The sequence below is a fragment of the Euleptes europaea genome, chromosome 6 (assembly GCF_029931775.1).
Source record: "Euleptes europaea isolate rEulEur1 chromosome 6, rEulEur1.hap1, whole genome shotgun sequence".
In the NCBI taxonomy this organism is placed as follows: Eukaryota; Metazoa; Chordata; class Lepidosauria; order Squamata; family Sphaerodactylidae; genus Euleptes; species Euleptes europaea.
The window spans coordinates 107,744,471-107,879,085 of NC_079317.1; the positions used below are offsets into that span (position 1 = coordinate 107,744,471).

The 134,615-nt window shown below is 47.6% G+C and overlaps 3 protein-coding genes and 1 pseudogene across 3 annotated transcripts; 1 reads left to right on the plus strand and 3 right to left on the minus strand.

Moving 5' to 3' along the window:
• The first annotated feature begins 4,087 nt into the window (after positions 1-4,087).
• Positions 4,088-23,491, plus strand: PRKAG3 (protein kinase AMP-activated non-catalytic subunit gamma 3). The gene is made up of 11 exons (XM_056851597.1): positions 4,088-4,721; positions 6,282-6,363; positions 6,678-6,736; positions 9,186-9,231; positions 11,861-11,915; positions 12,930-13,056; positions 14,406-14,571; positions 15,635-15,672; positions 19,610-19,756; positions 21,469-21,650; positions 23,327-23,491. The coding sequence occupies exons 1-10, from the start codon at positions 4,140-4,142 to the stop codon at positions 21,583-21,585; spliced, it is 1,419 nt and encodes a 472-aa protein (XP_056707575.1). The 5' UTR covers positions 4,088-4,139; the 3' UTR covers positions 21,586-21,650; positions 23,327-23,491.
• A 3,331-nt stretch (positions 23,492-26,822) lies between these two features.
• On the minus strand, positions 26,823-53,427 carry LOC130479232 (rac GTPase-activating protein 1-like). Its single transcript, XM_056851595.1, has 16 exons — positions 53,346-53,427; positions 51,785-51,987; positions 49,374-49,501; positions 40,721-40,793; positions 39,158-39,196; positions 37,642-37,719; positions 36,228-36,363; positions 35,124-35,302; positions 34,715-34,870; positions 34,476-34,571; positions 29,945-30,146; positions 29,502-29,607; positions 28,581-28,713; positions 27,567-27,678; positions 27,297-27,387; positions 26,823-26,874 (listed from the first exon to the last, which is right to left on the minus strand). The coding sequence occupies exons 1-16, from the start codon at positions 53,425-53,427 to the stop codon at positions 26,823-26,825; spliced, it is 1,866 nt and encodes a 621-aa protein (XP_056707573.1).
• Positions 53,428-66,227: 12,800 nt separating this feature from the next.
• Positions 66,228-114,255, minus strand: LOC130479650 (sterol 26-hydroxylase, mitochondrial). The gene is made up of 9 exons (XM_056852043.1): positions 114,046-114,255; positions 92,029-92,219; positions 77,823-78,022; positions 75,729-75,926; positions 75,038-75,198; positions 71,258-71,424; positions 70,994-71,075; positions 67,282-67,485; positions 66,228-66,341 (listed from the first exon to the last, which is right to left on the minus strand). Exons 1-9 carry the CDS (start codon positions 114,253-114,255, stop codon positions 66,228-66,230), a joined length of 1,527 nt encoding a protein of 508 aa, XP_056708021.1.
• On the minus strand, positions 88,946-89,662 carry LOC130478689 (phospholipid scramblase 1-like; annotated as a pseudogene).
• Positions 114,256-134,615: the final 20,360 nt, after the last annotated feature.

Genomic DNA, 134,615 nt, shown 5'->3' on the forward strand with positions numbered 1-134,615 from the left:
TCAAGTCTAAGATAGTAGATCCCCTTGTTTTTCTGTCCTTTCTGGAAAATTAAGTTGTCAGCAAGGCAAGCCAGTAATTTATTGGATCTGGCATTTTTAGCAGAGTTGGACTTCCAACAGATATCTGGGTAATTGAAATCTCCCATGACCAATAAGTCCCGTCTCTTTGAGAACTTTGTAATCTGGTCTAGGAGTGTCTCATCTTAAGTCCTTTGCCTGGTTTGGTGGTCGATAGCAGACCCCCATCATAATATCACTATTATTTCTTACTCCTTTTATTTTTACCCATAGACTCTCGACTGAACTTCCATGCTCAGATGCATGTATTTCTTCACAAGTATACACACCCTTGACATATAATGCTACTCCCCCCTTCCTTATCTGTCTATCCCTTTTAAACAAGTTGTACCCCTCAATCCTAATATTCCAATCATGAGGGACATCCCGCCAAGCTTCAGGAATGCCTATTAGGTCAAAATCCCCTTCCTGTATTACAGCTTCGAATTCTTCCTGCTTGTTTCCCGTACTCTGTGCATTAGTGTACAGACATTGGAATCCATGGTTTATGTGCCCCGAGGTTTTCATTTCTGTACTTACCCGTGAGTTAATGTTTCCTCGCATACGTGCCACTCCCTGCAAATCTTTATTGTTCTCATCTCCAGTTATTGTAATCATACTAGGCTTTAAGTTTTTGTCTCGCTTCCCCATAGGATTTAGTTTAAAGCCCTCCTTATCAGGCTTGCAAGGCTCTCACCAAACACATTTTCCCCTAACCTCGTGAAGTGCAAACCATCTCCCGATAGAAGCGCTTCTTTTCGAAAGCATAAGCCGTGGTCCAGAAATCCAAACCTTTCTTGACAACACCATCTACGCAGCTAGTCATTAATTTGTAGTATTCTTCTTTCCCTTCCTAAGCCACGACGTTTGACAGGCGCAACTGACGAAAACACAATTTACGCCCCCAGGCCCTTCACCTTCTTACCCAGAGCCACATAGTCTCTTTTAATACATTCTGGGCAATATCATTTGTTCCCACATGAATGAGCAAGAAAGGATAATAATCTGTGGTCTTGTTGAGTCTTCCTACACTTTTTGTCACATCCTGCATGTGTGCACCTGGTAGACAGCATACCTCTCGAGATGTCAAGTCCCGTTGGCACACTTTAGATTCTACTAATTACCAGAACACGCCTCTTCCTAAATGGGGGAGCGGCAGCTTGAGTCCTCTCATTCACAGGAGCCTGAGAAATTTCTTTCAAGCTTTGGGGAGGCTGCAGGTGGGGGGGTGGTAGCCCTTGTTTCAGTGCTCCAGAATCAATATCTGTGAGGGAGATCCTGGAACCAATTGCTGAGCAACAGAGGATCAGAATGGCTCCTGGTTTGCCTGCTCCTGTTGGTCACATTCTTCCATGTACCTTCCTCCTATGTTGGTTGCGCCTTCATTTGTTTAGATACCTTTCCTCCTCCTGTTGCCCCCTAAAGTGTGCTTCATGTGTTTTGTCCATGAACTCTTCACCTTCCTTTATAAAATGGAGCGTGGACAAGCATACCTCAAGTCCCTGTATCTTCTCCTCCAGCAGGGCTACCAATTTACACTCACTTCAAGTGTAATTATTGTTACCCTCAGGTAAGAATACAAATATGCCACAGACCTTGCATGTTATAGTTTCAGGTCCCTCACTAGCCGCACTGCTGTGATCCATTGCTGAAGTTGTTCAATGACGTTCCTGCACTTCCCTGGTAGCTCCCCTGACAAACTGCCTCTCAAGACTCCCTGCTTGAAGAAGCAAAAACACTCAACACATCTAAAATGTATAAACTTGTCAGCTGCTTACAGGGCCCCCAGGAATGAGCCACAGGGGAAGAGCCTCTGGCAGGAGAGCCTAATTCAATTAAAGGGCCACCCAGCAGAAGGTGAGGCCAGCAGTCAGCCCAGGCAGAGCAGACCCTCCCCAGTCAAGGACAATCACCTTCTGCACTCAGCCCCTCAATTAGGCACACTCAGCTACAACCCAGGCAAAAGAGAGAAACAGAACCAAGACTTGCTCCAACAGGCACCACTCCACAGCAGGCTACACCCACCCACAGAGAATGGCCTCCCACATAGTAACCTCAGCTAAGGAAGAAAGAGAAAAAAGTCGTACCAGTCCAGCAGCACTTTCCCGGTCTCTCTCAGAGCCCAGCTAACACTGGTCTGCCTCTGGCAAGGAGAGCCTAATTCAATTCAAGGCCTCCCCAGCAGAAGGCAGAGCCAGCAATCAGCCCAGGCAGAGCAGACCCTCCCCAATCAAGGACAATCACCTTCTGCACTCCGTGTCAAAGAGTCCACACCTGGCCGCAGCCCTGCGGGTTTCTTTGTTTAAGGTAGGAGGCAGGTGCTGCGGGTTAACAGTTCCAAAGCTGAGACCTACTCAACTTTTCCAGGTAGTTCTGCCACCACTCTTGAATAGGGTTACCCCAGACTGGGGCCAAAAGCACCCCAAGTCTGCCCTTTTTGTTGCCTCAGCGACCACACACCACTGCTGCAGGGGCGGACCACTGCACGGTGGGTGACAATAACAGTACTTTTGGTAGCGGGTAGCCCAGTCAGGCTGACTAGATTTAGCTTAGAATCGACTAGAGTTTAAGAAGCCAAACACAGAATTATGCTTAAAGATTTTATTTAAGGCTTGCACTTTAGTTCCAGAAATAACATACGAAAGCAGAGCATATAAAATAACAAAACTAAACAAAATATCTAACTCACAGTAGGTTCAGGTCTCAGCAAGGCTTTTTTAGTTTGCCAAAATAATCACCAGTTCATGGATCTGGTTCACGGGTTCCACCCGACTCAGCACTCAGGATCATTTCCAGAGTAAAAAGAGAGTACGTCTCTCCCTAGAAGAAAACAGGCAGCATGGTGAGAGCCTCCAAGCTAGTGAGCCCAAAGGACCATACCCTGGCTAACCCATTCAGGTAGTCTTATTCCTTGCGGGCTGGGGATGGGAGGAGCTCCAATCCAATCCCCGCACGCCACGGATCAATGCCCGGTGCTGTGACTTAACAAGGTAGAAATTACCTCTGCCCTTACAACAGGTGGATAGTGACGAATGGCGGCCGTCCATCCATCACCTTCCCTCTTAGTGACAGGTGATCTTACTGATCTTACCGATGTAACCCGAATTAGGTTGTTTAATTGCACCACAGCCTTGAGGCCTGAAGGGAGTAATCGAGGTTGCTCCCAGCTGTGCATTATCTGGGAAGTGAGAAACTCTCCTGAAAGCTTCCCACACCCCTACATACCAACTGTAGCACACTATAACTCAGGCCTGGTCAAAAATCAAGCCTGAACCAAAAAATAATTCAGCAAAGAGTTGTAAAGGTTTTTACAATTCCTTAACGCTCAGCTTCCTCGATTAGGCACAATCAGCAGCCCAGCAGCACTTTCCCAGTCCCACTCAGAGCCCAGCTAACTGTGGTCCAAAATTCAAATTTCAGCTTTGCCCCATATTTGAATTGTTCTTGGCAAGCGCAGTACCTTCCAGCTTCTATCGATTGGAATTATGGTGACCTACCTCACAGGGTTGTTGTGAGGGCACTCAATAAAGATTTTAAAGCAAGTCAAGTGCCAGAAAAATGTGTTGCATACACTCCCATCTTAGTTGGTTGTGCTTTTTCAGAGAAAGTAGTTAAACCTTTTGCTATACTGTAAAATTTTCAAGAGACCTCGCATCTGAGCAGTTCAGTTTGGGCCTCCTGATAAAATCAGATAATGCCTATAGCCTACCTTTGTTGAAGACAGGGTGTATCTCCTATTATGCAAAGAATGGAACTAAATAATGTTAACTGTGTGTGAGTGTTTTATGTTATGCAGTGAACAGGATGGGGTGGAATTGGCAAATGACTTCCTGTATGCTTCAGTAGTTGGCTGGTTCAGGCCAACAGCTACGTGCCTGCAGTTTGTTTAGGCAAATGGATGCCATTTCTGTGGGCTTAGCAAGAAGGGAGGAAGTTCGTGTCACTCCCCCCAAAATGAAATAACTTGTTTCACCCACCAATATGCTTTTAGTGCCTGGATTTGCAATGCTTCTCCTTACCCACTAGGCCCCTCCCGGTCTCTGGATGTCAAGGAATCATCTTTGGAAGCCAAGAATGTAGGGATGGAAGCCAAAGACCTGGCTGCAGATGGCAAAGATACAGAGTTGGATGTGATGTCTGATAGAAGGAACATGAACATAAACCAGGATACCAAGCCTGTTGAGCGGGATGCAAAGGATACACATTGGGATAGCAGAATGACATCTATAACGGCTGTTGCTACACAACTGGACGTTAAGACTGCAAATTATGAGGCCAAAGAGGATGCAACTAAGAATATTGCTGGGTCAGAGGTCACAGCTACAGATCACAGGCAAGCCAGCCCAGAGGTCAAGGGTATGATGTCCAGTTCTAGGAAGGAGGGCCAGGATGCCCAGCCAACCACGCTAAATGCTAAAGATGCCGAGCAGCATGGCAAAATGGCAGCTCTTGATGCCAAGGCGGAGGGCATCAAAGTAGAACAGGGAGACAAGGAAGGCGATGGGGACATCATTTCTCTCGACTGTGAAATTCTTGGATTTGGTCCTGATATTGATTTCCTGGGGCTAGATGCTGAGATCTATATGCACTTCATGCGGAGCCACCGCTGTTACGATGCCATCCCCACCAGCTCCAAACTGGTAGTGTTTGAAACCACCCTACAGGTGAGAGGGATGTCAGAGCTATCTGGGGCATTATTGTGGATCAGATTGGTGGGGTGGGGAGCTGACTGTTAAACTCCTGGGATTGATGGTAGTTGAGTCTCTTACTAGGTCTCTCTAAGAGCACCAGTGTAGTGTGGTGGACAGAGTGTCAGACTAAAATCTGGGATTCCCAGGTTCGCATTTCCACTCTGCCATGGAAGCTTGCTGGAGAATAAAATGAAGGAGAATGATGTTGTAAGAATGATGTTCCCAAACGGAGGAGAAAAGCAGGTTATAAACAAATAAATAAAAGAAATCCAGCAAAGACAGGAGAATAGCCTGACCCAAAACATCGCTCTGCCTCTTCCCAACCACTGAACAAAGCTATTACCTATACATGTATAAAAAATAGCCAGTTCTCAACATTCATGCTGTAGCGTGAAAACAAAACAACCCAGGATGATATTACACAGATGAAAGGGTAGGGTCTGAAGACAGGAGCAAAGGCAGGAAGTACGTAGTTCCCACTACTTTACTCATTCCTTATGTAAGCAAATTCTGATTATTCACATAGCACCCAGGTTCCCTGGAGGCAGCATAGAAGGTTCTCCCTTCCCAGTTCCAGGTAGCAAGTGTTGATGTATTAGGAGTTTGAGTCCCATGTTACAGGAGAAAAGGGGCATATAAATACACTAAAAAATAAATATTGGAGACAGTATAATGGTGTTTCCTCCGGCTGTTGTCCCTGGGCCCGGCCTCCTTCATTGCAGCTTCCATCCTGATTAGGTCCTCACCCGCCCTCAGATTCCTCAGAGGCCTGCAGTGCATCTCCCCATATGGACCGTGTAATGTTAACATCTGAGCCCCTGCACCCACTCGCCTCTTAATGATGTGTCAAGGGCTTTATGTTACAGCAGAGGGGGTGGGGAAGAAAATGCGGCTGGGCTAGGAGACATCAAATCTGCCTGGTTCCTCCTTGCAAAGAGTTCTTAATGGAGTCTTGTGCTGGGTGAGAAATAAGATTGTTACCTTTCAATTTCGTCAGGTTATTCCTTTAGCCACAATGGTGGCTAAATCCCAATTCCTCCTTACCCATTTGTTTGTTTGTTTGTTTAATGTTATTTATAGCCTGCCTTGCTCACTGGGATTCAAATCAGATTGTGATTTATTACAGTTCTACAACTGATTTAGAGAAAGTTGGGGACTCATGGGAGAGAATGAAATAAGGGAGGGCACCTTGGCCATCTTCTGGGCATGAAGTATAAGTCACTGGGGATGTGCGGGGGGGGGGGAGATAGTTGTGAATTTCCTGCATTGTGCAGGGGGCTGGACTAAATGATCCTGGTGGCCCTTCCAACTCTATGATTCTGTAATTCTGTTATTCTAAGTACAAAGTAGACACAAAATTTAGTGGAGAGGGGTTAAATAACAACTGCAGAGCTGGAGTCCCAATCGAATGATAAGCAAGTGGGAAACAGACTTTGGGATTTGTCCAGCCTATTAGGCTACTCGCAGCTCTTCTCCATAACCTTGTATCCACAACCTCCATTCTGCCCTATATGTTCCTTTCTCTGTCCCCAGATTAAGAAGGCCTTCTTTGCCATGGTGGCCAATGGGGTCAGAGCTGCTCCTCTCTGGGACAGCAAGCAACAGTGCTTTGTGGGTAAGTGATGCAGTTGTAGATACTTAGGAGGGAAGGCTGGAGGGATGGGCCTAGGGAAGGTGAATCATGAGCTTTAAGGCTTATGTTTCTAACCATTCACACTGCAAAGAGGATTTGTTGTATGCATATATGAGAAGCCTTGCAGTGACTCATGGAGAGTTCCAACATCCTGTGCCTGGCTCTTTTGTCCAGTGACTTAAGTCCATGTCCCTCCTTCACTGAGACTTTCACCTCTATTGCTGGACTGTTCTCCAGGTCCTCCCAGGTCTTCGACACCCACCCCTTCACCTGCTTGCTTTTTTCTCTTCCTGCAGGTATGCTGACGATCACTGACTTCATTAACATCCTACATCGCTACTATCGATCACCTCTGGTGGGTTTTGTGGCCAATACCTTTCTCAGATCTGGAGCGAACCAGCTTCCAGCATCTCCTGCCTAATGTACACATTACATTGAGGAGCAGGGCTTCCAAGAGTCACCATGGGCCCCCTGGACAAAGATTCCATCTGGGGGGGCCCCTGTATGACTCTGATCCAAACCAAATATCATAACAAAGCAAATCATTTGGCTGGCTGTTACCATTCATCTGTAATAATAAAAGAATCCACGTGTCTTTCTGTCTGTCCCTTTCTGGCAGTCATAACTCATCCGAAAATAAAACTAGGAATCTCAGAATGAGATAATCATGGGAGTTCCAGGGCTAAAAATGACAGGAATAGGAATATCCTGGCCCAGGTTATCTCCAGCCCCCTCCCCCCACCTGTTTGCAATGGAAGCTAAGCTAAGTTATAACTTCTATTCCTCATTTATTACCACTAAGCATTTATTACCACTAAGGCAGATGAACATTCAATTATCATGCATGCAAAGGGTGGAAGGTAAGGAGCCCCGTGGGGCAGAGTGGTAAAGCTGCAGTATTGCAGTCAAAAGCTCTGCTCGCAACCGGAGTTCGATCCCAACGGAAGTCGGTTTCAGGTAGCCGGCTCAAGGTTGACTCAGCCTTCCATCCTTCCGAGGTCGGTGAAATGAGTACACAGCTTGCTGGGGGTAAAGTGAAGTTGACTGGGGAAGGCACTGGCAAAACCACCCCGCAAACGAAGTCTGCCTTGGAAACGATGTGATGTGATGTCACCCCATGGGTCAGGAATGACCCGGTGCTTGCACAGGGGACCTTTACCTTAAAGGGTGGAGGGAGCGAAGTATTTTTTCCCCATTTTGATAGATCATAGAGAAAATATTCGCTCCCTCCCCCCACTGTTCATATTAACAAAGTTTTGCTACTGTACTATGATTAAATACACTCTAAGGATAGAGGAGAAGGAGTCGAGTCCAGACCCAGACTGAAAAATAAGGGGGGAGAGAAATTAGAAGTGGGGACAGAGGAATGGCAGATCATGAAAGAAAGAGAGCAAAATGAAAGATGAGAAGTGTGGGGAACGGTTAGAGAAATTAAGGGAAAGACAAAGCTTGCATCCGCGTCACGAGGGGCCTTATACCTCTCGGTTTGAATGGTAAAGGGCTGCTTTACCACTCAAACTAAGAGGTAAAGGCCCTTTGCGAGGCGGCACCTCCGGTTCTAAACCGGAAGTGACACGTGTGTGCATGCACGCACACTCCAACAACAGCCTCCCACTGGAGGAGAGGAGGTACCTGGCAACCCTACACACCAAGGGCTGCCCCTTTGCAAAATCTGGTTGTGCATACAAAATTATGGAGCTGGTTGGAATTAAAGGAAGAGGGAAAACATAAGACTACTGGAAATACTGACCTTGTTAGGAGGCTGCATCCTGGCAAGGACTGTAGCTTCTCCTGGCTGGTCTTGCCTTGCCTTGCTCCAGTGCTGGCTGGCTGATGGGTTGAGCAGGGCCTGAGAAGCCAGGGCTTCCCTCAGCCGCCTGTCCAACGCTGCCAGAAGGCTGGTCCAGCAGAGTTGGACGGACTCCTGTTTACCTGCCCTCTGCCTCCCTGGCTCCCCTAGTGGCTGCAGTGCAGAACCGCATTATAGTGTGAAGGAAAGTAAAGGCACCTCCATGACAGCTGCATGATACCTGACTCCAGGGGCCCCTCCAGCTAACCTGGGCTACTGAATTTTTTGTCCCCCTAGCCCCTCCCCCGGGCAGCCCTGTTGGGGAGAACCACTTTGGGGTCCAAGTAGCAGGTTTGGGCTGTTCAGAACGCCACGATCCCAAGATCCTCAGTATGATGAAAGCATAAATGTTGATGGGACACAACAAAGACTTTCCCTGGGAATCCTATGGAGCACAATCCGGAGGAGTAGACGTGTCTGTCTTGTGAACCCAGAATAACACAGGACGTCATGGCATCTTAAACGCTTTAATATTGTACCCCATGCACTCGATGAAGTGGGCTTTCGCTCATAAAAGCTTATGTCACAATACATTTGGTAGTCTTTAAGATGTCACACATCTCTTCATTATGTTGAATACAATTACCAGGAACCGTTTTGTTAAGAAATTAAACACTTAAAAATATGGAAATGGTTCTAAATATTTTTAGGTTTTGAGTTTTAATTTTGTAAGTGTTTACATCTTACGTCTATCCTTTGATGCACACGGATCTTCTCATTTGGCCATTTGGCCTCCTAGATGCTCCATATGCAGCTCCACTGTGGTCATCAGGAGGCGCTTCCAAAGCATTATTTATTTATTTATTTATTTATTTAGTTTTGTATCTCCCCCCCCCCCCCGCACTCCCTGGCCAAGGAAGATATCACACATACATCACATGTTGAGTGTAACCATTTGTGAGGGAAGAATGACAATATTTGTTGCATTCACCGTAATGATTTTGTGCCATTTCAGGTTCAGATTTATGAAATTGAGGAACACAAAATTGAAACGTGGAGAGGTGAGGAGGGGACCACTTGGGGACTGGTGTGTACAGGGATGCAATTCCACACTATTAAAACTGATAAGAATTCTGCCATTCACACCAGTGGAAGGTGAATTGCATTATCTTTGTGTGTGTTTATAGCTGTTTGCATGCAATGAAAACCATGCCTTCTTTAGCTGGATAGATGAACCTTGATGTGCTTGATTTCCCCCTTGGAAAAAGAATTCTGAGGTTTTGTCTCTTATAGCTTATTGCTCACACATGTCTTCTCTTTAGTTCTTGCTAAAGATGGCACATCTCTTTCTTTTTCTATATTGCCTGTATGCCCTGGCTTGTGCTATTATAACTACACTGTTCCTGGAGATACATGTGCAGAGGTAGCTTGTGCACCATTATCCAAAAAACTGAGAAAGAAACACCTCTTTGTGTAGCTGAGGTCATTTGGCAGATGCAGCTTGTTAGGTCATGGTGCTACAAGAGGGAAACTAGGAGCTGTCGATGAACTAGCTTCATCTGCACCACGGTGGGTCGGCCCTTCTGCTGCAGGTCTTGCAGCCCAGTAGGCTGTGTCAGATATACCTCCTGCAGGACTGTCTCCAGGCCATGACAGTGGTGTGGTTTCATGGGAGCATCAGACTAGGATCTGGGTAGAAATCTCCACTCTGCCACAAAATTCACTGAGTAATTTCGAGCGAGTCATTTTCTATCAGCCTAACCTACGTCAAATCACAGCTGGACTTACGGCGACTCTGTAGAGTTTTCAAGACAAGCGATGTTGAGAGGTGGTTTGCCATTGCCTCCTTGTCATGTCCCTGGTATTCCTTGGAGATTGTCCATCCAAATGCTAACCAGGGCTGACCCTGCTTAGCTTCTGAAATCTGACGAGGTCAGGCTAGCCCGGGGTGGCCAGTGTGAAGTAGTGGTTAAGAACAGCGGGCTCTAATCTGGAGAACGGGGTTCGATTCCCTGCTGCTTCACATGAAGCCTGCTGGGTGACCTTGGGCCAATCACAGTTCTCTCCGAACTCTCTCAGCCCATGCAGAGGCAGGCAGTGTCAACCCACCCCTAAACGTCTCATGCTTTGGAATCCCTATGGGGTCGCTATAAGTCAGCTGCGATTTGAACGCACTTTCCACCAGCCAACCTACTTCAAAGTGGGTTGTGAAGCTAAGATGAGGAAGGCAGAACCATGTATGCCTCCCTGAGCACCTTTGGAGGAAGAACAGGATAAAAATGCACTAGATTGACAATGAAGACGAGAGCTAAACACATGAAGTTACTTATACTGGTCTATCTATGTCAGCATTGCCTACACTGACTGACAGCCGCTCTAGGAAGGGATGCTGCAGAATTTGCCATAAACATGTTGGACAGTCGAATTTATAGTGTTGGAAGGTGTCATTGAGATGTGAACCAATCAACCAGCCTGTTTGGCTCATGCCAAACAGCTGTGAGCACCTGCTAAATAAGATTGCATTGGGTTTTTGCAGAACGATGCATGCTCAAAGTCTGTGCAGATTCAAACCAATCAGCAGCCATTAGGGCCACTAGGGATTATTTAGACAAACACTGGAGGGTAGGATTTTGTTGAAATACAGCATTTATTTATGGATGATTTATATGATTTGTGACTGATTTATTTATCTATTTAAACAATTGAGCAGAGCAGGTACCTGACAAGGACAGGGTTTAGTAGAACCCAGAGAATGCACATGCACTGGACTGTGGGATTAGGAAAAAATACAGTGACACAACCTGCCGAACAGTCATAAACTGGTTGATGAAGACTTGAACTGATCATAGAAAAATCAGCTCCCTGTTCATGACCTTTGAGTACGATGTGAACTGAAGTGGCTGGTACTTAAATATCTCTAGTTTCAGGGTCTCAGACAGAGGTCTTTTTAATTAACTTCTACCTGATCCTTTTAAGTGGAGGTACCAGGGACTGAACCTGGGACCTTCTGCATGCATAATAGATGCTCTACCCCTGAGCCATGGCACCTCCCCCACCCCCACCCCCCCTTTATGTTGTATTTTTATTTCCTCATTCAGCCCACCGGACAGTCCAAACCAGCCATAAGAAGAAACAAATTCTTCTTGTGGGTGACGTCGTTGCTAGGCAATTGTGGAACAGCCAACTCCTTCAGATGGCTCTCAGTCAGAGAAAGCAAGCATTGGAGGACGTTTCCTTAGGAGACTGTTTTGAGACAGAAATACTTAGCTTGAAGAAGAGGCACAGTGTTATAAATGGCTCTCTTAGATGGAATTGCAGGGTTGTAACTTGGCTATCACGAGACTTCTGGCCATACTCTTAGTGCTGCAGCAAGTTGTGGCAAGGAAATTTGCATCTTTTCAGTCTGCTACAGACTGAACAACAATAATCACAACAACACCAATTTCCTAAATGTTTTGTTTACAGAGGTTACAAGTTGGAAGAGTAGAAAATCAACCTCAGCTTGACAATAATGACCCATGGTATGGTGACTCCAACTGTTGTGTGTCTTATTTCTTTCTAAATTTGCTGGAAATCCAGTCAACATGTTCTACCAAATTTGCTTTTCTGTAGTAGTTATTCATTCCAGGTTTTTCCCATCGTTTCCTAAGATGGAGGTTGCATTACTTATTTTCTTTCTTCTCTCTCCAGAGGTATATCTTCAAGGTTCCTTCAAACCTTTGGTCTGCATCTCCCCAAATGATAGGTAAGTCGCTGTTGCTGCTCACTCCTTCTGCAGACAGAGGTGGTGATGGCAAGGCATCACCAATGCCCCTTTTGTGCTTGGGTTGTCCAGTCTTATTGCAAACAATTCTTGTATGTCATACCTTGCTAAATCCACACTGTCACCTGGTTGTCAGAGCTGGGGGATACTCTGTGGGATATGTGACTTAAGGGGGAGAAGCTGGTAGAAGAGGAGGAGACCCCATAGGTGTGGGAACAGAAAACAGAACACTGGATCATAAACAAAGGCGCTTTTCACACAGGCTGAATAATGCACTTTCAGTGCACTTTCCAGCTGGATTTTACTGGGTGAAACTGCAAAATCCACTTGCAAGCGATCTTTAAAGTGCACTGAAAGTGGATTGAAAGTGCATTATTCAGTATGTGTGAAAATGCCCCAAGATTCCTGTGTGGTTTTTGTATTTCCATTGAGCGAACAAAGAACAGAAGCCATCAAAACAACTGCTCTTTCCCAGAGAATGTGCTGTAACCTTACACCAGCAATAAAGTTAAGCTGTTTGTCAGCATGCATGGCACAGAGGATTTTTACAAGATCAGGTCATAGCATCATTGCCTGAAAAATCTGCTTCCCACCCTGTTATCAGCCTGCTGAAGAGTTCTGGTGATCTTGCAAGCTTGCACAATGTTTTGTGTCAATTTGGTTAGTAATACATAGATTTTGTTCTTGGCTTTGCTTCTTTATGGACAGAGGTTTTGTACATATAACAACTGAATAGTGGCTTTTACCATTACTGTTTCCATGGCAGAAAAGCTTCACCTGCTGATTTCTGCCTGTTATGTAACTGTTGATGGACCTGTTGTCCATTAAAGGATGGCAATATTAACTATCCCTCAATACTACCTCTCACCCCATTTTAGACTTTCTGTGTTACATAATGCCTAAGGCGGTAATGGATAATGGGCTGGGTGATTTGATTGGTTGGCTGCAGAAATATGACCCAAGCATATTATATGGCGTTCTTTCTCTCTTCTCTAGCCTCTTTGATGCCATTTATTCCTTGATAAAGAACAAGATCCACCGGCTGCCTGTTATTGAGCCCATCTCAGGGAATGTCCTCTATATCCTGACACACAAGCGTATCCTCAAATTCCTGCATATTTTTGTGAGTGTGAGGTGAACAGGAATATTCAGTGCGGTATCTGTGTTGGTTGACAGCATTTGATTCTTCCATCGTGCATGGCACATTTTTTTTTGCCATCAAGTCACAGGTGACTTATGGTGACCCCATAGGGTTTTCAATGCAAGAGGCATTTGGAAGTGGTTTGCCATTGCCTGCTTCCATACCACGACCCTGGTATTCCTTGGAGGTTTCCCATCCAAATACTAGCCAGGGTCAGGGCTGAGAGTGTGTGACTGGCCCAAGGTCACCCAGCAAGCTTCCATGGCTCGAGTGGGGATTTGAACCTGGGTTTTCCAGGTCCTAGTCCGACACCTGAATCACCATGCATGGCACCATAGACATAGTAAAAATGTACAGCTGTCCATCCCCAAAGTGCTTACACTCTAAGAGGAAGAAAAACAACAGAGGAAAGGGAGGGAAGGATGCTGTGGTTACATGTTTTTAAAACTTCATCGGAATTGGGACAAGGGTGGAGCCAAGATGGTGACTGACTGAAAGTACATTTATTATGTGCTTTCATGCTTCTCCTACATCAAGGGCATTAATTACCAGGCAGGGTTGAAAATAATAGTGACACATGATGAAATGCAAAAGACATTAAATTTAAGTTTGTGGTGGATCTGAAAAATATGCTATTAAATATCTTACCAAGTAATATTCCACAAATATATAGCGAATTATTCAAGTACATGGTGACGGCAGCAAGAGTAATATATGCAGCAAAATGGAAGGCAGAGAAATACCCAGATTTGCATGAATGGATGAATAAGTTAACTGAATATGTGACTATGGCAAAATTAACATCCATTATACATAACAGACCAATTTCAGAATTTCAGGAAAAATACAGTGTCTTTTTAATTATGTAGTTGAAAATTAAGAATAAAATTAAATCAAAACAGAAAAAGAAAGATTTAGGTAATACATGTTTCACAATAAATATATTATTAGATATGAAGATAAATTGAGAAGATAGAGTAATGTAACTCAAAAAAAGTGATCCATGAAATTGTAAATGTAAAAAGTAAGTTCCACGTAAACTGTATACATGTGATTGTTTATGTTTTATGTGTATATGTTCTGTTTGTATATTGAAATAAAACATTAAAAAAAAGGAATTGGGAAATGTTCATCCAGTTCTTAAGGGGGCAGAGGGGTGCTGAGGGTGCCACAGAGAATGCCGCAGTATGTTCCAGAGTGGCCTTTCTTTGCCACAAGTTCCTTTTCTGTCTTCTTGAATGGAGATCTCATCTTTGTGGGGGAGGTCTCCTGGGCTAAAGAAGGGAATGCCGCCTCTATTCTCACAGCAACTGACTCTTCTCTCTCGGTAGGGAGCCTTGATTCCAAAGCCAAGGTTTTTGCAGAAGACCATCCAGGAGCTGGGCATTGGCACCTTCCGTGATGTTGCCATGGTGCTGGAGTCAGCTCCTGTCTACACGGCCCTGGAGATCTTTGTGGACCGCAGGGTCTCAGCATTGCCGGTCATTAATGAAGCAGGTAGTACCTCCATGCTGCTCATCCTCTCATTGTAGCATGAATGGAGTCTTGCTTCCATCTCATACAGGGTCTTCTTAAAATGCTCTGCTTCCTTTGGAGACATCAAAAGCCTATATAGGTGGAGGCTGTTATACTTAGGGCCATCAGATGAAGTAGCTTGTGCTGACCTGTACCATTGTGGACTCCAGGTCAATGATAGCCTATTTGAACATCACTTCTTCTGTCCCCTCCCCTTCCTTATGAATGTAAACTCCCAACACAATCAAAAGTAGCATGTTACAGAAAAGGCTAGGCTTAGAACTACTTTTCCTGACAAACGTTGCTTCTACCCAGAGGTTTTATACACTTTTAGCATCCATGCTGGAACAGTTGGTGTTTTTTTTTTTTTTTTGAGCTTCCACCCAACATCACCCCCTGATCTTCCACTTTCAGGGTTTTCTCCTGCTTTGCCACAGTCTTTCCAAAACCTGGTTTTATGCCATGGCCAAGCCGTTGTCCTTACCTCTCCTCTTTCATAGTCTGGATACACCCCTGCCTGTCACCTTTGTTCCTCCAGCTCCACCATCCTCCTCCTTCTGAAGGTCTCCTGCTTCATCAAACAATTTCATCCATTGTACCTGGAATTACCCTTCTCCCTCCACCCCCAGAATATTGCCTGATGCCATCTTTCTCACTTCCTTCAACTCCCTCCCCATAATCCCCTCCCAATGTGAAGCCCTTGGCAAGGGCTTTAGTCAGCCAGTCCTACTTCAACTAACCCTATGTATGTGTCACTAAAATGAACATATTTTCTTCCTCAGTTTATCCCTGCCACTATCCTGCTCCTCTCCCCCTTTGTGGTTTCCCTTGTCTTAAATTTTGGATTGAAAACTCCTTGTGGCAGGGTCCTATGGTCTTGTTCTATGCAAACTGTAGTGCAGCACTGAAGGTGGTGTGTAGAAAATAATATAATAACAAGTCTCTAATAATTGGCAGAGGACCATTGCAGAATTGTGAGTTGGTGGGAAGGGCTACCATTGCCTGGAGTTCTTTGTAATGCTGTCTTCCCCTTGTTCTTTTTCAGGGAGCGTAGTTGGCCTGTACTCCCGCTTTGATGTGATTGTAAGTCTGCCACAACCCCATTCTACAAGTACAATTAGTCTGTCAGATAAAGAGGAGTGTTAATTAAGGAGGACTAAAATGACAAAGGGTGTGAACACTCAAATGAAGTACTGGGAGAGCTTTTTGGTACACCAAAGCTAAGGACATGGGGGTGTTGGGCTGCCACTGCCTCCAGTGGTGTTGGATTTTTTTATGGCAGGGGGAGGTCAACTATGTGTGGGAGCGGTATGTAGTCATCCCTGAAAGTTTCCCAAGTTCTGCCCATCTGAAGAGTCTAGAGATATTATTACACGTGTTGTTTTCCAGGCACCTCTTGAGAGGAAGGTCATCATTTGTGTCTTAATCAAGTAAGGTACCACTGAAAACAAAGGAGACGGTTACCATGATTTTGGAAGTGGGGTGTTGGAAACAGATTGCTTTGCTTCCAGATTACAAGATTGCCGCATGCCTCCAAAGGCATCGAGTGAGACAGCGCTCTGTGCCATTAGAACCCAGGAATCGATTCCAGGCCTTGCGGTGGCAGCAGAGCTGGAAACACGGCCAGCGGAGGAATCACAAACACAAGGAAGACAGAGGAGGGAGAGTAGGGGGACACAAAGGAACAGCACTGGAAGGAAAAGGAAAGTGTTGATTGTCGGTGACTCCCTGCTGAGGGGTATGGAAAGTCATGTGTCCAGACCTGACCCCCCCTGGCCCAAGAGGTGTGTTGCTTGCCAGGGACGAAAATTAAAGACATTGTAGAGCAGATACCGAAACTGGTCAAACCAAAAGATCATTACCCATGTGTGATGGTCCATGAGGGAACCAATGACACGTCCACGAACACCACTGAAAACATTAAGGAGGACTATGAAGCTCTCGGAAGCTGAAGGGAATGGGGACACAGGTGGCGGTCTCCTCAATCCTTCCTGTCAGAGGAAGGGGAACACGATGGGAACACAAGATAGTGGAGGTGAACCACTGGCTGCGTTGGTGGTGCAGGGAGGAGCAATTTGGGTTCTGGGACTAAGGGCTGGGTTTTCTGGATGACGACCTACTAGTACGCGATGGAATTAACCTTTCAAGGGTGGGGGAGAATGTTTTTGGAAGAAATCTGGAGAGTTTCATCAAGAGGGCTTTAAACTGATACCGCAAGGGAAAGAAGACGACCAACGTAGGGATTTAAATGAGGGAGAGCAACCAGCAGAGACCCACTTGGAAGGGCTGGGTATAAAGGAGCCAAAGGTGAGAAGCTTCAGGTGTCTATGTACCAATGCCCAAAGCTTGGGCAATAAGAAGGAAGAGCTTCAGCTTCTAATGCAGTCAGAGGGATATGATTGAGTAGGCATTACAGAAACTTGGTGGGATGATTCCCATGACTGGAATGTAGTAGTGGATGGATATGAGTTGTTCAAGAACAACCGAAAAGGTCAAAGAGGGGGTGGAATGGCAGTGTATGTGAGATGAGAGATTGCTTGTCACGAAATACTGGAGGAGGAAGGTGACAGCCCAGTATCTGGGTGAGGATAAGGGAAAGAAGGACAAGCAGTAATGTGGCTGGAGTCTGCTACAGACCTCCTGACCAGGGTGAGGAGGTGGATGCTGCCCTCCGCAAGCAGCTTGACAGGGTATCCAAACGACAAGAGCTAATACTTATGAGAGATTTCAACTCCCCTGATGTGTGCTGGGTGACCAACTCTGCAAAGCGACCACAGTCACTCAAGTTCCTCACCTCCCTGGCAAACAACTTCCTTCATCAAATGGTGGAGGTAACTACAAAGGGCTCAGCCATACTCGATTTAATATTGACCAACAGACAAGAGATGGTAGATGAGGTGAAGGTGGTGGGGACCTTAGGGGGAAGTGACCGTGTCCTCCTGGAATTCGTTTTGTTGTGGGGGACCAAGGAAGTTCATAGCCACACGCGTGTCTGTTAGATTTTGGTAGGGCAGATTTTAATGAACTCAGGCCTGATGGGAATCATTCCATGGGCAAGACTGTTGGAAGGGAAAGGAGGAAGTGAAGGGTGGCCTGTCCTAAAACAAGAGCTCTTGAAAGCTCAAGCCCTCACTATTTCAACAAGAAGGAAACATGGTAAAGGATCCAAGAAGCCGATGTGGATGAACAGAGAACTCCATGATGAGCGAAGGGAGAAAAAGGAAATGTTCAAGAAATGGAGGCAAGGACATACCTCTAAAGAAGAGTATCTGTGGGTTGCCGGGCACTCTGGGTCAGCCATCAGAGAGGCCAAAGCTCACAGTGAGCTGATGCTGGCCAGGGAGGCTCGCTACAACAAGAAAAGCTTCTTTAGAAATGTGAGGAGCAAACGCAAGGGAAAAGAGGCCATGGGCCCACTGTTGGGTGAAAATGGAGTAACTGGCAGAAGACAGAGAGAAAGCAGAAAGGCTCAATGCCTGTTTTGCCTCAGTTTTTTTTCCTGAAAAAGAGAACAGACTCAACTAGAGAGGATAGCAGATAAGCCACAGCATCTGGGCTGCTGGTTGACATGAGCAGAGAGGTAGTTGAGAAGCACCTGGATTGGATGAGTACAAATCCCCCAGGCTGGAGAGTATGCACCCGAGAGTTCTCAAAGAACTTTCTAGAGAGCTTGCCGAGCCTTTGTCCATAATCTTCCAGACCTCTTGGAGGACTGGAGATGTGCCACAAGACTGGAGGAGGGCAAACATTATCCCTATTTTCAAAAAAGGGAGGAGAGACAACCCAGGAAACTACAGTTTGACATCTATCTCAGGGAAGATACTGGAGCAGATATTAAAGAGATCAATCTGCAAGCATCTGAAGGACAACTTGGTGATCCGGGGAAGTCAGCATGGATTTGTCCCCAACAGGTCCTGCCAGACCAACCTTGTTTCCTTCTTTGATCAAGTGACCAGCTTACTGGATCGAGGGAATGTGGTTGATGTTGTTTACCTGGATTTCAGTAAGGCTTTTGACAGGGTTCCCCATGATGTTCTGATGGGTAAACTAGAGGACTGTGGACTGGACCCTAGGATAGTTGGGTGGATAGGGAACTGGTTGCAGAACTGCCCACAAAGAGTAGTTGTCAATGGCAGTTCATCTGAATGGGGGGAGATGTCCAGTGGGGTGCCACAAGGTTTGGTTCTGGGCCCGGTACTTTTCCATATTTTTACAAATGATCTGGATGGGTGGAGGGACTACTCATTAAATTTGTAGATGACACCAAACTGGGAGGAGCAGCGAACACACCAGGAGATAGAGATAGAATTTAACGAGATCAGAACACACTGGAAAAGTGGGTGGATGTGAACAAGATGCAATTCAACAAGGATAAGTGCCGAGTTCTTCATCTGGGTAACAAAAATGCGGGACACACATACTGGATGGGGGATACACTCCTGGGTAGCACTGTGTGTGAACAAGATCTTGGGGATGATAAGAAGCCTGGAGACCAAGCTCTATGAGGAAAGGCTAAGGGAGTTGGGCATGTTTAGTCTGGAGAGGGAGGACATGATTGCTCTCTTTAAGTATTTGAAGGGATGTCACTTAGAGGAGGGCAGGGAGCTGTTCCTGGTGGAAGCATTGGATAGGACTTGCAAATAATGGGTTTAAATTAAGGGCAGAAAGGTACCGGCTGGATATTAGGGAAAAACCTTTTTACAGTAAGAGTTGTTTGACAGTAGAATAAGCTACCTCTGGAGGTGGAGAGCTCCCCCTCACTGGTAGTCTTTAAGCAGAGGCTGGACAAGCACTTGTCAGGGATGCTCTAGGCTGATCCTGCATTGAGCAGGAGGTTGGACTAGATGGCCTGTGTGGCCACTTCCAACTCTATGATTCTAACATACTTTTGCATGGTAGGAAACCTGAACCATTGCCTTCAGTTAGAGCCACCTGCATATCAAGGCTAGCATACCACCACCTTGGTCAAGGGTCACCTTGCCTCAAATGCCTCCCTCATATCACCACTTATTTTCCACAGCACTTGGCTGCCCAGAAGTCCTACAACAACCTGGACATTAGTGTGGGAGAAGCCTTGAAGCAGCGCTCAGTCTGCCTCGAGGGGGTACTTACTTGCTACCCTTATGAGACGATAGAAGACATCATTGATCGCATCGCCAAAGAACAGGTGTGTGCTGGGAGAGCTCTGGATGTTTGTATGGGGGGTGGGGAAAGAATATGTGCAGGGCCTTAGGAAAAGAGACCATGGAGCAAGATTTGGCTCCTTTTTTCTGTTCTCTAGTTCTGGCTTTATATTGTGTGCCTTTAAAGCTAAACCTCATCTCAGGATGATGAAAGCTGTACATAACTTGAGTGGTGAGTGTGCCTTGGTTTAGAAGAAGGAGAGTTGGTTTTTATATGCCGACTTTCTCTACCACTTAAGGGAGACTCAAACAATCACCTTCCCTTCCCCACCCCACAACAGACACCCTGTGAGGTAGGTGAGGCTGAGAGAGCTCTAACAGAGCTGTGACTGGCCCAGGGTCACCCAGCTAGCTTCGTGTGTAGGAGTGGGGAAACAAATCCAGTTGTCCAGATTAGCCTCCGCCGCTCATGTGGAGGAGTGGGGGAATCGAACCCGGTTCTCCAGATCAGAGTCCACCGCTGGCTCTCCTCTTCCTCCTCTTCTTCTTGTGACATTCCAATCTAGACAAGGTGGCAGCGTTGCAGTATCAGCACCCCGGCTGCCATCCTGATCTTTCCCTGAGGTCTCTTATGGTAGAGCCTCCCGACTTGTGACATGCAATCCCTGGGAGGATGATATATAACCACATATGTGTTTTCCCCCCCATGTGAAGGGGGAATGTGCATCAGTCTGGTAAGGGAATGGTTTTGAGGTCTGTTTTCCATGTGTTTCAAGGGCCAATAGCAACTATGTTGTGATTTCAAAGCTGACTCCTTGTGGAATAGGGAAGGCACGGTGTCAGTCACAAGCAGTCGTTTCCTGGTCAAGGAATGGACAGGGTTCTGGTCAAGGAATAGACAGCACTTTCTGGTCAGAGGGTTCTCCTGACTTGTCTTGGTCATGGACCTCTGGTGAGCCAGAGCACAGGCCTGATTCTTTGAGAGGTTCTTTTCCCTCCTTGATTTATGACTGCTTAGGCTTACAACTCAGCCTGGAGCCCAGAAACCATTGCATACCTCAGTTGGACCATGCTTTGTCTATTCCCCAATCTCTGATTCTTCCTGGTGGTCAAGAAAAGGTGATGTCTTGGACCAGAGATTGGTGGTAGTGGTGTCAGTTTCTGGCACATTCCACCAGTTTTAGCAAAAAAATAAATAAAAAATCACATGGAGCATATCTAGTTGGAGGAGTTTCTGTCACTGGGCCACTAAAAAGAGATTCAGGTCAAATGCTGGGGTCCTCACGTGGAGGCATATTGTTCAGGAAGAAGGCCCTCAAGGTAAACAGCCTGGTGTGTTGATGAATGTGTAGCTTTATGTTACAGGGTAGCAAACGTGTTTGGTATTATATAAAAGAAAGTGCTGGTTGATCCTGGCTATCTACAACATGTACCTTGCATATGGCTGGAAATCTCCATTTACTGCATGGGTATGGTACAGTGAACAGGTACATGTAAAATCTTGGCTGTGTAATTGAAAAAGAAATGAAGCAGCACTAAACCTTGGGTTAGAAATTGTTTTCAGTGCTTTGATTTGATTTTTGCACAACCCTATTGCTTCTCACTGTATCCTGTCCCCAGAATGCACTGCCTTACCTCACTTCCACCTGGGGGATATCAAAGGGAAATATTACTACTCCTGGTATCTGAAATACTTGTCTCTGCTTGCCCCATCCCTGTCTTCCCCATGATATTGTGTGGCTCGCTCATTTGGCAGGTCCATCGTCTGGTTCTAGTGGATGAGAAGAACACTCCACGGGGGATTGTGTCCCTCTCTGACATTCTCCAGGCCCTGGTGCTCACACCTGCAGGTATCGATGCCCTAAACTCTTAAGCTGCTCGACGCTCCATCCTTCCTTCATTTGTACCCTCCATTTCTTCCGCTTCTCTCCAGCTCAGGTAGGCCCCATCCCTTGACCTTGCCTGCCTCTCCCCTGCTGCTCTCCTTTGTCTTGCCATTGGGTCTTTCTTGTTCAGCCAAGCCAGGTCTGTATTTGTGTATTTCCAAACACTTAGGCCTGGAAGGGAGGCTGCTGCCACAGATTGTAGACAGAGAGTGCCTTTGTGTGCCAGTTCTACCCCAGTGGTAGTGAATGGCAGCTATAAAAAGGAGAAAAGAAGGGGGCCTCACCAACAAATGGTGCAGAGGAAAAGGAATTCTTTAATCGTTTTTACAACCCCTACACATTTCACATGCAGTTTTGTCAGGGAGAATCTTTCAGATTCTTTTTAGTAATGTCCCCATGCATGCATTAAGGTAAACGTTATAAAAAGGAACCAAAGATCTCTCTGGCCCAGCCTTAAATTCTGCCATTGTTTACAGCAAGTGGACTTCACTCAGTGTAGGGCTGGTGCACCATCTAGCCTGCACATCAAATCCATGTAGTAGCCCTATAGCTTGTCATCCCCCCCCCCCCGCATGTGCCCAGCCAGTTTCCTATTATTTTTTCAAAAAGACATACAGTTCTGTCTGGACAGTGGGGAAAGCTTTAGCTGCAGTGGTTGCGCACGCCCGTGCTTCTTGTTGCCTCCCTGCTGAGGGCCTGAATTTGAAATATCTTCTGCACTTCTAGCAAACGTTGTTGGGTTTCCTGGCTCACCCTGTTGCCACCTTTACAGAGCTAGCTGTGTGTATGGCCGTGCATTTATGCTTGTATATAGCAGTATGCCAGCTGCTGTGGATTTGCGCCAGGGGGCAGCTGCGGCCACTGCTTACAATTAAGTTCCATTTTTCCCACCACACTGTATCAGAATGGCTTATGGCCCAACTAGGTACTTGGAATGGAAAAAGGGTAGGGCTTGGGGTTTGCAAAAAGGTATAACATGATCACTTTGACAGAAAGCAGAGCGCTGCTTACATGAGATCCCTCTTTTCTACCCCCCAACCACATTCATGTTTAGAAATTGTCTCTGGTAGGACAGGTCACATTCCCAAATCCCAATAAAATGTCTGCTAGCTAGCCAGGTTTTTTAAAAGGGTGTATTTGAGGGAGACTCCATAACTGTAATGTCTACAATTGCCCTTGGACTGGCTCTGCAGCCTGGTTGGTTTATGGTGCAGGGAGCTTGAGCTCATCCTTGTGGAGATATGGGCAACCTTGGATGGTGGAGATTTAAGTTCAGATTTCTACTCTATTTTAGACATACACTCAACGTTTCCTTAAAAAAAAAATTCGAGTAGATTTTATATATAAATGCCCGCTTGGGGACCATCCATTTTTAGGATTAAAATGGCGCCTCTTGAGTAGGAGAGCTGAAAGGTGAGAGAACCATATTCAAGCCCCCCCCCTCACCCCAAAGTTTGTGCCTCCTGAGGCAGAGAAGAGCTCATCAGGCACTCTGCAGGAAGCAGAGTGAAAGAGGAACCCTAGAAACATGGGTGTGTAATAACTGCCTCACATGGCTTGTCAAAGACTAAATTTTTGGATATGTATTGCTAACAAGTACAACACCACAGGCAATTTGTCTTTAGGGAAGCCAACTCAAGTACACAGCCCTGTGTTTTTCAGACACCAAAGAGGGGCATAAGCCAGGCCCTCCCTGCTGTTATATTTACACTCCATTCCTTTCTGCAGGCATTGACCGCCATTCCCTCTGAGGCAGATGTGGAAGACTACTTGCTGTCTAGCACCCTGGGTTACTACCACTGCATCTATGACAATTGGGAATAAGGGACCTCCCACTTCTGGAATGGAAGGCATGTCTTTCTACCAGGCCAGGATGGTGCTGTATACCTGCTTTGCTTTTGGCCCTCCCCGATCCAGAAAGGGGAAAGAAATGCTGAGGAGATGAACTTTTGAACTGCAAATAGTGGACAGGCCCTTAACCTTCCCCAGTGCTGTCTGAGCAGCTTTTCTACAGCTGGTGAAAGAAGCAGGCCCCGGCTGAACAGGGCAGCAGCAGCTGCTCCTCTCCTCCCCCAAGCCCTACAAGCAGCGTATGCTTGCAAAAATCCAAGATGCTGCAAGGCAGCCAGAAGCATTTTCTGGGCCAGCTTGCTAATGCTTTATGGACACGCAAAGGCTCTTCAAGCTCACAAAGGGACAGTAGAAAAGCAGGCAGAAGCTGTGCATTAGAAGTGTATGAACTGTAATTTGAAACTGCTTGAGTAGGATTGCCCTATTAGGCCAGGCTGCACTTTAGAAAGAGGCCAATTTTCCTACTGCTTTTATGTTACAGTGAGACACCTGTTCTAACTACTGGATTACTTTATATTATACTTGAGCTAGGCAACATGTTGGGAGGTTGCCCTGGGCTGAGTAGTAAAAAATAATCCTAAACCTAGCTGAGAGCTAGAGGGAATGAAATATGCTCCTTTGAGCTATCTGTTTTCCCACTTGTATCTGAATTCAAAATATTTCAGGCTTTGTGTCCCCTCTTGTGTGACAGGAAGAGCATGCCAAGCTCAAGCTCCTATCTCTCAGTGGTTGATCTGGCTCAAGAGGAAAGGGGACAACCAAGGAGCAGTTGAGGCTTTACTCCTGTTGCAGACCAGTGACAAATTTGCTCCCATGCTGCCAAAAGCAGGCACAATAGCTCCAGCAGAATAGGTGAAAGAGTCACAATTGGTGATGGAAAAAGAGCCATTCCGTTGCAGCCAACTTACGGTGACCCTGTAGCGTTTTCAAGGCAAGAGATGTTGAGGAGGGTTTGCTATTGCCTGTCTCGACAAAGCAATCTTCATCTTCCTTGGGGTCTCTCTTCCAAGAACTAACCAGGGCTAATGCCGCTTAGCTTCCATGATCAGTCAATATTGGGTTAGCTTGGGCCATCCAGGCCATGATTTCCTCTGTTTGGTGCCCTTTGATTCTTTGAGATAGCATTTGTTGTAAAGCACAAACAATAGTACGCCATACAAAAAGCTAGCCAAAGTCTTTGTGCAGAGGCGCTGGAATATTATAGGCAGAAGAAGCCTGGTTAGTAGGGTTAAAGTCTTTTTTTGTTTGAATGTCCCTCTAGTAGCCCATCAGGGCCCACAACTCTTTACCTGGAGCATCCCCAGATCTAGAGGACCCTAATTCATGATCAAACTGGTGTTGATGTTTGGTTTTAAAAGGAAAGGGTCCTTAGGAAGGAAAACAAAATACAGAAGGAGGCCAGATCAGGGTGTAATGAATGTAGTAGCTGACCCTCAAAGAATTCATGCACTTGACTAGTGGAAAAGGAATAGAATCTAATTTTGCACAAATTAGCTCATACATAACTTTTGTGGTGGGGAAAACAGCAATTAAACAATTAAAATGTTTTACAATCCAAGCGCTATTATGTGACTGACTAATTTTGTTAATTTTGTTAAGTAAGGCTGCAGGTCTCTGACGTTCAAGACTTTCCAGACCTAGGAAAAATCTAGAGGGAGGTTTTGATCATGTTCTGAAAATGAACTCTCCCTCCAGTCGTCTTTAGCCTCCACAGCCAACTACATTCCGTCAACCTGCCTTCTCTCACAACCCAGGCCAGGCCAGGCAGCAGCCCTGTTGAAGCTCATCTTGTGCCCGGTTGAAAGCTATAGAAATTTGAGTGGGGTTAACAGTGCCATGAAAGGCTCAGCAACTGAACCCACCTGAGTGCCCTTCTCAGGAAGTGAAAGGGAAATAATTGTGAGAGCCACAGTCATATCTAGGAAGAACACAAAATGGAAAACCAAAGCATAAATGCACCATTCCAGCTGAAAGCAGAGCCAAGAGAGGATGGTAGTACTCAGAGCTCAGTGGAATCGAGAAAACCAATACTAAAAAAGTGTGGCGTTAACCCCCTGTCAAAAACAAAAACAAAAAATGAAGATAGTCACTTTGCACACAGCCCTGATTTTTTCCTGTCCACCTTTAATCATCGTCCTTGTGCAACAGCCTCTACATCCAGTCAGGGATAAGAAATTCATACAATATTTACACAGTACAACCTTTCAATCTGTGACAACACAATACTGCACAATTAGGGTACCTCTAATTCACATATTCACCAGAGATATTCACACCCACTAGCATACTTAAGTCCTGTAACCTTGGCATAGTTAAGGCACACGTCTTTTGTATAATAGCCACATTGAGTGTTAACACAAGACCCCACACTGTCAGATGCACCACACCTAGGAAAGAGTGCACACCTAGAAGGCACTCAAGGACCATGTTGACCTCCAGTAACCTAGAAGAGCAGTACTTGGATTCACACAGGAATCATAGCAACTGCAAAGATAATCTAAGGTAGTGCTAACCTTTGGGGCTAGCCAATACTGTTATAGGTTCCTGCTTTGGTGTTACTGCCCATAGAGAAGCTACTATATAAAACAAAATTAGTAAGTGATCTGACTAGCAGCGCAGGCAGAGTCTAAGCACCATTTCCTCTTTGAAACATTTTCACTGCTAATGGAACTGCATTATAGGTTGTATCCGATGCTCACTTCCTGCTACTGGTAGTGCTGAAGGTGATTTGGACCCATTCCTCCTCCCACTTGTAGACACCCGGTATCCCATCCTGTGTTGTTGCCAGGGGCTTCCCCTGGACCACAGTGGCAAGTGTTTCAGGAGCTGCAGCACTTTGTTGTGATTCCCTGAACACAGTCATGCCCCTGAATTAACAGCTCACGGCTCCTGAAATGAAGCCAGTTGGAGGGAGCAAAAGCAGTTTGTTTTCTCCAGCAGTCGTCCTCAGTCACAGGGTTCCCATCAGTAAACTGCTGCACGGAATGGCTTTCTGCTGTACCCCGGCCCCAGTCTCAGCCACGCAAGTAAGAATTGTTTTGGTCCATCAGCCCCGTTTCAATCCTTATGCACAAAGCTGCTGCCCCACGAGTGAGGAAGCAAATATCCCAGCAACAGGACTGGAATTCCTTATTTCATCAACAAGACACTAGTACCATGGAAACAGGAAGATTTCTCTCTTCTGGGAATCTCAAATGGTGGTGGGATTGGGATGACACACAGGAAGGGGTTATCAGCCACCATTAGATTGAGAAGCATGGTAAAGCATCTTCTCATGATTGCAAGAACTCAGCCTTGGGACTGGCAAAGAGGTGGGTAAATGGCAGAGGCCAAGGAAGTTGGTACAAGGAGTTGGTCACTCAGAGCAGTTCCTTTATGTTGGGAGAGGGAAGAATTTGCCCGTCTTCTTAGTGCGAGGAACATGCCTGATAAAAGGGGAAAAAGAGCAAAGTTGGATCCAAGTCCCAGCGTGGCCTCTACAAACATGCTCATGTCCTCATCAATAGTTCCTCTAGCAGGCAGATGGTCAGAACCGCCCCCCCCCCCAGCAGACAGCACATGGCATCCCATAAGAACATAAGAAAGGCCCTGCTGGATCAGACGGAGGCCCATCAAGTCCAGCAGTCTGTTCACACAGTGGCCAACCAGGTGCCTCTAGGAAGCCACTAACAAGACGAGTGCAGCAGCATCCCCACAGAGACTGAGTGGGAATGTGCACAGACACACACAGCCCCAGTGCTGAATCTTGTAATCCTTCCCAATTCTATCCTTTCTGCCCCAAGGTAGTACAGTGCCAGTCCCATCCCAATATACACATCTTTTTGTGCCTCCTCCCTGCATCACTCACAAAGGTGGGAAGGTGGTACCCATGCAGTCACGTAGCTTGTTGGGGAGACAGCTGCTTCCAGGGGCTGGGCTCATCTGGGTGGAGTTTATTTCTGGGAGAGTGAAAGGACGGAACAGCTGCTCTGTGAGAGAGGAGGGAGGGTTAAGGGGAAGATCATTAGGTCTTCCCTTCACCATTGCCCTTTGGAAGATCACTAAAGCCAGGCACTTCTGAGACTTCCCACATTTCTCCCTTTATTTCCTGCTCCGCCCCCCCCCCCATTTGACTTGCCTTGTTCATTCACCGCACTGGGCTGCCACACTGATGGCACCAGGTTCTCCTGCTCCTCTTCCACAAAACGTTTCCAAAAACCAAGCGGCAGAGCCAAGAGCTGGGCAACCACCTGTGGGAAAAGGGCAGCAGGCAGTCTGCTTCTTGTCTTGTGCTCTAACAGCTTCATTCAGGTTCACTGCTGGTTCCTGCTTATGTTTCACAGGTGAGTTTCTGTGCCTGCCTTTCCATTCGCACATGTTCAGATACCACCACCTTTCTTGACAGCTCATTCAGGACAAAGCTTTTAATAAAAAAGCCCACTATAGCTCTGCACACAATATCCCTGAACTTAAGTTTCAGCACTCTTTCAAGCCAAGGTCTGAAATGAAGACTTTGAACTCTTTTACTGACTTTGGCAAAAGAACGACCAACTCTCGCACGAGCAGCACTGACCGAAGGGCTCCTCTCTTACTCACTGCCACTCCGGTATGGCTTTGAGATTTTATTCTATAAAAGGAAGTCAGGTGAATGGTACTGTTTGCACTGGGGTACACACTCAATGTATTGGTCCAGAATTTAGTATCTTAAAGATATCAGATTTTTTTTTCTTTTTAAAGAAGGAGACAGGTTCTCAACTCTTAAAGTTCAAATACAGGCTTGAAAACATGGTGTGCAATCCTCAACAAAACTACAGAAGCCAGAACAGAGGCCAAGTAGGATTTCCAGCAGGGGTGGTTTATCAATGCCCCTCCCTATAGGTAAAAGTAACAGAATTATGAGAATCATGGCAGTATATACATTCACATGATTCAGTTCAAAAGCCTATCTTACAGAGGTGGTTAAAAAAACACAAGGAGTACAGATAAAAGTTTGAAGCCCCAAATCTCCTTCCCAAGGCATGCAACTGGCACAACCTACATGGGAAAAGTCTGGCTCCTCTTCATGTACAGGCTGAGCATTGATGGTCTTCCCTGCACTCTAAAGCTTGGGGAGAAATGAAAGATTCAGCTGCATGCAAGATACATCCGTTACCTGGCTCTGGCGGGGTGTGTCCTCCATGATGGTGACAGGGGAGGGGTTGGGGACACTGTGGCCAACTAGGGTTGGCCCAAAGATACGTGCCAAACTATGTCGGTCCATTCGACACTCTGGGCTCTTTATGACCCTAAGGGGGGGGGAGAGAAAGAGATGAATCCATAGAGTCCAGAGCAAGTGTCACAACATGATCCTGTTCCACTTGACCCAGCTATGCCTGGTAAGGAATGGTGAAGGACACCTACTCTAGGGCAGAGACCACGGTATGTATGGGCCATCCAAGCCCACTTGAGAGACACTCTTGGCCCTGAGGACTGGAACCCCCTCCTCATAGTCTGTCCTATCCTGTGAGGATGCAATGGATACCCATGATTTGTGTGTCTTTGAAATGGAAGTTACATCTTTGTAGTTGCAGGTAACTGTACTGAATATAGCAATAGGTTTGGGGAGAGAGGAGGGGAGGGGAGCACAGACACGACTGCTATGCAGAAGAGGGGAGGACCCACAACAACCAGCAGCTGGGCAATAGAAAGTTAGTCAGCAATGATGAGCATTTTAATCAAATTAATCAAATACTTCCTTTTAAACCAGTGGAATATATATGTGACGTTGTAAAAATGATAATGAAGCCATGTAGCTGCCTTTAAATGGGGGACAATGAAGAACAAACTGCTTTGTAAGCTGCTTTGAAACTCCTTAAAAGTAGAGAAAAGCAGGGTATAAAAACCAACTCTTCTTCTTCAAAGTAACATGCAAACAGTATAGAAAACTACACAACAAACATATTTGCTTTTACAGATAAGTGTCCTGAACATGCAATGACACTTCCAGCAAGGCCGAAGTAACTAGATGTCATTCCTAATATCCTATTGTTCTTGCCTCTCCCTCCATGCTTGGTCTCCTCAACAGCCCTCTCACCTATGCATGTGGAGCATGAGAAAAGCCAGCGTGTCTCTGTTGGCCAGAGGCAGCTTCATCACAACATGGCAGAGAGCCGCGTAGCGGGCAGTTTCATCTGGGATATCTGGGTGAAAGAAAAAGGAGGTATGGGTCCCTGGGCATCCTTCTAGACCACCCACAGATGTCAGTATTTAGACAATTAACACCAACACTCCTGCAAGTACTTTCCCCAAGCATTAAGCTGTGAAGTCTTACAATGACAGTACTTATGTTCTTCCACATTCACATTCACATAAAGTTAAAAAGATGTCTCCAAGCAACCAACCAGTTTCAGGAGTAATTCAGTCCCTTCCTCCAGTTTTAACCAGCAATTCTAGGCTCTCCTAGAAACTACAACTAGACAATATGGAGACATCCATCCTGGAACAGGCAATTCCTCCTCCTGCCTTGCCCAAACATACCTGCAGCATGCAGGAAAGCACAGTGCAGGTAGAAAGTAACAAGTGGTTCCTTCAAGCTCCTCAGAAAGTCCTTGAGAATGCCACAGATCACATGCACATCAGCCACTTGGTCCAACGAGGGAACGGCTCCTCTGGAATGAAGCAGTTTTTTTCTCCATTCACGTACAACGGGCTCTGCACCAGGTACTCGGTAAAGCCCCATCTGCCGCAGAGGAGAAGTAGTCACCACTAGGGCTGGACTTCGAGCTGCATTCCTGGCCCAGCACAACACCATTACTAAGATTAGTCACAAGGTCATTGGGTGCCAGGGACCAAATCTGCATGAGAAGACCTGTTATGGCATCCATTACAAAAATCATGGAGCCAATTACAGCTTCAAGGGGCAGTTTGAGAGGCAAAAATGGTGCCCCTCCCCCGAAACCTCCTCCACAGTTTCATGCAGAAAAGTGCTGAACCGCATTTGGAAGGGACAAAACTTCTACAACGTGTGATACACAGTCTTGGTTTGTGTCCCCTCCAATGAACCTGAGAACTCTGCAACATGAAAACTGGAGAGAGGAGAAATTGCACTTATGCACTGGTGAGAGAAAGCCATATGCTCAAGGTACTTTATTACTATTTATGATTCCTGCTTGGGAATGCAGTGCCACGGATGTACTGACCATGCTGGAGACCATGTGTGTTTTCTTGATGATGGCATAGTGCAGAAGGCAGACAGTATCCTAGGATCACTGACTAGTCTGGCACAAGGAAAAAAATCTCAGCTCTGAAAAATATTAGTTATGAGACCATGGAGTGGGAGAAAACCCACAACCATATAAGAACAAAGGAAAGTGCACTCTCCTTCAGCAGAAGCCACCAGAAGAAAGCCAAGCTGACTAAAAATGCCAAGGCACTCCAGCATCATCCCCCTCCCCACCAATACCAGCAAATACTCATTGTCATAGTGAATAAGCAAGGGCTGGCATCTATATGGATCAAAACAACTGCCAAACAAGACCAACCTTGGCTACCATTGACAGTTCACACAAAAATCCAGTTTGGTTAAAAAAAAAACGATGGGGGGGGTTTTAAGAACCTCTGCAATAGTAATATCACAGATATGACTCCTCCCCACAGAGTCTGGACAGCATTTTTGGCTGCTGTAGCAATTCAAAACAAATAACCCCCTTCTGAAACAACTAGGGGTGTGCATTCAGCTAAAGGTGAACCAACCCCCCCCCCCGAAAAATACCTTTGGTAAAAAAAATGGTGGCAATAAAAGGGAGCCAAAAAAGCAGATCTCAAATAATGCCCCCCCCCTGCATTATTCGGGGCTGCTTTGGCCCCACTGCCATTCTCCCCATCCCACCTCTTCCCTCCCCTCTTACTTACCTGCCAGCTGACTCCGATCTCTGCCACCTGCCCTCCCTGAAGTACATGGATTTCAGGGGAGGTAGGCAAGCGGGGATCCAAATGCTGGGCCCCCTCCAAAGTCCATGAGGATTCAGAGGGGGGAGGCAGTGCGGAGCGATGAACAGAGTTCATCTCTGTGTGGCATATTTTTTGGATTCGGGTTTTCTAAACCCCAAATTTTTGATTATTCGAAAAAGCCAAATTGCTTACATTTGGCATTTTTAGCTTTTTGAAAATTTCTGGGTTTATTAGATCCAAACCTGAAAAATACTGGGTGGGTGGGGGGAGGTGAACAGTCCTAGACACAACCAGGTTTTTCAGGCTTTTCTAAGGGGTGAGAAATTGGTATATAACCTCAGGAAGAAGGCCACAGACAAGGTCTAATTCCTAGCCAAAACCAGAGGAACTATGTTTAAGGACTGAATGGTCAGAAGTATAAACCAAATTTGAGGACACAAAGTAAGGTTAAAAAAAAAGCTTTAAAAGTCTAAGGAAGGAAGCTATATAAAGTGGCCGGGGGGAGAGGCCAGAACAGATGACTGAGGGCAAAAGAAAGCTGATGAAACAGGAAACTTAATGTGTGAATTAGTGCAGGCAAAATACCAAGGACACATAAGAGAAGCAGAATACATGAGGAAAACTTGAAGGAGCTGGGAATGCTTAGCCTGGAGAGGAGACGACTGAGAGGTGATAGGACAACTATTTTCAAGTACTTGAAAGGCTATCCTATAGAGCAGGGGTGGGGAACCTTTTTCCTGCCAAGGGCCATTTGCACATTTATAACATCATTCGGGGGCCATACCAGGTGTAGATCTCCCGGTGCGGGGGAGAAGCTAGGCTTGCCAGGTCTCCGGCCACCACCTGGAGGATGGCAACCCCAGGGGAGGCCACGCAGAGAAGGCCAGGAGGGCGCCCCCACTCCCCTGGCCCTCCCCCCCAGGCGGGAGGGCAGCCAGCGGTGGGCCCGAGCAAACGAGGTGCCAGGGGGGCACAGTCGATCGGCAAGGGAGGAAGGAAGGAAAACAGAGAAAGAGGAAAAGGGAGAGAGGGAGAAAGAAATGGAAAGAGGGGGAGAAATAAAAGGACGGAGGGAGACAGACAAAGAAAGAGACAGAAAGAGAGGGAGAGAGAAAAGCCTTCCCCCCCCCCCACACACACACCTGCCGGCCCCATGCGACCTGGCCTAGGCTCCATGCCCCCCCAGAGTCCACAAAAGGCCCCCCGAAGCCCGATCGGCTCCTGCGTGCATGCTCTGCCACCGGGATCCACGGACCTCTTTCCCCCCCTCCCTCTCACTGACCAACAGCCGTCAGTCGGCGAGAGGAGGTCCAAAGGGTGCCGCAGCGCCCCTGCAAGCCATGGCCCCAGGAACACCCTCAGGGAGGGCCGCCTTGTGCTGCGCCTCTGCGGAGGGATCCCAGATCTCCCGAGGGCCACAAACAATGTCCTCGGGGGCCGCATATGGCCCCCAGGCCTGAGGTTCCCCATCCCTGCTATAGAGGATGGTGCAGAGTTGTTTTCAGTTGCCACAGAACCAATGGGCTGAAATTAAATCAAAAGAGTTCCTGGCTAAACATTAGGAAGAACTTTCTGACAGTTAGAGCAGTTCCTCAGTGGAACAGGCTTCCTCGGGAGGTGGTGGGCTCTCTTTCTTTGGAGGTTTTAATGCAGAGGCTAGATGGCCATCTATCAGCAATGCTGATTTTGTGAACTTAGGCAGATCATGAGAGGGAAGGCATCTTGGCCATCTTCTGGGCATGGAGTCACTGGGGGTGTGGAGGGGGGAGGTAATTGTGAATTTCCTGCATTGTGCAGGGGGTTGGACTGGAGGTCCCTTCCAACTCTGTGATTCTATGCCTGAGGAGTTGGATGGGAAGAATCAGGATTTCATGAGGACTCTTGCAAGCAAGAAGAGGCTTACAGAAAAACAACAACAACCTGTGTTGGCCAGTGAAGAGCAACACAAAAACAGAAGTCCAGTGGCACTTTAAAAACACTAATAATGTTTACTTCAGCATGTTTTCATGAGTCAGAGCTCACTTCATCAGATACTGCAGTGCAGAAGAGAACATAAAAGTAAAGACATAGGCCACTTTCAAACTGCCCTTATAATCTGTTTTAGCAGCAGCTTGCTACCTTATATTTTGTGTCATTTCAGACACAACCAGTTTGGCTCCCGGCTGCTAACGGATTTTTTTTTTTTACCTTTTCAGACAAAGCTGTTTTTGTCCCGTTGGCATCCTAGGGCTCAGCCATTTTTTTTTAGTGAAAACTGCTTTCTCCTGTTTTCAGTTTTCCCTTGCGCTTCTGAATTGCTCCAGTGTACTGTTTAAAATGTCTGGAGTGCTTCTGAAAGGGCACCCCCCCCCCGCGACTTCTTCCGTGGTGCGTTCTTTTTCGCCCTTTCTTTTGAACATTCTGAGATTTGTGCTGTAGTGCTATAGCACCACAGTAATGCAATGCATCCCAATGCTGGTGATATAGCACTGAATTGCTGTATCACCTGCATTGGGATGCATTGCATTACTATGGTGCTATAGCACAAAGTTCTGAAAGTTCAAAAGAAAAAGGGCAAAAAAGAACATGCTGTGGAAAGAGGTGTGTGTGTGTGGGGGGGGGGGGGAAGTGGAGCTGTTTGAATTGGCCTGAGCTCTTCAGAGTGCTTTAGAACCAGCTCATAGATGGATTGAAATTAGCTGTATGAAATGTTCATCTCTGTATTGCTTTATTCGGAAAGGGGCCAAGAACGGATGTCATGTGGTTTAGATGGGTAATCTGAAAGGGACCAAAGATTAAAAGAAGAGGAGAAAGATAACACATCAGGAGGGCCCCATGGACAAAAATATGACAGACATGAGAGGTAATATAGATGCAAGTGGGGAAAAAACCCATGAAGCCAAGGGAGCTGCGAATGTTCCAAATCTGGATCCAGAAACCCAGGTTGGCAAGGGAGTAAGCAAACAGTGTAAGCTTTAAGTAATTACCTACAGGAAACAATTGGATAAAGCACAGGGAAGAATGGAAGAGTAAAATGGAATGGGAATTAAGTTTGGCTGAAAAGCTGAGAAAGGCATTGTAGAAGAAAGGTAGCCCAATTAGCCCTTCGTCCAGAGATCTTAGTCCACCCTCCATTCACCTCCTGGAGACCACGACTCTCCACCTGACTCACACACTGAACCACTAGTGGGGGCACCATGGGGTGTGTGCTGGATGCGAAGTCTGCCAGAACGCCCTACAAAAACAAGGAAAAAAAGAGTAGATACCACACTGTGCAGAGAAACATCCTAGCACAGCTACCCTACACAAAAAGTCAACACAGCTGCTGTTTCTCCAGGACAAAGTCCCCTCCCCAGGTTCTCACCCTGCCACACTCACTTCTTTCATTCTTGGATGAGCACCTGGCATACACAGAGATGGGCAGTGTTCTTTGCACTTAGGGTGTATTACAAGCTGGCAGGGCCGACATTTAAGTGCCACCTTCCCAAAGCGCAGGCGGGATTTGCAAACGGCACATGACTCTAGACGAATGGTCTTGGGCAGGAAGGGAGAGAGAGAAGGGGAGATAAACAAAGCAGAAAGAGCAACTAGATTCCCACCCCCGGCCAGTTCCACAAATTGGCTTAGCTCACGCGCAGCAGGGCTGCTGCCTCTACCTACTTTGCAATACATCGTAGACAGTCTCTTCACTTTGCAGGTAATCTAGAGAACCCAGCCTGCCTTCCTGAAGAGCACTTGTAGGGCAGTACCCTAGTGCTTACAACAGGCCTGTTCTCTCAAGTCTTACTGTCTTGGAGGTGAAGTGATGTTGGAGTGGTGGTGCTTCCCGTGGAGGAGAAGGAGAGGTGGTGAAACAGCCCTGGGCACCCTTCCCCCCAGCTCCAGCCTCTGCACCGACGGCTTCACTCTCAGCCGGGCTGCTATGTCGACCTGACTCATCACAGCTGTCCCAAACTGTAGTGAATTCTATGGAGAGAAGAGCTGCTCTCAGCACTAGGAACATGAACAAACACAGGGACTGTCTTCCACCACTCTGAAATGACACTTCCCAGCACACATTGGTGAATCCCAAAACTAGTCTGCCTGCTTATCTCAAACTGCAGCCTCCCCCAACAGGCTAAAATCCTGTCAATTCAGGAGCCCATGGAGAAGAGCACAACAAGGGGCTTCTTGCGCGTGGGACTGCCCAGGAGTTCTAGCCAGGGTGGGACAGATGTTTAACCCCATACTGCAGGGTTTGGGAATATAGCAACATCTAAGTCTCCAGATAGTGACAGAGTGGGAGGTGGACTCCAAGCAACACTTACCAACGCCTCCTCCAAAGTTGCTCAGGGGAAGAAGAAGCTTCCCATAAAACTACTCTTCTTACAACTCAGGATCCTTTGGAAGTAGAACCCTACTTCTGAAATTATCACTGATGCCTTCAGGCTTGCTTAGGATCTGGCTACCCAGGCCTTATCGGCTTAAATAGTGGCAGGGGAAGTCTCTTGGAGGTTTTGTTGAACTTGGCTTTGTAGACTAATCCCTCAACTGCCAATCATATCCACCTAGCGCTATTCCCTAACATTGTTGGTCAAGTACTCTCTTCAAATAAAGATCTGAACAGAAGTCAACTACCTCTTACATACTGAGAACAATTGCAGCCTGCTCCTACTTATAAGGAAGGAGAAGGGCTTCTTTCCAGGCAGATGGCAAAGTAGACCTACGCCAAGCAGCATTCACATCACAACTTTTTCTCTCTGCACTATGGGAGTATAGTCCAACATGTACGTGGGGAGAACTTTGAAAGCTTATGGTGGCATTCAGTACCACTAGCCAACCAGCTGCCCTCCATGTTCAGTACTGGCCAGTCCCACCAAAGAGAGGGGCTAGACAGAAAGGGAAGGGCTACCTGCAATTGTGGAGATGCGATGATTCTGCTGGGATCGACGACGTGGCACCGCCCCAATAGGTAGCAAGCTGCGGGCAAGGACCTTGCTTTCAGCAGCAGCTCCAGATCTCAGGGCCACCAAAGCCAGCTCATTTGCCTACCAAGATTTTAAGGACAGGAGGACAAGAAATGACAACCACACCCAATCAGATTTGAGATCTGTACTACTATACAGGAGTGCAGGGAAACCCGAACAGAGAGCTCTTTGTAGACTGAAGAGAGATGCCCTCTCTTCTGTTACCACTCTCCAGCTGGATAGAAAGGTCTTCTTTGTTTTAAGCCGGAGATGTGAAGATACAAGAACAGGCCATGCTTTGCTGGATTAGACTAATAGTTCACCTAGTCCAGCACCCTGTTTCCCACAATGGCTGACTAGACGCCTCTGCAAAGTCTGCAGGCAAAGGTGGCACAGAGGCCGAATCCTGCCTCCCTGCTGCGGCTCCCCAGCAACTGGCCTTCAGAGGAATATTGCCTCACAACAACATTCAACCAAAGCCAATAACTACTGATGTCAAAATCAATCCAAGCAGGCTTCATCCAGATAATTCACAGTGGGTAGCCGTGTTAGTCTGTCTGCAGTAGTAGAAAAGGGCAAGAGTCCAGTAGCACCTTAAAGACTAACAAAAATATTTTCTGATAGGGTATGAGCTTTCGTGAGCCACAGCTCACTTCTTCAGATACAGCTAGAATGTGAATCCATCTGTCTTTAAGTAGAGGAGAGTGAATTCAGACAAGCATTAGTATGTAAATGTTAACAGTATGTAAATGTGAATAGCAGGCGTGATGGGATTAGGGGTGGTATGCAGAAGAGTCTGTGATGTCCAGGGGAGAGATGGGTGTGGAGAAATCAGCATTGGTAATGAGCCATGAATGCAAGGCTTCATCCAGGTACTGAAGAAGCACAAACCCACATATCCACCAAGAACGATGCCCATTTTGAGGGAAACAGGCACCAATGTCGCACTTGCAACCGACTATATGCTTATATGAAAGGCTATCTCCAAATCAAAACCCTCCTTCATAATCTCATGTTATGGTAGGAATTTTGCAGAGGTCTTTCTGCACCTATCCTAGCCTGTGCCTGCCTCCCCTCCCACCACTTCACCTTTCATGTGGACGTCTTTAAATGGTGGAACTAAGTTGTGCAGTCCTAGGACTGTGCCAGATACTCAGCCTAGGTGTCGATGTCACAGACAACTGCTTTACACATATGCACATTCTGTTTCACTATCCTATTCCATCAGGTTGTGGGACTAACTGTACACATAAGATCATACACCACAGAATGAGTTTTGCTCCAATACAGTCAAAGGTAACTGTTTGTGTGCCATGTTCTTCTCACTTGCATAGATGTAAAACATTGCCATATACTCACATTAGGAGCAGGAGTCACAGATGGCCGTGCACGCTTGGCTGCTACCACTGGCTGGATCAGAGGTGCCAGGGAGGAACGCTAGAGAAGGAAATGAATTAATGGGCAAGATAAGGATGGCTCCACTTAATTCAGAGTGGGGGGTGGTGGTGGTCCTCTGCATTAGGGATGGACTGCTCCACCTGCATCCTGATCAAGATTTGTTTCATCTTTAATCCAAGGGTTTTGTTGCCACAGTCTTCTGTGGAATTTCAAGTTGAACCCAAAATTTAGAGTGCCAACGTTCCTCCTCATTTCCTCTGTGTCCATGGAGATCACAGACCAAGGGAGGAAATTGTTTCAAGGTCCAGGGATGTGTATTTCCATAATCCTAAAACTGGGGGCACTGACCTGGATGGCCCAGGCTCGCCTGATCTCGTCAGATCTCAGAAGCTAAGCAGAGTCAGCACTGGCTAGTATCTGGATGGGAGACCACCAAGGAATACCAGGGTCGCTATGCAGAGGAAGCCAATGGCAAACCACCTCTGTTAGTCTCTTGCCTTGAAAACCCTACTGTTGCCATTACTCAGTTGCAACTTGACACACAAAAACTGGGAATCCTGAGAGCAGTGACTCTCTTGTGGCCACATCAAAACAACAACAAAAATAAAATACCCTTCAAAACTCTGCATGTCAGATTTAAAAACAACAATGTTTCCAGCACAGAAAGGGATGGTTTTGAAGAGGGTTCTTATTTCCTTTTTTATTTTCTTGTACAACAAACAGATGTGCTCTTTCTGACCTCCCTAAACCTCATGATCATAATGTATAGAGCCTTTTAAGAGGGCATGTTTATAAAGGTGATAAGGCTGTGTTATAACAAAATGGTTCAGGACATGTTTCAAGGAAGGCAACGGGTCTGTGAACTTGACTACTGAATGTGCTGTCTGTTGCTGGGTGTATTGTCTTGTTCTCAGTGCACTGTAATTCTGCTTATGTAGCACTATTTGCTTATTTGACATGTCACAGTTCATACTTATGCTTTGTTCAGATTTCTGCAAGCCTAGTCCTATTACATTTCTTATTAGATGTTTCATCCTATTGCTTGCAATGACTTACATTGTGTAATCCACCTTGTGTTTCATTAAGAAAGGCAGACTATAAATAAATAAATAAATAAAAATCCTCCCTAGAGTCTGGAGTCTGCATGGGCATCAGGGAAAAATTAGTCACTAAATTATAGGCACTAAAAAGTGAAACCCCCACCCCAACTGCTCACAGACTGGGTTTCATTTCGATTCAAAGAGCAATCTGATGGGGAACAACCAAGACCTCACTGTGAAGTGCAACTGAAAAGGATATTGCAATCACCCATATCTTCTCTACACCTTCCACCCACAGAATATTGATCATTCAGAGTCAATAAACACAGATAAAGATCTTCCAGAGACTTGAAGGCAGAATAAGGGAAGTATCCAGAAGTTCCATTGTTCTTATCCAATTGTAGGCTCTAATGAGATTGAATGTCATATTCACTTACCCTTCTGCTGGCTTTAGCAGGTTTTATCATATTAAGATCCTGGATGAAAAAGCAAATAAAGATAAGAGGAGTAAGGAAGGATAAGATGTAGAGCAGAGACTACCCAGTAGTCAATCCCCTCCTTGAGTACGTCGCTCCCTCCCACCCACGCACCCCCGTTATGACTTGTTCTGTATAGGTATTTGCTGAAAGTTTTGCTGAAGGCAGCAGCCCATCAACACTAGAAGCAGATTATTCCAATGCTACAACCTCTGAATGGTTACGCAGAAATCTAGGCAGGACAATTAAAAACACAAGTGGTAAAGATATATAGAGAAGACAATTTGATGGGCAACTCCCCTCCACACAAAAAAAATCAAAGCCTGTGCATATTGTAGAAACAATATAAACCGTGGTGGTGGAGGGGCAGATAAAAAGCAAGTTGGCTTTGAACAAAGCATCAGTGTCTGTTTTGTTCCAAGGAACCACGTATGTATTCATATATACAACATATATAAGTTGTATTCTTATATATGCGCCAAGCCTTTAGAATGGAGAGCAGCAGAAATTACAAGCGCTGGATGTATCAGCGCCACTTCAGGGGCAGCCCACAAGGGGGAAACCGAATATAAAGCCAGCCATCTTCCCTACCCTACGCACACAGGCCAGGAATGAGATGCTTAAGGGCCATTTCCCCCTCCTCCATTTTTCCCCACTGTGGAGGAGATTCTGGCCAATTGGTTTTAAGTTTAGGAGGGGAAAAGGTGGGTAGTCATTCACTGCCTGTTGTGTCACGTTTGAATTAGATTCGTATCATTCAGCACCCCTGTTATGCCGTACTGCTATTTTAATAGCTGCAGTGCCTGGGGGAAGTAATTAGAGGTCTAGTTGGATTTCAGCCTGGTAGGAATGCATGTGGGTATTTTAGTAGTCTCGGATTTCAGTGGTTTTGAGCAGATTCTTGGAGTTCTTGCTGTAGTCAGCAGTGTGAGAGGTATGGGGAAAGGGTGGGAACAGGAGATAATTGCTTGCATGGGGGGAAGTGGGACCTCAGGCCAATTTAGGCTCTGCCTCCTCCTAACTCCAAGGATGCAGGGCTTGCATCAACACTCCATCTTGATGCTGCTGAATGTAAGGTTGTTGGCTGCTAAAATAACCAGCCTTTATGATTCAATGGCTTATACCCAGAAAATGCAGAACTGGGTCTTTCAGAGCTTGTTCTGGTACAGATTTGTATTAACCATGCTGGGGGTCCTTTCAAATGAATCCCAATATTAAAACGTTATATTTGCTTTTCAGAGAGGCAGGGAACTGTGTTTGATCATGGGAAAATACAATCTTTTTTTCCTTAACCTATACCTCAGCCTTTCATAACATTTAGTTCACCCTTGCTAAGTATACCAATTTCTGCAAAAATCTTTACCGCCACATTCTAATAAATGAATGCACACTGGATATCTGACATAGATTAATTTCCAGGGTGAAATATTGGTGCAAGCTCCAGTAGTGGCAAGAGTTTGGCCACACCCTAAACCTTTGGGTTTTTTCCCCCACAATTAGCCCAGGAAGGGGACTGGAGCTTACCACTTCATCATCTGAGTGGTCAAAGCTGATGTCAGATATGATTGACGTGCCAAGTTCTTCCACTGCAGACAGCCTAGACAGAAGAACAGCAGTTCAGTGCATAAGGAACATCATCCTAGAGTCATGTTTTGTTATTCCATTGTCACACTTCAAGTCCAGGTGGGGTAAGTCCGGAACATCTTCAAAAACCCACTATCATTTGTTCATTCCCCTATTTTCCAAAAATCGCATGTGGACCTAATAGTGGAAAGGAAACAAGCAATCACTAGTTTATGTATTTCTTTGTGAAATAAGTCACCGCTGCCTTCAAGTGGGCATTTGTGAGGAATAATTTAAGCATGGCAAAATTTAGAAAGCATTTGAAAGTCAAACCAAGCACACTAGGCATAGATCACCACCTGTGACAATCATGTCTCAGTTTGCTGTGTGCACATGCCTATGCAGGCAGTTCTACAGCAGAGACACACCATATGCATGTGCAGCAAAACAGAAGCATGTGAACTTATCATGTGACAAAAGGTAAAGGTCCCCTGTGCAAGCACCGGGTCATTCCTGACCCATGGGGTGATGTCACATCCCGACGTTTCCTAGGCAGACTTTTTGTTTACGGGGTGGTTTGCCAGCACCTTCCCCAGTCATCTTCCCTTTACCCCCAGCAAGCCGGGTACTCATTTTACCAACCTCAGAAGGATGGAAGGCTGAGTCAACCTTGAGCCGGCTACCTGAAACCGACTTCCGTTGGGATCATGTGACAATACACATATAATTTGCTGGCTCTCCTAGATAAAGTGGTTTATGAGTAGAGAACTTGACACATTTAAAGTCTGTCCTACTCCAACACACTTCATTTTCCCAACCAAAGAATGGAGGTATTAAAAGTTGTTACAGTTGTACATAACAGTTTGAATCACCAAGCTTCATGAAGAGTTCCAGGTGATTCCAAGACTGAGATTTCAGCTTTTTGAAAATTGGATGATCCAATAGTTGTCTGAGAACTAGCACAGTACAGTGTTTGAAGTGGAAAGTTGCAAGTTCAAGACTCACCTCATTTACTGATAGTGCTGTCTCCTAAACAGTTAGACTCTCCTAAGCACATTAGCTTCAGCGGACTAAAAAGGTGCCCCTCTTCTTAGGATTGCATAGTAACTCACTGAACAGCCTTAAACATGCCACTTTCCTTCACCATAATGCCCCATAATGTCTTTGTCTAAATGGGGCCAATAGCAGCTCCAAGCATCATTTTTTGGGGGGAGGGGAATAGGGAAAGGGTTATATTTCATTGATCCAAATTGGGCCTCTGCTCTGTATGATGAAAAAATGCTGGGAATCATGAAACTGGGAATTTTCAGGGTTTGACCCTGGTAGAAGCAGACACAGAACCAGCTGTGAGCCGGCTGAAAATGAAGCACCTTTGGGGGGCAGGATCTGTTGTCTGCGGTGGGACAGTAGATCTGTTGTCCTGCAGTGGAACCTCTCTCCCACCACCAGTGGTCTACTTATATATTTGTAAATAAAGTATATATACATTATAAGTTACCAGGGCTCTCATTTCCAAACACACTAGCATTTCCACTAAAACCTCTTGCTGCTCTGCAGGCTAGCTGATTCAAGCACTTAAGAGCATTATATCCACAATAAATACTATAAACTGATAGAGCTGTGTAGGCCACTTCAGGTCCCCACTAAGGAGAAAGATGGGGTATAAACACCAGAGTGGTGTAGTGGTTAAGAGTGCTGGGCTAGGTTCTGGGAGACCCAAATTCAAATTTGAATCACTCTACCATGGAAGCTTGCTGGGTGACTGTCAGGCTGCTATCTCGGTTTCGTTATTGCCTCTGTCTCTGCGTTGTATTGTCTGCCCCCCAAGGTCGCATACCTAGGCCTGGGAACCCAGCTCCTGAGAAACTGTATTCAGCCTGTACGTGTAATCTCCCGCCTTCCCTGCCTTATAATATCTCCCAGCTAGTGAGCCTCTCATAGCTGTCATTTTATTCGTTTGCACTGTATGCCTAATTGACCAGTAAAAGCCATCTGTTTGGACTCTATATGACTTTGTGGTGATTTCTGGTTCTGTGGGCCAAGGGCTGACATTATGACAGCTATCACCTTCTCTTCACCATTCTACTAGCCAGGCTGGAGCCCAGGGGGGTTCGCCTGCCACTTGGATGGGAGCTGTGCAGCTCTCCAGGTGATCTACACCCTGGAGCCCTTCTCTGAGGATCCTACTCTGTTACAAGACTTAATCGCTGAACTTTTCCGGACGACCCGAGAGGTTTGCCGCTTGAGGGGACTGGTACAGGAACAGTGGCAATCTCTTAAAGGACGTCTCTGGATGTTAACGTCGGAGGATACTGATGCTCGTCTAGATCTTCAGGACTTGGATCAATTACTGGACGATGCCCGATTGGCGACTGAGGATTTACAAATATTAACTGGACTTTTGGATAATCTTATTTCTCGAGAAACTCTTTCTACCATGGCGGGAGCCCCACCGGAGGGTTTTTCCCTGATCCCGGATGCAGCCAGCTGTCAGGCTGAGGCCAAGCGAGTCGCTATTAGCACCGCTCTTCTCCTTGTGGAATGTACAAAGGACACCCCGGTAGCCACCTTGGCTCAAGTTTTGACCTCGACCTTCGGAGCCGAGGCACCCGCACTGGCGGTTCGAGTACAACCTCTGCTGGGCGGGGAACCCGACCCCATACTCTCACTCCTGGAGACAGAACTTTTGCCGCGCATTACGGCAGAGGCTGCCCTGAGACTTGAGAACGCCAAAGTTCTTGCGGATCAGCAAGCCGCCGAAGCGGCTAAGGTCGCAAGAGAGAGAGAGGCTGCGGAAGCAGCCAGGGCGGCGGCAGCAAGGATTAGGAATCAGGCGAACGTGGACACGCGCCCTAAGGGCAATGTACTAGGGCTATCAGGTCTGTCCTTTTCCCCGGCGTTTGTCCCAACGCGCACGCCGTTTGGCTGACCGACGTCGAGACTCAGAAGAGTCTGAAGACGAGGATTTATATGGGGATAGCTCTCAATGGGCCACAAGCTTCCGGACCAGTAAGCCTCATCTTACTGGTGGCCCAAGTGAGGAGGCTCATCTCTTAAGAGCCCAGAATCGGGAGCTCTCCGACCGTGTTGATCAACTCCAGGAAGTAATGGAACGTATGCTTCAGGAGAACAGGCAATTACAACAAACCCTGATAGCTCTGAGACAGCCCGTTCCGATACCGGGTCAGGGGGTACCCGTACAGCCACCCGCTAATGTGCCTGCTCCACCCTTGCCTCCTGGAGCTCCTGTTGCTCCTCCGCCCGGACCACCCGTGCAACCACCCGCTAATGTGCCTGCTCCACCCTTGCCTCCTGGAGCTCCTGTTGTCCCTCCGCCCGGACCACCCATGCAACCGGGTCAACCTGCGCCCGGCCCTTGGAAGCAACTCAAATTGAGGACTACGTATGACGGATCTCTCGAGACTTTGCCTTGTTTCTTGCATCAAGTGGACAGTTATATGCGAGAACAGGGACAACTTTTCCCCACGGAAGACAGCCGGGTGCGTTACGTAGCTTCCCTTCTGACAGGTAAAGCGGCTGACTGGATGGTCCTCCAGTTTGACACCCGCTCTCGTGCTATTCGTTCCCTCAACAACTTCATGACTGCCCTGAGAAGGAGGTTTGAGGACCCCTTCCTGGGGGAAAGAGCCAAAACGGAACTCTTACAATTAAAACAAGGCTCTGCTACAGTTCGAGAATTTGCCGATGAATTTCAACGACTGGCAAGTAAAATTGTAGGTTGGCCCGAGACCACCCTGATCCATCATTTCAGGGAAGCCTTGCATCCTGACATTTTGAACTGGTCTTACATGCGAGGCGATCCCGATACCCTCGAAGACTGGATCCTATTAGCCGAGGAAGTGGAAAGCCGCCGACGCTTCATTTCTCTCGTCCGTCAAAAGCACAAGGAAAAAGGCACCCAAAAGCCTCAACCCAAGGCACCACTGCTCGTCCCACGAAATCCCCCACGTCCGCCCCAGGAACGTGAAGCCCGATTTCAGAGGGGTGCCTGTCTTACTTGCGGAGAAATGGGCCACTTTGCAGCCGTTTGCCCACGCCGCCAGGAAATATTTCGTCCCAGCACAACAACCCGCGCCCGAGGTCGTCCACCACGCAGAGGCACCGCGGCCACCCGCAGCGCAGCTCCGGGAAGACCCACACCCTCTGCACTCCATGCCGGGGACCCAGCCTCCCTGCCTACTACCAACGACCCCGCCGGGTCTCGGATTACAAGTGCCCCATTGGGGGACGATTTTCCCTCTTCGGATGAGGAAAATCCTTGGATTTCTCCAGCCTTAAACCTGGAATCTCCCCTCGACTTGTCAAAAAACGGCTCCGGTCTGTGGTGAATGGAGCGTCTCCACAGACCTCTCAGGATCTTCCTATCAAACCGAATGCTCCTACCAAAATTAAAGACGTGGACTCCACCGTCTACGTGGATGCAGTTTTACAGCAACTTAACGGTGGCCCACAAATCCCCGTCAAAGCACTAATTGACTCCGGTTGCTGTCGCACTCTCATAAGCGAAACCACTTTTGCTGCACTCAGAGCCGACTCTGAGGCTTTACCCGCCCCCGTCCAATTTGCCCAAATGGACGGAAGCCATTTCCAGGGGGGTCCAGTTGATCACCGCACCATAGGGGTGGCAATGGGAATTGGTTCCCACTGGGAACAAATAGACTTCACTATAGCCCCTATCCGATTTGAAGTGGTCTTAGGAATTAACTGGATTAAAGGACATAGTCCCAGTATTGATTGGGAAACAAACACTATCTCCTTCGCTAGTCCCACCTGCGACCAGCATCGGCAAAACTTTGCTCTGCCATATCCGCCCGTTCCAGCATTAACCTCTACTGCCCCAGCACCACCGGCTCTACCCGCTGTATACCGAGACTTTGAAGATGTCTTCGACCTTAAGGAATGTGATGCCTTACCCCCCCACCGGGCCTCAGACTGTGCGATTGAAGTGGTAAAGGACTGCACATTAACCAAGAGTAAGATTTACCCTATGAGCGCTTCCGAGCGCACTGTCCTCCGGGACTTTTTGGACAAAAACCTCGCCAGAGGGTTCATTCGCCCTTCGAATGCCCCAAACTCGGCCCCCGCGTTTTTCGTCCGGAAAAAAGAGGGCGACCTTCGCCTGTGCATTGACTTCAGAAAGCTCAATGCGGTTACCCAGACCAATGCCTATCCTATCCCATTAATATCCGATATTTTGGGACAATTACAGGAAGGCCGTGTGTTCTCTAAATTAGACTTGGTGGAAGCTTACTACCGAGTCCGTATCCGCGAAGGGGATGAGCACCTCACTGCCTTCTCTAGCTGTTTCGGAATGTATGAATTCCTTGTGATGCCGTTCGGATTAAAAGGGGCTCCGGGGGTCTTCATGCAACTCATCAATGAAATCCTACATGACCTTCTATATTGTGGGGTGGTGGTCTACTTAGATGATATTCTCATTTATTCGAAAACTATGGACGAGCATGTGGCTCTGGTCAGGGAAGTTCTGCAACGCCTGCGTAACCATCAACTTTTCGCAAAACTAGCTAAGTGCGAATTTCACCAAAGCAAACTCACGTTTTTGGGATACATCATCTCCCACCAAGGTCTTCGCATGGACCCCGCCAAAGTCCAAGCCGTCCTCGATTGGACTCCCCCCACCAACCGGAAGCAAGTACAGCAGTTTCTGGGATTTGCAAACTTCTATCGAGGATTCATCCCTAACTTCGCCCAGGTGGCTCTACCCATTACGGACCTACTGAAAACTAAGGGAAAAGTAAGCTCGGCTGCCTTGCCCTCCGCGAAAATCCTATGGACTGAGCAATGCCAAGCCGCCTTTCTAGCCCTCAAACGCCTCTTCACTTCGGAGCCGGTGCTACAGCACCCAGACCCAAATCAAATGTTCATTGTGCAAGTCGATGCTTCCGATGTAGCCATGGGAGGGGCTCTCCTCCAGCAAGGACCGGATGGTCTTCTTCACCCTTGCGCTTACTTTTCAAAAAAATTTGCGCACGCTCAATTAAACTGGCCCATCTGGGAGAAAGAGGCCTCAGCAGTTCATCATGCACTGACTCTATGGCGACAATTCTTGGAGGGGTCTAAAGTCCCCTTTGAGGTTTGGACCGATCACAAAAATCTAGCTGCCCTCACGGGGTCCCATAAGCTATCGGCGAAACAACAACGGTGGGCGGAGTTCTTTGCGCAGTTCCGTTTCACCCTGAAGCACGTCCCTGGGAAACAAAACGTTCTTGCGGATGCCCTCTCCCGTTTACCACAATATCCGGTAAAACTCGAAAGACCCACCAACTCTCTGTTCACCCCTATGCAACGTGGGGCTCTACCTATGCTGGCTGTACAAACTCGATCCCAGCATCAACACACCTTACCCAACGTACAAGCTCCGCCAGCTCAACCGGCTGCCCAGCCGCCACCACAACAAACCGGAGTTCCCGCCCTTCCTACCCCTCCGACCGCCCAGCCGCCTGCAGTCTGCGCGCCGCCGCACGTAAGCACTAGCCCCATAACTGTTTCTAAGATCTCCATGGCCGACGGGGGGGCCCCCTCCAAAATCCCCATCTCCGAGTCCTTTTTAACTGTCCTTCGGGATCAGTGCCTTTTAGAACGTTCCGCTCATACCCTACCTCCTGGTGTTTTGGAACAAGGAGGATCCTGGTACAAGGACTCGAAATTATATGTCCCCAAGGCTCTCCGAAAGGACGTTTTACATTTAGCCCATGGAGCCAAAACAGCTGGGCACTTTGGGTTCCTGAAAACCCTTCACTTATTGCGCAGACAGTTCTGGTGGGGGGGAATGCGTTCCGACATTGACTCCTTCATCCGCAGCTGTCCCGTTTGTGCCGCTGCGAAACGATCGCAGGGCAAACCCCCGGGACTGCTACAACCTCTTGAAACGCCCAGCAAACCTTGGGAAGTGATTGCTATGGACTTCATGACTGATCTCCCTCTCAGTGGGGGTAAAACTGTGTTGTGGGTTGTTACTGATTTGTTTTCTAAGCAAATACATTTGATTCCATGCGCAGGGATCCCCTCTGCTCAGAAACTGGCCCGCCTCTTCGTGACGCATATCTTTCGTTTACATTCGTTTCCGCGTAAGATAATTTGTGACCGCGGCAGTGGTTTCGTTTCTAAGTTTTGGAAAGCTTTTCTCAAGTTGGTGGGAGTGGAACAAGGGTTGTCTAGTGCATACCATCCTCAAACTGATGGTCAAACTGAACGTGTCAATGCTGTACTTGAATGTTATTTACGCTGTTATGTTAACTACCACCAGGATAACTGGGTAGAACTGTTACCTTTAGCAGAATATGCCTACAATAATGCCATGCATCAATCCACAGGTTTTAGCCCATTTTTTGCTGTGTATGGACAAGATTTCAGTCCCATCACTCCTACAGATGATATAGAGGGGGAGGGGAACCCCGACATTGCCTCCTGGGCACACGCCCTCCGTACCACTTGGCCCTGGCTCGTTAGCAACCTCGACCGAGCCAAACGTAAATACAAAGCACAAGCTGACAAACATCGCTCCCCCGGGGGTGATCTGCAAGTGGGTACTTTGGTTTACCTTTCCACCAAAAATCTCCGTTCCACCCAACCGTGCCATAAGCTCAGTGCTAAATACATTGGCCCTTTCCCCATCACCCGGGTCATAAACCCTGTCACGGTGGAACTGGCTCTCCCCAAATCCTTGAGGCGTGTGCATCCTGTTTTCCACATTAGCCTCCTCAAACCCCATGTTGCTTCTCCACGATGGCATCCGGACCCACCTCCTGCGCAACCCATCATGGTGGGGGGGGAGGAACACTTCGAAGTCTCCAAGATCCTTGACTCCCGTGTTCACCATGGCAACCTGCAATATTTGGTCCGTTGGAAACATTTCCCCCCTGCCTATGACGAATGGGTACGTGCACGGGATGTCTCCGCCCCCGACCTCATCGACGCCTTTCACATTGCTTACCCAGATCGGCCAGCCCCCTTGCGAACTGGGAGGGGGCCTTGAGGGGAGCAGAATGTCAGGCTGCTATCTCGGTTTCGTTATTGCCTCTGTCTCTGCGTTGTATTGTCTGCCCCCCAAGGTCGCATACCTAGGCCTGGGAACCCAGCTCCTGAGAAACTGTATTCAGCCTGTACGTGTAATCTCCCGCCTTCCCTGCCTTATAATATCTCCCAGCTAGTGAGCCTCTCATAGCTGTCATTTTATTCGTTTGCACTGTATGCCTAATTGACCAGTAAAAGCCATCTGTTTGGACTCTATATGACTTTGTGGTGATTTCTGGTTCTGTGGGCCAAGGGCTGACAGTGACCCTGGGTCAGTCACATACTCTTAGCCTGACGTACCTCACAGGACTTTTGCAAGGATAACATAGAAGATAAGAAAATTATGTGAGCTGCTTTGGGCCCCCAGGCGGGAATAAATAAAACAAGTAGCAGTGCCGCGCTTGCACTGCAGGAGGAAGTTGGCGTTGGAGCAAAGGACCTGGGCTCAGCGTGGCTCAGGACAGCTAGGGCAGAGGGCCAAGAGGAGTGGAGTCCGAGACGCAGGCCCCATTTGTTTTGTCCAGATGCAGCTTAACCACTTGATCCCCTGGGCACTCACTGCTTGCCATGCTGCAGGGTGCTGCGGCCGAAACATCGCCCATCAAAAGCTGAGCGCTGGTCCTCACTGAAAGGATTGATCTGTGGATCAGCCACCAGGTAGTCATGAACAAGCTGCAGCTTGCGTTCCTGAGAGGGTAGGGAACAAAGTAAGAGCCTGTTAGCATGGAACAAGGAGCATCCTCTCAGGGACTACCCCAGCCTTAAGAAAGCTCAGATGATGTGCCCGTCCTTCCTCCGTGTGTTTTTGTTTCTTTGGAGGGAAAGGGGACACCCTAGTGCTCCCCAACTCAATACAGAGTGAAAAATCAAACAATGAATGAGTGGGCTGTGGGGGTGGGGCGCAATGACAATATCCAAATTTGTGTCCAAAAGGGTTATAAAAAAACCAAACAACTCACTCTGAATAAGTTAAGCAATTTGTGATCATTTAAATGTTCAGGAGAACTCTTTTATACAGGGTTCAGAACTGCAGTATGTTACAATCCTGGAGGATGCTTATGTAAGAATTATAGTCTGTTCTATGCATCACCTTGTTTTTACTACACCACTTTGTACCTTTGTAATCTACTCTCCACATTACTTTAGGTATGGCTATGCCTAACATAGTGAGAGCCAGTGTGGTGTAGTGGTTAAAAGCGGTGGTTTGGAGTGGTGGACTCTAATCTGGAGAACCGGGTGATTCCCCCACTCCTCCACATGAGCGGCAGACACTAATCTGATGAACCGGGTTGGTTTCCCACTCATAGAATCATAGAGTTGGAAGGTACCACCAGGGTCATCTAGTCCACTCCTACACATGAAGCCAGCTGGGTGACCTTGGGCTAGTCACAGCTCTCTTGCAGCTCTCTCAGTCCCACCTACCTCACAGGGTGACTGTTGTGGGGAGGGGAAGGGAAGGTGATTATAAGATGGCTTGATTCTCCCTTAAGTGGTAGAAAAAGTTGGCATATAAAAACCAACTACTCCTTCTCTTCTTCTCTGTTTGCATAATTTCCTGATTTCTGTAATCCTAGTTTTCTCTGCATTGTTACTGGATATCTTGCACTGTCTGAATTGTTTTCTATACGTTATAACTTGCGTTGAGTCTCAGTGTGAAAGGGAAGCTACAAATCACATAAGTAAATAAACATTTAGGATTCTATACTCTGGTACCCAGAGTATTTTGAAATACTTTTCAAAGCCACAAAGGTTTATAATATTTAGCATTTTAGAACATTAACAGAGATTGTTGCTGTAATCTGACATCACAAAATCATAGATTTGGAAAGGGCCATACAGGCCATCTAGTCCAATCCCCTGCTTAATCTCCCACTGCTGCAGATGTAGTTCTGACATCAATATTCCCGTACTGCCGCAGATGCAGCCCTGATAAAGAATGACTTGCTTAAATTCCCTAGCTAGTTCATGGTGGAGGCAAGACTAAAACCCAGGATGTCCTATTTTGTAGCTCAGCCCCTTCCTCGTGAACTACACTATAGCAGTTCTCAGAAATGTTTCTTTAATTTTTTCGGTAAAAAGAAATGGCTGAGTTTATTTTCTTTTGATCATGCATCAGATGCCACAGTTCACTGATGAAGCAGAACACATATGTGGTACCTTCATCCTAGTCCTACCCTGGTCACCTGCCTTTTTTCTTTTTCAAAAACATGGCTGCTTCCATCCATCTAGGGATTTTCCTTGTATGGACAGTGTGATATACCTGCTGTTTGAGGAAGCATCCATAGGATGTCATGCCCAATCCAGGCATGGCTCACACGCCTCTTGTATTTTTTGTGCTATGAACCAAAGAAAATGAAAACCTCAGTTTTCTGGCTCACTGGGGAAACTGAGGTTGCTGTGGGTAAAGTGTCCACACAGAGGCTCGCAGTCGGTGGGAGGGGGGCTGAGCTGAGCACCACCCTCAAATTGGCACAGCTAAGCCCTGCCCTGCCCCTCCTTTTCTGCCTTTTAAAGGGCTTTTGTGCTGTCCCCACTGAGCTGCAGTGTACCTTTAAGCTGTGGCTCAGATGGAAAGAGGCTGGAGGGGGCAGTGTGAGAGTATAGAATTACAGGGTCTCCGCCCACTCTCTGAAAAGCTCAGCAGGTCCTGGGGAAGTACTGGCAAACGCCACAATGGGGAACCTGCTTTAGACCCTCAAAAATGGAAGTAGGGACAGGCTTTATTTAAACAAACAAACAAACAAACAAACCACCCCATAGGGTTATAGACTATCAGCCCTATGACGTGTGAAATGAGAGAAATGCGAGCACCTTCCCTCTCACCCCATACTTGGCACAGGAATATCACCAGTCCCTGGTTGGAGTGGCGGCCAACCTAGTATCCCTAAGAGAAGAGGCAGTAATGCAGGATTTAGCAACATGCAGCTCATCCTCCTACCATGGCTTCCCCTCCCACCTCCCCAGAAGAACCTGCGTCTCCAGCTCTGCTTCCACCCGATGCCTTTTCTTCATCTCCACTTCCACCTGGTTGCGGGCATGTTTCAGCTTCACCTCCAGCACTGAACGCTCAGACTCTGAACGGCGCAGCTGATCCCTCGCTCCCTGCAAATCGCAGTCCAGTTGGCAGCATCGCTGGCGCATTCCTTCAAGACACTGGGTGATCTGGAGGTAGTCTAGGGTGCAAAAATGCAAACACTGAGGATCTAAGGGCAAGCGGCTCTCTATGGTGCTAAGGAAAAAATCTGGCAGTATGTAGACCCTTCATAAATATATCACTTTGGAATAGCAACCGTGGCCTGAACCGCAAAAAGATGTTTGGCAAAAACTGGTACACTGTCTGCATCAGAGCTAGCAGACGGGAGACAACCAGCAAGTGGAATGAGACTGTTCTTGAGTAAAAAAAAAAAAAAAAAGGCAGGCTCAACCCCATCCCATTCTCCACCAGGAAATCTCTGAGCCTGGGGCTCTCTGTCCTTGCATCTCCCACCCCCCACAGAAAATGCTTTAAGGGACTGAAGCAGTGCCAAGTATTGTTGGATCTAAATTCTGATAGCAGCACTTGGTTCTATCAAATTTCCTTCTAGGAAAAAATGGAATGAGTTATTTAGAACACCAAATCTACTTGGCAAACTACCAAACAGCGAAGGCAAGATACCAGCCCTGAATCTAGCGTATCAGTGAGAAAAGCCCCAATTTCCAGAGCTGCCAAATGATGGTGCTCAGGTCACTTATACAGCGGTCCTACTGGATGCACGTATGCTGTACATCAGTTCTGCATTGACATGCAATCGTACTGTGGAATCCATACCACACTGCTGATAGGGCTTGAGGAACCACAGGGCCCTGATCACTAGCACAATGATGCTGCAAAAGTCTCAGCTTCTTTGAAGTTCTCTCACTCATTAGACAGTGGTAGTTGCTCCATGGGTTGGAGAAAGCTACATTCACAATTACCATCAACCAGCAAAGCCGCACTTAACTTCCATCCTTAACATTCCTGCACCTCAAGAAGGCTTGCACCCTTCTTGTACTTTCAGTGGCAGCTGCATCAAGGTGGAAACCAACTACCAACCACTTCCCACTGAGCACACGCCTTGCCCACTTCCCTGAAACAGGGTGGATGCCACATTAGGAACTGGTGCTCATAAAAGCCGCAGGTGGCATGTCAGAGCTACATACAGTCCCCAGCTACATGAGTATCATCGCAACAGACATTTATTTTAAGAATGTTATTAAAAGTAGTGAGCATCCCGGTAGTTGTCAACTAAACAGACAACTAAGAGGTTTGGAGACTGGTTTACATCTTGTGGGGCAAATGGGCCAGACTGCAGTCTGCACATAATCCCCTCCCCACCAACGGAGAACCGAGGAAGTGGGATTACTAGCACTCTAAAGAAATAAAGACCCCAAATTGAGTTTGTTTAGGTGCATAACTGAAGACCAACAGTTCAGAGGGAGCACAGAAGAGTAGCTACGGGTTAAGCAGCCTTAAGGAATGAAGACAGAGAAAAGGGGCCTCCCACAAACCCACCTAGTTCAATAGAGCTGTTGAATTCTATGAGTTGAAGAAGTTGATCCATGCAGCGCACCATCGGTACGATCAGAAGATTCATCCTGCTAAAGATACTGAAGAAGACAACGACATTTGGATCCGCATCAACCGTTCAAAAAGGCGCAAGACTCAAGGCAAAGCTCAACCGCCCCAAGACTCCACAACAACCCCAGCTTTAGACTTTGCTAAGGGTCTCTCCTTCAAACGCGCGAAACAAGAACGAGAGCTTTTATCACACCCAGCCTCAGGCCCCCCATTTCTGTAACTGCTTCCAGAAACGAACCATGGGATGCTTGGGAGAAAAAAGTTAAAATGCCCAGGTAGAAGCAGACTTGGCAGAAAAGCCGTCGGAAGAAAGACTCAAACCCCTTGAGAGAAGGAGAGGGGCCTCTTCTGCTGTGGAAGCCCACTCCTCCGCTTACAAAACCAGCCTGGACACGCTTAGATGCACGAACCCGCTTTCTCGATTTGCGCGCAATGCATCCCTCTACCTGAAAGTCCGAGCGGCAGCACTTGCCGGTCTTCACCCGCCCACTACCCCTCGCTGCCTACCTGCCAAGCGCCACCTTTCCCAGAAAAGGCTTGAACCCATTGGGCCTGTATTGGAAGAGGGGCGGGAACCCTGCAAAGGCCCCGCCCACTAAGGTTTAGCTAGGTGTTCCTGCCCAATCAAAAAAGCGAAATCCTGGAACTACGGTAAGGGCTGGCGGGCTCTTTAAATCGCACCCGCCAGGGAATCCTCCTCCCCACCCAAGTTTAGAGACGAGTACCAAAGCGCCCCTAAGCCAGGGACCAGGGAAAAGCCGGAGCGGCCCGGAACGGGCATGAAACAAACGATAGTTCCGCAAAAAGCAGCGGCAGGCGTTGCAGATACGCCAGAACAATGCTTTAGACATCAAAACGCGGAGCGAGGGTGCATTGATTAACCCTTTCCAGGCCAAAATGCCTCCAGAACACCCCGGAAAGGGCATTCAACAAATAATAGTTCTGCAAAAAACAGAGGCATGCCTTACAGACACTCCAGAACAATCTTTTGGAAACCAGTTCTTCTGAACTTCTCAGTGGCTTTCAGTAATACCGTTGGTCACATCATGTTTTTGGATCAGTTGGGCGCAATTGGACTGGGGGGGGGGCACCACACTTTAGTGGTTGCATTCCTACCTGCATGTAGGTTTCAGAATTGGTGCTGGTGGCTGTTTCTCACTCTCTTGGCCTTTCTGCTATGGTGTTCCACAAGATTGCACCTTGCTTGCATTAGCACTACATTCAGGCAAAGATTAGGGCTACCTGCACCAACTGGTTTAACTACTCGATCACTTAGTTGTCACTTTAGCTGATTTATCAGTGGTTAGTTTTTATTACTGATTTTAAATTTTAATTAGTGGTGGTCAGATTTTTGTTGATTTTGCTATGCAATTGTAATAGAAAGAAAAGCTTATCTTTAATATTTTGTAAGAATGAAGAGTAGTGTTTGTGTGTTAAATTGTACATTCATACTTCTTTCTATTAATATGACACATATGTGGATTTTTGGTAGCATGCAAACGTATTTGAAAGGCAAAGGATTACTCAGGTAACTATTCTTTAAACATGCTGTGCATATGATTCTGCTGTCTGGAAGTTCACTTAATGTATCTGATAAAGTGGCCTAGAACTAGGGTTACCAACAGGTCTGGAAAAAAAATGTCTTGTCCCTTTAATAAAAGAATTAGGCAGTTGAAGGTTTTCATGGCATGGAGTTAGAAACATACCTGCTGGGGATGTAATTTACCAATTTTAGGAATACCCGTTTGCAGAAAAATCTGAAAAGTGGGATTTAAAATGGGGCTTGTGCATGTGAGTGTAAAGTGCTGTCAAGTCACAGCAAATTTATGGGAATCCCAGCAAGGAGCTCAATGCAAGGGAGAAGCAGAGGTGGTCTGCCATTGCCTTCCTCTGCAAAGTCTTTCTTGGTGGTCTCTCATCCAAGTACCAACCCTCCTTAGCTTCTGAGATCTGATGAGATCAAATGTCATCTTCCCTCCCAAAAATGGGGGTTACAGTCCATCCAAATTCGCCATCAACATTTCACTTGCTCAAAAATCACACAAAAACTGTCTGAAATGTTGGGTTGCCTAACACCTAAAGATCCCTATGAAAAGGTAGGGATGACCTAAGAGAGGGCTGTGGAAAGGACGGGTGGGCAGATAACAGGAGGGGAGAACAATACAGGATTGGGTGGAAGTAGCAGGCAACAGGTCTTCTGTGGTGGGTCAGGGCTGAAGGTGCCTCTGGGCATGTTTTCAGTGCCAAGCCCCCCCCCCCCCCGCAACTGTCCAGTGGTATTGGTTCTTGTAGGTTATCCGGGCTGTGTAACCGTGGTCTTGGTATTTTCTTTCCTGACGTTTCGCCAGCAGCTGTGGCAGGCATCTTCAGAGGAGTAACACTGAAGGACAGTGTCTCTCAGTGTCAAGTGTGTAGGGAGAACCCCTCTCTGACTCTCCCTACACACTTGACACTGAGAGACACTGTCCTTCAGTGTTACTCCTCTGAAGATGCCTGCCACAGCTGCTGGCGAAACGTCAGGAAAGAAAATTCCAAGACTACGGTTACACAGCCCGGATAACCTACAAGAACCAATGAACTCTGACCGTGAAAGCCTTCAACAATATTTTGTCCAGTGGTAGCTTGGGGCTTAAGCCATGGCCTCAACCTAATGGGGGTCAACTGGCTGGAGGCTACACAGCACAGAGCCAGGGGTCCTGTGGAAGGGGAGAATAGGAATTCCCCCTCCTCAAGGGTTTTTGCAGGTCCACCACTTGCACATCAGTCAATTAGTTAAAGTTCCACAAGACTAGGTGCAGTATTTAACCAGCTAACAATAATAGAATCATAGAATCATAGATTTGAAGAGACCACCAGGGTCATCTAGTCCAACCCCCTGCACAATGCAGGAAATTCACAACTACCTCCCCCCCATACCCCCTGTGACCAGAAGATGGCCAAGATGCCCTCCTTCTCATCATCTGCCTAAGGTCACAGAATCAGCATTGCTGACAGATGGCCATCTAGCCTCTGCTTAAAAACCTCCAGGGAAGGAGAGCTCACCACCTCCCAAGGAAGCCTGTTCCACTGAGGAAATTCTTCCTAATGTCTAGACTGAAACTCTTGATTTAATTTCAACCTGTTGGTTCTGGTCTGAACTTCTGGGGCAACAGAAAACAACTCGGCACCCTCCTCTATATGACAGCCCTTCAAGTACTTGAAGGTCGTTATCATATCACCCCTCAGTCTTCTCCTCTTCAGGCTAAACATACCCAGCTCCTTCAATAGGGTTGCCAGGTCGCTCTTCTCAACGGCGGGAGATTTTGGGGGAGGAGCCCGAAGAGGGCGGGGTTTGGGGAGGGGAGGGACTTCAATGCCATAGAGTTCAATTGCCAAAGCGGCCATTTTTCTCCAGGTGATCTGTTCAAACGTTTTATTGATGATATTTTTTGTTTATTTCAGCCTGCTGATAAATTTCCAGAATTCTTAACATGGATTAACTTCAACACTTTAGTAACTGTAACAGCAAATACATTATTTATTTAATCAGTTGCCTGTACAGACTTTTGTACGTAGGAAAGACGAGGAGAGCTATTAAACTTAGAATTGGGGAACACAGATCCCGCATTAGGAATTCCAATATGGAGGCGCTGCTCACGGCGCACTACAAGGAAATGAAGCATCAGGACTTGGACATCCAATTCTTTGTAGTTTGGCAGTTTAAATCAAGATGTAGACCGATTAATGTCACAACAAGAGTCACACTTTATTTTCCTTTTTGATACTCTAATACCAAATGGATTGAACTCAAATATGGATTTATCCAGTTTCCTGTATAAATACAGTTTCCTGTATAAAATAATGCACTTTAACTCAATGTTATACGGTAACAGTTTTTGAGAGATTTGCGGTATATCCATTTACTAGTGGAGCTTAAATTGCCTTTAGCACTAAACACTTTAGACGTCTTAGCCAGCCGTCCAAACACTATGGAAGATTACATGTCTTAATCTATGAATGGTAAGTACTATATGTTTATATCTATAGTGAACGGTTAAATGAATGTATTTTGTATTGTGATATAATTGTATGCATGCCTGTGGTATCAGTTTGTCTTCTTATCCTTCAGATTATTACAAGCATACGGAACCCACCTGAAGCTTGAAAAAATCTTTGAAATGGGAACTTTACCGGAAGCCCATTGTGTCTCATCTTTTTCCGTTGCTTTTTGATATTCTTACCTGCTGTTTGGATGTATATATTATATTGTAGGGCTTTGCGCCTCGTTTTGTATTTTCTGCATCGTAATTATTTTCCGGACTTGTCCGGTTGCTGCTCTTTTCTGTAAGGAGGTTTTCCTCCTAAATATACTTCTAGTTAGCATTTCTACAACTTGTGCTATACTTGCCTTATTGGGCTTTATTTCAGCTTGTACCTTTTTTTGAATTCTTCCACTACCTGGCAGTTGGCAACCCTATCCTTCAACCTTTCCTCATAGGACTTGGTCTCCAGACCCCTCATCATCTTTGTTGCCCTCCTCTGGACACATTCCAGCTTGTCTACATCCTTCTTAATTTACGGTGCCCAAAACTGAACAAAATACTCTAGGTGTGGTCTAACCAGAGCAGAGCGATTCCATCACTTCGCATGATCTGGACACTACTGTTGATGCAGCCCAAGACTGCATTTGCCTTTTTAGCTACCACATCACACTGCTGACTCATGTTCAGTGTTTGGTCTACTAAGACCCCAAGATCCTTTTTGCACACACTACTGCTCAGACAAGTCTCCTGCATCCTATAATTATGAATATGATTTTTCCTACCTAAATGCAGAACTTTACATTTATCTCGGTTGAAATGCATTTTATTGGTTTTAGCCCAATTCTCCAGCCTGTCAAGATCATCCTGTATTCTGGCTCTGTCTTCTACCGTATTTGCTACCCCTCCCAATTTAGTATCATCTGCAAATTTAATAAGCATCTCCTCTATTTAATGTTTAATGCCTGTTGTTTAATGCCTGTTCCAGGCCATTCCGGAGGCATTTTGGCCTGGAAAGGGTTAATAAATGCGCACTCTCTCCACGTTCTGATTTCTAAAATATTGTTCTGGCGTATCTGCAATGCATGCCACTGTTTTTTGCAGAACTATCATTTGTTTAATGCCCATTCCGGCTGTGACCCTGTCCCCCTAAACCAGGGGTGGGGAACCTTTTTTCTCCAAGGGCCATTTGGATATTTATAACATCATTCGCAGGCCATACAAAATTATCAACTTAAAAATTAGCCAACCAAGCCTCAAGCAGACAGCTGCCCCAGATGACCCCCCCCCCGTGCAGGCAAGCAGGCAGGCATCCAACCAGTGGCACACTTGCCCACCTGGTGGCACAGGATGGTCTGTTGCACCAGCCGGGCATAGCTGTCCAGCTGTACGCCGGAGTTGCTCCTGCTCTGCGTGGTTGGGGCCTGATTCTACAGCCGGCACCTGCTACCTCCACCTGCAGGGATGAAATGAGGACACCCTGGCTAAAAACTCGCCCCCCTCCCGTGCATTCTGGCCCTGCCCCCTTTAGCCCCTCCATTGTCGCCACTTCTGCCCCCAGCCCTCTTGTAGTACAGAGAGAATACATTTCTCCATAGCTCGGGTGGGAAAGGGTTAACACAGTTTCTTGGGCGGTCCTAGCAGCTCCATAGCTAACGACTCTTCTGCAAGGGGGAAAAAGGTTCCTTTTCTCAGAAAAAAACCCCTCACATCTGCCTTGAATAGAGGCTATTCCTGTCCATGGGAGGGGGCGGATCACCAGTCTTAGATACTTCTGAGCTAGAGATCTGCCAGGACCCACAAAGGGCCAGACCAAATGATTTCGCGGGCCTTAAACGGCCCCTGGGCCTGACGTTCCCCACCCCTTCCCTAAACCAAGGAAAGTCGAGGCACAGGAGGTGGTTTCCATTTTGAGTTGCTTCAGCTCTGTCTTCTTTGGCGCCCAGGGGATCGGGACTGAGGTACTAAAGGGAAAGGCAATGCTTGCCTTGTTTGGAAAAACTGGAACACTACCTTTTAATCAAACAGAGAGGAGTGGGTCGCTCTCATGATTATTAGGGCTGCAGCCTTGTTGTGGCAGGATGTTTTGTTTGAAGCAGACAATCAACTGGTGAACATTCATCACATTTCTTCCTGATGACAACAGTGCAACATCTTCCTAACATGTTGTTGTTGTTAAAAGGCGCAGGAGCACAACTCGAAAACAGTAGTCCTCCTTAATGGCTGCTTAAAGCGTTCTGCAGCGCCCTGCCCCCCCTTCCCTCTGAGGTACTCTTCCACCACCCTCAGTTAATTCTTCAGCCTTTCTGCCCGGGCAGACAGTGGTTTTGCAGAGGCAATGGCTCCTCTGCCTTTAACAGGTTCTGAGGCTGAAGTTCTTTCTATCCTATTGCTGATTTCATGAAGGCACGCAGGCCTTTCAAGAAAACTCTCTTGAACATAACTCTCTTGAACACAAACCTCTTCTGTCTGAGCACCTCTAAGGCCGGGTACTGGACTGAAGCCAGTTCATGCGTTTGTGGGGCAAGCAAAGAACTACCAAGATTTCCTCATCCTGCTCTAAACCACTGTTGACAAATTAGCACAGTAGTGACTCATGTTTTCTCAGATGATCTTAAAATGATACTTGTTGGGTCATTCCACTTTGTTTCACAACAATCCTATGGGGTAGGTTAGGCTGAGCAGCCATGGCGTCTCCAGAAAGATGCCCAGTAATTAACAGTCTCCACCTTGCAGCCAACATGGTATTGACACTGGCTGTCCCTTCAGTTACTTACTATCCACTGTGTTAAGTCCGCGTGGGGAGGACACATGAGGATGAAACGGAGTTCCAACAACAACGCTTTATTGTAGTGAAGTACAGAACTGAGAACTGTACAACCAGGCCTTGCTTAAATGCTCCCCTGGCCCCTGGTGGCCACTCCTCCCCGATCCGTGATAAAGGAAAAACAACCCCCGGGTCACCAATGGCATGACCCGGCTTAGGGCCAATGGGATGCGTTGGCTTGGCCAATAGCGCGAGCAGGGTTTAGGAGCCTTCTCCCAGGACTCAAGCTCCTAGGATTTCCCCTGCTACGATCTTAGCTACTCACATACATTACACCCCTCCCCCCTAAGTCCGAACACTCACGAGCACACAAGCCTCTCTTGAGGCTGTTCGTGCCGGATCACCAGACGCCACAAATCCTGTCCCCCCGCATGCTCCGGTGGTCGATCTTTCTCAACGCCTATGACTTCAGGCTGCTGCATCGCCCTGGAACCAGCATTGCGAACGTGGACGCTCTCAGACGCCTGCCGCTCGAGGACTCCGGTCTGGATCCGTTCCTGGCCTACGACGTCATGCTGCTGGAGACCCTGCCGGAACCGCCGCTGCATGCCTCGGACATTGCGGCTCACACTGCAAAGGACCGCACCCTCGCCCGTGTTTTGAACTGGGTGGGGAAGGGGTGGCCGGCCGCCAGGCTGGATGGCGAATTCAAGCCTTTTTCCATGCGACAGCACGAACTCTCGCTTAATAAGGGGTGTCTGCTCTGGGGGAACTGCGTCGTGGTTCCAGCCAAACTGCACACCAAGGTCCTGGAGGCTCTGCATGCCTGCCACCCAGGTATTGTGCGTATGAAAGCCCTGGCTAGGAGCTACGTTTGGTGGCCGGGCATAGATGCGGCTGTAGAGGAGTGGGTGAGCCGTTGCCAGCCATGCCAAGAGTCACTCCCCGAGATGCCGCGAGCCCCTACCCACCACTGGGAGTCCACCCACACACCCTGGTCCACATAGACTTTGCGGGCCCGTTCCAGGGCAAGACATTCCTGATTGTCATGGACTCCTACTCCAAGTGGCTGGAGGTCACCGATGTCGGCGCCATGATGTCGCGAGTGGTGGTTTGGGAGCTGCGAAAGATTTTTGCCACTCACGGCTTGCCAGACACAATGGTCTCCAACAGCGGGGCCCAATTTACGTCCGCGAAATTCCAAGAGTTCTTGACCAAGAATGGAATCCGCCACACGACCTCGGCCCCGTTCCACCCCACCACCAACGGACAGGCGGAGCGAATGGTCCAAACGACCAAGGAAGCGATGAGATGCATCAAGCGCAACGACTGGGACAGAGGGCTGGCAGAATTCCTCCTGTACCAGCACACCACGCCCAACTCTGCAACCGGCAAAAGCCCCGCAGAGCTCCTCGTGGGGTGCCGGCCGAAAAAGCCACTCGACTAGCTACACCCCAACCTTGCGCCAGAGCGCCCTCGCCACAGAGAAGACCCTGCTGCCCCACGGGTCGTAGAGCAGGATGCTCCTGTCTATGCCCGAAACTACGGAATGGGCCCAGCCTGGATTCCGGCTACCGTTCAAGACGCAACCAGCCCAGTATCCTACCGGGTTGCCACCCCCGAGGGTCGCGTCCTCCGGTAACACATCGATCAGCTGCGCCACCAACCAGCTGACGCGCCCAACATCGCCGCTACCGCGGAAGCTCCTGAGTTCCCCAGAGTTCTGGAGCAAGTCGCACCAGCGGAGAGCGAGCAAAGTGAGGAGCGCCTGTCAGCTGGCACTCAAGAAGAACTGTCAGACGCCGCTCCCCCTACAAGCGAACCCGAGCATACCGCTGCCACAGACGCGGCCCCAGCACCCGCTTTGCCAGTTGTGGCACCACGTAGGTCGCAGCGGATACGAACACGACCCAGCCACCTGAAAGACTGTGTGCTCGTGAGTGTTCAGACTTATGGGGGAGGGGTGTAATGTATGTGAATAGCTAAGATCGTAGCAGGGGAAAACCTAGGAGCTTGAGTCCCGGCCGAAGGCTCCTAGAGGACGAGTTCTCAGGGGACGAGAAGGAGTTCCAACAACAACACTTTATTGTAGTGAAGTACAGAACTGAGAACTGTACAACCAGGCCCTGCTTAAATGCTCCCCTGGCCCCTGGTGGCTGCCCCCCTGATCCGTGATAGGGGGAAAACAACCCCTGGGTCACCAATGGAATGACCTGGCTTAGGGCCAATGGGATGCGTTGGCTTGGCCAACAGCGCGAGCAGGGTTTAGGAGCCTTCGCCCGGGACTCAAGCTCCTAGGTTTTCCCCTGCTACGATCTTAGCTACTCACATACATTACACACTGATCTAGCTTTGTTAGGCTATTCCCACCCTGCCTTTGGAATAGATGCCCTTTTCATTCAAATTCTTCTAAAGTTTAACAAGTGCCATACAAATACTAAGTACTATAAGAAACAGTCAGGAGTGGTTGTGCTGTATGCCGAACTCACAAATTGGCAATCATTGCTCACAAAGGCTTTTATGTTTGAGAACTACTGATCTACTAGGCTAAACTCTTAGACACAGACCTGGGTTGGACAGCTTTTGGAAGTTTATTCTTTGTCGGCCCCAGATCATCGCTAAAATTGGGATACTAAGAATCTACTTCACAAGGTTGTTGTATACATTAAGGAAAATTAATAAGACTACTTTTTAGATTACTTGGTGTCAATTACTAAAGATTACTAGATTACTACATTAAAGATTACTGGATTACTAAAAGTGTTAATTGTGAGGAACAATGTGCAGTCTTCTTCCCCATCTCTAGAGCTGCCAGTCCCCCCTTCAAACATGCCTTATATACTTTAAACAACTGCATGAATAACAAGAGTTTTTAACAAGGAGAATCTTTTTGTTCACAATGGGATAAAATGGTTGGGCAAACTTCACTGACTGAATTGCTGCTATTGACATATGAGCCTTTCCAGAGTTGCTAATTCTCCTTCTAGGTAAAGGTGGAAGCACCAGGTCATTACTGATCCATGGGATGATGTGACATCACAACAGTTACTAGGCAGACTTATATTTATGGGGTGTTTTTTTTTGCCATTGCTTTCCCCAGTCATCTACACTTTACCCCGAGCAATCTGGGTACTTATTTTCCCGACCTTAAAAGGATGGAAGGCTGAGTCAACCTTGAGCCGGCTACCTGAAACCGACTTCCATCGGGATCGAACTCAGGTCGTGAGCAGAGCTTGGACTGCAGTACTGCAGTTTACCACTCTGCGCCATGGGGCTCCTATTAATTATACTTCTAGCCACTTAAATTTTACCTATATGGAGCATTTTTTGTACATCAGGCTACTAGTACTCTGAATTTTTTTCATGTTACCATACTGTGAGTAGTTTTAGATTATCCTAATCCAGCAAGAGGAGCCCTGTGGCGCAGAGTGGTAAGCGGCAGTACTGCAGTCAAAAGCTCTGCTCACAACTTGAGTTCGATCCTGACAGAAATTGGTTTCAGGTCGCTGATCAAGGCTGACTCAGCCTTCCATCCTTCCGAGGTCAGTAAAATGAGTGCCCAGCTTGCTGGGGGTAAAGGGAAGATGACTGGGGAAGGCCATGGCAAACCACCCCATAAATGTCGTGATGTGACATCACCCCCATGGGTCAGTAATGACCCGGTGCTAGCCCAGGGGACTACCTTTACCTTTAATCCAGTAAGAGGAAAAGAGATGCACGCTTATCCATAGGGAACCTCTCCAATAAAGACACTCATGGTAGGACAGGATAGTTGAGACCTGCCCCTTTTCACTTTGAGATGCTTCAAGTACAACTAATATGCCACTGTGCCCACTAATGACTCTTAAAACCAGTCCAGTTGGGTTACTGTTCCCTTTAGATTTTTGTCTGTGTAATACTCAAAAGCCGAGGTCTGAGCCATATGGATACCTGAGTACAAAAAATCCACGATGAATTGGCTCAAAGTTTCATAGCTCATAGCTCCTAGTCCCTCAAGGAAGGGAGATGCTCCTTTCTTGCTGGGCCTTGAAACTTCAGTAGGGTTTTGTTGCATGGCCCAGTCCTGGGGCTCTCTCATGCAACAAACTTGCTAGCCCACCTTGCCAGCTGGAAAACTAAGCCAATGGGAGTCAAATGTGTCCAAAGTGGGTATGAGTGGGAAACATCAGGGAGAGGATGTCAATCATCTGTGCCAAATTCACAGTAACTTGCTTTGAAAGTACAATGAAAGAGGTCTAGTAGCCACTTGGGCCCCGGAGCCCAATGTGTCCGGCCTCCACCTGAGCACTTATTTTCAACAGCTGGCATCAGTCCTCCTGGATCAACACTAATATGTGTGCCTGAGCAGAGGGCTGCCAGGTTTTCAACCACCCCTGCTGCTGTGCCTTCAGCAGAGGCAAGATCTGCTACAATCTGCAGCTGATAATATTTTACTGCTATTATATGCCCCGAAAAGGTTTAAATGCAGTGCTTCCTGGGTAAAAGGTACATCTCCCAGGTAGATAAACGTTGGCATCCTGTTTCCAGAAGTTGCTACAGATACACTGTACATTAGATAAAAAATAAATAGGTTGTAGAACATTTTGGAGGACTTTCATTCATAGGGTCGCCATGAGTCGGAAGCGACTTGATGGCACTTAACACACACACACACACACAGAAGGGTTACAGAATTTGTTTCTCTGCAAATTGTAGGAGGCTTTGCTGTTCTGCTCTTTTCTCTTTCAGTGTGACACATGGCCGGAAGGTACGTGTTCCAGCCATCTAAGCAAGACTTGCAGTGCAATTGATTTCAAAGGGAGGAACTGTATAGAACAGCAGTCACTTTGGGCTATGATGGGAGACTGCTGGGGTGATTCTTTGCATTCAGGATGGAAGGTAGGTAGAATACAAATGCAAGCAACAACACATACACACAAACTGGACATTCGCTGTATGAATGCTTTATTTCATTTATATTATTTCTTTGGAGGATGTGTCCTTCTCCTGCAGTCAAGATATATTCTAACAGGTGAAAAATCAATCAGCAGCAGGGCTGCTTTTCTCTTTTTGTTCATTACATATAGGAGAGATATCACTTTATAGGGCTCATGGGAACTTGTGCTAATGAAAGTCAAGAGCATGTGAAGCACTAGGAAAACCTTCTTATTAACTCATTTATTTTACACGTGGAAGTGCACATTTCCAAAACTACCTTTCAAATGCTGAAGGTATGCAATGTTCAATCTTGGCTGTTATTATACCTGCATGTACAGCAGGGGTGGGGAATGTCAGGCTCGGGGGCCGTTTAAGGCCCGCGAAGTCATTTGGTCTGGCCCTTCATAGGTCCTGGCAGATCTCTAGATCAGAAGGATCTAAGACTGGCGATCAGCCCCCTCCCGCGGACAGGAATAGCCTCTATTCAAGGCAGATGTGAGTTTGTTTTGCTGAGAAAAGGAGTCTTTTCCCCCCTTGCAGAAGAGTCGTTAGCTATGGAGCTGCTAGGACCGCCCAAGAAACTGTGTTAACCCTTTCCCACCCGGGCCATGGAGAAACATATTGGTTGGCTAATTTTTAAGTTGATAAATTTGTATGGCCCGCAAATGATGTTATAAGTATCCAAATGGCCCTTGGCAGAAAAAAGGTTCCCCACCCCTGATGTACAGGTACACCAGGTACTCAGGCAGGAGGCTGGAGGGATAGGAAGGAGGCATTTTAAGTGCAGTTTGAGGACCCAAGCTTTTGTTCTCGCACATGGGAGCTCTGTGAGTGGGAAAGTGCTGAAGCAGAAAGCCAATCTGTTCAGAAGGATGCTCACTATTCTCATTGTTCTTTGCGCGTGTGCATGCACACACCCACACCCACACTGCAGGCAAAAAGCAGGAGCAGAATACGGTGCTCAGGGCTGCAGGGGCTCATGGAGGAAAATTTGTAGGCTGTGCTGATGATATAGAGAGACCCACTAGCTTCTCTCCCCCCCCCCCCGAGCTTTGAATCTTTGCAGCCTGTCCAGATGAGTGTAGAGTGCAGCCCTAGGTCAGTTGGAGCACACTATCTGTCAATGACATTCAAGTTAATGGGCTTGCCCGGCACAAGCACAATGCGGGCAAGGGGCTTCACCACTTCACAATTTGGATCTGGCCTGACTGAGAACGTCTGGATGATCTGGAAAGAAAACAGGGGAGGGGGAGTTATACATTCTATTAGGATGGAATTCTATGCTTTTAACTCTCCCATCATTGCCTGTTAGACCCTCTACCCCAGAGAACCAAGGGCACTTTCACACATGCTGAATTATGCACTTTCAAATCCACTTTCAATGTACTTTGAAGCTGGATTTTACTGTGTGGAAAGGCAAAATCCACTTGGAAATGATTGTTAAAGTGTGTTGAAAATGGATTGAAAGTGCATTATTCAGCATGTGTGAAAGCCATCAGCAGATACCCCAATAATTGTAATGACCTCTGTTTTCCCCAAAATCTCCTTGAGATGGATCATAGCCTTGCCATTAATATGGCTGCCTTGCTGGTTGAAACCTTTTGAGTTATCCAAGGTGAAAAGGGTGATGACTTGCCCCACAATGACACTATATTTGTGGTACTCTGTACTCTGCCTTTCTGCTACAATCAAGCTTTCAAGGTAGGTTTCCACAGGAGTCCTTTTCAGTGAAAAGCTGTGCAGCTGTGCTGAATGTCAAAGAGGCCGTATCACAGAATTTCCAAATCTGTCTGGTCAAGATTTTTTATTTCCCTCTCTACTTCCTATCTTCCACCTTTTGCAGAGTGTTTGGAAGCTATCTGTTTTTCTATCTAAAGTGTTTGTATCCTGCACTCTCCTGGTTTTGGAGATAGTTCACAAACAGATTAAATAGGCACAACTGTGAATTCAGCAAAAACTCTTAACAATCTTAATGTTTTAATTTTCTTGGTTTTCAGGTTTTTAAAGCATACGATGCAATGCATTTCCAGCAAGAAATGTATGCATCACCCACTAAATTTGCTGTGGGTAGACCTTTTGCTGATCTTCTCCAGTCTGAGAATGCACCTTCATTCTGCAGATAGAGGAGGTCAGCAAACCATTTCAGTTGACATAAAGAAGCACTTACCCTGGCAAGAGCTAGATGCATCTCAAGCTCAGCAATGCGACGCCCCACACAGGCACGCACCCCGTAGCCAAAGGGAATGGAGCTGAAGGGGTGGGGAGCTGATTCTTTCTGCTCTCGCAGCCAGCGGAGTGGTAGAAAACGTTCTGGCTCGGGGAAGTAGGTCTCATCATGTGAGAGAGCATAGTGAGCAAGCACAAACAGGGTCTGGGCCCAGTGGGAAACAAAGAGAGTTAGGAACAGACTTCAACCATGAAGATGAATCTTTGCCCTTCCATGCAAGCTTCCCCCAAGCAACGTTTTGGAGGGGGTGGTAGCAGCAGAGACACAATTGTCTCAGGAAAGCCAACTTTATATTAATGCCAATCGTCTCTGCCAATACTCAACTGGGACATCTTCCAGCATGACACTACTCAACTCAGCTCCCCTTGAAGGAACTGGTTGTAAGATTCCTCCCTACTTAGACTCACAAGATGTAAACATTTATCGGCCAGTTGCAGCTGTCTCATTTGGGCAAGGTGCTCGAGTGGGTGGCGGCCAACACAACTCCAGCCTTTCTTGGATGAAACACTATGTTGGATCCAACAAGCTTTTCCACCAGTGGCCTAGTGGACAGAGTGTTGGGGTAAGACCTGGGATGACCCGGTTTGAATCTCTCATTCAGCCATGGAAGCCTGCCAGGTGACCTTGAGCCCGTCACAACCACTCAGCCTAACCCACCCTCACAATGACTAAGTGGAACAGAGGGGAACAATGTGAAAAGCTGCTCTGAGTCCCTGATCAGGGAGAAAAGTGGGATATAAATAAAAAATAAATATAAGCAAGGAGGCAGGTCCCCTTTGACTATCAAAAATGCTATGCTGGGGATCATGAGACCTGCACGCACAAATAGAGAGCCAGCATGGTGTAGTGGTTAAGAGCGGTGGAGTCTGATCTGGAGAACCGGGTTTGATTCCCCACTCCTCCACATGAGCGGCAGATGCTAATTCGGTGAACTGGATTTGTTTCCCCACTCCTACACACGAAGCCAGCTGGGTGACCTTGGGTCAGTTACACTTTCTCAGCCCTACCTACCTCACACGGTGTCTGTTGTGGGGAGGGGAAGGGAAGATGATTGTAAGCCGGTTTGAGTCTTCCTTAAGTGGTGGAGAAAGTTGGCATATGAAAACCAACTCTTCTTCTTAGCTTGCCAAGCCCCTGCTGGTGGCGCATCCCCTGCCACCAGCAGGAACTTCCCTGTCGCCACTCAGCTGGCTGGTGAGAGAGAAAAAGGGAAGGAAACCGGGGAGGACGTTGGCAGTGTCCCGATGCACTGACATTAGTCCCTGTGGGCCCAAAAGATGTCAGTGTGTTGCTGGGGAAACATTTTGCTGAAATGCCAGAGTGAAATGACACGCTGATGTCCCACACTGTTGATTGTATTGACTCTCTCGAGGTCAATTGACCTCGAATCCAAGTGAGAAAGGTGGACTATAAATAGTGTAAATGAGTAAAAATAAATAAATAAACATCTGTACGAAACCACTAAGAGAGGTTGTTTAGAGATTCAGGTATTATAAGTACGTAGATGACAATCAGTTTTCCTTCTCTTTTTCAACTGAATCAGCTCAGTGAACCTTCTGAAGCATCTGGAGTTGGTAATGACCTGGATGACGTCCAAGAAACTGATAATAAGGTTGACAAGGTGAACTGAAATGTGTGGAGTCAGCCTGTTCTGGATTACGGAGCAGATTCACGGTTTAGAGGTGTGGCTTGACCTGTGTTTACAGATCTCCCCTGTAGCACTAACTGTGCAATCCTGAAAGGGGGGGGCAAAAATGAGTGAGGAGGCAGTGGGACCTGCACGGCGGTGTGCCACTTACACTGTCCAAACTGGCATGGACGCTGGCGCAGGGGAACCTATGCTGCTGCAGGGGAGATGTGCGGCAGAGCGAGCCATGGGTGCTGACACAGCCTCACCAGCAGCGTATCTCCGATGCAAGGGCTCGCGCCAGTGCTGAAGGGGCATTCCCAGGGGTGGAGCTGTCTTTAGGCGGCTTGCAAAGCCCTTTCGGCCTAGGAACACCCCCGTTTGCAGGTGCAGAGTGACGCCTGCAAAAAGGCAGGCAGGTGTAGACTACTGGGTTTTCTTTAAAATACCATTTTCAGCTTGCTGCACCCAGCAGCAAACCTATCAGGGGGGCCACCGTGGCTCTGCGCCATTCCTGGGTGCCCCACGACTTTTCCCCTTCAGGAATGGGCTTCCTGCATATTCGGCTGGTGCATGAGCTGTGGCCTTTCCCTCAGTGATCCCTCCTTCCTGATCAATGTTTTAATTGTTGTTTTTACATTTTTGTAAGTATTTTAGTTCTCTTTGTAATTTTTAATGATGTGTGGGTTTTTTGTTGGTTTTAATGGTTTAAAAATGTCATTTTATTATGTATATCTTAATTTGTTAGCTGACATGATGGTCCTTATGAGAGAAGAAAGACAGGATATAAATTTTATAAAATAAAATAAATGAAGAAAAAAAATTAAAACAATCATCCATGCTGTTGTTATGACCAGGTTGTATGCCGACAATGTGCTTCATGAGGGGCTGCCTTTGAATACTGTTTAAAAGCTTCAAGTAGTCGGAAATATAGCCGCTAGACTGACAACAGATGGCAGCCTGTATGGACTGCGTCTTGTGGGTTTTTAAGACCTTCAATGGCTGCCTTGTTTGCTTTTGAGTGCAATTCAAAGTTCTGATAAGCTCCTACATAAACCCCTACATGGTCTGGGATAGGGATAACTTAAGGACCACTTTCTTTTATATGAAAACTACCAGTTATGTTTTGCTCCAACACTCTGCTCTGTGCTCCCATTGATTGAGGCTAGGTGTGTGTAAATAATAGGCAGACCTTCTTTTTGTTGTGCTTCTAAGACTTTGAAATCCTGTCTCACAAAGCAGCTCATGCTGGTGCCAGATTTGCAATCTTTCTGGTGCCAGGCAGAAATGTTTTTATTTTCCCAAGCGTTTAGGCAATCTGTCCCCATGTGAAGCATTTAACAGCTGTGTCTTGCTTTTACTCTCTTGGTCGTTCTATGTTGTAAACGATTTCTCTGCTTCTTGACTGCTATTTTACAACCAGCATCAAAGATAAATTGTAATCTGCCTAAAGTTATGTTTTGTTGGTTCTTGTAGGTTATCCGGGCTGTGTGACCGTGGTCTTGGTATTTCCTTTCCTGACGTTTCGCCAGCAGCTGTGGCAGGCATCTTCAGAGGAGTAACACTGAAGGGTGTCCTTCAGTGTTACTCCTCTGAAGATGCCTGCCACAGCTGCTGGCGAAACGTCAGGAAAGAAAATACCAAGACCACGGTTACACAGCCCGGATAACCTACAAGAACCAATGAACTCTGACCGTGAAAGCCTTCGACAATATTTTGTTATGTTTTGTATTTGTAACATTCTTATTGTGATGTTCTATTGTTTAATTAAATGTTTTGTGTTTAGATAAGCAGCCTCCAACATATTTTTTATAAAAACAGAGTGGTTGAAAATTTTAAAATACATACTTGCAGCGCTAATCTATCTCAACCCTAATAGTCCCACCCCACCATGTTTCTCTTTCTTCAGTATGGCCATATGAAAAATCCAGCGACTCCCTTTTAATTCCCATTCGTTTCCGATTACTGAGCCTAGGGCACCAACAAATGTCTGAATTACAAGATCAGGAATATTTTTCTACTCACATCTTTTGGAAACTTGTACCCTCCGACAACCACATCCTTCTCCGTAGTCATTCGGGCATTGGTGGGGACCACAGGATACAGCCTGGAGGGAATCAATGGAGGGGGCACTGATATAGAAAGGAGCTTCTCCAGAAGCAGTGGAGCACAATAGAGATGGATGTAACAGCTTTCTCAAGGTGGTGGTGGTTTGAGGGGGACATCACAAGAGCCACCAGGCTCTCAGCTTGAGGTTCTGCTCCTTCAAACAATGAAGGAAGTTCTTACCGGAGAGTCTCCTTGATTACGGCCTTTAGCAGTGGCATCTTGGTGATATCTTTGGCATTAGGGATCTGGTCTTTGGGCACCACATTGGTAATCTCCTGGTACAAAGCTTCCTGGATCTTTAGGTCCTGGGCTAGGTGGTACATGGCCCATGAGAGGGTATTGGATGTCTGAGAAGGCAAAGCAAGATGGTGATGATAGTACTTCTAGGCAGCATCTGTAGGCAAGATCTGGTAACTGACAGGTGTACAACAGATGGTCAACCTTCAAGGACCTGACCCAATGACTGCCCTATCCGCAACCATCCATCGCCCCAAAAACCATACTATGAGAACGTGCAGCTCTTTGTAGCTTGGTATCTTTTCCCACACCTTGTATCTTATACCCTGAAACACTTGTTGTTCTTTCAGGTGCTACCTGGACTTGAATCTACCTGTTCTACTACAGATCAACATGGCCACCCTCTGAAACTATATTTGTGCATTTTCCTTGAATTAAGAATACATTGGTACCACTATTATTGCAAACAAATATCATTTGTTCCTGTCTGTTTTATCTTTGCCCAGACTTCCTCATAAAGTTAACACCTTTACTTTCATATTGTTGAAGACTGGATAACATACAAATGTAGCAAGTAAATAAAAATAATGCACAAAGATGTCATTTAAGGGTTTTAAAATTATAAATTTATCAACTGAATTTAAATAAATCATAATGTTACCAAGAGGGTTGACAACTGGGCTGTAGGGGGAAAAAGTCCTGTCACTTTAGTAGAGTTTTAATGTGATGTCATTTACCAGGTGAAGTTATTTACCTTCATACAATGAAAAGATTCAACTGCCCATTTCCATCCATTGACCTCTCTACTAAAGAGACAGGACATTTTTTTTCCTAAACCTGTTGGCAACCCTAGTTATCAAAAAGCTAGTGTAAGTTTGAGGCACTGAAGTATGCAGAACACCTTTCAGTTTAAGAAACATAAGTTGTGTTCTTTGTTAGAAGGAAAAGCTATCTTTAATATGATGTTTCATTCCCTCTTAAACAGAAACACTACTGAACTAAAATAGCAGAGGCAGACTAGGAAGGAAAATGGCCCTGGAAAAGCCACTCCATCCAGCCTGTTTCTCCCAAGGAATGAGGAAGAAGCAGCCTGCTTGCTAAGGTTGCCAACCTCCAGGCGTGGCCTGCTGATCCCCCAGAATTATGACTGATCTCCAGACTACAGAGATCAGCCCTACTGGAGAAAATCCAGTGTCCCTTCAGTGGAGGGTGGGACTCTATGGCATTGTAGCCCACTGAGGTCCCTCCCCTTGCCTAGGGTTGCCAGCTCTGAGTTGGGAAATTTCTGTAGATTTTGAGGGGGGAACCTGGGGATGCTTTGTGAGAGGAGGGACCCCAGAGGGTATACTGCAATAGAGTCCACCTTCTAGGGTTGCCAACTTCCAGGTGGTAGCTGGAGATCTCCTGGAATTACAACTGATCTCCAAATTACACAGATCAGTTCCCCTGGAGAAAATGGCTGCTTTGGAGGGTGAACTCTATGGCATTATTCCCTGCTGAGGTCCCTCCTCTCCCCAAACCCCGCCCTCCCCAGGCTCCACCCACAAAATCTCCAGGAATTTCCCAACTCAGAGTTGGCAATCCTACCACCTTCCAAGGCAGCCATTTTGTTGTTTGGAGACCAGCTGTAATCCTGAGAGATCTCCACCACCAGATGGAAGTTAGCAACTGAGCCCCAAACTCACCCTCCTAAGGTTCCACCCCCAAATCTCCAGGAATTCCCCAACCCTGAGTGAGCAACCTTATATGGGGTTTGTGTGGGCTGGGCACCACCATTCTTCCTAGGGTTGCCAAGTGCCAGGCAAACCCCCACCAATCCAACCGGCTGCCCGCCGACCAGCTGAAGGTTGGTGGGCAACGTGTGCATGTGCGCCTACCCACTGCGCCACGTCACTTCTGGTTTACACCCAGACGCGCTGCATCGCAAGGGGCCCCTTGTGATGAAGCACTTCTGGGTGTAAACCGGAAGTGCAGCGATCACGTTGGCGCGTGCGCACGATCATACCTCGCCACCGCCCAAAAAACTTCGCGCCAGAGCAGAGGAGGGCCCTGGTAAACCTAATTCCTACACTGGGCCGGCCCATCCCAAGCGTGTGTGTGGTGGTGGTGGGGGAAGCCATCAGTGCCCTGGAGAATCCCCAGCAGCTATCGTGGCCAATCCGCCCCGGCAAAGAGCCTCTGCGTAAATACTCATTGGTTCCAACAATGACAATTTGTCTGTACTAAATTAAAATGGACCCTTGCTGGTTAAGCAGAAGCTTTAATAGATTTAATTTGGATTGCAAGCTTTAAGCGTTTATATTAGATGCATACAGATTATATGCATTTTGCATCTCTTTTCTCTTTGTTCTTGTTTACTGTTTTCAAGTTCAAGAAAAAAATCATATGCTTTATTGGTACTCAAACTACTGTACTTGCACATGGATGTTATTAAAGTGATAACTATATAGCAAAGAAACTGACGCAGAATTATGATTTTTTTTGCTGAATGTGAGAGAAAATGCCAAGCAAACTGAAATTCTTGTGAACAGAGTAAACTGTTAAGAACACAAAAAAAAGTGCTTAGTTTTTATAAATATCACTTTCCATGCTCTGAATGTCTGCGTTTTGTAGAGGGTGTGTACTTTGCATGGGACCTTTCTGTGTGCTTTGCATGAGGCATTTTAGCAGGTAGGCTGGGAAAAGTGACTGGAACGTGAAGATAATTCTAGGGGGTAGCGGTGTCACTCTGTTGCAGCAAAACAAAGCAGGGGTCTAGTGGCACTTCAAACACTAACAAAATTTATTTTAGGGTAAGGTTTCATAAATCAGATCTCTCGTCATTGGATGCATCATGAAAGGCACAGAAGTGCAACACCTCAGGAGCTTAGTGCAACCACATAGATGAGTGCTTATTTTTTTAAGATGGTCGTTCTCAAACATTTTGAAGGGGAAGTCACTTCTAAACTTACTCCCTGCCCCCAACTAGAGTCCTGGGAGGGGTGATTTCTATTTCAACCTACACCAAGCCTGTGAGGTAGGTTAGGGTGGTTGAGAGAGTCACCCCGCCCAGGACTCTTGTTGGGGGCCTGGATTAGTCTTGGCTCCTGCTGCCAGAGGGCTGGAAGGAAACAGGTATAGGCTACACCTTGGGTTGTTCACCTGGGATGGCTGAGCCTTTCTCTTCCTGTCTCTCTTTTTGCCTGAAGGAGCAGAGGAGGTGAGGAGGAGGGAACCTGGCAGTTCCACCCTTTCCTTTTTTTATGCTGTTGCGGGGAGGTGGTTCCAGCGCCTTCCCTCGGAGCAATTTGTGCGCCATGCTGTTTCTACCCCCCCACCCTTGGCCTTGGGATCCACTTATGAGAGGGGTGCAGCCCACAATTTGGGAACCACTGATTTGAGGTCACTGTAACAGCATAGATGCTGGGAGGCTTGGAATGAAGAGCAGGATTCTCCCTCGGATTTCTGTTACCACTCTGTGTCACTTAAATTTCCTTGAACTATTCATTACAGGCCACAGTTTATAGATCTTAGTCTTACCCAGAATCTGCTCTTCAACTCTCCTGCTAAGGATGTTGTGATTGAAAGGACATTCAAACATCCATGCGGTGAATGCCAAGATCATGGGGATCAATGTGACCACATGCTTCTCCAACTTTCTAGCATGAGTCTGGGAGAGGAAGTAGTATATGACTCTGTATGATGTGGGAACTCAAATAAGGCAGCTAAGAAATCACATCCTACCGTATCTATGCCAGCCAGCAGCAGCTCAGCTATGCTGCCATAAACCTCTTTATGGCTGAGTTTCCCAGTGGACAGTAGGTAGGTTAGGTATCCCGAGACCTCCTCACCCTGGTTCAGACACTTTTCTAACATCATCATCTTCTGATCAATCAGTTTCTTTCCTAGAACAATGAGACACACCATCTATTATCATGAGAAACAGTATATGTTGCCATGGGTGATGTAGATCATTTTTGACAATGTTCTTCACAAGGGTAGAGAATCCTCCACTCGTCTATATATATTTTTCTTTTACTGCCATTTTGGACATAGTGAGGAAACTCAAAGAGAAAACAACCCCTCCCCTCCAAAAAATAAGGAAGATCCCAGCTCTTCAAACTATGGGGGTTACCGCACTTTGTATTCCCAGCGATGTATTAAGAGTTTGAAAATGTTGTTAAAAACATCGCTTTAAAAGGGTTTTTGGATACCACGCCTTATAAATGGTTGGAAGACATCTTCACAGCTAAAGGGGCCAAACAAAGTGCAAACAGTATTTTTTATAACGTTTTCAAACTCTTAATACATTGGTGGGAATACAAGTGCGGTAACCCCCAATGTTGGACTAATTCTGAAAAAAGTTCCAATAAAGTGTAACCTTCTCTCTCTCTCTCTCTCTTTCTCTTTCTCTCTCTCACCACCTTGTCCATACCAAAGGCAAAGATGGTGTCCCAGCCCTGCAGGTAACGGTTCCAATAAGGCAGCAGTCCCCGGGTGCACCTGGGCAGGACGGTGGCAAAGACCGAGTTCTTCAGAGTGTCTCCGATAGCATCGATAAAATGCTGCGTCTCAGCAGGGATCTGCTTCTGTAGGCAGCCAATGCGGGTCTCAAACAGGATGTATGAGATGCCTGGAGATGGAAAGCACAGGTGTAAATGTCCAGAGGAATTACCCAGCAGGCAAGCCACAGCATCCAGGCTGCTGGTTGATGAACAGGGAGGTAGCTGAGAAGCACCTAGCTGCACTGGATGAGTACAAATCCCCCGGGCCAGACGGTATGCACCCAAGAGTACTCAAAGAACTTTGCAGAGAGCTTGCAGAACCGTTGTCCATCATCTTCCAGACCTCTTGGAGGACAGGAGACATGCCACAAGATTGCAGGAGGGTGAACTTTATTCCAATTTTCAAAAAAAGGGAGGAAGGATGACCCAGGAAACCACAGGCCAGCCAGTTTGGCCTCTATCCCAGGGAAGATACTGGAGCAGATATTAAAGAAATCAATCTGCAAGCATCTGAAGGACAACTTGGTGATCCAGGAAAATCAGCATGGATTTGTCCCCAACAGGTCCTGCCAGACCCACCTTGTTTCCTTCTTTGGTCGAGTGACCAGCTTACTGGATCGAGGGAATGTGGTTGATGTTGTTTACCTGGATTTCAGTAAGGCTTTTGACAAGGTTTCCCATGATGTTCTGATGGGTAAACTAGAGGACTGTGGACTGGATCCTAAGATAGTTAGGTGGATAGGGAACTGGTTGCAGAACCACACTCAAAAAGTAGTTGTCAATGGGGGGAGATGTCCAGTGGGGTGCCACAGGGTTTGGTTCTGGGCCTGGCACTTTTCAATATTTTTACAAATGATCTGGATGAGGGTGTGGAGGGACTACTCATTAAATTTTCAGATGACACCAAATTGGGAGAAGCAGCGAACACACCAGAAGATTGAGATAGAATTCAACGAGATCTGATCACACTGGAAAAGTGGGTGGATGTGAACAGGATGCAATTCAACAAGGATAAGTGCTGAGTTCTACAACTGGGTTGCAGAAATGAGGAACATGCATACTGGATGGGGAATACACTCCTGGGTAGCAGCGTGTGTGAAAAAGATCTTGGGGTACGGGTGGACCGTAAGTTAAATATGAGCAGCCAGTGTGATGCAGCAACAAAAAAAAAGCTAATGTGATCTTGGGGTACATCAACAGAGGCATAAAATCCAAATTGCAAGATGTCATAGTTCCTCTGTGCACTGCATTGGAGTATTGTGTGAAGTTCTGGAGGCCTCACTTCAAAAAGGATGTAGACAAAATCGAGCGGGTCCAGAGAAGAGTGATGAGGATGATCAGGGGCCTGGAGACCCAGCCCTACGAAGAAAGGCTGAGGGAGTTGAGAATGTTTAGTCTGGAGAAGAGTAGGTTGGGCGGGGAACATAAAATCACAAAAATTGATTGATAGCTCTCTTTAAGTATTTGAAGGGCTGTCACTTAAGAGGAGGGCAGGGAGCTGTTCCTGTTGGCAGAAGAGGATAGGACTCACAATAATGGGTTTAAATTGTGGGAGGAAAGTTACCAGCTGAATATTAGGGAAAATTTTTTATGGTAAGAGTTGTTCGACAATGGAATCAGCTCCTAGGGAGGTGGTGAGCTCCCCCTTGCTGGCAGTCTTTAAGCAGAGGCTGGACAAACGCTTGTCAGGGATGCTCTAGGCTGATCCTGCATTAAGCAGGGGGTTGGACTAGATGGCCTCTATGCCCCCTTCCAGCTCTATGATTCTATGAGCTAAGCATCTTCCTAAGATGGAGGCAGTTGTGTCAAAGTGGGTGTTCCCTGCAGACTCAAAGACGGAATCCATTTTTCTGAAGAACCTCCTGTTCCAGTGACAGGAGGAAAACCAGGACTGGTTATTTGCCGTGGGGAAGATATGATTTGGGGATGGAGAAAATGGGTACCAAAAAACCTGTTGGTGAGTGCCATGGTGCACATGGGCATCATGCTGGGGATCATGTGCTACATGATAACTCACCACACACCTTCTAAGGCGAATCGGTAAAGTATTTGGGCCACATCTTGGATCATCACCCCAGAGGGACTTTGTTTCCTCTCATCCTCCAGATGCACCATCAGGTCAGACACCACCTCATTGATGACGTCGACATACAGCACAGCTTCTGAAGGTTTCAGCATCCGCTTGTTCAGTACCTGTCGCAGGCGATGCCATCGCTCCCCATCCCTAAGAACGACACAGAAAAAGAGTGGGACAGGGGAGAACCACAAACAACTCTTGACATCCAGGTAGGGTTGCCAATCTCCAGGTAGTGACTGAAGATCTCCCGCTATTACAACTGATCTCCAGGAGACAGAGATCAGTTCACCTGGAGAAAATGGCCGCTTTGGAAGGTGGACTCTATTGCATTATGTGCTTCATTGAAGTCCCTCTCCTCCTCAAACCTGCCCTCTTCAGGCTCCACCCCCAAAATCTCAAGGTATTTCCCAACCTGAAGCTGGCAACCCTACATCTAGGCAGACGAATCAAACTTGCTGTGTACTGCTTCTCAGTCTGCCAGCATCCACTTTTGACTCTGCCCTGGGTTTCTGCCCCATGCAGTCAAATGAATTTAAGTGTGTCTATTTTTCACTTGCCCATAGAGAATGTTTAGACAGCCCTAAGTGCAGGGGGATGGAAGGGTTCCAATCCAAGCTTTAGGGGGTCCTTCAACCCATACTTGAAACGATTTCTAGCAACCTATGAGGCCAAAACTTCCTTCAAAATTCTTGTCCAGCTCCTTTTCATTTCACCAGGCGTTCCAAAAGTGTCGTCCTGTCAACAACAAGGCGGCTTTATGTTGCAACACTCAAACTGTGAAAAACTGAAATGGACCCATATCCAACTGAGTCTATTTCATCATACATGAAAGAGAGTACAAAGTAGATATTTCTTTCTCTGTGCCCTTGAGCCCGACAGGGGGAGGAAAACCTGTTTGACAAGATATGACTGGGAATCAACCTACATATAAAACAAGGGCCGTTTATGCGGGGGGGGGGGAATCTGCGCTGGGTTTGCCGCTTTGCAGATGCACAGTTTTCTGATCCGAATTCTAAAAACTGTATGCATGTGGGCTTCCCCCCACCCCAGATATTCAAGGAGTACCTTGTGGTCAATTATTCATCCGCAGCTAAATACGGAGCTTCTGGGTCCCTCTCACCTGACAACATTGCTTTTTAATTGGCTGTGGTATAATTTTTTTTAAAAAAAATCACCAGCCCCCACAAGCTCCACAGCATGATTCTTTAATTTGTAAGCCACCCATTTTTTTGTTTTACAGTTCTATTTTAGTAAAATAATGCTACAATAGTAAACAGAAATAAAGAGTAACCCAGGGAAAGACTCGGTGCTCCCTGCCCCCCCCCCAATTTGGGCAATTTACTGCCACTCAGGAGACAAGCCTAAAATGCATGCGAGGAGGAGAACTTTTTGGCACCCCCCCCCCCATTTGTTTCTGGCTATCTCAAGGCTGGGGCCTAGTGTCAGCAAACTGGAGAGAACTCTGGCTGCTGAAACTGACCAGAAAGGACGCATATGAGGCAAGTGGGGGGGGGGGGGCAGAGAAACACCTGGCTTCGTTCCGCGATTTTAAAACCTGCTGCCAAAATCACCAAAATGGCATTGTCAGACTCAGGCGTTTGTCCTTCGCAACCATCAAGCAAAACGCATCCAGGCACGGAGCTCTGAAGCAGAAGACTTTATTAGGAGCAAAGAAGACAAATAAAGAAGCTGACTGCCATAGTGGCATGGAAGGTTAATAGTGAGGAATCAGGACAGGAATACATGGTAAAAAAGGCACTGCAGGCAATAAGGTAAACAAGGCAAGTAGAAGCTGAGATAATACTTCCCAAGGGTATACTTCTCCACAACATGGGTACAGCTGTGGAAACAGGATAAGCACGAGTATACCCAGGCATGAGAACCAGTAACATGTGACCAAGGACCTTGGTGTCAGGCCAGATCGTGGCCTGCTGCAGTGCAGAGCCTTCTAGGAGCACAGTCAGGTGAAGGCTGAGAGCCAGAGCCTGACAGGCATCAAGGGGGAGGGGTTTGAAAGGGGTGGGACAAGCAGGAATGAGCCAAAGAAACCTAAAGTTAACACTATTCACAGGAATTGCCTAGATTAGCTTCGCTTTGGGATCGAGGCAAAATTTGAATTCATGATAAAACAGTTTCCTGAAAATGTGGCACAAGTGTGCAGCGGCTGAAAATGCACGACAAGTGACTTCTGAAGGTAGGAAAAACCATGAATAACTCCAAGGAAACCCCGAAGCCGTCTGGAAGAGGACGTGAGGCAAAGAAACCAAGCAAGCTTTTTTTCAATGTTAAAAGCAGCTTTGGAGGGCCACAAATTGAATTCCTTGAGCTCCACGCTGACAGGCTTGTAGTTCACCTAGGGAAAATGGCTACTTTGGAGGGTGGACTCTATAGCATTATACCCCATTGAGATCCCTGGCAGAGTGGATCTCAGTGAAGCGCTCCCCGCCCACCTTCCCAGGAGTCCTGGGGAGGCAGGTGGGATGCGCTTAGTTAAGATCCACGCTGCCAAACCTGGCAGCGTGGATCTCTTGGATGCCCACCCCCCGCCCGCCTCCCCGGGACTCCCCAAGAAAGTGAGTAACCTGATCTTGCAGGGCTTGGTTCTGAGCAGCCAGGCTGGCTGCAACGGCATCTGTCTCCACCCTGTAGTTGTACGTGAGTGTGCTGTGGGTGGAAACAAAGTGTCGTGTCCCAGGGCCAGAGGCAGGGAAGCAGAGTCAAGTGCGGTCCAAAGTCAAAGCCAGGTTATCTGTAGAGTTCAATTCCAAGTAGTAAAAACATAGTCCAAGAGAATAATCAAGGGTCCGTCAAGGCACACAGAGTTCAGAAACAGATAAAGTTGCAGTAAGCACAAGGTGGTAGCACTTTGTTCCCACACCTGCCTGGATACAAGCATCTGCTTAAATAAGCCTCTGACTCAGCACTCCTTGGCAGAGGAGGCTCATTATCCTCACTGCTATCAGCTGTCAGTGCTCTTTGTTGTGCTTGCAACCTAGCACTCCTCCTACGCTTGAGTAGGAATGATCTGCAACCCTGGATGGTTGTTGGATGTAGGCATAGTGAACATGTGCCTGCTCTGGTTCTTCCCTTCCACTGTCTGCTGCTTCCAGGTCCTCTTCCTCCGAGGAAGCCTCAGCAGGCTGACTCATGACAATAATGTTTGACATGGTGGAATGCGCTGCCTCGGAGGGTGGTGGAGTCCCCGTCTTTGGAGGTCTTTAAGCAGAAGCTGGATGGCCATCTGTCGGGAGTGCTTTGATTGTGGGATGGCAGGGGGTTGCACTGGATGGCCCTTGTGGTCTCTTCCAACTTTGTGATCTTGTGAATAACCCAGTCTCTCTGGATTCTTCTTGGACATGGGGAGTGGTGTCTAGGGGTGTCCTGGCTGCTGCCTCCTGGATTGGCTGTAGGATCCCAGCTTACTTTTGTCAGACTTTTCAGAGCCCTGCCATTGGGAGGAGCGCAAGCATCCTGATCCATTCACCCTGTTTGCTGCGAGGTCTGAATCTGGCATTGTTTATGGACAAAGTTTTTGAGTCAGAATAACATTTTAGAGCATTTTTGTATGTGACAAAGGGAACTTTGACTCATGAAAGCTTGTCCTGGAAATTTTTGTTGGTCTTTAAGGTGCTTCTGAACTCAAATTTTGTTCTGCTACTACAGACTAAGACATACTACCTATGTGAAACTATCTTGAGAGCAGTGGCCCAGTCTAGAAAGGCCTTTGTCACACTCAATACAGATGTATCTTCTCCTTTACCGGAGCAAACTCTGAGAAGCCAGTTCAGAAACCGGCAATAGCCCATCATATTATCCCATCCTCCCTCACCCCCAATATTTGGAGCTGTTCTGAAGCAATTTTTAAAATCTTTGTGGGATATTTAAGGGTTAAGAACATAAGAAAAGCCCTGCTGGATCAGACCTAGGCCCATCAAGTCCAGCAGTCTGTTCACACAGTGGCCAACCAGGTGCCTTCAGGAAGCCCCCAAACAAGAAAACTGCAGCAGCACCATCCTGCCTGTGTTCCACAGAATGTCAGGAGCAGGCTTTGAAGACAGCTCATGGCCGCGCTCCCAGGTGTTGTTTTGCAGCTCTCTCCAAGGCCAGCTTAGATCACCAGTCGTTGCCCCAAGTTTTGACTTCATAGATTCCTTCAGTGTGGGAAATTCCAAGTACTCCTTCCTACCTCCGGGAGGGGGGTTGCCTGGGTTACTGGTTATCTCTTGTTGCTTGTATATATGCCAAATGCCTTCCCTTAGCCCCTCCCTAGTACCATCCTGAAAATGGCTTCTGTAACCTGTCGTGCTTAATCAATAAAACTGCTTTCGTGGACTTCGTGTCTGCTGGAATCTGTTTACGGGATTTGGCACAGGACTAGAGCTGACACAGCACCTAAGATAATGGGCCTGCTCCTCTGATTCTGGAGAGAATATGTATGCATAATGACTGGTATCCATTTTAAATAGTAGCCATGAGTATCCCTCTTCTCCATGAACATGTCCACTCCCCTCTTAAAGACTTCCAAGTTGGCAGCCATCACCACATCCTGGGGCAGAAAGTTCCACAATTTAACTATGCGTTGTGTGAAAAAATACTTCTTTTTATCTGTTTTGAATCTCTCACCCTCCAGTTTCAGCAGATGACCCTGTGTTCTAGTATTATGGGAGACGGAGAAAAACTTCTCCCTGTCCACTCTCTCCAAACTATGCATAATTTTATAGACCTCTATCATGTCTCCCCTCAACCACCTTCTTTCCAAGCTGAACAGCCCTGTCAGGCCTTTGCCTTTTCTTTGCTGGAGTAAAGGTTCTTGACATGAGTCAGGCCAGGTTCTGGCCACACGTCAAGTACTTGGTTCTCATGCCTATGAACATCTGTGTACAGCTCCGCTCATCCTATTTTCTGCAGCTGTGGTAATGTTTAGTCTGTCTTCCTGGGAACCGCGTATCTTGGGTTGCCTAGCAATGTTTACCTTTTTAGTCCGCAGTGTTTTAAGCATGTAACCTGCCTGTGTTCACCATTACTAGCCTCACCTGCCCGTAGGCAGTCAGTCCTTTAATCTGTCTTTTTGCTCCTAATAAAGTATTACTGCTTCAGAGCTACCTGCCTGGATGAGTTTGCTTATGGGATGCTAGGGACAGACGCCTGATACTGACATTAGGCTAGTAATCCCTTTTTTGGGCTGCGGTGCCGTGTTCTCCCCAACACCATGGGTGAAGCTCCAGACACCAAAGTTTCCGATACCACGAGACCGCTGATTCCTGACCAAGAGCCGGTAGATCCCAAGGTACCGGACAAGGAACCTAAGCAACCGGAAAAGCCAGAGGAGGCCCCCAAGTTGCTGTTGGGACAGCCGAGGCCTCGGGGCACGGACGGTGCAGTGCCTGGACTTCCTGACGTTCGTCCATGGCTCTGGTTGGAGTGTCCGTGGGTGCCTCCACACGTTAATACCCGTCGGCGGCAGGGAGCGGGCTCCGTCTTGCCGGAGAAGGACTGGATTTTACAGTCGGCTCTCGGATGGGAGCAATGAGGGGTTCTGAGGAACCACCTCTGTGGGGCACAGGATTGCACCAGATGCAAACATGGTGAGAAAGGGACAAGGACTACCAGCTCCAGTAGCAAAAGTGGCGAGAGTGGGACGAGGACTACCTACGCCTCCAGCAGCAAAACCATGAACTGGTCGAGCAGGTAGCTATGCTGCGGGTCTTATTGGAGGGACTTCTGCAAGAGGTGGCTGAAATCCGTCAAGCGCAGCCTGCACAACCGGCACCGCTGCCGCCTCAGCAACTGGCACCACTGCTGCCTCAGCAACCGCAAGCCCCGCAGGCGCCCACACCTCCGGGTCAACCTGTGCCCCAGCCTCTACCACCCGCTCTGTGGAGGGAGTTGCGAGCCTCCTTTGACGGCTCAGGGGAGAAACTCTCCTACTTTTTGATTCAAGTGGATGGTTTCATGAGAGAGCAGGGGCCCACTTTCGCTTTGGAGGAGAGTCGGGTACGGTATGTAGCTTCGCTGCTGGAAGGGGAGGCAGCAAGCTGGCTGGTCCAGCAGTACGACCTCCGTTCCCGTGCACTGCGGACCCTAGATGACTTTATGTTTGTGCTCAGACGGCGTTTTGAGGATCTGCACCACAGCACGCGGGCCAAGACGGCTCTGCTACAGCTTTGCCAGGGTGCCAAATTGGTGATTCAGTATGTGAGTGAATTCCAGTTGCTAGCAAGCAAAGTTGTGGATTGGAGCAAGGCCACACGTGTGCAGTATTTCCGTGAAGGACTGAACTCAGAGATTCTCCACTGGGCTTTCATGCAAGGAGACCCCCCCTGATCTAGAGGGGTGAATTTTGCTGGCAGTGGAAGTGGAAAACCGCCAGCAGTTACTGAACTTGTCAAAACAACGCAAAGCACGAGACTCGGTGCCGCGGCCAGAGCGAGCAGTCTCGAGAGGGGGCTCCAGACCACCAGGGAGGGCAGTCGCCCAGACAGCAGAGAGAGCGAGGCGTTTTCAGAGCGGGGCATGCCTGGTTTGCAGCGGAATGGGACATTTCGCTGCCGCTTGTCCTTCCCGGCTCGAGGTGGGGGAAGCGCGGCAGCTGCAACCCTGTGCATACTTTTCTAAAAGGTTTTCACAGTCTGAATTGAACTGGCCCATTTGGATAAAAGAGGCGGCCGCCGTCAAATGTGCTCTCACGGTGTGGAGACATTTCCTAGAGGGGGTCGACGTCCCGTTTGAAGTGTGGACGGATCATAAAAATGTAGAGGCTTCAAAAAGAACGCACAAACTCACAGAAAAGCAGGTGCGGTGGGCCGAATTCTTCTCTAAGTTTCGTTTTGTGTTAAAACATGTGCCCGGCAAGCAGAATCAATTGGCAGATGCGCTTTCTCGACTCCCCCAGTATCAGAGCAAGCTGGATCATCCCACAGACTCACTATTTACTCCTGAGCAGTGGGGGACTTTGCCTAGCCTGGCCATTCTTACTTGCTCCCAAGCACGAGAGTCCCCTCCCTTGGAAGGGCTGCCGGACTCATTCAAAGCAGCCTTGACTCAAGCCTGCCAGGCAGAGGGAGCCGCAAATAGTCTGTCTGACAAAACGAATCAGCGGGGGTAGTTCTGGTTTAAAGAAAATAAACTGTATGTTCTTGTTTCTCTTTGGTGGGAGGTGATGGATCGGAGCCATGGTTCCAAGGTGGTGGGGCATTTTGGTTTTGTTAAAACCCAACATCTTTTACGCAGACAGTTCTGGTGGCCAGGGATGAGAACGGACTTGGATTCTTTTATTCGCAGTTGGCCCAGTTGCGCTACAGCCAAAAGGGTGGTGGGGAAGCCACCCGGACTTTTGAAACCTTTGGAAACACCTTCAGCTATTGCCATGGACTTTGTCACGGATCTTCCTCCCAGCCGGGGGAAGACGGTACTATGGGTGGTCACGGACCTTTTTTCTAAACAGATTCATTTGGTTCCTTGCACGGGACTTCCCACAGCTCAAAAACTTGCTCAAATGTTTGTATCACGTGTCTTCAAATATCACAGTTTTCCATGCAAAGTGATCTCGGATCGGGGCCCACAATTCGTGGCAAAGTTTTGGAACGCTTTTCTTGAGTTGGTGGGGATGGAACAAGGGTTGTCCAGTGCCTATCATCCCCAGACCGATGGTCAGACTGAACACATCAACTCTGTACTAGAATGTTATTTGCATTGCTATGCAAACTACCATCAAGATGATTGGGTGGATCTCTTGCCTTTTGCTGAGTATGCTTATAATAATGCCTCCAATCAGTCCACCGGTTTTAGCCCGTTTCAGGTAGTGTATGGAAAGGACTTCGGGCTGTTTGGGAGTGTGGATTGTTCAGGGGAGGGTGCCGACGCCAAAGTGGCTGATTGGGTGAACGTGGTGCAAAATACTTGACCCTGGTTACAGAAAAATTTGGAGCGGGCCAAGCGTAAGTACAACGCACAAGCGGACAAACACTGTTCTCTGGGGTGGGACATCAAAGTGGGGACCAAGTATATCTGTCCACCAAAAACCTTCGCTCCCTATGCCCGTGTAAAAAACTCAGTGAGAAGTACGTGGGACCCTTACCAGTCTCGTGGCTCATAAATGAAGTCACAGTAGAACTCACTCTTCCAAAGTCCCTGAGGGGCATCTATCCGGTGTTCCATATTAGTTTGCTAAAAAGATACGAGCACGCGCCAAAATGACATCCTGCTCCTGCGGCCCTGATGTTGGTGGGGGGGGGGGGGAAAGGAACATTTCAAAGTTTCCAAGATCCTAGACTCCCGGGTCCGCAATAAGGTGCTCTACTACCTGGTGCGCTGGAAACACTTAGGGCCTGGTTATGATGAATGGGTAGCTGAGCACCATGTGATTGCCCCCCGTCTAGTTCGCCAGTTTCACGATGCTTACCCCCAAAAACCTCGCTCGTTTGTTGGGAGGGAGGGGGGCCTTAGGGGGAGCCGAATGTCAGGCCTTTGCCTTTTCTTTGCTAGAGCAAAGGCTCTTGACATGAGTCAGGCCAGGTTCTGGCCACACGTCAAGTCCTTGGTTCTCATGCCTGTGAATGTCTGTGTACAGTTCCGCTCATCCTGTTTTCTGCAGCTGTGGTAATGTTTAGTCTGTCTTCCTGGGAACCGCGTATCTCGGGGTTGCCTAGCAATGTTTACCTTTTCAGTTCGTAGTATCTTAAGCATGTAACCTGCCTGTGTTCACCATTACTAGCCTCACTTGCCTGTAGGCAGTCAGTCCTTTAATCTGTCTTTTTGTTCCTAATAAAGTATTACTGCTTCAGAGCTACCTGCCTGAATGAGTTTGCTTATGGGATGCTAGGGACAGACCCCTGATACTGACAAGCATTTTAACTGCTCCTCATAGGGCAGTTGCTCTAGTCCCCTAATCATTTCGGTAGCTCTTTTCTGCACCTTCTCAAGCTCTGTAATATCCTTTTTTAGGTGTGGTGACCAGAACTGTACACAGTATTCCAAGTGTGGTCTCACCATAGATTTGTACAAGGGCAGTATGATATCAGCAGTTTTATTCTCAATTCCTCGTCTAATTATGGCCAGAATGGAATTTGCCTGTTTTTTTTTGGGAGGGGGGGTTTCACATGTATTTATTAAACACTCATACTGCACCTTTCCATCCTACACATTCACCAGGCAACTTAAAGCAGTACAATTTTTTAAATGACCCAGCCAAAAAATAACTACAGATAGTTACCAGAATAAACTGAATCCACAAAAATCAACGAGACAGTCTCCAATCAAGCCACCTTTAACAATCTTGGAAGAAAATGATCTTCAATATGACAGGGTCCCTTGGCAAGGCTTTCTGTGGCAGTACTATTGAGAAGGCCCTATCTCTGGGGGAGGCACAATGACAGGAAGATCTCTGAAAATGACCTGAGTGCAATTTAATCTGCTACCCATTATTTATCACCATGGCCCTGTTACTCCCGTGTCACATTTTTATTCCACCCTTCTTCTGGGGAGTTCAGAATAGCACACGTTATTCTCACAACACTATGAAGTAGGCTAGGCTGAGAGAGAACAACTTCTTCACTCAGCAAGATACATGGACAAATGGGACTTTAAAGTGGCTCCCCCCATGCTAGTCCACTAGTGCCTGCCACACACTATGCCACTACACTTCAAACATACAGCCACCCCAAACTCCAAAATAAGAATGTGTTCCACTCATTGTCATTACAAGCAAAGCCAGTAAAAACAACTATTTCACACAGACCTACAGTGTAACCCCAAGAGCCACTGAATAGACCTGAGTAGGCTTCTGAGTACACCAGCTTAAGACAGCACTGCTAAAGCACTGGTAAAGACAGAAAAGGTTGTATATCACCCAGAAGGCCTCCCCCTCTATTCCCCACCTCCCCGGCCTGCTCCCATGGTTATGTTTTTCTCTCTGAAGTATTGATCCCTTTTTCCATCAAAAATTGTTGTTGCCACTCAAGGAACAGGAACTGAATTTGCATCTCTTCTTTTTCATTGTTGTCCTTATCAGAAAATGGATGTTTTCTTTTGGTTGTTCTGCCTTATCCATGAGGTCATTTCCCTCTCTGTGGAATGTGTGTTAGCGACGAGGACAAAGTATGAGACGGACCAATCCTCCACAAAAGGCAACAAAACACCCACAGAAACCTAGCCTCAAGTTTCTAACCTAGAACCAAGCCAGCAGAATTTGGGACCCAGACCAAGCCCTGAAGGTGCGGCTTGACATGCTGCCCTTCAGCATGCATTTACTCGCAACTGATCCAGTTTAAGTTCCAGTCTACCCCTAGCAACGGGAAGAAGAATATGCCATTGAGTTGCAACTGATGGGTTGGTGTGTTCCACTCAAGAGAGGAGCAGAGGTGCCTCCCTCCACGTAGCAACCCCAGTCTTTCTTGGTGGTTTCCCATCCAAGTACTGACCATGGCTGACCCTGCTTAACTCCCAAGCTCTGATGAGCCCAGGCTAAGCAAAGAGAAGAGACCAACCAGAATGCAGATAGATTCAAGCAGGCTAATGTCAGGTGCCAGCCACTGAGAGTAGTCATTCTCAGGGAGTTACCGGGCTGCCTTGAGCATTCAGGGAGGGAAGAAGCTCTTACTGTTATATTTCTATAATCAAAAATCTATATTTATTAAAGTGGAAAGTACTTTATTTTCGTTAAATAACATGAACAAAAACTAAGTAGTATATGTTCAATTTTTTTATATACAAAGTTGCCTTATCTGCACACAGTTCCTCCTCTTCTCCTCACTATGTACCCTTGAGTGGATGAACACCCCATAACCCACACTTGTACGCTGTAGGGAACCTTCTCAGAGCACCTGTGCCAGGAAGGATCACAGCCTATATACGTTCACTATATCAAAAATAATAACTCACTATGCATTTCAATGTGCCTATGTTACAGAGCAGCAGCCTCTTAAGTGGAATTATTCAAGCATGTAGCTTCAAAACCTTGGGTTACAAAAATGCCATTCTATGCACAGGCTTTATACTTAGTTTTAGCTAAGTAAGGACAAGAGTTGCATGAAAGTTTTCTCTGAATGGTTCACAGTGCAGAAGTCCACCCTGTTACCAGACACCAATTATCTGTCGCCGATTGTATCCCATGTTCGAAGAACATGAAATCTACAAGGAAGCAGGCCCCAAGCATGACTGCTTTCATTTTAACATCAAGGTCCAGTGGGAACTGGACTCCAAAGTTGTCTGCATCTGTAAAAACCTCCCTCACAAAGCCAGTCCAGTGCTTAGAAATTCTTCCAACTGTAGACATCTCTTGACTTCACCTCAAAATTAATATCCTCACAACAGCTGCACCCTATACAGGGCCCAACAACTTTTAATACATCTTCTTGTGCCTCATTTTGGATAGTGAATTTGGGCAAGCAAGGGTCCCAAGTCTGTTTAACGCACCCGACTGGTATGCCTGGGGGTGCATGAACTTCAAGCTTCTGCAAGCAGCAAGGAAAAAGGCAACTGGAGCATCTGAGAGGTCTTATGAGCTCTATAATAGGCTGGCCCAAGATGTCAAAGATCGTCATTGTAAATGGCTGAGAGTCCCCACAACAGTTTCGCGAACAGCAGCCACTTTCCTCCGCTGCAAAGTAGACCCTTGGTCCGAATGCATTTTTATTTCATACTTGTTGGATGTTTCAAAGCCTCTTATGACTTCCAGAAGTTCAATCTGCTGATGAATTAATATCTGATCAATCTGGCTTAAATATTCTACCCGGGAGGACAGTTTGGAGGTGGAGTTGGTGCTGGCATCCACATGACACCAGGTGGAGCTCCTGGTCCAGGGGCATACTGAGGGTACTTATTGGATTCCATTTCCATGGATCAGCACACAGTTGTTTCTGGGTGGCTCCTCATGGTCGCTCATGCCCGACTACAAGTAGCGATGGCCCACGGCACCACTTTTTGCGCCTCTGGGCCCTCCCTCCGGAATTTGCCTTTTTTACAGCAGCCGCACACTGGGTTGACGTCTTCATTGAGCAATCCACTACCACCCCAAGATCCCTTTCTTGGTCTGTCGCTGCCAGCACAGATCCCATCAGGGTATATGTGAAGTTGGGATTTTTTGCCCCAATATGCATCACTTTACACTTACTCACATTGAATTTCATTTGCCATTTTAATGCCCATTCTTCCAGTTTGTAGAGATCCTTTTGGAGCTCTTCACAGTCCGATTTTGTTTTAACCACTCTAAATAATTTGGTGTCATCTGCAAACTTGGCTACTTCACTTTTCAACCCCAACTCCAGGTCATTGATGAACCGGTTGAAAAGCACCGGTCCCAACACAGATCCCTGAGGGACCCCACTGCTCACATCCCTCCATTTTGAGAACCGACTATTGATTCCTACTCTCTGCTTCCTATTTTTCAGCCAGCTCTCACTCCATAAGAGGACTTGTCCTCTTATCCCATGACTATGAAGTTTCTTGTCAGTCTTTGGTGGGGGACTTTGTCAAAAGCCTTTTGGAAATCCAAATACACAATGTCCACAGGTTCATTCCTGTCCACATGCTTATTGATGCTTTCAAAAAAACTCTAATAGGTTAGTGAGACAGGACCTACCTTTACAGAAGCCATGTTGGGTTTTGCTCAGCAGGCCTTGCCCTTCTATATGATTTATTGGAGGATGATTGGAGGATGATTAAATGGAGGTTGGAGGATGATTAAATGTACATGGTGCCAATTTAAAAATTAAAGCTAGATAGCTTCCCTGAAAGTAGAGGGAAAAGCAAGACTGATGCAACTTACTGATGTTTAAGTATAGCAAGGTGTGAACGTAGACTTGTTTTCATAATTCAAATCACTCTGTGAGTCAAGATTCTTTTAAAACACTATGTACATACTGATGAAAAATGAACTGCAAGGTAAATTCAGGCCTGCATGATCACACTACAGTGGAAGTAAAGAACTAGTTATTGCACAGAGTTCAACATCCTGAGAATCCTAAACATGTCTAGCCCTTTTAGTTTTCAAACACAGTCCTGAAAGAATACGATGCTCTTAGATATCTCAGGCATATCTGTTTGTACGGCTGAACAACAACTGCAAAGGATAGGCAGCCAGAGCTTCATTGCCATGCACAGTTGAAGACCACAAGAAGCAGAAAAAGTTATCCAAATTAAGCAAATACACCTATTTGCTTAATTTATTCAGGTTGCAGAATTTAGATTTTTTGGAACAATTGTTAAGGGCATGCTGTTCATAGTCTTGGGCCAATTTGAGTCCTGTGGTATCCCCAATTTATCTGTATCTAAGCCTTGGAATTCTTATGTAGCGTGTGACGGACAAGGGGTTAATCTGCAGCAAAAGCTCAGAGACCAAGAGTGGGGAGAGCCAAAAAGCTGACCCTCTGAGCTCTGAGGGAGAGAAAAGCATTCTGAGCTGGGTAACTAGACTGAGAAGAAGCGGTGAAAGATTCCAAGCTTGTGAACCTGTGTGACCGGGAGCTGTGAACAACTCTATGAACCTAAGGGGTTCTGTATAGCCTAAGCTAGTGGAATACACAACCTGTGGAGTGACAGGATTGAGAATTGGGTGGAAAAGGGGCCCTTTCTCAGGTCACAAGGGGAATTAGTCTCTGGGGCAGAGCTATTCCGGTTGCAGGGTGGTGTGGAGGATTACTGCCACTGGTGTGGGGTAGTTATTGAGAACGGGAAGAGGGAATTTGGTAATTCCCCATACTTCTGGATGTTCTCTGGGAATAAGAGATTCAAAGTCTCTTCATTCCTGTTAGCCAGGTTGGGAACAGAGTCTGTGAAACTGAAACTGTGGTAGTTCTGAGGAACAGAACTAAGCTTGTAACCTAAGAACTGAAGGAACTTAACTTGAGAAAACATCTAAGCTATAGACAACTTGACTGACATCTAAAATAAGCTATCTCTCTGAAAGAATCTTGTGTACATATATGTGATTTTGTGTTTTCCCTCCAATTCAGCCTTTTCCTCAAAAATCCATCTTGTGAATACCGTTCAGTAAACTTCCCTGTGTTGTTTGTTAACGATAAGAAGCCTCTTGTGTCAAATTTCTCTCTCAGCCAGGCTGAGAGAGTGGGTACCAAAAGAAAAAGAGAGAGGGGGGGGGAAACAGGGGTGGGTCATATAGCGCCTGTCTGGCACAGGAGATCTGGCTTTACACTCACTCAGTGAAGGGGCCGTAGGGCAGGTCTCGCAAGTCCCGGTGCTCCTTCCAGAGGGCCATGTCACTCCGGATGGGGTACTTCCCTTCTTGACGCAACAGCTGCTCTAGGACTTCAGGACTGCCAATATTAACATTATTGTAAGGGCCAAACGTGGATTTCCATATGGGACCATACAGTTTCTTGAAAATGATCTGGAACAGAGAAGTGAGTGGGGTTAGCCATCTACACTGTGTCAGTAAAAAACAATTAAAATTCAAAACAGAATCAAACCATACATATAAAGTGACACACTTCTCATGACAAACAAATGCTACATTCAAAACTATGCATAAAGGCTCCTCTTAGCTGAGATAGCTGGATTTTCAAATCATTTTGGCTATTCAGGCATTATATTTTCTATTTCTTTTCTGTTTGGAGGTTAAAATTATGTTTTAAAATAATTAAAAACAGGATATTTGGCCATGAACTAAAGTGGTAATGCAAGACAATTATAGGGACAAAGTTTTATATGGCACAACAGTTCTTTTTCTGCCCTAACTTGTCCTTAAAACCAGGTTTTTATTTGTAAGCTGCCTCAAACAGGTATCTGAAGAAGCAGCATATGATTTTTTAAAGATAAAACAAACAGTTTCACCCACTGGAGTCCTTGCTTAGGGTCCCATTTACACTGGAGCATTTGTAGAGATGCCAGCCTCAAGGTGGGACCTGGAGATCCTCCGGAATTACAGCTAATCTCCAGATTGCAGAGATCAGTTCACCTAGAGAAAATGGCTACTTTGGAGGATGGACTCTATAGCATTATACCCCACTGAGGTCCTTGCCCTCCCCAGGCTCCATCCCCAAAGCTCCAGGAGTTTCCCAGACTGGATCTGGCAACCCTACAACCCCCATCCCCTCCCAGTCACCAGGGGCAGACCTGACACCCCGAAATTTGGCATATATCATTTTTGTATTCTGTAAGCACTTGTTCCATAGGATTCCCAATAGCCACACCAGGAGACTAGTAGTCCAAAAGAGTTGGTTTATTGGTAACACAGGTAAGCAGAGCTTAGAAATCGAAAGGCAGCAATGAGGGGGAAATGGCATACACTTGATTATATGAGAACACTACAAAAGCAGGCGCAATACAGTCTCATGAGATAATACCAAACAGTTTAGAAGCACCAAGTCTCCCCCAAGCCTCCTCGACCCTGGGAAGCATAGCGAAGCTAGCAGTTTAGATAAGCAACCTTGGAATCCAAGCCGAAACAAAAGTTCAAAGGCAGCCAAGGCTGCCAGAGTTCAAAGACAGCCTGACATTCTGCTCCCCTCAAGGCCCCCTCCCACCTCGAGGAGCCAGTTTGCCGGGATAGGCGTGATGGAACGAGCGCACCAGGCGGGGGGCGGATACGTCGCAGGAGCGCACCCACTCGTCGTAGGCAGGGGGAAGTGTTTCCAACGAACAAGATATTAAAGAGAGCCATGATGCAAACGGGAGTCCAGAATTTTGGCAACTTCAAAATGCTCCTCCCCCCCCCCCACCATTACAGGCTGTTCAGGCAGCGGGCCCGGATGCAAGTTTGGGGCGGCAACATGAAGCTTGAGGAGGCTGACATGGAAGACAGGATGGATGCGTTTCAATGTTTTAGGGAGGGTCAGTTCCACAGTGACTGGGTTGATTATTCAAACAATGGGGTAAGGTCCCACGTACTTGGCACTGAGTTTGCCACATGGGTGGGTAGACTGTAGATTTTTGGTGGAGAGGTAAACCAAGTCTCCTACGTTAAAGTCTGGGTTGGGGGAGCGATGCTTATCCGCCTGGGTTTTGTATTTCCGTTCGGCTCTTTCCAAGTTCTTGACCAGCCAGGGCCAAGTGGTGTGGACAGCTTGGACCCAAGACTTCACATCCGCACCCCCCTCCTCCCCAGAAACATCAACCCGGCCAACGGGACTGAAATCCTAACCATACACAGCATAAAAAGGACTGAAACCAGTGGATTGATGTACAGCATTGTTATAAGCGTATTCAGCAAAAGGTAACAATTCAACCCAATCATCTTGATGGTAGTTAATATAACAACACAGATAGCATTCCAAAACAGCATTTACTCGTTCAGTTTGTCCATCCGTCTGGGGGTGGAAGGCACTTGACAACCCCTGCTCCACCCCCACCAATTTGAGAAAAACTTTCCAAAACTTGGTGACATAGCTCCGCCCGCGGTCGCTAATTATCTTACGCGGAAAGGAATGTAAATGAAAGACATGTGACACAAAGAGGCGGGCCAACTTTGGGGCGGAGGGTATACCAGCGCAGGGAATGAGATGTACCTGCTTGGAGAATAAGTCAGTAATCACCCAAAGAACCGTTTTACCCTCGCTGAGAGGGAGATCTGTCATAAAGTCCATGGCAATCACTTCCCAGGGCCTGGAGGGGACTTCCAGTAGGTGCAAAAGTCCGGAGGGCTTTCCCTGGGATCGTTTGACAGTGGCGCATATAGGGCAACTGCGAACGAAAGAGTCCACATCTGCACGCATGCCCGCCCACCAGAATTGCCTGCGCAATAAGTGGAGAGTTTTAAAAAAACCAAAGTGCCCCACAGTTTTGGCTCCATGGACTAATTGCAGGACTTCCTTCCGAAGCACTCTGGGCACATATATTTTCGAGTCTTTGTACCAACAACCACCCCATTCCAGCAGGGACGGGGGCAGTGCCTGAGCAGTGCGTTCAGCCAGGCATTGGGCACGAAGGGAGTCCAGGAAGGAGTTGGGCAGGGTCACCCCCACCGCGGAGGGGGGTGAAGTAGGGCTCGCTGGCAGTGGTGGTGGGGCGGAGGGGAGGACTGGTTGATCTGGGGCACTAGGCGCAGGAGGCACAGGTGGGACTGGTGAGGGAGTCGATTCCCCCCTTTCAGAGGCTCTGTTGTCCGCTGCTTGGGACTGGGACTGGAGCAGAGTTTGGGACCAGGTTTGTACAGCCAAAACCGGTAGAGCATCCCTTTGCGCCAGGGTGAATAAGGAGACCGTTGGACGGTCGATTTTCACCGGATACTGGGGAAGCCTGGAAAGAGCATCTGCCAGCACGTTCTGTTTTCCAGGCACATGCTTGAGCACAACACGGAATTGAGCAAAGAAGTCAGCCCAACGCTGCTGTTTCGCGGACAGTTTGTGGGCCCCCGTAAGGGCTTCCAGATTTTTGTGATCAGTCCAGACCTCAAAGGGGACCCTGGAACCCTCCAGAAATTGCCTCCACGTAGTGAGGGCATGGTGGACGGCTGCAGCTTCCTTCTCTCAAATTGGCCAGTTCAGTTGGGAGTGTGCAAATTTCCTTGAAAAATAAGCACAGGGATGAAGAAGACCGTCTGGTCCTCTTTGCAAAAGAGCCCCCCCCCCCCATAGCCACATCAGACACATCCACTTGTACTATAAACATATGGTCAGGATCAGGATGCTTTAGCACAGGTTCTGAAGTGAATAGCTGCTTGAGACTTGTAAAGGCAGTCTGACACTGATTTGTCCAATGAATCTTAGCGGTGGGCAACGTGGCAGAGACCTCCTTACCCTGGGATTTCAGGAGGTCGGTGAATGGCAGTGCCACTTGAGCAAAGTTGGGAATGAAACCACGGTAAAAATTGGCAAAGCCGAGAAACTGCTGCACTTGCTTGCGGGTGGAGGGTGGAGCCCAATTGAGCACAGATTGTATCTTAGCAGGGTCCATGGTGAGGCCTTGGTGTGAAACTATGTACCCCAAGAAAGTTAATTGTTTCTGGTGGAATTCACACTTAGACACCTTAGCATAGAGTTGATTGATTCTGAGACGCTGTAACACTTCCCTGACCAGAGCAACATGCTCATCCATGGAATTAGAGTAAATAAGGATATCATCGAGATAAACCACCACGCCCCGATATAATAAATCATGGAGGACCTCGTTAATGAGCTGCATGAAGACCCCCGGGGCCCCTTTTAATCCAAAAGGCATCACTAGAAATTCATACATTCCGAAGCAGCTAGAGAAGGCTGTGAGGGGTTCGTCTCCATCACGAATCCAGACCTGGTAATAAGCTTCAACCAAGTCCAGTTTGGTGAAAATGCGCCCCTCCTTCAATTGTCCCAAGATATCCGAGATCAGCAGGATGGGGTAGGCGCTGGTTTGGGTAACTGCATTGAGTTTTCGAAAGTCAATGCACAAGCGAAAGTCACCCGTTTTCTTACAGACAAAGAAAGCAGGGGCTGAGTTGGGAGCGGTTGATGGCCGAATGAACCCTCGAGCAAGATTTTTTATCCAGAAAGTCTCGCAGTACGGCGCGCTCGGAAATGCTCATAGGGTAAATTTTACTTTTAGACAGTTTGCAGTCTCCCACCACTTCAATCGTACAGTCCGTTTTGCGGTGGGGGGGGGGCAATGCATCACATTCTTTTACATCAAAAACATCCTCAAAGTCTCGGTATACATCGGGTAATTGGGTCGATTGTAGGGCATCGGAGGCTAAGGCCGAGGCGGGTGGAAGAACGACCGCGACCTCAAGACGATGCTGGTCACAAACAGGGTCGGTAAACGTAATAGTATCAGCCTTCCAGTCTATGGAGGGACTGTGCCCTTTGAGCCAGTTGATTCCCAAAATGACCTCGTATCGGACAGGAGCTATGGTAAAGTCTATCTGCTCCCAATGGGAACCGATGCCCATCGCTATTCCCCGTGTGCGACGGTCGACCGGACCCCCTTTAAAGTGGATACCGTCCATTTGGGCGAATTGGACAGGAGCCGGTAGATTCTCGGACTTGACTTGAAGAGCTGCAAAAGTGGCCTCATTGATTAAAGAGCGCCTGCAGCCGGAATCTATGAGTGCTTTGACACGTAACTGGGGGCCCCTTTTATAGTGTTGTAACACTACGTCCACATACACAGTATTTTCGACTTCACTCACCATGACAGGAGCCTTGGGTTTTGCAGGTGATTCTGCAGGGGTCTGTGGCGATGCTCCACTCACCACAGACCGTGTCCTTTTTTTGACAGGTCAAGAGGAGATTCCAGGTTAAGAGCTGGGGAATCCCAGTGACGGTCTTCTTCTGAAGGAGAGCTGTCCCCCAATGGGGCACTTGTAATCTGGGACCCTACGGGGTTGATAGGTGCAGGGAGACTAGATGGTTCCCCGGCATGAAGTGCAGAGGGTGTGGGTCATCCCGGCGCTGCGCTGTGGGTGGCCGCGGTGCCTCTGCATTGAGGTTGTCCCTGAGCTCGGGGCGGTGCGTCCGGTAGAGCGAGTTCTGGACATTGAGGACAAGCCGCTGCAAAGTGGCCCATAACACCGCAAACGAGACAGGCTCCCCTCTGGAATCGGGACTCGCGATCCAGAGGGAACCGGGTTGGTCTCCGTGGGTTGGGAGCCGAAGGTTTTTTGGGGGGGAGTTTCTGACCGCCCCTCTCTGTGGTCCGATTTTGGACTAGGGAAACGTATCGCCGGCGGCTTTCTACTTCCTCGGCCAGTAAAATCCAATCCTCAAGGGTATCTGGATCGCCTCGCATATAAGACCAGTTCAGAATGTCCGGGTGCAAAGCTTCTCAGAAGTAGTGGATAAGGGTAGCTTCGGGCCAGTCCACTACTGTACTCGCGAGTCATCTGCGAATTCCCGAACCGGAGAGGAGCCCTGCCTGAGTTGCAAAAGTTCCGCTTTGGCTCTCTCTCCCATGAAGAGATCCTCAAAGCGCCTCCTCAAGGCAAACATAAAATTGTTGAGGGAGCGAATGGAGCGGGACCGCGTATCGAACTGGAGAATCATCCAGTCGGCCGCTTTCTCCGTTAGCAGGGAGGCAACAAAACGGACACAGCTATCCTCAGTAGCGAAAAATTGTCTTTGCTCCCTCATGTAACTATCCACATGGTGCAAGAATCAGGGCAGAGTCTCAACCGAACCGTCATAAGTAATCTTCAACTTGGGTTGCCTCCATGGCATTGGGGGTGCTGATGGGTGTCCAGGAATTGGTGTCCCTGGTACCCCCGGTGCACCCGGTAGCAATGGTAGGGCAGGGACTCCTGGCACTACGGGACCTCCGCCTGGCACCATGGGTCCTCCGCCAGGGGCAACGGGCCCTCTGCCAGGAGCAACCGGTCCTCCGCCGGGAGGTACTACTGGCGCAGCTGGCTGCTGCGGCGGCTGTTGTGGCGGTTGCTGTGGCGGCTGCTGCAGTGGCTGCTGCGAGGTCGCTGGAGCCGGGGCAACGGGCGCGGTTTGGGCCCGTTGTAACTGGTCGTTGTCACGGAGTACTAGGGCCAGTTTGTCTTGTAAGCGCGCCACCTGTTCCATAAGGTCCAGATTCTGGTTTCGCAACAAAAACACATCGTCGCCGGTACCACCAGTACCGCCAGTGCAACAGGATTGGCTGGCCCGTAGGTTAGTAGCCCAGAGGGACTCCCCACCGTATAGGTCCTCCTTGTCGGGTTCATCCGGTACAGCGGATAAAGGTCCCGCGAACCTACGGGTGCGTTGGACGCTGCGAGATGGAATGAAAGTTGGGGAGAACGAGGGAAATTCATAGCCCCCGGGGTGTTGGGGGCATGTGCCGGATCGCGCCCGTTTGGCAGCCAAGCGTTCCTTCTCCTTCTGTTCAGCCCGAGCCTTGGCCGCGGCATCCGCCGCTGCCCGCGCCTGATCTTCAGCCCTCTTGCGTTCAGCCAAGGCCTGGTTGGCCGCAAGCTTAGCGGCGAGGGCTGTGGTAATCAGTGGGAGAGCCTCCAGTTCCAAAGTCAAGAGGAGTTCAGAGGGGTCTGTAAGATCCAACATCGGTTGGATCTGCACCGCCAAGGCTGCCGCACCAGCACCGAAGTCAGGGGTCAGAAGCTTTGTGATTTCAGCCACAGAAATCGTCGCCGAGGTCTTGCCCTGCAAGAGCGCAGCCACCCGTGTTGCCACCGCTTTTGCCTAAAACCTTCGACTCCCAACCCGCGGAGATCAACCCGGTTCCCTCTGGATCGCGAGTCCCGATTCCAGAGGGGAGCCTGTCTCGTTTGCGGTGTTATGGGCCACTTTGCAGTGGCTTGTCCTCAACGTCCAGAATTCACTCAATCGGACGCACCGCCCCGAGCTCCAATCCGAGCGCCAGGCGAACCCTCCGGGGCTCTAGCCTGACAGGTGAAAGAGAAGGGATTGCTGCCTTAATGTAAGCACTTGTTCCATAGGATTCCCAATAGCCACACCAGGAGACTAGTAATCCAAAAGAGTTGGTTTATTGGTAACACAGGTAAGCAGAGCTTAGAAATCGAAAGGCAGCAATGAGGGGGAAATGGCATACACTTGATTATATGAGAACACTACAAAAGCAGGTGCAACACAGTCTCATGAGATAATACCAAACAGCTTAGAAACACCAAGTCTCCCCCGAGTCTCCTCGACCCTGGAAAGCATAGCGGTTTAGATAAGCAACCTTGGAATCCGAGCCGAAACAAAAGTTCAAAGGCAGCCAAGGCTGCCAGAGTTCAAAGACAGCCTGACATATTCCTCAAATTTACTCCTACAATCATGAGAGTGAGGAGAATGTTATGTACCAAAAATGAAAAGCCAGTTCTCAGAAAGCCTAGCTACATAGATTCCATATTGCACATTGAAAGAATTTTTCAGTGTTATGATATTTGGCTTGGAGACAGATCTATGCTGCAGGAATAACAATCTGGATTTAAGGTTGCTGGGCACCTCACCTGCTTTGCTGACCCAATTAGGTAACAAATGTTTGCTTCAAGTCTCTGAGTATATGCTGCTTTCAACCACAATTACTAACAGTTCCTCGTAAATTATGTATTCTTCCAAGTGGTTTCTCAGTCTATTTTAGGAGATAAAACTTAGACGAGAGATGTCTCCTTCCCATGAAGTGGAGGCTAAAACTGATCCATGTCCCTAGTTACCCCATTTGGGACACAAAGAAGGTTTTGTCTTTCTCCAACAGTCTTGCCAACAGTAGGCAAAGAACTGAATAGAAGCCCCTGAGTCTGAAGTGTTCCCCCGATCTCCATGGCTCCCATCCTTCCCTGCATAGCCTAATTGCTACTGCATGTACTCAGAATGCGCTAGAAACATCTGTGTGGATTTGGGCCCTTTCTCCAAACCCCCATTAAAACCATCTTACTAATGACTTTTGTTACAATTATAGTTAGGGTTGCCAGCTCCGGGTTGGGAAATACCCAGAGACTTTGGGGGTGGAGCCTGAGGAGAGTGAGTTTTAAGAGGGGAGGGACTTCGATTTTCTCCAGATTGTCACCTGGAGATCAGTTGTAACAGCAGATCTTCAGCCACCACCTGGAGGTTGGCAGCCCTAATTATAGCATTCGAGTAGGGTTGCCAACCTCCAAGTGGTGGCTGGAGATCTCCTGCTATTACAACTGATCTCCAGGTGGCAGAGATCAGTTCCCCTGGAGAAAATGGCCACTTTGGCAATTGGACTCTATGGCATTGAAGTCCCTCCCTGCTCCAAACCTCATCCTCCTCAGGCTCCGCCCTCAAAATCTCCAGATATTTCCCAACCTGGAGCTGGCAACGCTACATTTGAGAAAGACACCATTTGAAATTCCTTGAAGAATACATTGATGATTTGCAGGCATTTCTAGGAAGCATTAGTTTTGATTTAGACCAATTTATAAAATATCTCAATAAATGCCCAAATGTACACATGTTCATCTACATACAGTGATGCATCTGCAGAATATAAGGAGATTTTGTGCACCTCTTTCTCTGCTTTCAGTCCTTTAATACTTGGGTCTTGCATAATAATACAAGCCAAGTGTTTGACAAGCTATAACTTTTTAAAGCGAGTGATGCTAAATTCCAAGGCAGAGGGGTTTGCTGGGAAACTGGCAGCTTTCCTAAAGAGAAGCTCTGCAGAAACATTTTGTGAGAAACAAAAGCCTTTGTTTATACATCCCACCAGTTTTTTTCTGCTGGCTGGGTTCATAAGAATTCCTTGAAATCCAAATGCACATTTGTTTTGTCATCACAGTCATAGCCATGGGGGCCGTAAGGGTTTAATGCTCCACTTAGAGACTTGTAGATTCTTTTATAAACCTTGCAAATAGCTACCAAGAACACCCAAACTGATCCTTGCTATCCTGTTTCTTTATTTTTGCTAGCTGAATCCCATCCCCCCCCCCAATATCTTGGAACAACTATTTTCCACATAATTCCTTGGGATTGCAAACCATGATCTCTTGAAGTAGGCAACGTCATGTTGTTCCATAGAAAAATCCCAAAACAGAAGCTGCATAATACCTTTTATTAAGACCACAAAATTGTACAATCTGTTTTGGAGTTATTTTGGTTGGCATTGTTCATGTTCTCTCTAACAAGGCATACCAATAAACTTAGCATTCCTATTGTGCTTTCCAGAGTTCAAAGACTTATCGTACATTCTGTTGTTTGATCAATCCTGCAAGGTAGTTCAGTATTAGTACACCACAATGCAGATTATAGGAGGAGGCCCTAAGGTTGAAAGCGAGTTGCTTAACATTACCTAGAAACTTCAGACAGAGACACAATTTGAAGAAGGACTTATTCATAGTTCAGCTATGTTTGAACCTTCTAGCTCCTTTTGTTTTAAAGTTTGGGCAATTCTTTCCTGGTCAGTGTTCTGCACAATATAGCTGACCTACTGCTTTATTATAAACTTCATTCTTTGTCTATTTCCCCTTCAAGATACTAATATTTAGGTGAAGCATCTTCTTGCACTGAATAGCACTTGCCAACAATAAGAAAAAATCTCCTTCTCCAAACAGTCTTTCTTGGTAAACTTGGGACTTACTGTTTTGCTAGGCTTGTGAGCTCATCTACATGGATGATAACTAGAGCCCTGCCCAGCATTGACTCCGAGGTGCTAGTTCCTTTTCAGATCCATTTGATTAGTCAGTCAGGCTGTAGCCCTTTCCCTCCTTGCAGAGAAGCTCAGCCTCTTTTAAATATTTTAAGTCACATCAAATTCTTTCTATACCAGGCTGCTAGATCACTCTTCCAGTTATTTGTTTTAGGCCCCCAGAATGGAGCAATGCCTCAGAATACAATGCTAGCATGTGCCCTATAGCCACAGCTCTACCACAGACACAGACCAGTCTGCCATGATTTTGTTGCTGTTGTTGAATGCTCCCCCCCGCAGAGTGGGGAGAGCTAATGTGATGCTCAGTTCCATTTCTTTAGACTCCCTGAATTTCCATTCAGTTATTCTCCATTTAGAGCCCCGTGGCGCAGAATGGTAAGCTGCAGCTCTGCAGTCGAAGCTCTGCTCACAACCTGAGTTCGATTCCGACAGAAGTCGGTTTCAGGTAGCAGGCTCAAGGTTGACTCAGCCTTCCATCCTTCCAAGGTTGGTAAAATTATCCAGCTTGCTGGGGGTAAAGGGAAGATGACTGGGGAAGGCAATGGCAAACTATCCCGTAAACATAGTCTGCCTAGTAAATGTCGGGATGTGACATCACCCCATAGATCAGTAATGACCCGGTGCTTGCACAGGGGACCACCTTTACCTTTACCTGTTCTTGTCAGGACTGATCTGGCCTGAGAACGGAGTATTGTGGTTTAGCCAAGTGCTACCCCAAGGTCGCAACTGTCATGCTAATGTTTATGTGTAGTCTAACTTCTGTGAAAACTGAATGGTTACCCTAGCAACCAGGGGTGGCCTGACTTTGTAGCCTTTCTTCTTTATATACAATCCTTTGTAGCCTGCATCCCCATTAGAGTCCTTCTAAGTTCATGGCTTCTGCAAATTGTTGTATATTTCCAAATAAACCAGCTTTCTTAGGATTTCCTGCTTATGGATTTGTCAACAAACACAGAGCTCACATTAGGACTCTAATATGAAATCACCTTTTCTTCAGTGGTACCCTGGTGGGAGCCAGGGAAAGACCGCCGGGGAGCCTCCAGCGGGAGCTTCCGGAGGAGGCTCATCGGTTGGCGGGGCTGGTGGCGGCACAGTGGCTTGTATTGTCCAGAGAAGCATCTGTGGGGTCGTGACAAGTGGGGCACCGTGCCCGGGAGAAGGCCTGGTGGCTGGTGGCTCTACGGGAGGAGGCCCGGTTAGTGCAGGAAGACGCGAGTCTGCTGACCAAGTTGGTCACCCGGACGGGGGATTTGGAGGTCCTGTTGGGGGGAACTAGTACGTGTGCCCAGCAGTTCGTACCTCAGTCCCTGATGGCGGAGGGGGTCACGGTCAGTGAACGTGTCTGGCAGGATGCTGAGAATGCCACTGCCAAAGCCGTCCTGAAGCTTATGGATCTACTGCCGCCGCCGGCTACGGTGGAGAACGTCCAACTCCAGGAGTACTGCCACCGGTGGTGCCCCCGCTCGTGGTGCCCCTGCAGCCAGTAGTACCTCTGCCCATGGTGCTGGGGCAACCAGTAGTACCGCCGCCCAGAGGCGGGGGGGGCGCTGCCTCCTCTACCAGGGGTACCCATGCAGCCGTGGCCACAACCCGTGCCTCGGCACTTTGCCTGCACAGAGACTTGAGAGTGATTTTTAATGGCACTGCTGAAAACCTGCCTTACTTCTTGCATCAAGTGGATAGCTTCATGAGAGAACAGGGATATACATTTCCAACCGAGGATAGTCGGGTTCGGTTCATCTCGTCCCTCCTGGAAGGCCCGAAGGCAGAGTGGATGATTCAACAGTTTGATCTCCGGGCTCAATCCGTACAAAGTTTGGATGATTTTATGCAGGCTCTGCAGAGGCGCTTTGATGACCCTTTCAGGGGGGAGAAGGCTAAAGCTGCTATTTTGCAACTACGCCAAGGGGAGTCTTCAGTTCAAGAATATGCTAGTGAATTCCAACGGCTTGCAAGCAAGATTGCGGATTGGAGTGAAGCTACCCAACTACAATGTTTTCGGGAGGGACTGCACCCCGACATCCTGTATTGGGCATACATGCAGCGGGACCCCCCAAATCTCAGGCATGGCCTGAGAAAGGAATGTTGTGGTTTCTCCAGATGCTGGCCAAGGCCAGCTCTAGCTCTGCAAACAACGTGTTTAGACTGAACTCTGTGGGAATGCTGGTAGAATCCTACCTCCCTGACAGCTTCTGGGAGGGGGGTTGCCATGGCATCCAGATCTACCCCGATTTGCCCTATGCTTTTCCATATATGTCCTGTACTATGCTTGTAGTTTTCATTAGTGTCCATTTGACTCTTAGCTTCTGTTAACCTGTGGATTTTCCAATAAATCAACTCTTTGGACTGCTTGTCTGTGGATGTCTGTTTATGGGATTATCATGGGACTAGAGCTCACATTTGGACACTAATCAGTATATCCCTTATCCCTGGCTGGAGCCCTGGAGGGATCGCAGGGACCTCGGGTTGGAGCTAAGGGCGTGCTCCCCGAGGGTGTTTTCCCTGGCTGGGACCCTGGAGGGTTCGCCGGGAGGTCGGGTTAGAGCTTTGGGTCAGCTCCCGAGGATTCTTACGGAATTCTTACGCCATCCTTACGGAAGCACAGCGGACTCAAGCCGAGTCCAACCGACTGACTGAGTTGGTCATGGAACAGTGGCATTGACTAGCGGCAGTGGCCCCCTGGGAGATGCAGGGCGCTGATCTCCACGCCCATAACGAACTTTGGTGGTTGGATGTTTTGCTAAAGGAGACCCAGTTGGCGCAAGAGGACGCAACTCTCTTAACCCAGCTGTTTGATGAGGTTGCCGTTCACGGGGAGCAGCACCGGTCCCAATCCAAGGGTCCGTTTCCTCATTCCCAATGGCGGGAGTGGAACTGGTCCGGACCTCAACCTGGGCAGCCGGGATGTGCAGAACCTGGCCGCCAAGACAGTGTTGTCCCTTATGAAATTACCGCCAGACCTGGCATTGGAGGACGATGTGATTAAGGTGCTACATCCAGAGTTTGGTTCTTCCTCCATGGAGCTTGCCCGCAAGGTTTTACCGCTACTGGGCAAGCATAAGGAACTTCAGTTGCTACTGGAGCAAGTGGCCAAGCCGCTGGTAGCGGCTGCCGCCTTGGAAGCTGGTCAGGCTGCTCAACAAAGGGCGGAGGAGCAACGTTTGGTGTGGAGGCCGCTGCTCAGAAAAAGGCGTCCGGAGAGTGACCGAGAGGCGGGGGGGGGCTAGAATGGCCCTTGTTCTCCCCGGAACCCTGTCCACCCCGGGATGTGGCCCGTCGACGGCGGCTCGCCTTCACCTCTGAAGTCGACGGTGGCTCGCCTTCACCTTTGCCGGTACCTGTTCAGCTCGCCCAGATGGATGGCAGTGATTTCAAGGGTGGGCCAGTGAACCGTCACACTTGGGGAGTAGCAATGGGAACAGGCCACCATTGGGAACAAATCGACTTTACTATAGCCCCCAATATTCATTACGCTGTGGTGTTGGGAATAAATTGGCTCAGGGGGCACAGCCCCTCCATTGACTGGGAGGCCAAGACTTTAGCATTTTCCAGTCCGATATGTGAACGGCACCGGTATGAAGTAGCTGTCAAGATCGAAATCCAATCAACTCCTGCCTTGGCTTCAGACACTACTGGTCCATCCCAACTACCTTCTGAGTACCAGGACTTTGCGGATGTCTTTGATGTACAGGAGTGTGATGTGTTACCCCCCCCCCCCACTGCAGAACGGACTGTGCTATTGAGGTGGTGGGGGATGCAAAACTGCCAAAAAGCAAAATTTATCCCATGAGAGCTTCTGAAAACTTTCGAAAACTTAATGCAATTACCCAAACCAATGCCTACCCCATCCCTCTGATCTCCGATCTTCTGGGGCAACTAAAGGAGGGACGCATTTTCACCAAATTGGATTTGGTCTAAGCCTATTATAGAATCAGAATTCGAGAAGGAGATGAACCCCTCACAGCCTTCTCCAGTTGCTTTGGCATGTTTGAGTTTCTAGTGATGCCTTTTGGATTGAAAGGGGGTCTTTATGCAACTCATTAACGAGATCCTACACGACTTGCTGTTCAAGGGGGTGGTGGTCTACTTAGATGACATTCTTATTTATTCTAAGACCATGGATGAACATATCGCCCTGGTTGGGGAAGTGTTGCAATGTTTCAGAGACAATCAGCTCTACGCTAAGGTGTCCAAGTGCGAGTTCCACCAAAAACAGTTAACTTTTCTGGGCTATATAATGTCGCACCAAGGACTTACAATGGACCCAGAAAAGGTGCAAGCCGTGATCAATTGGGAACCACCCTCCACACGTAAGCAGGTTCAAAGATTTCTCGGGTTCGCAAATTTCTACAGAGGGTTCCTCCCCCACTTTGCCCAGATTGCGTTTCTCATCACAGACCTCCTTAAAGCTAAGGGAAAGGGAAGCGCGGCCACCTTGCCTACGGCCAGAGTAAATTGGAACCCCCAGTGTCAAACTGCTTTTGACAGTCTCAAACAACTGTTCACCTCCGAACCGGTTTTACAGCACCCTGATTGTGAACGAATGTTTGTAGTCCAAGTAGACGCATCTCAGGTCGCCATGGGAGGTGCGCTGCTGCAGCAAGGGGGGGATGGTCAACTGCATCTGTGCTCTTACTTTTCTAAGAAGTTCACGCAATCCCAGCTCAATTGGCCGATCTGGGAAAAGGAGGCTGCTGCAGTTAAACATGCCCTCACGCTGTGGAGACAGTTTTTAGAAGGATCTAAAGTCCCTTTTGAAGTTTGGAGCGATCACAAAAACTTGGAGGCATTAACGGGGGCTCGCAAACTGTCCGCAAAACAGGTACGATGGGCAGACTTCTTTGCCCAATTCCACTTCGTATTGAAACATTGCCAGGAAAGCAAAACTTGCTGGCTGATGCTTTGTCTAGGCTACCCCAGTATCCTACCAAGATCGAGCGCCCCACAGAGTCCCTATTTACCCCTGCTCAGAGAGGTTTACTGCCCACCTTGGCAGTCCAAACCCGGTCGCAGACCCGGCTCCCAATGCCGCCGCCTTCGGAAGGGGGGGGGAAGCCCAATGCCCGACCACGTCGGTCGAGCCATCCACTTCACTCCCTCGCCTCCCTCGCTGGCCCTGACTCCTCCACCCATGCAATCTACCGGCGCGAGTCCCAAGGTGCAGGGACCCGACCACCTTTCGAACCATCCACCCTGCCCCCCTCAACAGTGCCAACCTCTCCTCCCTCCGAGACACCTGCCAGTACAGTTCCCAAGGTGCCGGATGTGGAGGGGCTTACTGATTCCTTCAAGGAAACTCTCCATAGCAGTTGCCAAGCAGAACTCTCTGCCCAAACCCTCGCGGCTTCTCTGATTGAATGCGGAGGTTATTGGTACAAAGAATCAAAGTTGTATGTTCCTAAGATCCTATGGGGGGAGGTTTTGGGTCTGGTTCATGGAGCTAAATCCGCGGGACACTTTGGATTTCTCAAAACGTTGCATCTGCTGAGGAGACAGTTTTGGTGGGCGGGCATGCAATCTGACGTGGATGCTTTTATCCGCAGTTGCCCAGTGTGCGCTGCGACCAAGAGGTCCCAGGGCAAGCCCCCTGGACTATTGCAACCTTTGGAAACCCCCACTAGACCCTGGGAGGTAATCACGATGGATTTTATGACTGATCTACCCCTCAGTGAGGGAAAAACTGTACTTTGGGTGATCACGGATCTGTTCTCGAAACAGGTGCATCTTGTACCTTGCGCAGGTATCCCTTCCGCCCCAAAATTGGCCCGCCTCTTTGTGTCACATGTCTTCCGATTGCACAGTTTTCCGCGCAAGGTGGTCAGCGATCGCAGGAGCACATATATGGCTAAATTCTGGAGAGCTTTCCTAAAATTAGCTGGGGTGGAACAAGGACTGTCAAGCGCCTTCCATCCCCAAACAGACAGCCAAACAGAACGGGTGAATGCTGTGTTAGAATGCTACTTGCACTGTTATGTTAATTATCACCAGGATGATTAGGTAGGACTGTTGCCCTTCGCTGAATATGCTTACAATAAAGCTGTGCACCAGTCCACTGGATTTAGCCCTTTTCGAGCTGTGTATGGACAAGAGTTTGGCCCCATCGGCCGTATCGATGTTCCAGGGGAGGAGGGAGGCAGCGATGTGGCTGAATGGGTGCACACGATTCAGACAACCTGGCCGTGGCTGATAAAAAATCTGGAACGAGCCAAAAGTAAATATAAGGCTCAAGCTGACAAACACCGTTCACTGGGAGAAGAGTACGGGAGGAGAGTACGGAAGGAGAGTACGGGAGGAGAGTATGGGGTGAGGGATTTGGTTTATTTGTCCACCAAGAATCTATGATCCACCCGCCCGTGCGGCAAACTCAGTGCCAAGTATGTGGGTCCATTCCCCATTTCCCGGATCATCAACCCTGTGACTGTAGAACTCTCACTCCCCAAATCACTGAGGCGAATTCATCCTGTGTTTCATGTCAGTCTATTGAAACCACATGTTCCCTCCCCGGAGTGGCATCCTGAACCACTACCTGAGGCGCCTGTGATGGTGGGGGGGGGGGGGGAGGAACATTTTGAAATCGCAAAAATCCTAGACTCACGTATCCATCATGGTCCTCTCCAATATCTAGTTCACTGGAAGCACTTCAGTTCCGCTCAGGATGAGTGGGTGCGTTCATGCGATATCTCTGCCCCTCGCCTGGTCCGCGAATTCCATGCTGCCTACCCTCACAAGCCATCTCCCAGGAACTGAAGAGGTGGCCTGACTTTGTAGCCTTTCTTCTTTATATACGATCCTTTGTAGCCTGCATCCCCATTAGAGTCCTTCTAAGTTTATGGCTTCTGCAAATTGTTGTATATTTCCAAATAAACCAGCTTTCTTAGGATTTCCTGCCTATGGAGTCTGTTTATGTATTTGTCAATGAACACAGAGCTGACAGTTCTCCATTTATGATGATTCTGGCTTGGACAGTGTTCCATAAGACCTTCCAAAGCATCTGAGAGTTTAACAAAGCATCATGTGAAAGCACAGCAGGATCACGGATACCCAGCGCAAAGGGATGTGAGACACTGTCATAGACTAGGAGAAAACATCTTCTGGCATCACGTGCTGAAGTCCAAGAGTCTGCTTGGAAATGTTTCGCTCCTATCAAAGAGCCAGGACTGGGGTTCTCCCACTGGTGGCCCACCAAGCCCAGTTCTTCTTTGGCTAGGATCTCCCATCAAGAACTTTACTTGAACTTCTGGAGGAAGAATAATCCACCCACCAGACCCAGAGCTGGGCCGGTATCCCTCTGTTCTCCCTTCCACCCTCTGCTCAGCCTACCAAGAGTACCCCTTAGTACTAGAATGCTGATGACATGCAGGCTTCATTTGACCAGGCTGCCTCTCAGGAACCCTGCATTGTGAGCATTTCACCCTTTAGGAACATGAATGAATACTAGTGCATCAGAGTGTCTACAATAACCTGCCCTGACCTGGATGGCCCAGGCTAGCCTGATCTCGTCAGATCTCAGAAGCTAAGCAGGGTCAGCCCTGGTCAGTATTTGGATGGGAGACCACCAAGGAAGTCCCAGGTTGCTGTGCAGAGGAAGGCACTGGCAAACCACTTCTGAACAACCTCTTGCCTTGAAAATCCTACTGGGTTGGTCAGCTGTGACTTGATGGCAAAAAGAAAAAGAAAAGCACAACCTCCCCAAACAGAGATGGTTTTAGAGAGGAGGATGTCTGTCCCCCAAAATTACTGTCCAGACACTCAGGGGCATAGACTTTCCAATTTCCCAGGGGTGTGTGTGTCTGGGTCTGGGTTAGAGGCCTATGACATCATAGGGAGAAGACAGTGACATAACAGGGAGGGGCCTCCATTGCCACTATCTATTGAGGCAGGGCCATGGGGGATTTAGAAAGGGGCTCCCCAGAAATTTAGGGGGGGTTCCCAGAAATTTAGGGGGGGTTCAAATGATCTTCAGAAATCTGAAATACAACTTTAACTTTTAATTAACAATGCAAACTGTTTATTTACATTTTTAAAATTACAGTAAAATCAAATATTCTCCTAATGCCGTTACCCCTTCTGCTGCTCCCACAGGCATCCTCTCCTGCCACATCCCACCTACCCTTCCCAATTTCCCTTCACCTCCCCACCCCAATAGTTGGCATGTGTTGGTATGATGATTAGTGGTAAACCTATACAGACTGCGTCATCTAGGTACAACCCACTCGTTAAGATGTAACAATTCAAAATACCCTGTACTTAAATGACACTGAATGTGTTTGTTCTAATTGATTTCTTTGAATGAACTCATTAGCTATAACATTTAGATCAATTTCCTGAGAGATCTGTTTATGTCCACAAAGAAGAGCCATGTGATTGAGCCTTGCCTGCTTCATGCTTGACCGTAGAAAGGTCTTTATTCAATGAAGGCATGAGAAAGACCTTCCTGAGGCGCTGGAGGAAACAGGTATGGTAAGGGCTATTCTTATAAGTTTAGCTAATTCTGGAAGTAGCTGTTGCAGACATTTTTCTTGTTCTCCACTGGATAGAACAATCACATCACAAAGAGCTAAAAGTTTGACTTTCCTCTCCCTTGCAATATCCAAAAACATATCCCGATGAAGCTGTAGTCAGGCAGCATCCAAGTGAGTTTTGTAAAAGTTTAGAATTTATGTACTATCATCCTCTCCTATGGCAAACTTTTCAAGTTTGCTCATGTGTTGGGACACATCTGAGGAAAAGCGACTGCATAAACTGCTGTAGATATTATCAATGACTTCATAAAAGATTTTCCTGTTGAAATCCTTAGGAGATTGAAACTGTTGAGGATCACACGTGGCATCAATACACCGTGCAGGCTTTCTGCACCTAGGAAAAGTTGGACTCTCTAAATCTATGTCTTTTGCTGTCATGTCTGTCTGTGACCAGAACTGTTCAAAGTTGTTCCGCAGTTGCTTTGTACTCTTCTTTGCAGAACCGAGAAGCTCTGCTTGATGAACTGTAGATTACTTTTTTGAAGAGCTGTGTTTAATGTGTCCAAATGACCAAACACGAGCAGCAGTAACAGTAGCATGAAGTAAGTAGCAAATCTCAACAAGCTTTGTGCATATCCATCTGCTTTTGTCCCAGGATCTCTTCTCAGAAGATTCCATTCTGGCCATAATTAGAGAAGGAATAGATAATAAACCTGCTGCTATAATGCTGCCCTTGTTACAAATCTATGGTGAGACCACACCTAGAATACTGTGTACAGTTCCGGTCACCACGTCTAAAGAAGGATATTGCAGAGCTTGAGAAGGTGCAGAAAAGAGCAACCAAAATGATCAGGGGGCTAGAGCAACTGCCCTATGAGAAGCGGTTAAAACGCTTAGGGCTGCATGGTATGGAGAGAGTAGACAGGGAGAAGCTTCTCCCTCTCTCATAACACTAGAATGCGGGTTCATCTGCTGAAGCTGAAGGGTGAGATAAACAGATAAAAGGAAGTATTTCTTCACACAACACATAGTTAAATTGTGGAACTCCCTGCCCCAGGATGAAGTGATGGCTGCCAACTTGGAAGGCTTTAAGAGGAGAGCTGACATGTTAATGGGGGAGAGGGCTATCCATGGCTACTAGTCAAAATGAATACCAGTCATGATGCATAGCTATTCTCTCCAGTACCAGAGGAGCATGCCTACTATATTAGGGGCTGTGGAACACAGGCAAGATAAGGCTGCTGCAGTTGTCTTCTTTGTGGGCATCCTAGAGGCACCTGGTTAGCCACTGTGTGAACAGACTGCTGAACTTGATGGGCCTTGGCCTGATCCAGCATGGCTTTTCTTCTTTTCTTATGAAACATTCTCAAAGAACCGAATCAGCTCCCTATAATTTGAAGCCGCTGACTGTAAGTCAGTCCACCTGGTGGGGCAAAAGTGTTTCAGATTTATGTTCTCTGCCTGCTGAAAGTATTTAAACAAAGCAAGATGTTTTGGTGACGTTTTCACAAAGGTGATCATGTCAGATAACTCACTCAGGAAATTTCTACACACAGGAACATTTTCTGACACATCATGTACCACTAAGTTCACAACATGCGCAAAACAATGAACGTATAATGCTCTTGGCTCCTCAGCCTTTACAAGAGCCTGTACTCCACTAAGATGTCCAGCAACATTCGATGCTCCATCATAGCATCGGCCATGACATCTGTCAAGAGAAAGATCAAAGTGCCAGAGTACATCTTTCAAAATAGAAAACAGTTTTAGCAGTAGTGGATTCAGTTTCATAAAATCCAGATGTGGAACATCTTCAGCACATAGCATCGAGAGCTGTTTCAGGTTTGACTCTTCCTTGCCATGGCTGTATATAGCAATGCCCTGACAGGCAAGGTACTTTACTGATGCTAAAATTGTCAGCAGTGCCTTTCTAGCAACTCGCATTTACTTCTGCTGGCCTTCTGAAAACTTGCTCTCTACATTTACTCCTGCTTTAACAGAGGCTATAGCTTGGACAGCTGCATGGTGCAAGTTAGAATTCTGATGGGTCTGAAATCTAAACAGTGAGTTCTTCCAGTTTGAGAAGCCATTTTGAACAAAAATTTCATGTGCATCTTTGTCTCTTGATGTGTTTGGAAGAGGAACATTCATGTCATTTGCTGCTAAGCGACAGATGTCACAATATGCTTTTTCCATTGCCACATCATACGAGAGCCATTCATAGGTTTTCCCCCCCCAAGTATCTTGGTACTGTTGACCTGACTTTTGCTCCACATTAGAAGGTCTCTTATCTGAAGAGGGAAGTGTCACAATTCAGCATTGGTTGTAGATCATTAATAATATGTTGGACTGGTTTGAGTTCAGTCCCTGGCATCTCCAGTTAAAGGGACCACGCAAGTAGGTGATGTGAAAGACATCTGCCTGAGACCCTGCAGAGCTGCTGCCGGTCTGAGTAGACAATACTGACTTTGATTCAGTCAGACCAAGGGTCTGATTCAGTAGAAGGCAGCTTCATATGTGTTCATGAGTTGTGAGCTGTATGTGACCACCAGAGCTGTTCTGTTGTCATTTTCTTTGGGTCGGTCTTGTAGCAAGCTGTGCCTGGGTATCATTCTTGCCTTTCCAATAATCTTTTTTACCATATCAGCAGGATATTGTAGTTGCAAAAATGCTTGCTGTAGCTTCTTCAAGTGAGTGTCTGTCTGAGAGGTTGGAGCAGTTGCAACTATAAAGTAGGGCTTGGCTATAGACAAATGGACTGTTTGATATGGTTGGGGTGGTACCTGGAGGCATGGAGATATGTTTGCTGATCTGTCGGTCTCCAGTATAATGTGGTGCTTGTGAGTCCCTGGTATATCCATACAGTGGTGTCCAGTACGTTTATTTCTTGTTCAGATAAATTCATTGTTAGATTGATGGTGGGGTGGAAGTCGTAGAAAGCCTGGTAAAATCTTTTGAGGGCTTCTTTGCCATGAGTCCAGACAAAGAAAATGTCATCAGTTAAACTCAAGTACAGGAGAGGTGCCAATGGGTAGGAGTAGAGAAAACGCTGTTCTAGATCTGCCATGAAAATGTTGGCCTACTGTGGAGCCATGTGGGTGCCCAGGGCTGTGCCACTGATTTGAAGGTAAAACTCCTCACCAAACCTGAACTAGTTGTGGGTGAGAGCAAACCTGCAGAGTTCAGTGGCCAGATCCTCTGTTCGGGCCGTAGGAACAGGTCTTTTAAGGCAGTGCAGAAATTGTATCACAGACACACAGATACATGCTAGCAAACAGGAACAAAGCCCCAAAGAATCAGGGCGATGGAAACATGATACAACAGGAAGGTAGGACAGGACTGTGCTTCAGCTGCCATCGTCACTGAGCCCCTCCTGTGGGCACTGGTAGCCCGCTCAAGTTCGGGGGGGGGGCGGGCTCGAGCCCCTCCGCCCCCTCCCTCCCCAAGTTCCCGCCCATGCAGCTACTCAGGAAAGTGGCCCCCGACTCCCAGGCAGGCTGCGAAAGCACCACCCGCGGGTGGAGGCCGGAGCTCCCCGCGCGCAGCCTGCCCAAGCCGCTCCAGCCGCCGCCGCCTTTCTGGGCCCAGCTGGCGGCTTGGCCCCTTCGGGCAGGGGGCGCCCTGCGAGGCTGCAGCTGCCCCGGGCGGGGGGCGCGACGGTGGCTCTCCCCCCGCCCCTCGTTGCGCCTGCCGAAGCCCCCGCCCCGCCGCGCCGCGCCGCCTCACCTGCAGGCGGTGGGTGTGCAGCAGGTAGCCCCTGGCCAGGAGCCAGTAGAGCGAGCCCAGCAGCCCCGGGCCCGGCAGCTCCTCCGGCCGCCGCGGGGCCGACGACCCCCGCGCCGCGCCGGCCCAGCCCCTCCGGGCCGCGCCGGGCCAGGGGACGCCCGCCCGCCGCCAGCCCCGCAGCCGCCCGGGGAAGCGGCCCCACCGCGCCATATGCCTGCTCGCCGGCCCCGCCGCCGCCGCCGCCGCCGCCTCCTCCGCGGGCAGCGCCCGGGCCCAGCCCAGCCAGGCCCGGCGGGGCGGGGAGGGGGAGAGGGAGGGAGGGAGGGAGGGACGGGGGGCCGCCCTTCCCCGCCCCTCCCCTCCCCGCCCTTTTAGAGGGCGCCGGCGCTTCTGGGACGTCGGGGCTCCCCTCGCCACTCTGCCCCCGGGGTGACCTGGGGCCAGGCACACTTGCCGCTGCTCTACCCCTCAGCGTTGTTGTGCAGGTCCAAGGGAGGGCAGGGGGACGAGCGGAGCCGCTGGAGGGCCCCATGGCGGGGAAAGGCCGGCCGGCCGGCCGGCGATGAAGCCAGGAACTAATCTCGCCGCCAGGAGGGGAGAGAAGGGCGGGGCGGGGCGCTGCCAGCAGGAGGACCAGAGGACCCCGTGGGAGGAAGGGGTGCCCGGGCGAAAATGAGGCGCCCCCCCCCCAATGCTGGCTGCTCCCCCACCCTGCGAGGGGCCCTGCCCAGCCGGGCCATATGCCAGGCAGCCAGACCTGCCCATGTGGAGCCAAGCAGCCGGGCCGGGGCGGCGTTTTCTGGGCAGCGGCTGCCGGTGGGAGGGAAGGAGGGACAGCTGAAAACAGGGGACAAGATCAAGGTAGGTAGGTAGGTAGGTACGTAGGTAGGTAGGCAGGCAGGCGGGCGGGCAGGTAGGTGGGTGGAGCAGAGGCTGTGGGGGCTTTCAGGGAAGGGAAAGCGACCTTGAATCCTCCGAAGGCAGCCTGGGCCCTGGTGCCTTTCCCGCACCCCCCCCTGGGGCTCCTGCCCCTGGGCTAACGGTTAACTTTTCCTTCTTGGTTCGACCTTTGTCCTGCGGTTTCCCCGTGAATTTGCGTAACCCCGTCGATGGAGGACGGGTCTAGAAGAGTGGAGGGGGAAGGAACTGGAAGGACCATCTCCTCCTTCAGTGTCCAGGCCATTTCAATGGAAAATGGTTGTGTTTTTCGTATTGATAATTTACATTCTTATGGTACTGTTTTACTCGTAAGCTGCTATGAGTATATCTCTGGAGAGGTAGCATGGAAATTCCCTAGACGCGCCAACCATTAAATCGTCTCTGCCTCTGTAAGTGCTCTTCCAGAAGCAGCTCCCTCTGGCATAGGAGAAATTTCCTGTGCTTGGCGCATCCCTGCGGTGCCCCCTGGGCAGCACCCTCAAACTTCTGAAAAAGCCTCCTGGCTCAACAGCGTTGGGGGCTCCTCGCTGCCGAGTACGTTGTCACCTAGACGCCGCTTTATCTGTCTGTCTTAAACCATATTTATACCATACCTCCCCTTTTGGTTCAATATGGCTGACAAGTAATAATGAAAACATTTCAAATTAAAACCATTAACATTTTAATAAAAAACCTCAAATACCTCTCCCTTATGCAGAGATGCCTGCCATTCATACCCCATTGAAAGCCCCAGCAAACGAGCAAGCCCTGTTGCCAGAGCCCCCTTCACTTTTCTCCTCCCTTGGAGCTCCACGAGCAGGCTGACCTCAGGCCACTCACATGAGGGCCTGGAAATAGGGTTTTAGGGCCATTTGCACTACCAAGAGTGACAGAGCAGCAAAGAGGAGGCAAGAGCAAGGTAGACTCAGCCTGGTTGTACCCTAACTGACTAGAAACAAGTCAGGAGAGATGTGGACCCAGGGGGCACTATGGATCAATCTAATCACAGCGAAGATGCTGTTGACCCAATGTGCTATGATTATACTAACATTTTTCCTAACATTGAGACCCCAGCAAGTTGCTCTTGCCCAATGCACACCAAATTCCACATATTTTTTCCTCTTCTTGTTACTCAAACCAATCCCCACATCGGGCTCATCAGGTGAGAGAATCCCCTTGTCAGGATCTTGAATTAACATAGTTAGGCCTTAGGCGCTTGCATCCCAAGTAAAAGAACAACTCTTTTCAGATCCAAACAACAGAATTCTTTAATTTATAACACCCAACTTGATGACAATAGCAAACGCAGAACTGTCCTATACGTTAATTCAAACTTCCAATCTTCTGAGGCTTTTCTGCCAGCATTCTCATGGGGAGGGGAATCTCCTCTTCCCCTGGTCTTCAGTGTAGCGGCTCCCCTTATGGACTCCCTTGAGACTGGCTGTAGTCAGACTGCGGGGTGGGGGCGGGGGTGGGTGGGCTACACATACAGACCTTAAACTCATTCTAATCCATATACATTTCTGTTTACAATTATAAATATACAAATATATACTTGGGGAGTTTTTTTTATTTCCTCACACGCCTATATGTGAAAAACCCAAACGTGAGCCCAGGGGTTAAAGGGGGACCATTTAGTTTGTTGTCTGCATGGACTCCCATCCTGGCACAATAAGTCTCAGATAAAGAAAGGATGACTAGCAAATACTAGCAAGTATTATCCTAACCAAGATATGAGAAATGAGTATGTACAAGTAAGATAGAAACCAATAATATCATTCACTATGCACAATCCTAATGTGTGTATTTCTTCAGCCAAATACTCACTTGACTAGTCCAAGGGAAGATAGCTGAGGGGTTGCCCAAATTGGGATCAGAAGGTGTGGTGGGATGGATGAGAATGGAGCTCAGGGTAGAAATAAGGGAGTCCTGTCTTGATGAGGAAGGGTCCAGCATGTTCATGTTTGTGATAATAGAAGATGATTGTGAAGGTGAACCGACTACAGAGATGGAGGGCTGGGTATGCCTTTCTTATTAACCTGTTTGCCAAGGGACAAACTCTGCAACTGGTCCAATTTGGTGCAGAATTAGGATCTGCGCTGGCATTGGGCCAGAATTTTGGAACCTCCCTGCCCATCGTTAGACCTTAGGTTGTGTTCTGAATGGTACCTTTTTAGGATCTAGGACTTTATTTGTGCAAGTTCAGGACCTGAGCTGCGATAGGATGGAGAAGCCAACCTATGGTAGAAGTGGCACCTGAATATATATACCAAAGATGGATTTGATGGAGGGTGGTTGATTTAGACAAAATGATATGCTTGATACAGATCTGTTGACAGTGGCCTGGGGGTGGGCAAATGGTCATTCCTGGATTTATGGTTGTATAATCTGGCCAAAAGTGGTGAGGTGCTCTGGAGGTTCAAAGAAACATTAATGATATGGTTCTGCAGTATGCAGGAAATTGGTGTTTTGCCTACTGGGAGTGCCTTAAGCAGTTCATTTGTGGATCAAGAAATAATTCTTTAATATCACATAGGATACTTCCCCCTAACACTTAAGGAAACTTAATCCCAATAGATCTTGGGGTGTATTCTTGCTGCTACACCTCCAGCATCAAAAGACCAGAGGATCTTGAGTTGTGTCCATTGGGAGTGGCAGGCCACGTGACAGTCTGGTTGTCTCTAAATCCTCCTGTAGTTCAGAGTCCCTGCTTGTATTATCAGCTACCCAAATGACTGAGAACCTTCCAAAATGGGGAAGATTCCTCCCAGAGTAGGTAATATCAACCTCTGCTTCCCCTTCCACTCCATCTCTCTCTTTCTAATTCACCTCTTTCTCCTCAGTGATATACATTTCCCCAAGTACGTGGGTGTCTGGAGTATTTGCATTTCAGAGTAGGCATTCTAACATTTGGTGCTATTTCCATGCTTGATGTTCTGATGACTTCTTAAAAAAATGATTTTTATTTATTTTTGATATATAGGGATACAGGAAAAAAGGGGGGGGGAAAGGAATTTTGGGGAAAAAAGAAAAGAAAAAAACACCCATATATAACAACATGTCTGTGTCCAAACAAACCAAACTTAAATTTTCGAATACCTTAGCGCCTCTTGTGTTTTGACACCTGCTCATTAATTTAATATACTCCTAACATGTTTAAAAAGATACCATTAGCTAATATTAAAAATCAAATATTAAGTGCTATATTCTATAACTAAAATATTGCTTTTATCTATTAATATTATATCTAATACATAATTAAATTATACTTACTGAATAGTAATGATATTTTATCATGTAGACGTTTAATGTTTCTGCCTGCTACTCAGCTGCATTGTGCTAAGAACTTATATATTTATCATAGAGAGGTTGCCATTTTTGTTTAAATTCATCGATTGGTTTTCTTTTAACCAAGTAAGTTAGTTTTGACATTGAGGCAAAGTCAAATAATTTGCTGATCCATTCGTCTATCGATGTTCTGATGACTTTTGAAGTCATTTTGTATTCCACTCAATAAAATTATCTGTTTCATTATATATCTAGTATTCTTTCCAGGCTTGTTGAGGAGTGCTCCATCAGTTTGTCATAAAGGTCCTAAACTGGTAGTGGGGATTATCTGTGTTGATATTTTGTCAGGTATTTCTAGCTGGGTGAGTTCTGAGCTAAGCCAGCAGCTCCTAGGAGTGAGAAGCAGTGGAGGGTAAGTTTCTTCCCTATGCTTTGTAATTAACAAAGCAATCCTAAACAAAGTTATCCCAGTCAAGACCCATTAAAATCAATGGGCATAGACTGGAATGATTCTGCTTAGGATTGTCATATTAGTGTAGAACCAGGACCCAGATTGGAAAATAGATCCATTTACCCAGATGTGCACCTAACCTACTCAGGTACAGACCACACATGGTAAAAGGTAAGTAAGGATTGTTATGTCCATATTTCTGATGGGAAGCTGATGCCAAGAGATAGTTGCATGGTAAGATGATGGTAGAGGCAAGATTTGAATCAGAGATTTCCCAGCTTACTCTCTTAGCCATGATCCTCCACCAGCTCTGTGTACCAGCCAAAAATCTGGGGTAGCAATCAATGTTGTAATTTTCCACATTACTTGATGACAAACCTAGTTTCACCACCAGGAAACTGTGGCCCAATCTTGGCTCATTGGGCAATAATATTTGTTTGTAGACAAATGTTTGTTCAAACTAGTCATCCTTATCCAGAAGTTCCACTTATTTCAGTGGAATTTATTTCTAAGCAAGCGTGCTTTTAACTGTGTCTTTATTTCTGGAAAATAGACACTCCTTGTGAAAGGAGTAATTCAATTTGTTTTAGAATCCATTTCTCCCACAAGGTGGTGCTATGACACAGCACAAGGACTAATACAAAGCAATTCCCAGATAGCTAGATTTGTGGAACAGTGTAGTAGAGTCTCAGGGTCGGCCCTGGCTAGTGTTTGGATGGGAGACCTACAAGGAATACCGGGGGCATGATGTGGAGGCAGGCAACGGCAACCATCTCTGAACATCTCTTGCCTTGAAAACTCTATAGGGTCACCATAAGTCAGCTATAACTTGATGGCAAATCTATCTATCTATCTATCTATCTATCTATCTATCTATCTATCTATCTATCTATCTATCTATCTATATAAAAAAACCCTACAGGGTTGCCATAGTCAGCTGCGACTTGACGACACACACATACACACAATCACTGGTAGCTAGATTTCCCAAGTGACATACCATGGCCAGGTGTCATTGATCCAGAATAGAACTTAACATTGTTGAAAGATATTTATACCCTGTGTCCCTCTTTATTGGAAGATGATCTTGTATCATGTGCTTCCATGGGCAGAAACTGGGTTCTCTAAAAGAGGGCAGCAGGATGGATGAAGCTTTGGTGAGCCTCTGGTAACTTGATCAAAATTTCAGAAACAATGACATTATGTTACTCTATGAAGCAGGGGCTTTCCTGAACTAAGGAGCAACCTGGGGGTTGTATTCTGGAACAAGAGAGTAGTATGTGTGTGTTTAATTGGCCATCTTGGAGGCTTAGTTCTCATAAACACAAATGAGATGGTGCAACCTGTCTCTGGGCTGTCCCACTGAAGAGTGCATGATTGAATGCTCCTTCATACTAGCAATGTCCAAGCTTGATGTGGTGGCAGCTCCAGCAGAACCTGTGACATCGGCATCATCATCACACTAGACTCAGATTTACATGCACATTTATTTCTTTGCCTTGTGTGAGTTTTTCAAACTGGGAATGATGGTCAAATGAAGTTCGGTGTCGCTAAGTGTAAGGTGATGTGCATTAGAACAAAAAAGCCCAACTTCAAATATATGCTAATGAGGTCTGAACTTACTGAGACTCAGAGGGAAAGAGACTTTGGGGTCATAGTTAGCTTGATGAAAGTGTCAAAGTATGCTGCAGCAGTGAAAAAGGCAAACTCTATGTTGGGAATTATTAGGAAAGGGACTGAAAATAAATCAGCCAATATTATAATGCCCCTGTATAGATCTATGGTGCAGCCTCACTGCATCTCAAAATGGACATTGCAGAGCTGGAAAAAGTACAGAAGAGGGCAACCAACATGATTAGGTGGCTGAATCACCTTTCCTATGAGGAAAGGCTGAAGAGTTTAGGACTTTTCAATATACTATTTTATTGATTGATTGATTTGATTTGATTTATACCCTGCCCTCCCCCGGCAAGGCTGGGCTCAGGGCAGCTTCCAAAACAATAAATATACAAATATAACATTAAAACATATAATTTAAAACCATAAGTCCTGGTCTAATTTTACAAGATGGTGTCCTAGACTACATAACCACCTCATGTAGGTGGAGCTGTCCTCAATAGATGAATTTGGTCTGAGGATGACAAGAAAAAAGGGATGAATAAGGTAATTTCTGCAGGGAAGAGTTTGCTGCTTGCTGGAAGCAGACATTCAAAACTTGGACCATAAAACGCCTAGTCACGGACACGCTGTTAACCAGGACACTCCAAGGCTGACGGTATTCATGGTAGTCAACCCCCCCCCCCCCGCGCAATATTCCACTCCAATTAGGGTTGGGCTGGCCCTCCCTCAGCCATTATTCCACCTCAGGTGGCCACAAATCCCTGCCCCTCTCCCTACCCCTTTTTCCTGCCCCACCCACTGGCTGGCCACCTAGCGCTCCACTAAGTTGCCAGAAAATAAAAGTACCTCTTTGTAGGGAACAGGAATTTATGAAGTGCAAAAACAGAAGTGGGGCATAACATTTCCCCATCCATTTCATTGTCTCCCGATGTACAAGCTCCCTTGTGCGAACATGTATTTTTTTTTCCAGAGTGGTAAGCTGCAGTACTGCAGTCAAAAGCTCTGCTCACGACCTGAGTTCGATCCCAACGGAAGTTGGTTTCAGGTAGCCGGCTCAAGGTTGACTCAGCCTTCCATCCTTCCGAGGTCGGTCAAATGAGGACCCAGCTTGCTGGGGGTAATGTGTAGACGACTGGGGAAGGCAATGGAAACCCTGCCTAGTAAACATCGGGATGTGATGTCACCCCAAACAGGACTTTTTCTCCTTCTCCCAAAATGCTAGAGCTCAAGGCCATCCAATTAAGCTAACAGGCAAGAGATTCAGAATGGACAAAAGTAAATATTTCTTTACACAATTAGTTTAAAATGTGGAATTCTCTGCCAGAGGATGTAGTGATGGCCACAGGTATAGATGGCTTTAAAAGGGGATTAAACAGATTCATGGGTCATCCCTCTTTCCTTTTTTGAAAATGGGGATAATGTTCGCCCTCCTCCAGTCTTGTGGCACATCTCCCATCCTCCAAGAGGCGCTGCAAGCACGCTACAAAGTACTTTGAGCACTCTCGGGTGCATAGTCTCTGGCCCGGGGGATTTGTACTCATCCAATGCAGCCAGGTGCTTCTCAACTACCTCTCTGTTCATGTCAATGCACTTTGCAGCTGGACTTTGCTGTGTGAAATGGCAAAATCCGCTTGATAACGATGGTTCAAGTGCATTGAAAGTGGACTGAAAGTGCATTATTCAGGATGTGTGAAAGCACCCTTGGTGTTCTTTCTCCTGCTCTAGTGTGGCTCTGCTAGTGTGGCTGAGTTCCGACGTTCAGTCTACCACTGCACATGTGTCACTAACGCACTAATAAAGTATTTCAAGAACGAGGCAAGAAACTATTACTTTTTTCTAGCAACAACCTCTAGAGGGAGCTATATTTATATTTTCATTCCATTTCCTGTTCTATTTTCATACATTGCACTCCCACCCCTGTCAATTCCTGTTTTCCCTTTCAACTGTATTCCTCTTGTTCACTTTGCATGTGTGGAGAGCTGGCTTCCAAAGCGTACTAACACCCCAGGACTGTGGTAAGCTGCAGCTGCCACTCTGTAGATTCGAGGCTGTTTAACAGCACCGGCTGGTGACCTCCTGCCATAAATATCTCAGATTTTTGTTCTTGAGCCCCCTCCCATTATTTATAGTGACCAGATAACAAAACCAGGATCAATGCTGTGATTTCTATCATCCACTGCAGCTTATTTTGTCTAATTCCTTATTGATGGGGAGAAGTAGGAAATAACCCCCTTGCTACAGTTACCCCATCGTGCTCTGGTCTGTATTGGGATACACAAGGCCAGGCAAGGAGGACTGAGGTCAATATCAGCAATACGGCAGGCTACTTCTTCTCATCGGGAGACCCTGGCCATGACGAGGCCCAGAGCCGGCAGAGCTGTCTCTCCCTTTCAAGTGGGCTGGGCTGATTAGGGCGAGAAGGGCCCACAAGTCATTATCAGGGAGAAGAGTTTTCCAAGAGGCTGAAGACCAGAGAGCAGCGGCTGCTCCCAGCAAGTGGGCCTGGCCCCTTGACCTTGTGCTCGGCAGCCAACTCCCAGCCCGAGCTGTCTGGGACAGCGGAGAACAGCCAGCCCCCCCACCCGGTTGCAAGGAAGAATTTCTCTGCACCCTGCATTCTTTTGCTCATTCTTCTAAAAACCCTCGGGGGGGGGGGAGTGAATTTGCAGCGCCAAGGCAGCCGTGTCCCCACCCCCCGTTGCATATGGCTGCTTGCCTTCAGCCCTAAGCAAACCTGATTTTTATCTCCGTCTCCAGTCAGAATTGGCCGCCTTCCCTTGCTAGATGCCTCCTACGCAGGAGAGGCTTGTAACTGTAAAACCAACCAGGGACAGAAGGAAGCTGGGTGAATGGTTTTACTGCCTGAAAGATCACATTGAAGGGGCCACAGAACTCGCCACAAAATGCTGTATTTGGGTCTAATGAGAAAATGGCTCTGCCCTTCATGGAATAATAAAGCCTTCATGGTTTCTCAATATGGCTGAACATCATGGATTCAGTCACTATTTTTCTATGTGTGTATTCCAGACACCTACTTTTGTGGATTATTCCCTCAGCAGGCCCAACAATAGTTGGAACAGGGATGGGGTGATGCTGCTCCTCCTCTCCCAGGACTCAGAGGCCCACAGTCAAATGGACGTCCTTTTTTTTTTTTTTTTGTCTGTTGCATCTGGCAGAGTGTCCTGCCTGCAACTGAGTCTCCCTCAAACTTGGAATTGCTTATCTGCCCCAACCAGCACAGAGAGGTCAGAATTACAGCAAAAATGGATACCACAGGAAGATATTGGCCTTTTATGCCAGGTTGTTGCTGTTGCAGTCACACACACCCCACAACTAATTCAAGGCTTTGTTTTAAATGTGCATGTATTTCCCGACCTTCAGAAGTTGCCTTGCTGTCCCCTCGCATTCCCCCCGTGTTTTCCAGATGCTGTTTTATCCCGAGTTTAAAGTCTGCCTTGATCCCAAATCGAAAGCCGGTCCTGTGCATACTTGTCACTTTGGGTTTTTCCCCCCATGCCCAGTGTTGCTTCTCCCTCCCACGTGTCTGTCCCCTTCATCCAATCCCTTCCATTGAAGCCATTTACAAGTGCACTAGCGAGAGAATAATGCTGGAATTCCAGGAAGCTGCTTATTTGGTCAGTTTCACAGCGAGTGTGGGTCAGTTTCAGTTCTCAGCAGGATGGAACAGAGATGAGCTGACTTGCTGCCCCTCCCCTTATATGCATCCTCTTATAGACACTAAAGCCTTTTTGGTTTTTTTGTGTGAATGCAAATCTACAGATGGAATGATTAATGTCACAAATGACTGTGCAAGTGTTTTTATATTCTTATGACCCCTGCATTGAGTTACGCAGAAACAAATTGGTTGGGGGGGGGGAATTGTCTGGACCCTTCTCTGCTTTGACAGTAAAAAGGCAACTCGGTTCAGATCAAATGAAAGAATCTTGCTACGGAGCTGGCAGGAGCTGGTGATGTATTTTTAAAAAATCCACCACAGCCAATTACAAAGCAGCGTTTTCAGGGGGAGGGACTCCCATGTGGTCCAAAAGTTCTGTATTTTCACTGGGGAGGCATAATTGATCACAAGGTACACCTGGAATTTCTTCAGGGCAAAAAGCCCCTGTGCATAGTGTTTTGAGAATTCAGCTGCAAATACCGTGCAGTTAGAGAGCCCCAGATCTTGAGGAAACAAACCATGCATAAAAGGCCATTGACTCAGATGGCATGTCAAGAGCCCTATGGGAGTGGGGAAAAAGAAAAGAGGCTCAAAGAGAGAGATGCAGTGCAGAGAAACCAGTAAGCACTGAGGATGCAGAGGCAGAAAGAGTGAGAATAAGATTTCTGGGATGGGGAGATCAGAGTGCAGACAGATGGGGGGGGCAATGCAGAGAGAGAACTTGTGATTATGGGTACTGAAAGAACAGAGAACACGTTACATACAGTAGTGTTTCCCAGCCTGTGGGTCCCGCTGCACAAGTGGGCTGTGAAACCTGTGAAAGTGAGTCTCAGGTTTTGCAGTTTTATTGCTTTGTGCACACTGTTGTTGTTATTGTTGTTGTTTTTAATAGGTCACCACACCAAGTAAATTGACTTGTGGGTTACTGTACCAAAAAGTTGGAAACCACTGACATAGAGAACATTTGGCTAAATATTTATCAGAAATACTCTCCTACTAGGAAATGCTTCTTGAGTTGTGACCCTTAGAGTGACTTCAGTGGCATCATACCCTTCAGTTGTAATAAGCTGCCAGTTACCCTGCTATGTATATACCAGGTTTCCAGACTTCACGGAATCTTGCTCCATTCGTAAACCTCCTGTACCCCATGTATCTTCATGGAGTATCTCTACTCTCCCTTTGCTGCTTCCTGTACATTCTCTCTCTTGTGTCACATTGGCCAACCCATCAGCTCCTTCACCCCTGCATGCCATTTCTACTCATGGCTCCTTTACAGGCCTCCTTTCTCTGAGCCTCTTCACTGGAGATCATTGGCCTGAAGGACTCTTTACTTTTCCCCTACTGGCGTCCATGCATGTGCGTATCTGGCTATCTACAGCAGAATGGTTTGCAGATCTGCCAACAAGCCAGAGTAAAAATAATACCAATATTTAAGGATGAGTGGTCATTTTTATTAAACTGTAAATTATTGTATGCTAAGAGTCCTATGCATGTAGACTTGGAAATAATCCCGCTGAAGTTTTATGGGTCTTGCTCCCTAGTAAGTGTGTTTAGGATTGCAAACACAGCTCCCTTCCCCAGGATCCTCCACAAGGCAACTACACTTAGGTTTTGCAATTGCCATCATCTTTTACTTGGTTGAAAGCCAAACGAATCAAAGATATTTTTTCAACAAAAGAGAAACAGCCACGCACAATATCCCTGCATCCTACCACAAGCTCCCAGATTCTGGCTGTAAAAGGAAACACCCAAGGTGGGGGTGGGGGGTGGGGAGATGGGCGCTGATGCTACAGGCTTGTCTGACGCAAGAGCCTCTCCAGGGCGCACACAGAGCAGGGAGCCTGCAGGGGTCTCTGTGGACGGGCTTTGGCTCAGCCCCCAGCCCCCCTCCAGCTGGCAGCTCATCCGCCTGTCTGGGCCGGCAGGACATGAAAGGGCCTCCTGCTTCTTGATAAGCTCCCAGCTGCAGAGGCCCCGGGGTGGCCTGTGACTGGACTGCCCAGGCCCACGGCACGGCAGTCTGTTCATCAGTGGCTCCTGGGAGGGGAGATTATGTGGGGCCTATCAGCTCTGAAATGTTTGTGCCAAATCACCTGGGCTCGGGGGTGGGGTGGGATCCTGCCTCCACCTGCCTTCTGACCAGACTGCTGCTTGCGGAAGGGTCAGTGAAGCTGGTTGGAATGGATTGCTCAAGTGGGGAAAGGTGTGCTGGAGAAAGCAGCTCTTGACCTGTGGGATGAGGGAAACAAGGTCCTTTACTTCAGAGAGGAAGTCTTGCTTCACGGCGGCTTTATCTGAAGCAAACCTTTCATGTCAATGCACAGGTCCTTTTGTCCGATTAGACGTGGGGCAAACTCAGCTTCCTGCATTGATCCCGCTTAAGCAGATAACAAAGAGAAAGGTGTTCTGATAAAAACAAGAGCTTCAAAAAAAGACAGCATTATGTCTAGTAATCCGACCAAAAAAGCAAGCCAGTTGATATGAACACATGAAGCTGCTCTATAGTGGATCAGAATTTTGGTCTGTCAAGGTCAGTATTGTCTACTCCAAGTTATAGTGCCTCAGGTGAAAATTTTTTCCTTCACTTACCGTCAGTCCCTTTCAACTTTGTGTTCAGTTTTGGGCACCACAATTTAAGAAGGATGTAGACAAGCTGGAACGTGTCTAGAGGAGGGCAACAAATTGCAAGTCCCAATGGGGACTTTTGCCACATCATTCTTTCCTCCTGCATTTTATTCTCACAATAGGCCTGTGAGGTAGGTTGGGATGAGAATAACTGGCTCAAAGTCATCCAGCCAGCCTCCATGGCAGATTGGAGATTCGAACCCGGATCCCCCAGATCCTAGTCTGTGAGGAAATCAAAAACCTCATGTATATATCTGTATATTTATAATTGTTAACATAAATGTATATGTTCTAGAATGAATTTAAGGTCTGTATGTGTTACAAAGCTTGAACAATCATACAAATTAAGGGTTTGTAAAAGTTAACATTAGAGAAGAAGGAGGGAAAATAGAGCTGTTGCATTGGTCCCTTAGCCTGGGTAGAGAAGAACCAATCAGACAGAAGGGACAACATAGCAATCACAGAATCATAGAGTTGGAAGGGACTACCAGGGTCATCTAGTCCAACCCCCTGCACAATGCAGGAAATTCACAACTACCTCCCCCCCACACCCCCAGTGACCCATACTTCATGCTCAGAAGATGGCCAAGGTGCCCTCCTCTCTTCATCTGCTTAAGGTCATAGAATCAGCATTGCTGACAGATGGCCATCTAGCCTCTGCTTAAAAACCTCCAGGGAAGGAGAGCTCCTGACCTCCTGAGTAAGCCTGTTCCACTGAGGAACCGCTGGAACTGTTAGAAAATTCTTCCTAATGCCTAGACTGAAATTCTTTTGATTTAATTTCAACCCGTTGGTTCTGGTCCGACCTTCTGGGGCAACAGAAAACAACTCGGCACCCTCCTCTCTATGACAGCCCTTCGAGTACTTGAAGACGGTTATCTTATCCCCTCTCCATCTTCTCCTCTTCAGGCTAAACATACCCAGCTCCTTCAACCTTTCCTCATAGGACTTGGTCTCCAGACCCCTCACCATCTTTGTTGCCCTCCTCTGGACACATTCCAGCTTGTCTACACCTTTCTTAAACTGTGGTGCCCAAAACTGAACACAGTACTCTAGGTGAGGTCCAACCAGAGCAGAGTAAAGCGATACCATCTCTTCACGTGATCTGGACACTATTCTTCTGTTGATGCAGCTCAAGATCGCATTTGCCTTTTTAGCTACCGCATCACATTTTTGGCCCTTTCAGCAAACTGCAATAAGAGCCAACCAAATGTTAGACTTTTCAATCCCCTACAACATATAAGTAGTATAGTTTAGTCATCTAAGGAAACCCTGAAGAAAGACTCAGAAGGGTGACACAGAGACTCAGAGGAAGAGTTCTGGAGGACTTCTGCAGACAGGGACAGAACTGAAAGCTAGACACCAGCAGCAAAGAATTCCCTCAGGAGGTGGAAAGAGCCAGAGGGCTGAGGAAGCCAGGGAGAGCAGAATAGCTGTGGAGATAGCTAGGCCCCAGAAGCCTAACTACAGCCAGTCTTAAGGCCAAGTCCACGAAGGGAGCTGCTACACTGAAGTCCTGGGAAGAGGAGATTCCCCTCCCAACATGAATGTGGCAGAAAAGCCTCAGAATATTGTATGGCTGAACATTTAGAATAAGAACAAGCATTTCCCTATTGTTATCGAGTTGCTGTTAATATTAAAGAATACTGTTTGTTTGGATCTAAAGAAACAAGAGTTGTTCTTTTACTTGGGAATCAAGCACCTAAAGGCTTAACTACGCACATCCCTGATGCAGCCATTTCTCCCTGCTTTATAGTGAGCATTTGACATTAGGGGAAAATATGAAAGATGGGACTGCTCTTTGTCCTATTGACCTTGTTAGTTAAGAAGTTGGAAGTAGAAGGCTCTGAGGCAGTTGGGAGTGGTCAGTACTGGGAGAGACAAGCACTTAATTGGTAGTTAGTGCCACTTGAGATGAGATACAGATACACAATCACAGTTGACCTTAGACTCTTTCCTTCATTTTTTTCTTCAATTGGTTTTTGTTATGCATAAACTTCAAATCCCATGAATATAAGCAAACATATGCAGGGTCACTGGTACTAGGTAGAAGGAAAGCATAAGACACCTCTGATACCAACTTTTAAGATGGCTTTGATACCAGCCTCAGGAGGCTGGTAAATAAAGGAGGCGTTTCAGCGTCCATTTGTAGGGGGGCTGGCGGGAGCTGAGCCGCACACCTGAGCTACAGGAGCTCCTCTCTCTTCTCACCAGCGTGCAGAGACTCTGGAGACCATTTGCCTTTCGGCACCCCCAAAAGCGAGGGAACCCTTGTGGGCACAACTGCTACCAGCACAGAGAGGCAGCATTTCCTTCCCCCACCTCTTTCTCAATGTCTTCAACTTCTAGAGGACACAGGAGATGCAAAAGGTTGCTGAGAGAAGCAGATTCTGACACAAACTTCTTCCACTGGAAAACCTCCCAGTGCCCCCACTTCTAATGTAATTTGCTGAAGAACTTTTAAAAAGATGAGGGGTGTGTGTGTGTGTGTTGCCTCTGTACGGGCTCTCCTCCCATCCGATAAGAACACAAGAAGAGGCCAGCTGGATCAAACCAGCGGTCCCTTTGGTGCAATGGTCAAGCAGTGGCCCTGGAGGACCATCAAGCAGGGCATAGAGGCCAGGCCTTCCCTTCACGTTGCACTGGTATTCAGGGGTTGACTGCCTCTGAACTTGGAGGTTCCCTTTAGTCCCCATGGCTAGTAGCCACTGATGGGCCTGTCCTCCATGGATCTGTCACCCCCCCCCCCTTTAAAGCTACCAATGCTTGTAGCCTTCGTGACACCCACCGGCAGTGAGTGAATTCCACAATTTAATTGCCAGTTCAGTAAGAAGGATTTCCTCCTGTCTGCACCGTGCCTGTTGCCCATCAACTTTGTTGGGTGCCCCCCTCCCCCGTGGTCCAGTGTTCCGGAGTTGTTAGCCTGGGACATTCAAGTTCAACCCTCCTCCCAGCCACCAAACATGCTGGGTGGACCTTGGCTTTAGCCTACATCACAGGGTTGTTGTGAGGATACCGTGAGCAAAGGGGAGACCATGGGCCCCAACCGCGAGAGGCCAAGGGGCACGGGGACCCAGAGGGGCGGGCCGGGCCGGCTCCCCCCCCCCCCGGGGCCAATGGAGCGCCCTCAAAGCCGGCCACGGGGCCAAGCGGAGAGCCGCCCGCAGGGACGTCAGAAGCGGCTTCGACGGACAGAGACGGCGAACCCGGGGCTGAGGACGTCCCGACGTGCTGCTTGCGGTGGGGACGGGACGGCGCGGCGGGGAGGGGTGGGGAGGGGTGCCCAGGGCCTCGGGCAAGTCACTAGCCTGCAGCCTCAGGCCCTCAATCTGTGCAATAGGAGCAAGAAGGACTAACCACAGCGGGCGGGGCTGGCCCTGAGGGCGTGCTGCTGACCCCCTGGGGGACTTCCGAAGAACCACGGGGGACCTGCCCCGGGGGTGGGGGTGGGGGTGGTGTGCTTGTCGAGGCTGCAAAGGGAAGCGATGTCGCATCGGCCCGCCAGCCGGCCGGCCGGCTTGCACCCCCTCTCCTCTCCTCTCCCCCCTCCCAGTAGTGATGATGAATGGAGATTTGCCGTCCGGCGCACCTGCTGTTGCGTCAAACAGAGTTTCGTTTTCTTCCAGCTTTGAACTCCCCGGGACAAGGGGCATCAAAGGGATTTTTGGGCTGTTAGGGAATGCGATAAAGGGGTTTCACCTGCCCCGCTGGCCCCTTTGCTAAAGGGGGAGGGGGCTTTGCGCAGAAGGACGGAGGAGCAGCAGCCCTCCCCACGCCGGCTTTCTGCTGCTGTGGAGAACGAAGGTGGAGAAATGCAGGGCGATGACGCCACGCCTCGAGATTCTGGGGGCTGCACGACCCCCCCCCCCGCTTTCCTATCCCTTTGCAGCCGATCCGGAAGCAGCTTGCCCGCCCTCCGGAGGACCGTTTCTCATTGGGGTTTCACTTTCATTCTGAGGGTCTCCCTTCCTAGTTTGCAAAAGTCAACGGGGGACCCCCGCCCGTGGCCCTGGAACAGAAGAGGAGGTGGAGGGGGGAGTCGTGTCAGGCAACATTTTGAGAAATACAGAAACATATTTTGACCCTGCCCGATTTGATCTGATTTTCCGTTTGGTTGTTTTAACTTCAGGATATCTAGGAGGTTTGGGTGTGTGTGCGCTGAGTAAATTTCCAGGAAGAAAGAAAATGTAAAAGGTTTTCTTGATATAATGTGTTGACATCCTTTAAAAAAACACACAAAGCTTTCTGCTGTCCCAAATATTTGTCACTAAAAAGGGATTCATGTGACTCAGATGTCATTGAGTTTGTCTTGTTTGTGCCAAGGCAAGAAAGCTTCAAAGAAGACAAATGGAAATCGGTTGATTGACAAATGTATACCCACTGCAGATTGGGATTAAGCCTTGAATTTGAAGTGGGGAGAGCAGCTGAGTTCTTGCGCCAGAGTGGGTATCTTTTGGCACTCTTGCCCCATCCTTTGTCACATGGGGTTACCTATCCACCAGGTAGTGATTATGTTTTATTTTTAAAACTTCATTCATACTCCACTTTTTGACCTAACGGGGACACAAAGTGGCTAACAATATTCTCCCATTCTCCATTTTATCCTCACAACAACCCTTTGAGGTAGGTTAGGCTGTGAGTGTGTGCCTGGTCATCTAGCAGGTGGCCATGGCAGTGCAGGGATCCAAAGCCAGGGCTCCCAGATCCTAATCTTACACTCAGACTGCTGCACCACGTGGACTGTAAAGGACAGCGAGGATCAAATGTGGACCCATCAGCCAGGAATTTGTCAGTTCCTATTAGGGAAAAAATCCTGACCTGGATAGCTAAGGCAGGCCTGATCTCGGCAGAAGCTAAGCAGGGTTGACCCTGGCCGGTATTTGGATGGGGGACCTTTCCAAGGAATACCAGGGTTGTGACACAGAGGCAGGCAATGGCAAACCATTTCTGAACGTCTCTTGCTTTGAAAACCCTATGGGGCCACCATGAGTCAGCTGTGGTTTGAAGGGGGGAGGGGAGAGAGAGAGAGCACCAACGAACAACTCTTCTGCTCTAAGCAACTCCTACCTCCGGTGATAAAGAGCATAGCAGAGTCTTGAAACCAGTGGAAGGGTTTTTTTTACATGTGGTATGGTAGAATTTATGGAATGTTTTCTCTAAAGGCTCAAAGCACATCATGCCTATAGTCACAGTAGACTTCAGGGCACAGTGGAACCCTGGCAAGTATCAAAACCCCCATATTTCAGATAAAAGGCTAAGGCCTGTTTATGGCTCCCAAGTGAATGAGAGGCTGAAGAGAGGTTTGGAGTGAGCGGGAAGGGGTGGGTGGGAAATATTTTGGCTCATAGCTAATACGCTTGGTTACAACACTGCACTGGCTCACCTGTTATTTCGGTTCTTTTGTTTTGACAAAAGGCACATAGATCTTCTGAGAGGATCTCCCTCCATATACAACCTGGATCTTTCCATGACCGGACTTGGCCCAGCATGTTGGGAAATGGGGGATGGAGATGTGGGAGGATGTTGAGGTTCACTGTGAATTTGCCAGGCTGGGAGCTCCGGGATGGCAAGGACCAGCCAGGATGGGTGTGAAGGAGAAGGCTGCACTGTCATGGCGAGGCACATCTTCTGCAGGCAAGGAGGGGAAAAGGCGGCAAATAGTGCTACCGGGCTGGGGCTAATAAACTGGGGAACTGAAAGGCAAGAGCTGGATATGTCAAGCTAGTTAGGCTTGTTGCTAGCAAGACCTGTGGGAGTGGGTGTGCCACTTCAGACAGAGCCAGTGTGGTGGAGGGCATGGCTCAGGGGCTGGCTGGTCTTTGACTGGAGAGACCCCAATTCAGACCAGGACTAGTCTTTATTTCTCAGCCTAGCCACTTTCCCAGGCTTGTTGTGAGAATAAAATCATAAAATCATAGAGTTGGAAGGGACCACCAGGGTCAGCTAGTCCAACCCCCTGCACAATGCAGGAAATTCACAACTACCTCCCCCCCAGCATCCCCAGTGACCCCTACTCCATGCCCAGAAGATGGCCAAGATGCCCTCCCTCTCATTGTCTGCCTAAGGTCATAGAATCAGCATTGCTGACAGATGGCCATCTAACCTCTTCTTAAAAACCTCCAGGGAAGGAAAGCTTACCACCTCCCAAGAAAGCCTGTTCCACTGAGGAACTGCTCTAACTGTTAGAAAATTCTTCCTAGTGTCTAGATGGAAACACTTTTGATTTAATTTCAACCTGTTGGTTCTGGTCTGACCTTCTGGGGCAACAGAAAACAACTTGGCATCATCCTCTATATGACAGCTCTTCAAGTACTTGAAGATGGTTATCATAACCCCTCGCAGTCTTCTCCTCTTCAGGCTAAACATATCCAGCTCCTTCAACCTTTCCTCATAGGACTTGGTCTCCAGACCCCTCACCATCTTTGTTGCCCTCCTCTGGATACATTCCAGCTTGTCTACATCCTTCTTAAATTGCAGTGCCTAAAACGGAACACAATACTCTAGGTGAGGTCTTACCAGAGCAGAGCAAAGCAATAGTATCACTTCTTGTGATCTGGACACTATACTTTTGTTGATACAGCCCAAGATCACATTTGCCTTTTTAGCTACCGCATCACACTGCTGACTCATGTTCAGTGTTTGATCTACTAAGACCCCAAGATCCTTTTTGCACACACTACTGCTGAGACAAGTCTCCCCCATCCTATAATTGTGCATTTGATTTTTCCTACCTAAATGCAGAACTTTACATTTATCTTTGTTGAAGTGCATTTTATTAGTTTTGGCCCCTGTCAAGATCATCCTGTATCCTGGCTCTGTCTTCTACCGTATTTTCTACCCCTCCCAATTTAGTATCATCTGCAAATTTAATAACCATCCTCTCTGTTCCTTCATCCAAATCATTTATAAAGATGTTGAACAACACAGGGCCCAGGACTGATCCCTGAGGCACTCCACTAGTCACTCCTCTCCAAGTGGATGAGGAACCATTAACAAGCACTCTTTGGGTGCGATCTGTCAACCAGTTACAGATCCACCTAACAGTAATAGGATCTAAACCACATTTTCCCAAAGGCAGAACATTTAAAAAGAATATCATAAGAGTTCATCAGAAACTCCCCCCCCCCTCAAATCTTTAAAAAAGCTGTTTATGGAGCCACCCTGGCCTCTTTAGGTTCCTCCCATTTTTCCTTCTCATAGGAATGGTTTGTGATTGCGCCTTCAGTATTTCATTTTTAAGAAACTCCCACCCTTCTTGAACTCCCTTTTCCTTAAGTTTTTCTGACCATGGGATTCTACCCAGCATAAGTTTAAGTTTGTTAAAATTTGCTCTCCTAAAGTCCAACCTATATGTCTGACTACGTACAGGTTTTCCTTTCCCCATGATTATAAATGCCAAGATTACATGGGTATTGCTACCCAGGGTGCCTACTACTTTAACCTCATCAACCAGTTCTTCCCTTTTGGTAAGAATCAAATCTAAGATAGCAGATCCTCTTGTTTCCCTGTTCATTTTGTGGAATATGAAGTTATCAGAAAGACAAGTCAGGAATTTATTGGATCTTGCATTTTCAGGAGAGTTGGTCTTCCAACAGATATCCAGGTAATTGAATTCTCCTATGACCACTGTGTCTCGTCTCTTTGAGAACTTTGTCATCTGGTCTAGGAGTGTCTCATCCAAGTCCTCTGCCTGGGTTGGTGGTCAATAGCAGACTCCCGCCATAATCTCATGATTATTTCTTACTCCTTTTATTTTTACCCATAGACTCTCTACTGAAATCAAGAGGAAGGGCATCCTATGGTTGCTACCCTGGCCTGAGCTCAATTGAGGAAGTTTGGGATAAAATTGTGATGGATGGACAGCTAGCTAGCTACCTAGACAGACAGACAAACAGATGAAGAAGATGAAGAAGAAGAAGAAGAAGAGTTGGTTTTTATATGCCAACTTTCTCTGCCACTTAAAGGAGAATCAAACCGGCTTACAATTGCCTT

Bases quoted from the DNA above. Each gene is read 5' to 3' on its own strand.
- PRKAG3 (XM_056851597.1), top strand. From the start codon at position 4,140: ATGGAAGCCAAAGACCTGGCTGCAGATGGCAAAGATACAGAGTTGGAT. The intron at 11,916-12,929 runs GTAAGTCGCTGT...TCTCTTCTCTAG, and splicing joins TGCATCTCCCCAAATGATAG to CCTCTTTGATGCCATTTATT. The intron at 14,572-15,634 runs GTAGTACCTCCA...GTTCTTTTTCAG, and splicing joins GCCGGTCATTAATGAAGCAG to GGAGCGTAGTTGGCCTGTAC.
- LOC130479232 (XM_056851595.1), bottom strand. From the start codon at position 53,427: ATGAATCTTCTGATCGTACCGATGGTGCGCTGCATGGATCAACTTCTT. The intron at 34,871-35,123 runs GTAAGACTTGAG...TTCCTGCCCAAG, and splicing joins ATCACTTCACCTCCAAGACA to ACCATTCGTCTAGAGTCATG. The intron at 28,714-29,501 runs GTGAGAGGGCTG...CCCCCCCCTTAG, and splicing joins CTCATGCTCCACATGCATAG to GGTCATAAAGAGCCCAGAGT.
- LOC130479650 (XM_056852043.1), bottom strand. From the start codon at position 114,255: ATGGCGCGGTGGGGCCGCTTCCCCGGGCGGCTGCGGGGCTGGCGGCGG. The intron at 75,199-75,728 runs GTATGGACAAGG...TCATTGTTCTAG, and splicing joins GGACACCATCTTTGCCTTTG to GAAAGAAACTGATTGATCAG. The intron at 71,425-75,037 runs GTAGGATGTGAT...TTGCCTTCTCAG, and splicing joins TGCTGGCTGGCATAGATACG to ACATCCAATACCCTCTCATG.